Raw genomic sequence first — 137,284 nt, 5'->3', positions numbered from 1 at the left:
ACACCTAATTATAAACTGTTACGCGTCGCATAATATGTTTAGAGACATGCATAATAAATCTAAATTAAAAAAAGGAATTCTTAAAGCTTACTTTGACAAATTTTAAACTAACTTCATTTCAACAAGTTTAAATTACATGTTCTAAAATAGAGCTAAGAATTGTTTGTATTGTAGTAAATTTAACTCTTTGAAATTTTATTCAAATACCCTATTAAACATCACTAAGAGCCAATAAATACAATTTTGTGTTTTATAAATTAGTGCCTTCTATAAATAAAAGTCGTCATAGAACAGTCTCATTTTCATACCGGTATTCGAAATGACTCGTTTCATTGCTATTACAATAAATATGTCATAATACCATGACAGAGAGTTTTGTTTCGGAATATTCTAGGTAAATATACAAAAAGCAAATTTTAGACAATGTACCCTCCTAAGCCTGGAAATGGCTTGTCACATATAGTTAACGGCGTTTTCTCACAATGACGTTCTACCTCCATCAGCCTGGATATGTCGTGGCTGGTCACATATAGGCACATATAAACTTTTTTTGTAAATAAAAAAAAAAAAAAATGGTCAAATTTTTTCATACGCTCTAATCGACACAACTGTCTAATCTAGACACTCAATGAGTGATTGTCCCTATAATTGGTTTCATCCCAATCAATACTTTCAAAGAGGAAGATATGTTCACAACTCTGTTTCATATAACATGCTTTTTAAAAGACTGTCATTAATTGTAAGTATGTGAAAACCAGGTGCTCCGCAGGGCGCAGCTTTATACAATCACAGTCGTTGGACCCTGAACGGTTTGGGAAAATTAAATTTGGTCACAATGTTTAAGCTTGATGCTGTCTGAATTTACAAACTAAATGTGATCAAAGATCAAACAAATCTATTGAGCAATACTGTACAATTGAAGATTTCTTCTTGAAACTTTTTTGAAAAAAAGAAATCCCTTAAAAAAGGTAAACGAATTCCCTCCCCCCAACTTATTGAAACCCCCCTTTAAGCAATAACTCTTAAACTCAATCCCATCCTTTCCATTGTAGTATGGAACCTTGTAGTACAATTACAGCGAGATCCATACACTTAAACCCAAGTTATTGTTTAGAAACTAGAAACGTGCTTCTTTTTTGCCCTTTTTTGGCTCCTAATTCCTATATATTTTGAGCAATTAATCCAAAACTTAATCCCAGACTCCGCTTTGTTATATGAAACATTGTGGTACAATTATAGAGAGATCCATACAATTACACACAAGTTATTGTCTTGAAACTAGAAAAATGTTTGTTTTGGTCCCTTTTTGGCCCTTAATCCTTACTTTGAACCCATAACCCATTATTTAAAATGAATCCATACACTTAAACTGAAGTTATTGTCCGGAATATAAGTCTACTTTGATCAGTTAAAGTTAAAATATTACGGGGCAAAAACTGTTACATTTAGTGCATTTTATAGATATTTTGGGAGCATTTTTTACTACTTTCCCTTTATTTGCCAAGCTAAATTTTTTTACTTGTCTTAGAACTGATATGCACCTTTAAAAAAATCTTAAAAGTTAAAAAAAATAAATATGATCTTGAGAGAAAACACCTACTGAGTACATTTACTACATGCAAGTTATCTAATACATCTGTTGCACGAACCTCTCTGGCAACCTGCCAAAAGGTAAAAAAATCTCAAAATACATTTTGTTTACATGTTCTTTGCAAAATATAACAAGATAATGTTATATTTAAGAGATGTATTAATTATCCAGACCTTTAAAAAGTACCTAAATATGTTGATTATTTTTGCATTTTTTCTAATAATTCATAAATATGCAAACAAGGCTGTTAAATGGAAAATAGTGTGAATTCACAAAAAAAAAAAAAAAAATATTTTAACTCTTAAATACCCAAAGATTTTGGAAATATATATAATGTTGCCAAGTTGAAACTACCAATTTGGACGAAATATGAGATTTTGCATGGTTTTATGGCAGACTGGCTCTTAAACAAAATGATGAAATTTTCTAAAATTTAGATATAATTTGTCCCAAAAGTAGTACAGCACACTTTAAAAAATATTATTGAGAAAATGCAGGTTGGATTTTTCTTAATTTTCATTTATTGTCTGAAAAAAATGCATTACGAAACAACTGGTCTACTGTTTTATTGGGTTTATTTTATATTTGAATTTGTCAACTGATTTTGAAACTAAGAAAGGTAAAAAACAAGTTCAAGGTGTTGAAGAACTATTATGATCTGAACGTCACAGATGAATCTTTATATAGACAAAACGGGCGTCTGGCGAACTGAATCATAATCCTGCTACCTTTGATAACTATTTGCTTACTGTTTTTCTGTGGACTGGTCTTAACGAATGTATTTCATGATTACTGATAGATCAAAATCATCAATTGTATATAACAATATATGGTCAGTTGTAAATGCAGGTTTTAACATCCTTATTTATAAAGTAAAAAATCGTTTTACTGAAAAGTTGGAATTTAAAAACATTAATATACCCCTTATTTGATAAAACTATCCAAAAGCGTTATTTTAATGCTAAAAATAACAATAAATACATTATCAAATGAAGTAATAATATTTAATCTGTCAATTTTTAATACTTTTAGGCTTCTATTATTTGTCAATATCAGTCTGAGTACTGTTTCACTATCATTTGAGTTGAATAGATATAAAATCAGGGGAATTAAGCTTCTGAAAGTGTTTAATTTGTGTGTATTTTTCTATGTTTAAGACGGTTTGTAGGTCAGTAAAAGTTCAACGATTAGGTAAATATTAATCATAAAATGACCTCCTCACAAAAGGGATTGTTCAAATTCTCTCTCGGACAAGGGGATCTCTATATCCCTTTATGTTTGAAAGGTATTTTAATATCAATTGAGCTTTAACTATTACATAATGTACTTGGGTAGGTTATATACTATAAAAAAGAAGATGTGGTATGATTGCCAATCAGACAACTATCTACAAAAGACCAAAATGAAGCAGACATTATCAACTATAGGTCACCGTACGACCTTCAACAATGAGGAAAGCCCACAACGCATAGTCAGCTATAAAAGGCCCCGATAAGACAATGTAAAACAATTCAAACGAGAAAACTAACGGCATTATTTATGTAAAAAAATGAATGAAAAACAAATATGTAACATATAAACAAACGACAACCACTGAATTACAGGCTCCTGACTTGGGACAGGCACATATATACGCCTGCTTTACAAAGTACAACCTATTAATATCTGTAATACTGTTTATGCTCGTTATGGTATTACTGTATTACTGATTGCATGACAAATACAAGTGCTACAACTTTATAATACGACATAACTTTTTGTAACACGATCTTCGAATTCTTAAGAAAGAAGATTTTATTTGAAGGAAAATATATAGATAACTATGATACTATGTCGATAAAATGATAAAATATTTAATTGCTAAAAACAATTATATAGATATAGGAAGATGTGGTGTGAGTGCCAATGAGACAACTCTCCATCCAAAGAACAATTTATAAAAGTAAAAGTCAATGTACGACCTTCAACACGGAGCCTTGGCTCACACCAAACAACAAGCTATAAAGGGCCCCAAAATTACTAGTTTAAAACCATTCAAACGGGAAAACGGTCTAATCTATATTAAAAAATTACATTGCCGTATGTACTGTCGTCAGGATTAATAATGGTATATTGCTTCTATGACCTTTAGGAAAGATGGAAAAATCTGCAGCAGTTAAGATGTCAGAATCATTTAACAATGTGTTATTAAAAAAACGCGCGGAGTTCATGATATTTCCATAACTGTTGTGTCATATAGTACACAAGTTACTGCTATTTAATACTGAACAATCTGTCTTAACCACACGACACAGTACTTAAACACTGCAGTTGATAGATAGCTAAACCTATATTAAACAATTGAAAAAATAGTCTCTTTTATTTTGATCTCTTAATTTATTAAAGAGTTTTCCAGATGAGATTGGCTTCTTTTTCAGTTTTGACCTATATACTGATGTTGTAGTCTGTCCAGGCAATTATATCACTTTTATGTGTGCGCATTTATATCATAACAAAATCACAGCCATAAATATATCGAATGTCACTTAAATAACATTGATGCAGACTAAAGTAGTTTAAAAGCTACATGATTTCCTTTAGTTTAGATAGTTTTATAAAACAAATTGTTAACAACGCATTTACTTAATCATACAAAAGGGATACAGATTTGTAAAACCAAATAAATCCCGAAGATAAGTGGTTTATAGGTTCTGCACATTATGAATATACTGATAATTGATTGAATATAATTAATTAAAAAAATAATGTCCTTAGAAAATGTTATCCCTCTTAATGTAGTCAAACAGTCATCTCTTGTATATTGTTTACATATACCAATAAGCATATTATTTCCACGAAAAAATGCCGACCGCCCTATATGTACATCAGCATTCATGTTTGTAGGCCAATTCTGAAAAGTATTATACAACTATTTTGTAAAACACATGAGGTAATGCAGATCTGTATTTCTAATCATTGGAAATAGGTTTTCAAAGTGTGGTTTATTTGAAAATATTTTGAAATTAGAAGCTATGTTGATGCCAAAATAAACATTAACCCATCATTTTTCTTCAATATCACGTTTTAAAAAAGGGGTTGTACATTGGGTCATAAATATAATATCACGTTGAATTTATTACACAAGCGACATCGAAGTGTTATAGATATGTCTCGCATTACAATTATTTTCGTTTTTATCATTTGTGGGCTATATTTAGTACAAACCACAACTGTCTATTTGAAGGCGTATGTAGTTAATTCTGGACAAGTTCATTATACCGGAGCTCTTTTCGTTTTGGATGAAATTACTTTGACATTTTGTTTACAGCAATGTTATAACAATAAAAAAAATCATGACAATGTTCTACAACCGACATACTAAAGGATGTGTGTTACATTCTAAAACATTTAAATACAGCATTCCTGAGCAAGTACAAGATGGCTGGAAATTTTATCTTTTGATAGTTAGTAAGTACAAAGATTGTATTTTAGATAAAAATGCCTTGACAATTTTATTACAATGACGAAATGCTGATCGTGCTTGAACAATGCTATCAACATTGGAAGGAATAGACAAATGTAATCTCTATTCGAGCCATTGAGAATTAGCATACATTATTATAGAAAAATGCAATTATTAATAATGCAGGTTATTAACGAAAGTTTTACAAATTTCAACCTTTCTAAAAAAAATTGCTTATGTTCAAGTCATATGAATAATGATTAACTACGGCATTCTATTCCAAAACAAATTAAAATTTAATAATAAACTCATTATTGATACCCTGATTGAAATTTTGTATTTGCGTCAGACGCACGTTTCGTCTACAAAAGAACCATTAGTGACGCGTGAATTACAAAATTTAAGAAAAAAGCCGAAGTTGAATTACTGTTCATATTCAAATCGACAAGATTATAAAATTCTTTAAAACTAAGATAAGAATTTTCATATCTGTACAGATTATCAATCATCGACGGCTATTGAGCCTGTATCATTCTGTCTAGGTCTTTATATATAATACTGCTTAGCTATGGTTTAACTTCATATATACTTTGGTTGGCATTGGAAGTTTGGTCGGTCTTATCACACTGTTGTCCGGTTTCGATAAGTTTTCTAAAAAGGTCTGTGGTCTGATATATGTTTGTAGTAAAAGTTTTCTAAAAAGGTCTGTGGTCTGATATATGTTTGTAGTAAATCAAGCAAAATATATTTTTTATTATGAATAACATTCATACACAATCAAACTCGATGTTTCAATTTTTTCACATGCATTGTAACTTTTAAATTCGACCTTTAATGCACTTGAATAATGAAAAAGTGACATATTTACTGGATGATCGTCTAGCCAAGACAAGAAACAGTTTTTTCCTTTTTCAGAATTTCATGAAAATTTATTCGTAGAGATTTATATTTTACCAATTAAAATTACCAGCTATATAAACCTCTACTTTATATTAAACAACAATTTAACTGCTTGGAATTTATATTTAGTGGACAGCAGGTGTCTATCAGACATAGATGGTTTTATGCACTATCGCCATCTTGATTTGTGTTACAACTTTAACCCAGAACACTGTTCGTCATATGACGGAGAATTACTGCGGATCGATTCACAGGAACGCCAAACGTACATTGAGCATATTTTAGGTTGGTAAATCCGAATATGACATTAATTGATATTTAAATAATCTGTACATTGAGATGCACTTGAAGTTTTATAAAACTTGCCAAATCAAATGCTAAATCTTTTTTTTTATAAAACATTATTTATGTCCAATTTCCTTGAGTTACTGTTACAGAACGTCTCCTATAATCCCAAGTGCATCTGATCTAGTACCAATCATAAATCTGTACGTTGTTAAGTTGATTCAACAATACTGCAATGTTCACACATTCACATTGATTCATGCAACAAAGTCATTTGCGGAAGATATATAGATATAAAAAGATGAAGTATGAGTGCCAATGAGACAACTCTCCATCCAAATTATAATTTATAAAAGTATGATTTCCTAACTCTCTATCTTCTACTGCACGTGCTCTTCTGTGTTAATGTCCTTGGCCACATTTTTTTGTTCGTATATCATTTTTCTAAGATTTTGGTTGTGTATACCATACATTTTTCCTAAGAATTATGGCAGTGGAGAAGCATTGCTTTGTTGACACAGCTCAAATGCCCTCGATTTCTAGTGTGTTGAATTTTTGTTATAGTTAATATTTAGTTGTTTTTGCCTATCTTGAAAACATTATTTACCTTAAGTAAACCCAATGCTAAGAACACTTTATATTGAATTGAAGACATCCAAGTACATATCGTTTTATTCATGACACAAGGTATTATTCAAATTGATTTTCTTGCTTGTCACAACAGTGTGTTGTCCATCCATACCCTCTTGTCAGTGAACAGGAAACATAAAACAACATAGATATAGAGTATCAACAACAAGAAATCCTATCCTGTCTTACCAGTTGATAACATGTTAATCATTTTGATTTTTATGACGGATTATAACAATTATAGAACGTTCTTCTTAACTGTTCGACGTACTACAGCTCAGTCCTACAACTTGTTGTTATAAAAAAAGGAGGTGTGGTATAATTTCCAATGAGACACCTGTCTACTAAAGTTTAAATATAGCAGATGTAAGCTTTTTTATGAAACCGTTCTGCGTTTAACAATGTGAAAAACATTAACCGTATGGTCGGCTATCAATATGAAAAATATGAATCAATGAAATTGAGAAAAACTAACGGTCTAGTGTCTAACAAAACACCTTACGAATCAAAAATAATACACGTCAACTAACACAATTGAACTACAGGCTCTTGACATGGGAAAGACTTATACAGATATAGAGAGGTTAAACATGACTGAAGGTGCTAACCCTCTCTATTACCTGGGACATTGGTGTTATATTATATCTATATATCATAAATACAAACTATAAAAATCAGTTGAAAGGCCTTTACGTATCAGATCGATATAAAACAGAAAAAAAAACATTTAAAAAACGCACAAACCGGATGGATTTCGAATTAATAAAATACGTCACTAATAGTCAAAGAAAAACATGACCTTTTGCAATGCGAAAATATAGGTATCAAGGGACTGTAAAAACCCTGAAAGTATATATGTATATAACCATAATACTTATTATGGTTATATACATAGATATTGATAATAAAGTCAATTGTTATACAACTAAAACAATTTTGAAAGATCTATTAGCAACTTTGAATTGATAACCCTTTAGTAGAATAAGTTCTTTAAAAGGATTAATAAGTTTTTCATGATTTTTATATCTTAATTACCTTAAAAATAAGAATGTGCTTGTCTTTTAAAAAACAAAGTTTGAAGCGTACAACCAAACATCAAAACCAAATCTGTGTATCTTAAGAAAAAAATTAGAAAAGGGTTTTCAGTTATTTGTGGTGAGGAAATCCCTCATTTATCAGTAAAACGTAGATTACGTTATTGAAATCCTATACGTATACTTGCTCTCTGTCTTCTATGTAGTTTTTATTCTTCAATAAAACTGTTTGTCTTTTAGTTATATCATTGCTATATGTCCTTCATCGATTTATTGTACCCTTGATCATGTTGATATTGTATAATTGTTTTTACAGAAGGAAGACAAACTACACGTGTAGCTATACAAGGCCACTCCTACAACCCGAGTTATGCATGGACTTTAGATGATGGAACTCTACTCCCATACACAAACTGGCGTTTCCGAGAACCAGTGATTGGAGCATTTTATTTACAGATTTTTACAAATGATGAGTGGACGGCGCAATATGATTTGATCCGAGTCAAGGAAAACATATTCATCTGTGAAAGAAGACCATCAAACGACTGGCTTGAAACAGTTCCATAATGCAAATAACAAACACATGAACATTCTATTTACATTCCTAATTGAGGAGCTTGTTAGTATTAGAATTTCATGAACTTGAGGAAGATAAAACTGTAACAAAAACTGTCTCTATCCTCCAAAGATATTGTCTAGATATATAGTCATTTTAAATTTTGCCTATATTTGTTGGTCGTTACACTAAAGTATTGAACTGAAAACCCGGAATATAGTAGAAAACGTATAATCACAGACAAAAAAATAATTCTTAAAATCGTATTGAAGTATCAACTCCTTATCCGTATTAGTGTTAGAAAAAGTGTAATCATTGTATAAGCTGAATGTTGATAATATTTTGTATTATAATGTGTAAATGTTCATTTGTAGAGTCACCTTTTTAAAAAAAAATTATTATAGTCATGGTAATGGTGCCCCACTACAAAGTTAACTTATATGATATCATTGTTATTTCATGTGTTTTCATAACTCCTCTTTTGTCTTAAGACTTTTATTTGCAAGAACATTCTTTTTATCATCAAACAGATAACAAATGTAGAAATAACAATGAAAACAAAATGAAAACAGAAACGCGTTTTGCAATTCTTTGCCTCAACATCCACATCATGCTTTATTTAAGAATTATTGTTGTTTCACATTTCGTCGCTCTTATTGAAAACGGAATATTTGATAATTAAAAATCTTTTGGAATGTTACTTCTGAAAGGGAACATTTTGGTTTTTATACACTTTTATCGTGACTAAGTAACTATTCTAGCATGTTACTTCTGAAAGGGTACAAGAGTGAATTGAACAATAAAAAAAATGAATTTTGCTAGAATAGTCACGATAAAAGTGTATAAAAACCAAAATGTACCCCAAAATTCTAGATATATATTTGCTTTTCCCAATAAAAATAGTAAATGTCACAAAATGTTCTCTTATTTTCATACTGTATCCACATTAAAACCGTTCCACTCTAGTTTCAGATATGGAAATCAATACACAAAGGAAACTGACTAAACATCAAATACACTCTGAGGAAACGTTAGTTTGATCCATTAAATTACTATGTTTTTTTGATTTGTTTTTAAGCGAGATGACCAAGTTAAACATTTTTCAAACCTCTTTTAAAAAAAAATGTCGTTTACAATAGCGCAATATTTCGTAATGCATTTCCAAGGGGTACCAGTGTTGGCTCGTCTTTTATTTCTTAAAGACCACAAAAACTAGAAAAAGATTTGTAGCATTTCCTGTTACTAGTAATGTGGCAAAACTTAATTAAAATGCAAAAGAGAAAGTCTTCAACAACCTTGATATTGTAAGAAAAAATGAGTCACTAAATTCGAGCGCACCCTAGAAGGTTTTCCTGAATTGGTCCATATCTATATTTACAAACTTGCTTTAATGAAATCATTGCTAGTACTGCATGCAATAATCCTCTATCTATCAAACAATGAAGTGTCAAATATAACAGTAAAAGGGGAAAGGCTGTGAGTTTTCTATAAAATTGCCATTTAATTATCATTGAATCACCTCAATGATACATAGTTCTTCATGTTCATCACTAGATTTTGACACAGAGTTATTCATGTATAATATCCAATTGCATGGCACGCAAAAATAGATTTAGATTAAATCAAAATACAATTCGTTTATTGACTTCACAAACACTTGTTCTGACAGACATGGCAAATCGAGTCGTTCTTTACTGCTACTGTGAGCATATTCATTTATGCGTCTTATTTCGTTTATGTGTAATAACGTTTTATTGACTATAGTCTATAGTATAGTAGTAAACAGGTTAAGGTAGCAAATCAATTTCAGCAATTTTTTTATACTTGATAATGTCCAAATATGTAAATATAATATCGATCTGAGCAGGAAGTCTTGGGATGGTAAATTTCAATGAATTTACAGTTTTGAGTTTTCGCTAGATATTACTCAGTAAGAATTGAAAATAGCAATCAGTATTAATTAAAAATGCACAGAAAAGAACATTGAAAAGAAATAATAGGTTTGTAACTTTTAAAGGATTTAAGGTAGCACAACATTAAAAATTTTCTGACTCAAACCGACAGTCTTTAAAGATTTATTTCTCCAAAACCACTAAATAGATTATTACAATCTTTAACTCATTTTAAAGCTGAAATATTACTCTTTCTTAATCAATGGATAAATCTCTTTTTGGTATGACTAATCTCAAATTAAAGCTCATTAATTTCCAAAAGAAAGTGGTCTTCCAACTTGGATGAAAATGGAACATTCAGGTCAAATAGTAGTAGAATAAAACTAATAGATATATGAAGATGTGGTATGAGTACCAATGAAACAATTTTCCATCCAAGTTGCTATTTATAAATAGTAAACAATTATAGGTCAAGCTACGGCCTTCAACATGGAGCCTTGGCTTACAACGAACAGCAAGCTATAAAGGGCCCCCAAAAAAATACTAGTGTAAAACTATTCAAACGGGGAAATCAACGGTCTGATCTATATTAAAACGAGAAACGGGAAACACTTATAAACTACATAAACAGAGGACAACCACTGTACATCAGATTCCTGACTTAGGACAGGTACAACAAACATTTGCAGGGGGATAAAACGTTTTAATGGAACCAAACCTTCTCCCGTTTCTGAGACAATAGTATAACATCACAACATAGAAAGACACACCATAAAATATCAACTGGAAGCCTTAACTCAATCAAAAAACGCAAATTAACACACAATGAACGACTAAATTTGATCTGTGATACCTGAATGCAAATGCATAGTTAATAAAAATTATAAGGGATAAATAGTAAAGGTAAAAAGTAAATAAACAGGTTTAAACAATGTTAAATTATGAGACCACTAGGAATGATAAGAATGGAAATGGAGAATGTTTCAAAGAGACAACCATCCGACCATAAGCAGACAACAGACGAAGGCTACCAATGGGTTTTCAATGCAGCGAGAAACTCCCGCACCTAGAGGCGTCCTTAAGCTGGCCCCTAATCAAATATATATACTAGTTCAGTGATAATGAACGTCATACTAATCTCCGAATTATACACAACAAACTAAAATTAAGAATTATACATGACCAACAAAGGCAAGATGCTCCTGACTTAGGACAGGCGCAAACATGCTGCGGGGTTAAATATGTTTTTCGAGATCTCAACCCTTCTCCTATACCTCTAGCCAATGTAGAAAAAAAACAAGCGCACAACAATACGCATACAATGACATAGTACAACTCAGTGTAAGAGAAGTCCGAGTCCGATGTCAGAATAGGTAACAAAAAAACTAAACAAAATAACAATAATACATAAACTAATAAAGGACTACTAGCAGTTATTGACATGCCAGCTTCAGATCTCAATTAAAGATGAGAAGAACATAACCATGTCAATCATGCCACCAACTGGTTTTAAAATAAATATGTTTAATTCCGATGCAAAGACCCTATAAGTGAATCAGTATTCAAGCCACAATATGCAATCTTTAATGACCTGACAACAGTATCGTAACTATATCCCTTCTTAATAAGTCTGTTTAAAGGTTTTGTTAGCTTTTGAGGTAAACACTGAAATTTTCGTGCTTTGTAAAGAATATTATCATTAAAGTTTGGATGTGAAATACCTGAACGTATAAGATATCTACATGTTGAGTTATATTTACGAACGATGTCCTTGTACCGATGATAAAATTAAGTAAATGATTTGACTAGTTTGTGATAACGAAAACCCTGGTGCAATAATTTTTCCGTAATACATAAACTTCTTTCGCTAAAATCTAATACGTTGTTACATACACGAGCGAATCGTTGTTCAAGTTGAGATATACGTATGAATACCATAACATGGTGACAAGGGAACGTCACCAACTAAAAATGAATAATAAACGATAGGAAATGAAAAATCATCTCTTTTATCACAAATATTTGTATTAGGATTTCCGTTAAGGATATAGATATCAAGATCGATGGACAAATTTGTTGAGTACCACAGTTACTTGAAACCCTGTAGTTAAGTCGAAATGTAAAAATGAATACTATTTGTTCTTGAAGAAAATTTTAATTAGAAAAAGATTTCATTGCAGATATTTATCAATACGTTCTCAAACTGAGATCTTATTGCATATATAAATGGCAGTTTGTAGTTGCCTTGAGTTGCAACAATGCAGTATACACTTGTTTGTCTGCAATTAGTTATTTTCATTTTCGCTAATAATCAAAGATTGACTGAAACAAAAAAATTAATGCGACATTATTAATTTCGGACACTTTTGAAACAATTGTGATCGTAGAATTATCCATAGTTCAGGGTTTACCATCTTGTACCTTTCAACGAGTACAAAATCAGAAATACATAAGTTTATTTATGATGATGACACAAACCAGTGTATACTTCATTCCAAAACGTTTAAGTATAGCCAGCTAATGCAAACCGGATATGGTTGGAAATGTTTTTTTATTAACAGAACGTAAGTATCATGTTCTTATAAGACAGTGTATGGAACACTTTTTTTAACTTTCATTTAAAATGCCAATTATATTCAGATGAAAGACTCCTTATATCGGAACATTTTGTTAGTGTAAGAACTCAATTGACAATTGATAGTTATCATGGTTATAAACATAAAAAGAAAAGAAATTACTATGCAAGAATTTTGACGAAAATATTTTGGGAAATACCCTTCCCTTTTCACGATTTTGAACTACTGAATTAGATTTGTTACCGGATTTGTAATAACATAAGCAACACGACGGATGCCACATGCGGAGCAGGATCTGCTAACCTTTCTGGAGCACCTGCGATCCGCCCCCTTTTTTGGTGGGGTTCGTGTTGCTTAGTCTTTAGTTTTCTATGTTTTGTATTTTGTACAATTATTTGTCTGTTTGTCTTTTAATTTTTTAGCTATGGTGTTGTCAGTTTATTTTCAATCTAGGAATTTGACTGTCCTTCTTGTATCTTTTGTCCCTCTTTTGTAAATGTTTCAAAATATATTTTTGTTCAAAACTAGGTTATTTTAAAGATTTAGTTTTGCCATGCTGATAAGGGTTATTTGAAAAAAATATATAATGTCGGAATTACAAAAAGGTTTGCCGTAAAAACGACATCGCTTTATCATAAAATGATATATTATGTCGAATAACAACATCGATATGACATAATTACGATTACCTTAGCGTTGTTAATGTTTAAGCCGATCGAAAATTAAAAATGAATGACAGCGGAGGTCCAAGTTTACATTTAAACACTATGGTAAACAACATTTTCATCTTCATTTTGAGAACTACTAATAAAAAATGAATGAAATTGATATAGGCGTTTACTATAAGGTATTCGGAAATGTGGTCACTTTGTTGATATTTGGTAAAACACTTGGCCGCCAAGGGACTTCGATAAGAAGATTCGATTTTGAATTACCTTCAGAAGGGGCAAAGTTTGTATTGAAACCCTATCGTAAACATATTCATCTTCTTTTTCAGAATAAGGAACACTGAGTTCAATCAGACTTAATATTAAAGTTATTTACCTAGCCTTGCACATAACAGAACTTAATTTTATAATTAGATCTTATAAAACCAAGACGAACAGGTTAGCGATTTAGGTTTATTGGTGCCTCAATCTATATGTGGCAGGTATTATAATCCAAATAATATGCAAGGGGTAATGTCTTCGAAATGAAGATGAAATGTAACAACGTTAGGTTGTCGTTATAATGAAAAAGTGAAGTTGTAAAAGTGTAGTTATTAGGACATAATGATGTCGTCATTACGACATAGCGATTTCGTTATAATGACAAAGCAATGTCGTTACAAAAATTATGTTTTTCCTATGAACCTGATCGGCTTCCGTACTTTGTCGTCAATTTTCTGAGTATTGAATGTTTCATTAGTGTCATCCGCCTATGATTTAGAAAATTTAGAACGTCAAACGAGTAGGTTTATAAAAGTTTTCTTTTTATGAAGATTCAATTATTGTAGAATAAAAAACTAGTTTGATATTTTAAGATGGCTTTCCTGCAACATACATTTGGTACATTTGGTATTTACAATAACAACACGTGGGAGCAATTCCTTAGACTGTTTTATAAAAATCTTTTGAACTTGGTAGAATCGTTTGCTATCATATGTAATTAAATATATTCTGCCGTTATGATCCGACCAATTTAAGAGGAGTAATGGGTCCCGACTATTTTTCGGAAAGTGGGAACAAAAACACTTAAGGAAAACAGTTGTATAGAAATCTATTAAATTTTGTAGAAGACATGTAAGTTATCACCCTTTCTTTTTTGTCGGGTTCGTGTTTCGTTTTTGTCTTTATATGCTATTGTTTTTCCTTTGGCCTTTTGTTTTCTCTTTTTTTCTCTTTCGCGTCTCATTTGTTAACATTTGTTGTTAATTATATTGGACAATTTTGATCCAATCATTTGTATGGGAATCATATGAGAATGTACCATTATGACACACAATCAAAAAATTATTGATACAGCGCGGTAAATATTTGGCTGAAGCATAGAAATCCTCTTTATACTTTGATTATAAAAATGTTTTATATTTGTATGTTCAAAACAGATAATAAATACAATTTGTAAAGTATTGGAAACAGGCTTTAATACCTTATTAAATCTATCAATTCATATATTTCCATTTATGTTAAGGATGATTAATTGTTGGTTGCGTAGTGTCCATTTACACCTGTTTTCATTATGCATGCTAAAAAAACGTAATTAAACGATTTGATTGGTATCTAGGTCCGTGTGTATTTTTGTCCATTCCTTTTTCATAATTTGAGATATCAAAGAAAACGAAAACGCTTTTAATTGTCGTTTAGGTTTTTGAGAAATCAAAAAACGAAAACGAGAATGCTTTTGTTTCCTTTTTTGTTTTGTTCTTGATGTCTAAAAGCGAATGATATATGAAAACATTTATATATGGTCCATTTAATCTGCAAATTTCATATTCTAACAAAAACGATACTCTCAATATAAGGACATCCGGTCAGTAGATAAATTTATTTAGACTAGAGCAATATCATCCCTTATTATTTATGCTAATGGCAATATACTGTTATTAGACTAGTGCTAGTCGTCCCTACATTTTATACTAATGACAATACATTGTTCTTTCTGGTTAACTAATTCAATTAATGAATTACTGTATTCAGTGATATTTTGATGGACATATTTACGCATCTCATTGAACACATCATCATATCCATCTGATTAAAATTTAAACGAAAACAGTCATGACCATGATAAATCCTAGTAAAAATTAAAGGATTTCTTGGCAGAATATCAGAAACTGATTCACAGGAGCGTCAAACGTACATAGGGCATAATATCGATTGGTTAATTTAAGTTAATGGCATAAATTGATTTTTAAAAGTGATAGATTATTTTTGATTAGCCGTATATTTTGTTGTACTATGATTTGGTAGTTTAGCACCTATAAATGAAATTGAGAATTGAAATAGGGAATGTGTGAAAGAAACAACTACCCGACCAAAGAGCTGAAAACAGCCGAAGGTAACAATGGGTCTTTAAAACAGCCTTTAAATTCCACACCCGGAGTCAGGCTTTAGCTGGCCCGTAATCAAAAATGTGTATTTATAATGCCGGCGTCACACACGTGCACAAAACGTACAGAGAAAATTTACAAAGTTGGTATACGTTAGTTGCACGCTAAGCAATCGTTAAACGCGCGTTGCATAAGTTTGAAGTACATCGAAAAACAAAGGTATACGCTTGGTGAACGCTACAATTCGAGGTAATTTTTATACAACATAAAAAATTTTATCCAGCTTAAGCGTGTGTCTAGCGTATACCTGTACGCTACACGCACGTTATACATACGCCATAAGCGCGTTTAACGCGCTACAGATAAGTTTGAGACACGTTAAGGACACGTTGTATACGCTTCGAGATCGTTCAACTTTAACAAAAACGTATGCGGTGTTTGCGTACGTTGGAGCTATACGCTGATGTGTGATGCCGGTATTATTTAATGAAAATTGACGTTATTCTATACTAAAACTATATAAATAAACCTAACTTAACAATGAAGGCTTACAAAGGCCAGAGGCTCCTGACTTGGGCCAAGCACACACATGCTGCGGGGTACACATATTAAGTGAGACCATATTTAACCTACAACTGTCTACATAAGAAAATGACTGTTTGAAGTCAGAAATATAACAGGTGTTTGTACTATTCATTTGATGTGTTTGTAGTTTTGATTTTTTACCATTTGATAGTTTACTTGTAGAATTTTTAAATCCGTATGCTTAGAGTTTGTTTTTTATTTTTTTTTTTAGTTTTACATAAACCTGTTGCAGAGTGCTAAAGTCATGACATCAAATAAATTTGATATTTACACCTTTAGTTGTGTGATGGAATGACTTAAATAGTTAGATTACAAAAATACGGAACTGAATACCCTTAACTGCCAAAATCTAAAGCGCAACACACAACAATATCATTATTTCCTTCGTTTCAATTAACATTTAATGTTTTATAATAACATATCAATTTTGTAATGCTTGACAATTGAATAAAATGTAATGCTGAAATCAATTTATATAGGATTTAATCTGGTCAAAGTATTCGTCCGTTTGCAGAACATAAATAAAAAATAAACGAATTAACTGCATTTAGTCGAAAAATCAGAATTAACCAGTATTAAGCAATAAAAAAGTCCATGTGAGAAATATTTGACAATAATGAATATAATGAATATATTATAAAAAAAGAGTCGAAAGTACCCAAAGAAAATTCAAACTCATAAGTCAAAATGAATTGAAAATGGCATGTCAAAAAGTGTCGTAAAGACAAACAATTTATGCAAGAAAAAAGGAAAACTAACGAAAGAGCACAAAAATATCAAGAGTTATAGCATGCGCTCCGAAATGGTAAGCATGTTTTGCTTCATATGTGGCGCCCGTCGTGTTGCTCATGTAAGCATGAATATATGAACGAACAATATTTACCAAATATATGAATGTCCATGTTTAAATCTATTCGATTACTAGATTTTAAACATCCAAACAAAACCCGTGCCATATCATTTACTATTTGGCTTGCAATGCCTTTAAACGTCATGTTAGAAGTTTTCTAGGGAATTTTGTGTCTCATGATGACGTCTTGCTGAATATGTTTTGATATTAAAGGAAGAAGATGTGGTATAGTTACCAATGTAACAACTCAACACAAGAGTATTTTAAAAATTATCTGTAATCTTTTCACCAAAAAAGTGTCTTAAATTCTATCAAAATCTTTTAATATTTGCTTTGAGGGTTTCAACTGATTAATCCCTGGTTTAAAAACAAAAGAAAAATTAAGCAACTTCTTATCATCATAATTTTGTAGGGCGATGTATAAAAGTTCTTTGAATTCGTCAAAAAAAATATTTTTTTCGGAAAAAAATTAGAACGAACAAATTGAAAAAAACTGAACCGTGAAAATCTTTTATTCACGAGCTTTCTTTTCTAATGATGACTTTAAAAGTAGATATGTCAAAAAGATGTCGTTTTTTCAAATTTTAGATATCAATTTTGGGTACAATGATTTTCGGGCAAAAAAGTTTACCATTTTAAATATTTTTTAATGCATGCACATTGTAAATGGATGCAGACATTAAATATTTGAAGTAATCATAAATATTGATTCAGATATTTGCTTTACTTGTTCATGTTGTCGGTATTTAACCGTGATGCATGATTTTTAACCTAAAATGTTTAATCGGTTGATTTTAATATATATTTGTTAACATGTGTGCAATTGTTATTTAAAAAGTAAAATTGTACAATTTGTAGCTATTTGAAAGCACTTATACAAGTCTATTTTCATGTTAATAGGATACAAAGCTTTGATTTAGGAACTCTCAAAAAGGATATAATTGTCATAGTGGTGGCAACTTAAGATTAAATTCAAGACAGAGTATAAAATAAAATCCTGCTAAAAATGTTTATTTGACTTACAGTATTAGCAAGCAAAAAGGCGACACAGTTTAGGCTATCATATAAATGATTATCTTCGGTTACAAGGTTGAATTAAGCTAATGGCGTACAAATATATGACCTCACAATGTCTTAGTGTCAAAACTTTTAAATTTGATGGCTAAAAATAGTGAAATGTGAATTAAAAGAAAGAAAATTAATGTACAATTAATATAGCACACTACAGCTGGGAAAGAAAATAATTAAAATTTGACCACAAAATGTCTAATCTTCTTTTCAGTGCTTTCTTATCCTATAAGCTAAATGTTGTGTCATACATGAGCATATTTCAGTATCTTCCATGGATTTTTTTTCAAAAGTTAAATTGGTGAAACATGTACCTGTTATGTGTATCCTTTGCACCAGTGTGCATTTACTTTATACAAAGAAAAAATTCAAAAAGAGGCATGAAAATGTCAAATATTTTCAAACTAGAATTTCAATCCCTTTGAAGGATATTATTTTTTGTAAAAAATCGATATCAATTTTTCAAATGACCAAATCAGAATTTGATGTTAACCCTCATTTTGTTTTCGGAAAAAAGAATCCCAAAGATCGTGCGACAAATGTTGGAAAATACCCACAATAATTTCTTGACCACAATTGTTTGATGTAATTTTTAAATATCAATATCAAACATCCTTAACGAAGACGAACGTATTTTAAGACACATAAAACCAAGCATTTTCTATAATCATACAATAACTTCAAGGTAATATATATAGTATAGTTTCTGGAAAACCTGTAATTGAACTGAAATAAAAAAAAAACCGAATATATCATTCAGTGTTGATTTTGTGAAGCAAACGTTTAATTAAAAAAACAAAAAATAAATTTAAGATCGCTACCTATTTCACTTATTGGTATTTTTTTTTATTGCAGATATGGATCAATACGCTCACAAGCAGACATTTTTTCGCATATATAAAGGGAGGTGTTAAACTTTGATTTGAGTTGCGACAATGAAGTATATACATGTTTGTCTGCAATTAGTTATTTTGATTTCTGCTATTGCCGAGAGTTTTACTATAACTCAAACTTTCAAAGCGAAATTATTATCAACGGGAAATTTTCAAATAGCTAGGGCCGTGGGATCGTCCGTAGTTCGAAGTTTACCTACTTGTACTAATGAATGCTTTCAAAATAAGAAATGTATGACGTTTATCTACAATAAAGATACAAAACGATGTATTCTTCATTCCAAGACGTTCAAGTACAGTCAACCCAAGGAAACTGAAACTGGATGGAACATGTATCTATTAACTGAAAGTAAGTATGTTTTAATGTATCAGTGTATGTAACAGTTATTTATCTTTCATTTGAAAAAGGTTATCATATTAAATTGAAAGACTCATAATACCATTTTCTTAAATCTTTGTTTGGTAAATAACAGCTGTAGTCAATAAGAAAAAAACAAAAACAAAAAAAAAAAACAAACACATTTTTTTCTCCGATGTTTCAATCGAAAAAGAATAACAAACTTCTTCTTGAGTCGTCCTATATTCCGTAAAAGATGTTTATTTCAACGAATAAATTAAACCAAATAATTCTAAGTTCTATATTGTTAATTTGATAGATTATTTTTCAAATCTGCGAGTCATGGAGTCATCAGTTATTTTCTACCTTTGAATTTTGAATATCCTGTTGGTATTTTCTTAATGACTTCTCAATTTTAGATTGTATTCGTCTATTTTCTTTAAAAGGTAATGATTTATTAAAACATGCTACATGTGTACAGCTGGGTGCAGACCAAGCATTACATGTAAACGGGCATAAAAATTTAACACGGCGTTTACTGGCGTGCACTTTATGTAAACGCCGTGTTAACTCTGCGTTAACTCCGAAATTTTTGTAGACATAAATAGTAAACGGGCGTTTACTTCCGCGTTTACCTCCGCGTTAACGCAAAAACCGCGCGTCTTCTAATTTTGTAAAGAGTAAACGGACGTTTACTTTCGCGTTTACTTCGCGTTAACGCGAAAAAGGTGTGTCTTCTATTTTTGTAAAAAAAGTAAACGCCCGTTTACTTTTTGTAATAAACGCGCGTTAACGCAGATTGTCCTCGTATACTGGATACACTGACCTAATATATCACATGATAAGGTACATCAAAATATCCATCTGTCCATTTTCGATCAACATATTGACGATTGCATTTAATGAAATGACACCTCTTTAATTAATTTATTGAAAATTAATCATTGCATATAAGAACAAAATGGAAATTCGTCCTGGAACTGTAAAACTTATTATGAACTACATAGGCCTACGTGTTACTGTATCTGTATATAAATAATATAATAATTAAATTTTAGATTTAAAGATAATGTGCTACGTCATAGAACCAAAGTTTTGTACGATATGTCATTTATTTTATTTCTTGAAGCATAACCTAGTTGAATCTGCCGTAAAGAATGTTGACAAATTACTTTAACAACATAATTTTATATGTTTTACATGTACACATAGTTTTGAAATATTCAGTTTTGGCATATTTTTTTTCAAATATGCCAGTTTTTGTGAGTCGATATTTGTACAAAAAATAAAAAAATCACTGTTGAAAGTTTTTGGAACTGATTTTTTTTTGGGGCAATTAATAAATGTTTATATTTCTAATAAAAAATGTTTTTGAATGTTAAGGTTTAAAACACATATACGTAAACTATTAAGTCATTTTAACAACATAAATAAATGTACAAATGCACACGACGATTATTTTATAATATACACAATTAGTTAACGCGAAAAGTAAACGCGCGTTTCCTTTCAAGTGCACATAAAAATACAATTGAGAAATCTATAGTAAACGCCCGTTTACTTTTACGTGCACGCTAAATTAAACTTGAGAAATCTGAAGTAAACGGCCGTTTACTATTGACTAAACGGACACAGAGTAAACGCGCGTTTACTCGAGTAGACATTAGATATTTCCATTTTGACCGCGTTAACGTAAATGTGGTAAGCGGGCGTTTACTAGTAAACGCGAAATTTAAAGTTAACTAACGAAATATGTGCACGCCTTGTTAACTTGCGTTTACTTAGTGTAATGCTTGGTCTGCACCCAACTGTATATCAAAACTATACTTTCAAAACTATACTTTTTTTATAAATCTGATTATAAACAGATTTCTTTTTTGTGCCATGGCTTTACAAGCATTTCATTGAGTATTTATACGAGTATTGAATCGAATCTTAGTATTTTCCACCTTGGTGTTATGTTTTAGAACGTTGAAAGACAGCAAATGTGGAAGTTTGAAAGTGAAAATTATTTTAAAGTTGTTTAAAATATTTGAAAATTAAAACGGATCCTTCTGAACTATGAAATGATTTTCCTCAATATGCACTTGGTACTTTGAATTTGTTTTTGTACCTCACACAACTCATCAAACACAAGGGAAATAGTTGTTATCTTTCCATGCCAACTACTTTAATGGTCTGATACCGTTTGTCATAAAATTTCATACTTAAAAGGATCATTTTTACACAGAATGTAGTCATATTCGTTTGAACTTGCAATACGTCAGTTTGATGTGAAAATGTTATAAAAGTTATATAAAACCTTTGTTTAAGTTGTGATAAAATGATACCATGTTATCACGACCCCCGTGGTTCTATTATACTTAGGTTCTTAAACTTGATACGACTGATTTCCATCAAGTGTAGATTATCATAATTTAACACCATTTCAATTCGACCAGTTTGACAGGATGTATGAAAATATTTTATTATTGTGACAATAACCCATTTTGACAGCACTAATTACTATATCAAAAAGTAGGATGTGAGAAATGATTACCAATGAAATAATCATTAGAAAATCTCCCCATCTAACATCACACCAAAAGTCGCATGAATTATTTGTATCTTTTTGTCCTTGTTTTGGCTTTGCTGGATATTGTTTAATATATATTTAAACACTTAAAACAATGCTTCCACAACATTTTGCACAAGTATTTCAATGTTTCATATCTAACATATTCGAATTGTTTTAACATATGACAAAGTTCATAATGGAAAAAAAATTGAATGTAATTATTTTTGTCTGCAATGAAGTTGCAATCGATCTTTTTGCAGTTGTAATTATAACTTTATAGAATAATATGGGTGTTACTTGACACGAATTTTCTGCAGGTCTGTATTGCATATGGTTACTAGCAATATGTGTTTCAAAATTAATAGAATTTAATAAAACTGTTCATCACGAAAACTAAATAAATTGTTTCATACTTATCTGAGAAAAGTATTTTCGTACATGTCGAGCAGTTTATTCCTAGAACGTACCTTGCTTCTGTCACTTTGCATAAATATATCAAATATATAATCAAAACTTGAAACTTGTATTTAGGAGTGTACTGCTTTAAAATAGTGGTTGTTTTAAAGGGTTTTCTTGCCTTTTTATAGCACACAGTCGGAGAAACTCTTAATTTCAAAATTATAAGAACAATACGCTAGAATCTATAAACAAAAAAAATGTAATAGTTATTCCATGCTGTTCTAGCTAGATCAAAACAAAACTGAAAACAGACACCGGACTATAACGTTGTACATCAGATACAATGTACACAATAATCTATTCTTTACAGTGTGTTATGAACATTTCATTTGTAGATGCGTTTAAAGCAAATAAGTTGAACAATATTAAATTAAACAATAATTCGACCTCTTGTAATTTATACTTAGTAGGAAGCAGGTGTCCATCCGATATAGGTGGTTTTATGCACTATCGACACCTTGATTTATGTTACAACTTTAACCCTGAACACTACATCGACTATCTTGGACACATCAAACAAACTTGTTCGTCATATAGTGGCGAATTACTGAGGATTGATTCACAGGAACGCCAAACGTACATAGAGCATATTCTAGGTTGGTTGTTTCAAATATATGACATTCATTAAGTATAAAGAAATAGTAAATTAATTAATATTAATATTATCTGTACAGTAATATTTACTTGAAATTTTATCAAATTGGTAACTCAAATACTGAATCTTTTTTTCTCTTTAAAACATTATCATTGTCAACTAGCATCGAGTTGTTGTTATAGGACGACCTCTCATCATTTGTTCATTTTCTAGCAGTTACATAAACTTAAATTGCTCGTTTTGAAATTGTTGATACATCTCATCCATACTGCAATGTTCACACATACATATTGATGTAATGCAACTAATTATATAAAGAAGATGTAGTATGATTGCCAATGAGACAACTCTTCTGAAGGTCGCGTATACTATACGTTTTGTGTACGAATTTTGGAAGTGGAAAAGATTGTTGACACAGATCACATTCTCAAGTTTCCGCTCTGGTTTAAAGTGTTATTAAAGTTGATATTTGATTATCTTCGATTAACGTAAAACATTACTTAGTTAAATTTTAAAAGCTAATATAGTATATATCGTTTTATTCATTACAAAAGGTAGTATTTGCCCTGGTTTTTCATATTTGAAATAAGTTTTCAACGACGAGTGCTACCAAACTTCCAAACCAAATCGTAAGAAAGAATTTAGAAAAGGTTTTAAGTAATTTGTTCGTCTTTTATAGTTATATAATTATTTGTCCTTCATCGATGTATTGCACCTTGATCATGTAGACATTGTATAATTGGTTTTACAGAAGGAAGAACAACTACACGTGTAGCTATACAAGGACACTCTAACAACCCGGGTAATGTATGGACTTTTGACGACGGAACTCAACTACCATACACCAACTGGCGTTCTGGAGACCCCGCGTACGGGTCCCATTTACAGATATTTACAAATGATGCTTGGACTTCTCAAGACAAATTTGAACTAAATAAAAATAACATTTTCCTCTGTGAAAGAATACCATAGAATGTTTGGCTTGAATTAGTTTCATAATGTAAATAACATACACATGTAAATCCTGTTTTAAGAAAGTTATTCGTATCGTTCTGAATAATTCGTTCAAATATATACAATTTTTATAACCTATTAATTCATAACATATAAGCTTGTTAGTATTTGAATGTAATGGACTCGATAAAGATAAAAATGTTCAAAGCTGTCTTTATCCTCTTAAGATATTGTTGAGATGAATCTTCATTTTTATGTTTGCCTATGTTTGTTGAAGGCATAGCACTAAAGTATTGAAAACAAAATATGGATAATTGAAGACTATCCATAATCAATCCAATAAAATGTCTTCAATGCTTTTGTACAGCCAGATGATAATACATTATCCTCATATGTAGAATTAAAAAAAAAGTATAATATCAATAATTTGATGGGATTATAAGTGCAATTCCAAATAGATGGAAAAGTATTATAGAAGGAAGCTCTAAAATGAATAATATTGATAATAAATAAGTTGGTAGATAAAATTAGAAAAAGAATCAAAATCCGTTAAATTTTTCTATAACTTATTTTTTTTAGAGGACAAGGTAAATACAAGAAAAGAAAAGTTTTGAAATAACTGTTGTTTTTCTAAGTTTTGAGATTTCTGTGGAAAAACTTTAAATTATTTTAGGTACTTTTCAGGAATTCCAAAACAACAACAACTGTTCCTCAATAATTGTTCATAACTATTCAAAGTTTACAGTAACATTTGAAATAACAATAAAACAGATCAGCTATACCAGCAAAATTTAATAGAAAGAAAATATGATTATTTTGTGAAAACAATATAAAGTTAATGATTTCATTTGTGTTTTTGTTTTTGTTTTTTGTTTGTTTGTTTTTTGTTTGTTAGTTGGGTTTTTTTTTGGGAAGGGGGGGGGGGGGGTAGGGTGTTTAGACTAATTAAATTGATGGACTTCGCCCTCACTTCCTATATAAAGTTAAAGGATTACACAGTCTCACTACCAAGATCATTTTATCTATATCATATACAATTCATGTCTAATGAGTTTAAACAATGTCTAAACTAAATCTTTCCATTGTATTTTCTAAACTAAATCTACCACATCTTACTTTAAAAACTTTGTTTCATGTTTTGAGCGTATATGATGAAGGTTATTTGGAAATTAGTGCGCACAAACATTATATCATATATTATCATATACTTTAGGTGAACTAATTTAAATTCCTTGCAGAATGAAAATATTGAAGATTCTGCGTGCGATTTCCATGATGCTTATGGCAGTTTTAACAGGAACAGTCAGTGTACGGCCACGACCCGGTCCACCAAAGGAAGGACTTGAATTTAACAGATAACGGTCCTCATTTAAAGGGCATGTATTTAAAAGAGAAAAAAAACAAATCCGGGTTAAAAACTAAAACTGAAGGAAACGCATCAAATATAATATATACGACAAAACAGAAACACAACATTAAAATGTAACAATAGAAACGAACTATAAAAGAGATGATTATGGCCGTTATTTGGATAGAATCGTAGGATTATTGGAAATAACAAATTTAAAGAATTCATTATTCATAACATAAAGTTTTTTTTTATAATAATAAACAAATTGGAAGGGACATTACATCAACAGATTTAAACTATTCACCAAAGTTTCGTAGAAATTGGTGAAAGTATTTTTGAGCTATAGTCTGAAAACTGCAACGGTTTACCCAAAACATGTTCTTGGATTAATTTGCACTTCTCACAAGTGCAAATTGGAACCACACTTTTTTTTGTCGTAGAATCATCAAATTTGGCAATAATGTACCTCTGGGGATAAATAACACAATACAAAAATAAAATTGATATGGCTCGCCCGGTTCGGCAACTGGAGCGAAAACAGTGACAAAATCCTGTAGGATATTTTTTTCTCCCATAGGATTTTTAAAAATCCTACAGGATTTTGAGAAATCCTATAGGATAAAGTCATAATCCCGTAGGATATTTTAAATATCCTATGGGATATATAAATCCTATCGGATTTATTTATCCTATAGGAAAATTTATCTCCTATGGGATTAAATTAATATCCTATGGGATTTAAAATCCTGTAGGATTTTCCAAAAAAGTGTTAAATCCGATAGGATTTTTTTTATCCTATAGGATTATCATGAAAGACTTTTTGACAGAAACTAATGTCCCTTAGGATATTTTTTTCTCCTAAGGGATTTATTTTGTCCTGTGGGATGTTTTTTCTCCCATGGGATATTTTTTTCTCCTACCGGATTTTTTTCTCTCCCTTAGGATAAATTTTGTCCTGTAAAATATTTTGTTTTCCCTTAGGATTAACTTTGTCCTATAGGATTATTTTTTCTCCCATAGGATTAAATTTTGATACGTTTTGTCATCTAAGATGAATTCGTCAGTTTTGTTGGTATCTTACAAACGTTAACAATTGTTGCTACATAGATATTGATCACTACGTAGCTACTACGATATTGAACTCAACCTTTGTATTTAGCCTAGCTGCTACATAGATATTGATACCAGGGATCAGTTCAATATCGTAGCAGCTACGTAGCGACTATGTAGCTGCTATCAAAATCTAAGTAATAACTAGTCTATAGCTACACGTTCAATAGTCAATATCTACGTAGCACTACGTAGCTGCTACGATATTGAACGCGTCCCAGGGTTGGGTTCAATATCGTAGCAGCTACGTAGCTGCTATCAATATTTATGTAACAACTAGTCTATAGCTACACATTCAATAGTCAAAATCTACGTAGCACTTCGTAGCTGCTACGATATTGAACTCGACCCATCTACGTAACCGCTACGATATTGAACACGACCTTGGGTTGTGTTCAATATCTTATCGGCTATATAGGGCTATGTAGATTTATGACTTTTGAACGGGTGGCTAGCCTAGCTGCTACATAGATATTAATAGCAGCTAAGCTAGCTTCTCGTTCAATAGTCATAAATTTACGTCGCACTACGTAGCTGCTACGATATTGAACGCAACCCTGAAAAGGGTCGTTATAGTTTCAATAATTATCGAAACGGATACATGGAAATATTACTTTATAGGATTGTGCAAATCTTGCCTTTGTATATGGTTTTCATGATATTAATTATTAATGAGTCTGTTTAATAAATGTTGTTTGTTTTACGTCCTGTGGCAAATATTACATGTATGTTCATAACGAGAACACAAAAGGTAGGCTTTTCATAGCAAATATAAAAGGTCGACTGAGAGAATGGACATGGAACTTGGAATTATAATGCAAAATGAGGATATATTGAATAAAAAACAGAGCTGCCTCAATTAATTGTACAAGAGTACCAAATGTGCAGAAGTCTTCCGTGCATGAAATCTATGCTTAAATCGACCATCGTTTTTCAAGTACAGTTTTTAATAATATCAACTGGTTAAATGCATTTTGATGGCTTAAATAAAAGGGAGAGTTCTTTTAGATTGGATTATTTATAGCACTTTAGTTTTTTTGGTATGATACTATATTTCAGATTTCTCTTGGTTATGTTTTTGCACTTAGTGCGGGAAATCGTGGGTTCAAATCCCGGCCTGGTCAATCCAAATACGTCAACATTTAAAATTGCTGTTCCTCCGCTAAGCAAGTGGAATTAATAATTTAATTACACCTCTCCTCCATTACATGATATATCTGTAAAAAAAAAAGACTGGTATGCTCGAGTGGCTAAATGATGTCCAAATGCGGAGTGTTACCTTGTGAACTAGCACGTTAAAAATCTTTCTCGACACTATCAGTCTAGAACAGGGTTCATATTCAGTATAACATTTGGAACTTGAATTTGTCTCTGGACAGGTCTGGATATAAGGCATATTCAACGTTCATTATATATCTACTAAATCGTTAATAAATAGAGAAGTATTTTCCTTGTACTGATTTTTATTTCATGTACTTGGTTTGATTTCCACGAATTGATATTATAAAAATGGTATGGTTAAACTTTTCACAAAATATGTATGTGCCTTTTGTGATATTTTTAATGGCAGGTAATATGAAATTAGCTCCTTACTTTATTTATACATGGAACGTTTTTGTTTGGCTTGATAAGGTGTATAGGGATCTCTCTATAATAAAAAAAAAAACCAAAAGACTGTGGAAATATAAGATTTTAAGATTTGGAAATAAATGAAATTGGTGTCACAAATGGTATGTCTGCTTGTATTTGATTTTTTTTTATAAATATATATGATGCTCTTATACACAATTATTAATGGTTGTTTTACTTCGCTTAGTTATAGCATTTAACAAATAACTCTTCGTATTCTTATTTTCGGCATCAAATAAAATTTATAATGGAATATTTTTTAAAAGACAAGGAAAATGAAAAAAAATATATACAACAAAAATAAGCAAAAGGAGATGTGGTATGGCTGTCAATGAAACACCTATCCACAAACGTTGAAATTGAAGTAGCTGTAAGAAATAAATAAGTCATATTTACAGTCTAAAAATGTGTTTAGCCGGGGCCTGAACATCAAATTACACATATCTATACTTGTAATGCATTTGTAAACAAGTTCGTACCCTAAATATGTTCCTCTCCTAAACATGTCGAGGAAAGTGTTTAACCCTATATGTATTTAACCTGACCACATGTTAAAGATAAACATGTTTGGTACTGCCTCTTATAAATAAGTGAAACATTCTCAGTAAATCACATCAGAACTTAGATCAGACTAAAACCTCACTTAAACTGAATATATTTGTTTTTGTAGAACAGGAGTTTAGTATCCCATAAAACATAAATCATTATATAGAGACCTAGGCAGCAAAGATAGTCATTAGAATCTTTTTGCATTTGCCTGTGTTCTATCCTTTTAAAAACCTTGCGGTGAGGCATGGTTTCTGACATCAGAAAAAAAAAGTGAAGTATAGGCCACTGGACGTTAAGCAACCAAGTATTAAACCTCACCTTTCCGTGAAGTGTTTACAATTATTTGTATTTTTAAAATAAAAAAAAAGGATAAACATTTCCAAAAACTGAAAATATTTGAAAAGACGCTATTACCTTAGAAGTAAAAAATTTACCAGACAGAATAAACACGGCAGAAACAAACAAACGAAAAAAAACCAAGAGAACAATTTGAAATACCATATACATGTTAAAATCGGTATATATGTTAGCGGCAATAAGTAAAATTAGGCATTAAGCTTAAATCCTAGGCAATAAGCTAACGCCTAGGCATTAAGTTATTGCCTGAAATTTTCAGGCATTAAGCTTATTGCCTGAAATCTGATGATGATTATTCATCCTATTGCCGAAGATAATTTTAGGCAATAAGTAAACTCTGGAATTTATGCATATTGGGTGATTTATTCTTGATAAAGAGTCGTTTTTTTATTATATTTCTAATTCTACATTTATAAATATACATTCATTTGACAGATCTTCAAAATTAGTAAGTTTATTTAGTAATTTTGAAAAACAAAATAAACTCATACTTATTTCGTGTTTGTGTGGTATAAATAAGTATCAAAAAGACTTTAAAAAAAGTAATTTTATCCAATTGAAAAAGGGGGGAGATTCTATAGAATAATTATAATTATATTTATTTGAAAATTTGTACACTTCATTAGTCGAGCTGGTTTGAACTTGTCAAAAGTAGACCAAATTAAGATTGGATTTTTTTTTATCACACCATTTTCTATTTTTTTTTTTTTTTTATTGGATAAGTAAATTGTCTTTGTTAATAGTTCGACAATTTGTGATAACAAAATGATTTTTTAACACAAATTTCTATCAAGTTTTTATATTTCTAAATTATTATTTGATGCATTTTAATATAAATAACATATTTTATTTGTTAATTTATTTCTGGTCTCTTGTGGAGATTTGTCATATTGGTAATCATGCCACATCTTCTTTTTTATATTTAGGATGACACTGGGTCCTGTACTTTTGCATTGTTAAAATCGGTGAAATTTGATTTTTTTTCACGTATGTTATTTGCAGTAATAAAATAAAATAGTTGAAGTATTCAGTATTTATATGAAGATGCACGAGATTTTCCTATGAACTTTTAAGTATGAAACCGTGACGCTTCGAATTCAGGTCCCTCAAAGCATAACATGATTTTACCGATTATATATTTAATTTTTACTATTTACAATTATTTTGTTCAATTCTAATATAAAACGTAGTTATATTTTTTACTTATATTTTGTTTCAAAGAGTTTAGATCTACAATGATAATATAAAAAATATTTATAACCTTTCATTTAAAACTAGTAATTATTTTCTAATAATTAATCGGTGTGTGAATTAATGTTTTTGGTCGAATTTGATACAATATTTCATTTTTTTTCATTTGCTATTTTCTTTTACGCCAATACTTAGGACATCCCAGCTAATGAAATCCTCAGATAGCTTTCGATGTGCAGAATGCTAAGAAATGTCGTAAGTCGATCCTAACTATATCATATTTTCTGTCCTAAGAATATCTTATAGGACTAATCTTAGGACAGTGTCGATAAACAGGCCACAGTTATCATAATATTATTATGTAACAAAAATATTTTAATTTAAATGAATAAATGTCTTTTATTTACTCGCATTTACATTTTAGGTATTAAGCTTAATGCCTGCTCACATTTTTCAGGATTTAAGCTTAAATCCTAGGATTTAAGACTAATGCCTAACATCATTTAGGCAATAGACTTACTGCCTAGGCGTTAGCTTATTGCCTAGGATTTAAGCTTAATGCCTAATTTCACTTATTGCGCTAACATATACAAGCGGATTATAAACGGGACAGGGTTGAGCGAACATGAATTTCTACTGATTACACTAAAGGTGGCAATCAACCGATTGAAGCACGTGTCGAGAAAATATTAGATAACTTTCTAATTAAAAATGACATAATTATAAAATTTGATTTTATGATTTTTTACAAAGTCTTTTTCTAGATGCCATATCCGTTGTGATAGTATCTTTCCATCAGGTCATTAGTGTACAATTTTGTTCTTAGTGCACTAAGGAGGTTCTTTGTAGTATTTCTACGAATCCCATGATTTACATGTATGCTGAGGGAAAAGTCGCACATGTTTTTATAAGTAGGACGAAAGTCACAAAAATGTAATCAAAGTGTACACGTTGGGAAAAAGTCTGTGAGAAAGGTTTAAATAATTTTATTTAACATCTTCATATTTTTTTCTGCGAAATCATAACTTTGCTAGCCGTTAAGACGGAACGATATTCCATACCGCAGATACCATTTAATGATAGACTTTGTAAATTTTGTAGTTCGAACTGTGTGGAAAACGAAATACATGTTTTAATGGTCTGTCTTTTATATACAGACTTCCGATATGAACTTTTTAAAACATCACGTGAACATATTAACTTTGACAGAATGAACACAGAGAAAAGATGTATTGCTCATATGAACTGTAAATACAAACAAAAGTTTTTAGCTCGTACAATAAATAGTTTTTTTATTAGAAGAAAAAAGTTTTTATGAAATTATGATTTACAAACAATATATCTTCAGTATTATTTTTGTCTTTCTTTGTGCATATTTGTTTCTTACATAAAGGTTACTGTGATGTGTTTCAAATAAAATCCCAAGTTTATATACCTTTATTTTCTTTTGCAAAGATAATTTCAATTGACAATTTTATTATAATATCCATCATCAGAATATTAGCATTTTAATAAAGATTTTATTCGTTTATTTTGTTACTTATATCAGGGACATATAATACATATGTATTATATGTCTCTGCTTATATCAAATGTGGATATTATTTTAATTTCATCAAAGATTTACTAAACAAATCCTGGATTTCATTGATAAAGATGTGTGTGTAACTATACAAATCCTTGTTGTAACTAATTCATAATTGTATATATTTTAATTAATTTTATTGTAAATTTAGTGTCTCGTAATTTTATGAAGGCTGCCTATCGATCTTTGTTTTAACTGTAAGACCAATGTGCGACACTATAATGAAATAATCATTATATTCATCTTTTATATTTAATCTCAATTACCAGATTAAAATTTCACACCTAATTGAACATTGCAGATGTACGCTGACCACTATGTGTATATACCAAGAAACTGCTAGGTGTGAAAATAAGATGTGTCAATTGTATGAGGACCTGTACGGGGGTCCTTAATTCTATAATTGTTCAGTCTTTTTCTGTGTTCTTTATATATATAAGCACTTCGTCATTCTCTATTCCTTATCTTTTTCTCTATGTTTCTGTAGTCATTATTTATTTTCCTTTATTCGGCACTTTTAACCCATTATTCACTATTCATCGACCCCATCCTGACCCTCTTTTTTAATGAACCGTTAGCAAATACGTCTCGAAGGTGGCAGCATACATCACAGTCCACGACATTATAAACTAGTAAGGCACACATATATATACTGCTGGTGATCAACCTTTGATTTATAAACTAGAATAAATATACTAAAATTTTTTAAAGATAATATATATTTTTTACAATTTCGTTCGTCCGTTTTTTATCGACAAACGGTTCAGTTTTTTTTCTCGCAGTTTTAAGTAACGTTATAATATATATATTTTATAGAATAGCTTAAAAGCAGATACATATCTTTATTTCGTGTCAAACCATTTCTTGGAACTTGTGAAGCTTTATATGATAAATGGAATATTTTTTTTTCCCGATTGACCTATTGATATCCATAATTTGTTTTATAAACCAATTGAAATACCAAACACATGACGAAAAAACAGTCGCCGAAAAAACATATTCATAGTCAAACTGTTTGTACACACGTGCGTGATTAGCGGTCCATGGTTGAATGATCATGAATTTCAATCGATTACACAGATTGCAATCAATATTGAACGTGGCATGTGTCGATAAAACATTAAATTTTGTAATTCTTAAAGATGTTATTAATATAAAATATTGAATTATTTATTTTGAAATAGTTTACTTCTATAATTCATTCCCTAGTGCCAATTATATCATATCGTCTGGTCCCTTGTACTTGCATCACTTTTTATTAAAATTGTCATAAGAATCTTTCGACAATTTCAATCACACAGATCAGAGACATATAATACAAGAGATTGGCAACTCGGCGAAATCCCGTAATATCACACGGCCACATTTAAACCTCGCGAGATCTCTTTGGGTAATAGAGTCTTTATCAAAGTATTAAAAGTACTCGAAGTAAGGGTGAATGTTTAAGCATAAATTAACTGTTTCAGTGTTAAATTTAACAGAATTAATTAAATAATTTGAGTTCATGCATAAATATTTATTTCAATGTCATTTTAATTTTGATTTGTATTATTTGTATTATTGAAAAATAGACATAACTTGATATTGAATTAAAAAAAAACGATATTAAATAGTTGACACTTAATAAATTGTATCAGAGTTCATTTTATTTGATAGTTTCATAATGGGTTTCTATTTAATATACACCTGTGTCGGAGACATAATTTCACAGTGTGACATGTATATTAGGCTTGAATTATTCGATGGTCAGGTAAATCACAACCTGTTTAAAAGAGTTTTAATAGACAACTGGTATACAAGAAGTTGTTACACCACAGGTGTCCACAATCTTTCCAAAAATACAAAATATAAAATTAATTAATGAGTAGAAAAAAAACTTAATTTGTTTGTTTATTTGCCGTTAATCATGATCAACTTTGTCTTATATTCATAATTTTTATAGATCATTAAAAAATTATTACTTATTGTGTTCATTATTAATTGGGCTTGTATTAAGTTGTTTTTTTATGATTGTCGGTAAATTGGTTTCTAAGTGTGTTTTTTTTCAAAATTTACATTATGAGCTTGCATTTAGTTCTTTTTTATGATTGTCGGTAAATTTATGGTTTCTCCTTTTCACGGATTGTGTATTTCAGACTTACATTTAATGATAATTTAAGAGAAAAAGGCAATATAAGTCTTACTTTTGACCTCAAATATACAGAGATTAAACCATATTTTAAGTGTAAGGAAATGCTAAATATACGATAAGAACTCACAGCAGCAGGGATTGCTGCCTTTTCATGTAACAATTTTTGTAAGAAGAAACATTTTTAATACTATGTTATACAATGTACTTCTGTTAACTTGGCAATTGACTTCAAAGCATACACCAGTTTGATATCTAAATGTTCCGAAACGTACATGTTTCCATTCATCTTTTTTTTTTTACTTTTGGACTAGTTAAAATCTCCTTTTAGTTTTGAAACAGACATGCACATGTGTAAATAGTTTTACAACTATTTGACCTGATTTGTAAGTTTAAACCTTTTTCTTTTACTTTATGCAAACTGCACGAAAATGTGACTACCTTTGTTGTTGATCAGGCTGATATAATTGATGGTTGCCTAACGTCCAGTGGAAAATATTTCAATTTTTTATATATTGATGTGCGAGTGTATGACATTTCTTTTCTGTGCAGTATATGCAATATAATATTTAACTCTCCACAAGAAACCAAATGACACAGAAATTTAAAACAACTTTCGTTAACCATAAGGCTCTTAGCAATGAGTAAAATGTATACTGCACTGTCAACTATACAAGGTCTATTTATGAAAAAGGTTTAACAATTCAAACAAGAAAACTAACGGTCCGATTTATGTACCAAAAAATCCAAATATGATATACAGCAACAAACCACAAGTGAATTACAGGCTTCTTACTTTGGAAAGACACAAATATAATAAAGCCTTGATAATAGATTTCACCATTATCACAAGCCGTACAATTTTATGTTCTTGTTTGGTTTTTTTTTTTTTGTTATGTTTTTTTCCCACAGTAAGCATATCTATAAAACCTATAAACCAATTAATTTGGTGTGGTTTTTGGATAAACCAAATTACATCATTCTGTAAAAAAAACACTGTCATACATCCCATTATTCTGAAATGAAAAGGACCAGTCAGACTGAGTATTTATGTATACAATATATCTAGACTATCACTACACATCATTCCATCCTTTTTCAATAATTAAACCAAGATATAAGAGAAAAAAACTCATTCCAGGTATAAATAATATTTTTATTATCAAACATTCACTTATAATGTTACTGTCAATGATAACTGAGAGCTTCATGCTAATTTCCCTGCAACTGATCTGGTACAGTTCAACTGTATGCAAATTTCGGTATCTGTACAGCTAAGGATATATGTACATGTATCATTGATGCTAACTTGTAATAAATTGCATAAGGTCTGAAAGGGAGAATGGGAGAAAGGCAAGGTTCTTCATGTTCATTGTGTGTCTCATTCACTGCAAATATCTCGATTACAAATGTATTGTGTAATCAGTTGCTCTGTGCCTTCCAGTGGTGCAAGAAAAAAATCAGCATGGCAATCAAATTCAAGCGTACATATTTTTTCATTCTCAAATGGCTGTTCTTTTGCTGCATAAGTGTGGTCTGAGTGTTCATCTAACAAGAGTTCTCCTTTGACTTCTTCTGATGTAATAGAAATTTCCTCAGAACGTACAACTCGACCAGAGATGTGTCATAATTGGATGATCCTTTTCATCTTCAGTGTGGATTGAAACTGCAACTGCAACAGATATCTCCTCCATAATGGTATCAACAGCTGTCCATGGTCGAGGATTACCTTTCTTTTTAACTCCTTTTGTTAACTAACTACATCTTTTCCTCTTTTGGCATTCTAAATTAAAAAAAAATAATATTTTAGAGTTGAAAAGAAATTTGAATTTGTAGAGCCTAATATACAACATCTATTTGTCTTACTTTTAAACTTTACTTCCTACATGTATGTCATACAACATTCTGCAGGTTTTTATTATGTTAAATCTATTTTAAATTTCATTTTGTCATGTATGGACCTTTAATTCAAGCTTGCTATTAAGAACAAATATTTGATATATTTGTCAATTGTTAAACATCGTACAGTGAACATACAATGTAAGTTGCTGACATCAACTTACTTAGTCTCTGCTTCTATCTCATGAGGGTCTGGAAGCAGGGGCGGATCAACCCAGGATAATGGGGAGTTCCAACCACATGTCCCCATTCAAATTCATTGATCGTCCAAAAAAAATCCGCCAATGGGAAGGTGTTTACAAACGGTAAACGGACAGAAAGTCACAGGACATAAAGGCACAAATAATCTGTTGACAATTGTTTGTATATATAAGAGAAATATCTTTAAATATTTACTTTTTAATACATATATTCATATTAAAGTTTAATAAATGTGTCATTATATTTGAAAAATGAAGATTTATTTAATTTTAATCATGCAAAAGAAAGATTTCTTGGCACCATGAAGCCATTTAAGTGCCAAACCAGTTTGACATTTTGTTTTTTCAACAATTATTTGATCATTTTTTAATTGTTTTTGATAATTCTTGTTTACAAAGTTGGTTTATATACAATTGTTCAAGAATAAAAATAAGCGTTTTTTGGTTCAAAGAAATAATCAGAAAAAATGAATTGTGACTTTTGTCCTGTGACTTTCTGACACTGTCCTACATTCATACAATAGGAGTATTGGAATAACTGCATAAATTGAAATCAGAAAAGTAAAGACAAGAGGAAACATTTTATCAAATTATCAAGATTGGAGAATGATGGGGTGCTAAAATAAATAAAGAATAGAGAATAATTAATGGGCAAAATTTATAAAGAAAAGAGGAATATATTTGGAATGTGTACATGTCCATGGTATACACATATATGCCCCGCTGATCTTATTTTAACAAGATAACGTTTGGAATTTATACAGGCTCATTAAATTGCATATTTATTCGATAATTTCTAAGTTTTATGAAAAAAAGGTAATTCTCGCATTGATTTGGGTATCAATGTGAAAAAAATAAATCACCTTTGATGGTATTTTATGAAAACACTATTTGATCAAAATATACGAAAATAGTATCATTTTAACGGGAAAAAAATCGGGAGTAGAATAACACTTTAAAATTGTATATAAAATCGTAAATTTTAAAGTTTTATGGAAAAAAATGGTGGGCCACACCGGTTCTACAGCAATAAAGAGGGGAAGCTGAATGGACCGAATTTAAATTGGTCTGCATTTGATTATTATCATCATCTCAGCACATTATAGTATAAACAAATTGGTAGAACTAGTTAAATGTATCTTTTGAATATACTTACATGCTTTAGCTGTGAAAGCAATCGACATAAACGAGAAAACAAATCTGTAAGCGTATCGTCTCTTTTAACAACAATGGCGGAATTTTCTCATCTCGATCCTCCTTCATCCCAGGTCACATCATAATCCCAAGCACTTCCGGTGGCCAAGTGATTTCATTGGCCGTTATATAGACTCTACTAGAGTTGCCAATCTCTTGTATTATATGTCTCTGCACAGATGAAGCTTTAAAAAGTTGAAAAATATTTTCACGAGTCCAACAGTTGACGTGCTTTCTTTATCATGTTTAAGCATGCGAAAATGTATTCTTAAAAAATCTAAGAGACACAGAAAACGTAATACTACTAGTATACGAAATCATTCAATTTTGCATAAAGATGATAACTCTAACTTTAAAAAAAAAACGTTCAGAAATATGAAAAGGAAAAGATGGACTTCTTTCTTGACCAAAATACAAAACTAGTAAACGGTGAATGTATATGTACTACTGTAGACTTTGTTATGATGACCTTTAACTTAATAAATATTTATTTTTTATTATTTCAATCAACAGGTATACCTTAATTAAATTTTTTCCGGAATAGTAATTTCTTTTTCTGGAAAAGTAATACCAATTTGCGGAAACGTAAAAACGCCGCTACTTATTTCGGAAAAGTAATGCACGAAAATGCGGAAACGTGAAATTGGACTTTTGAAAAAAAAAAAACTACTAAAGGACATGTTAGCGCCGACATGAGTTGTAAGAAAAGATTTCCAAAACAACCATATCATTAAGAAGGAATGTTTACATGCTATACTCTCGTACTAGTATTACAGGGTTCTTGTGGCGTTCACCTTAGACACACATCTTTTTAACGATGTTTAACAAGAAAATCCCTATTTAGCGGACAAGCAATTTTTTTTTCTGTTATTGAATATCGAGAAAGAAAATAAATCCCGAAATTAATTTGGAACTTTGATACTCAATAGTTTCCCATCAAAATATTCACAATTAGTGTTCGTCCAGTGGCATACATAACAATCTTATTTCTATATGCAATCAACAATGAGCAAAACCCTAACCTTGTAGTCATTTATAAAAGACCCGAAATGATAAATGTAAAAACAATTCAAACGAGAAAACTAACGGCCTGATTTATGTACAAAATGTGAAAATTCCTTGATAACCTGAATTTTCTTAATTATTTGCCTACAATATATAAGTCACTGTTTAAGAAAAATAAAAAATAAAATTCTGGGACTATTATATTAACGTTAGTATAATACTCCAAGAATTAAAGTGTTGATAAAATAAGAGCCTCACATTTGAAAGTTTTAAAACATTTCGAAGATAAAAAAAAAAAGTAAAAAAATATACAAAACAGACTTTTTCGTTCATTTTGTAACATGAATGAGGCAGTTAGTTTTCTCGACTGAATTGTTTTACATTGTCATTTCAGGGCCTTGTAAAACAGACTATGCGGTATGGACTTTGCTCATTGTTGAAGGCCGTACAGTGACCTATAGTTGTTTATTTTTGTGACAATTTGGTCTCTTGTGAAATGTGGTCTCATTGGCAATCATACCACATCTTTTTTATATATTTAAATCATTTTTCAAGACATCAAATTGTTATTTTGTGTTACTGTTGCAGACAATTCTTTTCAAATATTAAAAATTATTTTAATTAAATGGAATTTTGCATTTGCACCCGCTTGAAAAAAATAAAACATATAAAGAAGCAACATCGATATTCTCTGTACTTTAAGCGGCATTTTCACATGAGTAAAATATAAGGTCAACGTTTGAAACTTTTTCAGTCTTGTTCCGTCTTGTTCCATAACTTTCAGTCTTGTTCCGTCTTGTTCCGTATTTTTCAGTCTTGTTCCGTAACTTTCTACCCAGTCGTATAAACGAATCGTCGACAAGTGCGTACATTTTTTGGAATAACCAAACTCCCCGGCAGTTCCAGTTCCGATCCGCATACGGGCCCGAATACTACTCTACACTTGATGGAGTAAAGGAAAACAGTTCCGGAACGGAAACGATCACTGTCCGGAGTTTGTGGAATAACGTCAAAATCGTTGTTTTATTAGGAACGTCGTGTAACGCTAAGTGGCACCAATACCGTGCGTAACGTCAATATAAATCTGTGATTTTACTATGTCCACAACTTCGATGAACCAAAGCAAGTTAAACATCGACCTGTATCTAAATCAAATTGGTTCTCTTCTTCTTCTTCGTCTTCTTCTTTTTGGTATACAATAGTCTATCGACATTCGATGATTACATACTGTTGGCATACGTGGACTAGTCTATTTACCAAACTTTTACCCCAATTTATTCAAAATATATGTTTTTTTCTTATGTTTAATGTATACATGTATATATTTTAAATTGCGCTATAGTTCCGTAACTTTCTACCCAGTCGTATAGACGAATCATCGACAAGTGCGTACATTTTTTTTTAAATCAATATTTCTGGTATGTTCCAATCTGTCCTTCACTATTGACATCGAGTATATATTACATTTTCCCAAAGTCAACCTTGGAAAAAATATTTAAATAGATTGTAATTTCATCAAATCTTATTTTTTGGGTATTATTTATATTTTTATTTTACACCAGAAATGTTATTTATAAACAAGCGTATGAGTTTAGTTATGACAAGTAAGACAGAGTTGTATATTATACATCTGATAGTTCAAAAGTTATCGGCCGTGTACACTGAAAATTACCTGCAGAAGTGAAACGATGCATGAACTTGCAAGTCCGACAGGAAATCGCTTGAATACCTGGAAGTGTCACCTCACACCCCTTACAATACCTTTGGAAGTAATACCTTAAGCCATGCTGGTGATCAGATGAGGGAAGATCAGAATTTATTTGAAAAAAGTTTATTACTTTAAAGAATTATGAACAAATTATATTTTCGAAAACAATTTTCACGGAACACTTATTCATGATTTCAACTTTGACTCTTTACTTAATTCCAATATTAACACTAACAGTTTAAAAAAAATGCAAAAATTTTCCGTATAAAGTTAGTTAGTCGAATAAAACAACAGTACGATTGACAAGATATCGACACGCAATTACGACTACATCCTTATTCTTTCAAAAAGAGATTCCCAGGCAACCTCAGAATATAAAGTTTCAGGTTTTGTAAATATTAGTAGACCTGTTACTATTCTTGCGGCCTCTAATTGCAAATTTTCTTATTTCCACCGATCCGTGTTGAAGGCTGTTCTTTGACCTATTCAATTTTTAAATAAAATATGTTTAAACTAAACGCAGCCTTGGCTATAAAAAGCCTCAAATGTTGAAGGCTATTCTTTGACCTATTAAATTTTTAATAGTCTTCAAATTTCAACAAAATTCCGCGTAAGGGACCACAACTTGGAAATGGAGATAGGTTTTTATAAAAAAAAAATCAAAGAGAACACAGAGTGTGTAAAGTTTTAAAATTTTTGATGGATACGAACATTTTTCTCCATTGCCAAATCAACTGTAATATTAGCACTCATACCACTAATTATATTTATATCTATTTTCAGCATAGAATATCTCAGTTTGTTATTGTCGACATTTCTATTACATTTTCTTGATAAAACTTTTTAATACATGTATAAACATTTTAACACGCTCACCATATTCTAATTTAAGAGTTGGCGCCCATCAAAGCCATGCACACGAAAATATTTATAGGAAGAGAAATAAAACAAAAGCAAAATGATTTGTCCTTTTAATCTCTGAAATTATCAGCAATAATGATTTTTTTTTTAAGTTTTAGTTACGAATGATATTCTGGGTGTGTCTAAACACTGCTAAGGAGTCCTTAGTGCACTAAGGACTGATAACATGCCACTAAGAACTAGATGGAGAGCTGTTACATGCAATTTCTTTTCATATTACGGTAGAAATTGATATTTAATGCATAAATTTCAAATTTTATAGAAAAATAATAATAAATTAAGGAGATATTCAACATTATTTAGACACGTGCCTGTTTTTCTTTGATATGCCGAAAATCCATGAACCGTTTGACACGTGTCAAATTACATATTAATTGATTACACGGGAATCCTTTTGATAAAGTTGGATACTAATAAATGAATTGTTAATTTTATTAACAAAAAAATCTGAATGAAGAAGTATTTTCTCAAGTGTATATTTCTTGTAAATAATAAATTTGTCACCAGAGAAATATATCTAATGTCGGATTTTTATTTGATGTTCATATTAATAAGTGACTGAAATACAAATTTTTATAGATATTTAATTCACATTTATATATATTTTTTTTAAAGTACGTGTTGAAGTTTGGATAACCGGCAGATGCTTGTTGCGTTTTCATTAAATTCATCTTGTTATTGGGCTGTGATAAGCCCGGTAGTACCGAAAAATTAATCTAATATTTCGTAGCGTTCTATGTCTCTTGAACCAATTTTATTTTTCAGGTGGTCGGACACATTATCTATAATGTGTTTTGTACCCGTATCTCTATTCTGTTTATTTTTTCTTGCAAGCGTGCTTTAATGTGGTGACAGGCGACGACGGACATGCGTTTGAACAATAGACTGGTTTGGAGCTGGAACACTTTAGTTTGTTTCTTATGGTGCACTGTTCAAAATTTATTTTCATATATGAAGACATTTTAAGAAATGTATAACTGGACAAAACGAAACCAATAAGATAATGCATTTTTACTACATGCAACACACTAAGTTCATATATGACCCGTTTGAGTAATATATTTCGGGCCTTCAACAGTGAGTAAAGCGCATAGCACATAGTCATTATTTCATAAATTATTTCGTACGATATGTTAAGCAGACAATTTGTTAAAAACAATACAAATCGGATTTCCTTCTGACATACTTGCCACAGGCATTTGTCTCAGAAAAAAAATTCCTATATACCTTTTCTGAGACAAGTGCCTGTGATACTTGTTCTTCTTTAAGAAAAGTAGATTTAAAGAAATTATAGTTGAAAATATTTCTATCGCGTGATATATTTAGGTTTAAATATTCTGATTATATTGCATTACAAAAAATAATTATTTACACATCATGTGGTAAAGGCATATTTTCAAGGCATTCATACGAAGCATTCTCTTTCTCTGTCAGAATTATATCTTTAGCTCTAAATTTACACATACTGAAAAAAAATTCGTGAATACTGTACTAAAAACTGTGGAACATTTTTAAAACATTTGTCTCTTTTATATATTTGAAAATGAAACTTAATCTGACTTAAAATCGGGAAATGATTTTTTTAACTTCTTTTACTTTTAGAAGAATAATAAAATGTCGAAATATACAAACAAATAAGTACCGTATGAAGCCTTTGTAAACAAATATCAAGCTGGTTGAAAACTAGTGGTTTGGATAAACCCCAAGAACGACACATAATTTTCTCTCTCTCAATTCCATCGTATTGTTTTAGTGAAACCATTTGTATATATACACGCATCTTTGTCGAAATTAAAATAAAAACAAAACACTTATCAATATATATATTTATTTTGTCTTCATATCTCTTACATAACAAGCTGACCACACTCTAACTTATTAGTCATTTAGTAGGCGCACATCAAAGTCGTGCACCTGTGGCAAATAACTTTGTCGGGAAAGAAGTAAAACAAAAACAAAATTATTTGTTCTGTAATCATTTTTCATAAGAACAACACATTTAATTATAAATATTAAGCATGCATTTTTTTAGATACAATTGTTTATTACCTTAAATAAAAAGATTATGATTGTTTAATGAATTGTTTTGTCATTTGGCACGTGTCAAACGGTTCATTGATTTTCGGCATATCAAAGAAAAACGGGCACGTGCCTAAATAATGTTGAATATCTTGTTTATTTATGATTATTTTTCTATAAAATTTGAAATTTATGCATGAAATATCAATCTCTAACATAATATGTAAAAATAATACACACAACAGCACTCCTTCTAGTCCTTAGTGGCATTGTATAGTCCTTAGTGCACTAAGGAGTCCTTAGCAGTGTTTAGACGTACCGTGATTTTAGCCTAACGTGTTGATGTGTCTGTTGTCAGAGATGCACATAGACCTAGGTGAACAATACTGTCTTTAGTTACATCTAGTGTTTAGTTCCATAAAATTTCAGTTATTATCAAATTTTGTTGAAGAATTTATTGGTGAAAGTTAATGTAAATGTTCAGTTGCAAATACTACATGCATATTGAGGACACAATAGAAGAAGTATGGTTACTGGCAAATCTATCCAGGCATCTCCACAATAAAAATATCTTCACGGAAAGCAAGCTATACTAAATAAAAAAATCAAAAACACTTATGTACGATTTTCAAAGTTGTTTAAGTAATTGTAGTGTATTGGATATACCCGTTGGACGCATGTTTCTGTCTTGTCATTACTTTCAATGAAAAGCTGGTGGTATTCTTAGCCCCAACACCATGTGTTGTTTTAAAATTGCTTCTGATTTTATTCACAGTTTTTGTTCAGATGGTGTCACAGTCATGTCTCAGTACCCAACAAGTCGGTTGAGTACAGGAACCCTGATGAGTTCAAAATGATGAGTCCTCTATGCAGAAAAAAAATTCCGCACATAGAGGCGGGCCTCTTTTGGTCACTAAACAATAATGAATAATAGTTCAGAGAAATGGTTGCTACACTAAACGCTAAAATGCACTTTTGAACTTAAATTGAAAAAAAAACACATGAGATTACCAAAGGATAAAGGTTTCTGCTTTGAGACAGGCGACGGATGTATACTCATGACTTTTGATATCTCAACTGGCCCCTATTCCTTTAGCAAATGAGGAATAAACAACCACAATGCATTAAACAAGAGAAAACTCGATTTAAAAGAAGCCAGAGTCAAATGTAGAAATAGGTAACAGAAGAAACTACACAAATGGCAATAATAAACATAAAATAACAAACGGACCAGTAGCAGTAACTCAATGCAAGCTCCATGTTTGAAGTACACTTATCGGTAATTTGTGTCATTGGTAGAAAAATTAACAATTCTTAAACAATAATATCTGGGAATATTTGGTCTGCTCCAATAAAATAATACTACAAAAACATATAAAACTATTCTCTGTTCTTTGGTTGAGTTCACAAATAGATTTTTCTCTAAGATATTTCATTCTCCCATAGGATATTTGTTTCTCCTATAGGATATTTATTTCTCCTATAGGATATTTCTTTCTCCCATAGGATTTTTTTCTCTCTTATGAGTTGCTTTGATCTCCCATAGGATTTTTAATCTCCCTTAGGATTTTTAATCTCCCTTAGGATTTATTTATTACCCTTAGGATTTATTTATTACCCTTAGGATTCTTTTTTATCCCACAGGATATTTTTTCTGTTATGAAATCCCTTAGGATATTTATTAATCCTAACGGATATTTTTAATCCCATGGGATTATTTTATTAGACTAATATCCTGTAGGATAAAAAATATCCTATAGGAAATGCTTTTATTTTTCCTAAGGGATTTTTTTAATCCTAAGGGCGAAACTATATCCTATAGGATATTTTTATTCTCCTAAGGGATTATAAATCCCTTAGGATTTAAATATCCTGTAGGATATAAAAAATATCCTATGGGATTATGACTTTATCCTATAGGATTTTTCAAAATCCTGTAGGATTTTTAAAAATCCTATGGGAGAAAAAAATATCCTACAGGATTTTGTCACTATTTTCACTCCAGTTGCCGAACCGGGCGAGCCACACCAATTTTTTTTTTTTGTATTGTGTTATTTATCCCCAGAGGTACATTATTGCCAAATTTGATGATTCTACGATAAAAAAAAGTGTGGTTCCAATTTGCACTTATGAGAAGTGCAAATTAATCCAAGAACATGTTCCAACCTCTTTGTTGTTTGGTTGAGAGTTAAAAGTAGTACTATCAATAAAACTGTTAAAATGGGATACAGAAATTGTGAGAAACCTATAAAAAAGAAGAATTCTAAAATTAATTTAGTGATTTAATTCTTCAATTCATTCAATGACTTACTTCTTCCATTCGTTTAGTAATTTAATACACTGACCTATGTAATTGATTGAGTGAACATGGGATGATTCAAACTTCTCTCTCCCTTACAATTTTGTCAGTGAGGCATAGATTAACCCTTGTTTTCTACCATCTTCATGTTTCCCGTCCCTGTTATTGAGGGATGAATATGGGATACTTCCCATTTCCACCCCTTTTACTTTTTTTGTAAAGCAAAGCAATTTTCTACTTTACTACCCTCGTCACCTGGTTTTCGCCCGACTCCCAATTCCCTCGAACCTTACTCCCACTAATTTCCAAGCATCGATTCAAGAATAATGCCCACCTCAGTGGAAGATTAGGTAGGAGAATGTCCGAGGGTCGGACCCCCTTTCTCCTTGGTTGGGAACCACTTTTTAGAAATGCCTGGATCCGACCGCTCGTATTTACACCCACCCGCAAAATTTAGTTGGCTATTTATTAAAGAAAATCTAGAGTTATTGAAAATTATTGCAATTTATATTAATAAATGTTTTAAACTGAGAAAGCTATCAATATAGTATAGGGTTGAGTTTAATATTGTAGCAGCTACGTAGCTGCTATCGATATATATGTAACAACTAGTTTACAGCTACACGTTCAATAGTCAAAATCTACGTAGCACTACGTAGCTGCTACGATAATGAACTCAACCCAGATATGTTTTTATTTAACCTATTGAGAATATTTTGCCTTTTAATATTATTAGATATTCTAGTAATTTTTATGCTTTTTTAGACTAATACGTGTTGCTCTGATCTCTAGAGCTTAGAATTTAGATGATTATATTCAAATTTATATATGTTTTATATCAACATTACTGTGTCAATTATCAAAATCATTGTAATAAATTACTTTGCTATTCATGGGCCTTTTAATTGGAATAAAAATCTTTTCTTGTCTTATCTTGTTTGTTATATATGGACACTACTCTGGGGATCAAATTTGAGAAAGTTTTTAATATTTGAATCAAATAGGAACAACAGCTAAAGGAAATATTCCGTATGAAAGACATTGTCATCCGCAGCCAAGCCGTATGATGTCCATAATTTAATAATTGCCACTATTACAGCTAACAGCAACAGTTATGTAGACTATTGAACATAAATTAAAAAAAATATATATAAAAAGAAAGGAATACGTATGTAAACACACCTTGTTCAGCAGTTATTTGAATCAAATAGGAACAGCAGCTAAAGGAAATCTTCCATATGAAAGACATTTTTATCCGCAGCCAAGCCGTATGATGACCAAAATTTAATAATTGCCACTATTACAGCTAACAGTAAAAGTAAGCATCAATTAAAAAAATATATATATAAAAAGAATGGAATATGTATGTAAATAGACCTTGTTAAGCAATTAACCTGTCACATTGGTGCATGCATTTCGTATAGCTTTACACACTGTGAGCTCTAACACTTTCGATCGGCCAGATTGTCACATTATATGCAGACGAGTCTAATCGATGGTGAAGGAGTCATGCAGAAAAATTACAAATATCATATAATAAATCTAATGATACGTTTCACGGAAGTGGAGAGAAACCCTATTTTTTAAAGCACGACTTTTTGTTTTTAATATCAATTCCCTGATTGACATATATTGATTAAGTACAAGTACCCCGATGGAGAGCTTAGTCGATTCTTAAATTGAGGGGTGTAACTGCAATGGAAAAAATTGAGTCGTCTACAACGGTCAAATGTTCTACCTGGATGGAAAATATCGAAAATTTGACCTATTTGATCAAATGAATATTTCTTTTGTTTAAATATTGTTGTTAATAATACAGTGTAAACTTTATCTTTCTGTAATAATGGGAAATGGATTTAAATAAGCAGGTTGAATATTGGAAATCTAATTACTCTATGCCTTTTAATACAACCAGATTCGTTTTTACAAAATTTTCAGTTTAAGATTGTTCAGAGGATTTTAACATGTATTTTATATTTATCTAAATATTAACTAAAAGAAACTGAACTGTGAACATTTTGTTCAGAAACCAGAGAAAAGTGTTTTTTTTCACATTTTATGGTAATGTAATGTTACACAAAATTTCTGGCTACCCATTATAGATTGGATTTAAAATTATGACATTTTCTTGTCTTTCAGTGCAAAAGAAGTCAATTTTAGGTTTGTCTGAAGATTTTGTGTGAACAGTTAAACCGTTAATAATATCTTGTTGTTATTCAAATACTATATATAGAAATGTAGATGTAAGAACATACTCCCAACAAAATATGTTGGGATAGGAAATTTAAAATATTGGATTAATATAGAAAAATACTCTGTATGTTTCGTTACTCCTTCAAAAAAATTATGTTATGGTAATTGTTAGAATCAGCATTTAATTAAGAAAAATTGTAATATGTATCTCTTATTAAACCATTAAAATTTGATCGAAATTACAAGTGTTACTTTGCTTTTTGTGTCTAATCCGGTAGTATTTAATTTTACATGTTTCATCTAGAAAATAAAAAAAAATACACCAAAAAGAAGTCGACTTCCGATACAACAATTTTGTCACACATAAAGACGGTTCCTTGAGGGAAAAATCATTTGCAAATTGATTTTAACACTACGAGTACTTAGATCACAGACAATTCTTGTAGTTTATTTTGTTTGCTTTAGCACCAATTCGGTTGAGAATACTTGTTTTATTTTGTTGCTTTTCTGCATTTCTATTTTCAAAAGATACATCATCGTCTGTCTTTGAATACCATAATCGACCTCTGGTGTTGCTATTATTCTTCCTAACATGATTTTCAGCTATAATCAAAATTACAAAAATCAATATATAAAGTAATGCATCTAACATATTGTTTGTTTATGCTGCAATCAAAGAACCATAGAATAACTGTTTGATAATAATCAAGAGAATATCATTTATCTGAAGATAGTGCTTGACAAAGTGTTGATGTGCAAGCCACATACTGTTCCTTGGCAAAAATAGTAACTCAAGAATCTGACTAACAACCCAAACGTCACCCTGTGAACAATGTGCAAATCGAGAAATTGATTCATGATCTAGGGGACTTTTTTTATAATTTGCAGGCGTCGGCGTTGATGTTCGTTATTTTAACGTCTGATAGTATTGCTTGAAAAGGAGTATAATGTAACACAACGCAAATTAACGACGATAAATGATAAGCAGAATAAAGAAACACGTAATGTTTTTTGGAAGACTATTTTCTGCATTATTATGTTTAATCACTTTGCATTTTAAAATTTGATCAATGTCAATAAAAGTTCCATATTTAATTTGAAAGAAATTTAGCATAAGTGTTGTGATTCGTCTTCGGGATAAAAAAGAGAATCTTGCATTACAGGTGATGCATGCAAATAAAATTGTGAATGGAAATGGGGGAATGTGTCAAAGAGACAACAACCCGACCATAGAAATGACAAAAGCAGAAGGTCACCAACAGGTCTTCAATGAAGCGAGAAATTCCCGCACCCGGAGACATCCTTCAGCTTTCCCCTTAACAAATACATACTAGTTCAGTGATAATGAACGCCAAATTGTACACAAGAAACTAAAATTAAAAAAATACAAGATTAAAGCATGATTCGTTTTTCTTGTCAACTCATCCAATTCTCACATCATTTAGAGTTCAAGCGATTCTTAATCTACTTGATCGATATATGAGATGTGAACATCGGTAAACTACTGTTGCTTTAATTTGTGAAAAATGGAAAAGGTCCTGGCAATTCACCGTTTCAGAATCTAATGCATTCTGAGTTATATTTTCAAATTGACACCATAACGTTGTGATTGGTTTTTAACGTTCTAAACAATGAAAAATCAACCAATGACGTGACGTTATTTTCATTTTGGGGTACGAACAATGAAATTACCCATGATTCTTTAGATTTTGAAACGCCCAATTGAGCTTACGACATTGATATTTTAAATCAGAAAAAAAAAGTTTCGTAATCCCCTTACACCAACGTAAAAGACTAAAAATACAACTGTGCAGTACAATGATGGCATTATTGTTCTTTGTATACCATTTCGGTGTTATTTGTGGTTCCTAATGAATTATGTAAAATAATACTGGACAGAATAATTGTTTCCATTTAGTTTTAATTTTGATGGATTTCTACCAATCAAGGAAGAAATTCGGGACATGTTCCATGCTCACAGTTCAAACATATAGATTACTATACTTTATGCAGTGCTTTGATGATAATGGTTTCAAATTTTCACACTAACAACGAATATTACCGCTACAGACTTTGTCAACAAATATTACTATTTACACGCAAGCAAATATTCTACGTTAAAAAATTGCACCCAACATTTTATGGACACCTTTACCATTTTTTTTTGTACGAAACATATGTTTGCCGCCGTTCACGACTTTACTTGGTTTTACTCGACACGACGAACGATAAGGCATTCATAGATAAATGAAACCGGCACATAACAAATTTCTAATGGTTTTGGTGCAGTTTATTTGGTACTGTTATCTCTTTCCATGTACCCTTTTCTACTGTTATAGGACAATATACGTCGAGTCATTATTTTGTTAATTCCCTCTAATTGAAAACTCATGATTTATACTTGTAATTTAATTGACAGAAGTTAAATAAAAACAAAGATAAACCGTAGAAATATATTTGAAAACTTAAAACCTTATTCGTTACATTGTGACAATTTATAGGCCTTCACGTACAAATATTTCTTTAGCAAATGCCAGTATGCCTTCTAACATCTCCTCTCCAGTAGGTACTATTTGATTGGCCGGAAGCTCAAATCCGTAATGTCCTTCGTCTCTCAATTCTACAGTGTATGAATATTGTATACCAGCCACGCCTTTTGTATAGTCATCTGCACCTCCAGCAGCTGGGTCTAACAATAAATTATTATAATATTAATATGGTAAATATAATAATTATAATGATTATTTATTTGAAAAAAAACGGGTGCGTATTTTAAAAAACAAACCTAAGGGAAACATTAAACAAGTGAGATGCTGCGCTACAAAAAACGTTTTATGATTCTCCTAAACTAGCAGTAAGCTAACATTAAGAGAAACACGATATTAAAAAAAGAACTTTATAAAAACAATTATTTGACAGAGTTTTTTTTGTTTGTTGTTGTTTACTGCAGTTGACTTGTTGAATTTGACTGTTTCTCATAGTTTAATTAAAGTTATGTTTAAAAAAAGAAGTACATAATAAAAACTGGAAGTATTGTCATAGAAAATGGAACGTTTCGAACATACGTTATCTTATCAATCAGAAAAAGGACAAAAGATACTAGAGGGACAGTCAAGCTCGTATATTGAAAATAAACATACAACGCCATGACAGACAAATAATAGTACACAAGACACAACATAGAAGACCAAAGACTAAGCAACACAAACCCCAACAAAAAACCGGGGTTCGTCTCAGGTGTTCCTGAAGGATAAGCAGATCCTGCTTCACATGTGGCACCCGTCGTGTTACTCATATTATTACAAATCCGGTAAATAGTATAATTCGGTAGGTCTCATTCGTAAAAAAGGAAGGGTATTGTAGTTGAATGACTTGTTTAATTAGTATGAAGGTTCTGTACATATTTTGTACTTTTGTTCATTAAAGACATATGAAATTTGTATCTAAATCGTCAGAAACGTATTACTATCGAATTATTGCCTTCCCATAATCTTATTCGTGACAACCTTTTCGAATGCACTGACCTTGACCATCAACCCACTCGATACAAAGTGACAACTGCACTACTAATACAAAAATACTACCCTAATTCGTCAATAATATAGGAACATAGTTATGTACTTACATAGGTCTGTAGCATCTTTACCAATCATAAATTGAGTATTATATTTGTTGCTGATTGCATTTGCTCCTACTTTTGAATAGTGTTTCTGTTTGAAAATACATAAAAAATATACAAAATCTATATGCAAGGATAATATATATCAAAGTAATGGCAGACGGTTTGTTGGTTTACCTCTTCTGTTAAGAATTTAATTCATTGAAGTTTGATAATTAAAGAAACTGTATCAAATATTACAAAACTAACAAATAAAGCCTATCCCTGTTTCCATAAATACTTTTGAGAAATCTAGTTCAGAGAAAATCTCATTAATTGTATTTATCGTTGTATTCCTGGTTATATAGTAAAGGGTTAAAATGGATTTGTTTTCTGCATGTAATATGCAATGTTGAGTTATTAGAGGTGTAAACTTTCTTACAAATACAAAATTTGTTAAGTGTTAACATAAAGAACAAAGCAACCGACATCAGACAAACTGGTGATACCATACTATCTATTACGTTGTTTTAATACTAACCAAGTATTCGAGATCAGATGGCAACTCATCAGCAGTATATCCCCATGGCCATAACCATATTTGTCCATAAGCATGAATGTCGAGGTATGCTATTGTGTGGCAATGAATATCACGCATCAGTTTTCCTACAGCTGCTGTTTCTGGTGCAGTTAATGATTTGGTACCTGCATAAACCTCCGAACATGTATCAGTGCTTCCACCAATCGCTACAAAAACATTTTGAAAAAGATTATGGATATAACAGTTGGTGATTATTTCTTAATGTGTGGAATTGATTTTTTTATAGTAAGCATTTCTATTATTGTTTTTTACAGCGGATTTCATTGAGTGTGTAGCCAAAGGTAATATCTTTGGTAAGCTTGCTTGTCAGCTGAACCGTGAAGTCATTGTTAGGTCAGGTAAACTACCCTCCTTTAAGAGTAGACTAGTATAGTAGATAACCAATATATCTGTCTGTTGGACTAGGCTACTTCGAAAGGAGGGTAGTATACCTGACCTTACAATGTCTTGACGGTTCAGCTAACAAGCAAACTAACCAAAGAGGTATAACCTTTGGCTACTCACTTAATGAAATCGACTGTAATAAATCTTTCAAAAACAGTTTTTGGAAGATGAGTAGGAAACTTTGTACTCTGTCCAGATTCATAAGTAGCAAAAGTAAATCATTAAAAGTTACTTATAGCACTTATTTTTATTTTATTACTAGTAACTGTTGCAGTAGCTGCTGAATAGTATTTGAATACAAGTACATGTCAATTGAGTTTTAATTATTGGTTAACCTGTTGGTAGCTGTAGCTGTAGTGTACTTATTATATGGTTTCTATCTTTGTGTTACTTTTTACATGATGTGGTCTAAATAGTCAAAACAGGAAAAAAGTCTGGTAAATCCTAACTAAATCCAAATAATGTGGTTGTATTAAGGGACGTAGACTTTTTGTCACGTGTTTGTAGGTTTATTTCTGTAAATGGTGTTTATTGGGAGTTTTATCGTGTGATTAGTATTATTGGTCCAAATTTTTATTACCTCCTGGTATTATTTTTAATTCTTTAAATCAATGAAGAGTGTTATTCGGATTTTAATTTGGCTGCATGTCAAAATTCGATCTAAAGTTGTGCAAGTGCCTCAGCTAGCTTACAATTACAATGACTAAACCTTCAAACTTGTGTGCCCTCTTCTATTACTTTATCCAAGAATATGCAGGTTTTTAGTGATGGGCAATGAAGATTTTCTATGTGCTATTAGAGCTGACGTAACTTAAATTAATTTTTAGAAGTCAAATCAGTCGATTGTTTGTTTAGAAAACATAATTTCTTTAAAATAAACCGGATGGACATTGTTTGGTCAATTGATTTCAAACCTGGGTTCCACTTAAATCCAAAGTTTCTGTTTAAATCTACGCCAATGCAGGAACCAGATGATGATGGTTGTCTGTTCTTTCTCCAATACCTTTCCTAATATATAACAAAAACGATCGTATTTACAGCCATAGGGTAGCATCTTAAAAATTATGAATAATGCAAAATTTGTAAATATCTAGAAGAAACCACGCACAACCTTTCAAAAACAAAAGAAGAGAGACGAACATCACGGGGTTAATACTTGTATGTATTGTCATGTTCTACAAATGAGATGTTATGGTTGATGTTTAATAAAACAGACATCACATTTGGAATACCAAATTTAACTTATATTCACCGAGTATGAACCTACACTAGTTACAAGACAGGTGACAAATGTGGAACATGATCTGCTTACCCTCTCTCGGAGCAACTAAAATCACCATGGGTTTTTGGAGGGGGTCTTTATCCTCAGTATTTATTTGTCGTGTTAACTTTTGTGAACTGTTGTTTGTCTTGATCATTTTTCATTTTGTCGGGTCAATGTCGATAGATGTCGACTTGAATTACCCTTTTGAATCTCTGCCGGTCTTTCAATTTTTTCATAGAGTCAAATGAATGATTAGAATTGTGAATTATATAGTCCAGAGTTTCATTTAAATATAACTTACAGTTGTCCTTGAATATTCATAACCGTCAGGGTTAACTACAGGTAGAAGGTACCAGTCAAATTTCTCTAAAATACTGTCTATAGCAGGATTGTTGCTCGGGTTCAAAGCTAACTGAAAAAAATAGATCAGCTGCTGTTATGAGAAAAAATTTCGTGTATCAAAACTAAAAGATTGACCTTATTATTGAACCCTTTTCCAGTTGTTGTTTATACCATGTTTATCATTGCTTAATGTTGTAACTGATGGTCTTCATATGTTTATTCATTTTTACAAATTTCTACCTGCGATCAAAAACAAGATTAATATATTTAATTATTTATTTGCTACGCTACATTATCAACATTACCACCAAGTAAGTATACCATTCGCAGGCTATTAGGATTAACATTTTCAAGTTAAAGAAGCATACGTCACACATTTAATAAAAATAAAAAGTAAATAACCATGCGCAACTTTGGCTTTACTTGGATTCTTTTAAAGAAAGAGGCTTTTTCATGACGCATTTTATAAATAACTCATAGCTGCGAAGGTGATAGAGTAGATTGTTACCCCGAAAAAAACATTGTCAACCGCAGGGAAGCCAAGGTTGACAATGCTTTTTCGAGGGGTACCAATCGCTCTATCACCCTCTCAGTTATGTGTTATTTATCGATATATTAGTGGTCTAGACGAGAGGGTGACATTAAAAAAAATGTCACTCGCTCAGCCATGTGATAAAGTAAATTAACACCCTCCTATTAGCCAATCAAAATATGACATTTTAATGTGAAGTATAATAATATAAAATGATTTTCAGTTCTATAAACGAATGAATTTCAATAAAAGGAATATATGATTTTATATCACAAACCTGATTAATTAAGTATAGAACAACTGCAGGAGATATCCACTCTCGTGCATGCAATCCACCATTAATAAAGATCGCTTTCTTTGAACCGCCTGTACTAATCTGTCAAGTATTTGAATACAGTTAAAATTTCAAAACAAAATCAAATTATTTTTCCAAAACCATAATTTAGCATTGTGGACATTAAACAGTGATTGATTGCATTTAAGTACAACTATTACATGTAAAAGATATTTTTCTATGCGATTTTTGTTCCAATGAATGGTAAAAGTTGGTTCAAACATATAGTCGTGAATCATTTACAACTACAGAAGTAGCACAAAAGTAGTCTAAGTATTTTATGATCTAAGTAATTCACACTAATAGTATGTATATAAGCGTTCTGATATTTTTTAGTAGCTTTACAAAAATACATCTCTGTCAAAGATTCTATCTTAACTCTACCATGTCAACGGATTGTACAAATCAAATCAAATATGTTTATTTCCTAATCAAAGGGCCCTTATAGGCATATCAATTACAAATAAATAAATCAAAATAGACAAAATATAAATACATGTTTAGAAACAATATGAAATTAAGCATTATAATATGATTTATATAAAAACAAAAGAACAGTATATATACGACATTGTCAATTCAGCAAAAGAAAGATAACTATTCACCACATCAGACTTGGGGTCAATTACATTGGAATGTAATTAATTAGATTACACATTACATTGCAAAAATGGTCAATTACACTATTACACATTACACAGTTTTTGAAATGTAATAAATTAAATTACAATTACCTAAAGTAATTAACTAAATTACACATTACATTTCATCATGATATTTTTTAACAATATTTTACATGTTTATATAGTGCATGTGTAAAATATTCATGTAAGCATAGTTTAAGCGTTGCATTTGATAATCATTTAATATTGTTATTTTAATGTTTTGTCAATTAGTCTGAATCTTCTGGTCTGAAAACAGCAATTGTAAATAGTCTTTCGACAGGAGCTAATGTTGTGCAAGCTATTGCTTGATCAGGACACGGATGTTTTATGATTAGAAGATCATTATATTGATAGGAGAGGGAATTTGTTCCTGTTAACTTGCCAATACATCAAGGGGTATTTTGACATCTCAGAAATGAACTCATTTGAATTAAACATAATATGAATAAAGAAATTATAAATGAATTTAAAATATTTGTTTATTTTACTTTAAAAATATTAAAAAGTGTGCTTGTCACAATATTGAAAATAATTTTTAGTACAAACGATGTATATAATGTCTACATATTAGAAATATTTTGCTAATAAGATAAAATATCTGTAATAGTGGCATTGCCCCTGGACATTTTAATCTGATTAATTGCTGTTTGTTTTTACAGCTGTTGATTTTTATTTCTATTTTCCTTTTGTGTATACTAATTTGACAAAATGATTGTATGCAGTGATTTTAAATTCTAAATGAACTGTCTCAGAAAGATGTTTCACAGTGACACATTTTATTGTTTTTGTTTAACAGGGTGTTTATTATTAATCAATCTATTTAGTTAAAGATCTTTCTTAAAAACTGAACAACCCTTATATATGATTATCACATTTTTTAAATTATAAGACTATTCAAAAAAATCTGTAGGTCAAATAAATGATATAAAAACTTCAGAATAAATTACAGACTTCATATATTAAAAAAGCATTGATATTAATATTTGAAAACTATATATAATTTTACAATTTATATTATTAAACACAAATCCTTAACTGTAATACCATAAAAGTACATGTAATTGAAATGTAATTCAAAAGTAATTGAGCATTACATGCTTTTTTCAATGTAATTAATTAAATTACCATTACATGTAATTAAAAAAATGCTCAATTACACATTACATTCAATTACATGTTAAATTGTAATGCATTACACTTAATTACCATTACATTTTTAATTACCCCATCCCTGCACCAAATATTATCATTAAAACCGGTATTAATTTTTACATGACAGTATTATTTCTCACTTCTAAGTTTAAAGTCAAATAATTTGCATAATTTTTTAATAGAATTATCATCATCATTTGTCATAATCCATATAAATAGGTTTTGTTACTTAAATATTCTTAGTTTTTGGATATTCCATAGATAAATTATCAAGTAAAATGGTTCTTGAAGTTACATATAGAGGACATTCTAAAAAAAAATTGAGTTCATTTTCAGTCACATTCAAATTACAATATTGACAAAGTCTTTCACATCGTGGAATGTTTTCTAATTTACCTGGCATGTTCACCCTGCGTTCATGGCGACCAGTTTTTAACTCTTAATTTGTGATTACTAAATCTAAATTTTGTAAGAATTTGACAATTGCCATTATTTATAGAGGATAGATAGCTTAAGGTTTCTTTACCAAATGAGAATTTAAATTTAAAATAAGTACTCAATCTACCTTTATCCGGTAAATAAGAATCTCTGGTTACTTTCCAAGTCTCAAGAAAACTGTTTCGGAGACATTGTTTAAGTGATTTTTTTAAAGGAGTAGGTTAAGTAAGACCCATTCTTGGCCCCAAAAATATAGCAGTTTTACAAAATTGTGAAAATGTAATCTTTTAGCTATATATTGGAATGAAGAATGCTTCTGCTACACAAATATGGGCTGTTTTTGACAATACAATGCACATATATCGGGTACTAACATCATTAAATCATGCTAAATTATAAAATCTTCACAATTGTAGCATTTTAGTTAAATTTTAGACGGTTTCCGTCTTAAATGAAAGTGGCCGCATTCGTGTTCATTCATAATATTGAAATGTAAGTTGTATTTAATGATAATACACAACATATATAAAGGTTGAGGATGAACACGGATGCGGCCACTTTCATTTTTGACAAAAACCATCTGAAAAGTTACGTTTTTTTGCATATTTGATAGATTTTTCTTATTTAAGCTTGAATCGGAGCGTTTTTAATGACTAAATCAGTTAAAATCTTTCACATAAACTAATTGAATCAATTGAAATAGACACTTTTTTAAGTGTTTAATAAGTGTCCAAAATCGTTCGTTAGATGAACCTGAAATTTGAGGCCAAAATCGGTCCTTACCGGACCTACTCCTTTATATTTATACAAGGTCAACTGCAATTTAAGTATTATCGGTTACATTAACTTAACTTAACAATATACTTTTATTTGAAAGTGCTTGAACTAAGTCTATATTATAATATATGTAGCTTGAGATAATCAATCGTTTTATTTTCATAAGATTTACCAGCTGTGTGTAGTTGTGCACGATTCGAAGCTGCAGCTACCTCTTTTAAATACTGTGAAATCTGTAAATAAAATGAATATTAAATTTTCTTAATTAACTACAATGTGTACGTATTGTAATGTAATTTTTAATTTAAAAAAAAAACCAGTAATACTTTTAGATTTTTTTTTAATTATAGCGATACTTTTTTCAGATGTTGTCTGCTCTTTGGTCGGGTTGTTGTCTCTTTGACATATATTTCCATTTCCATTCTCAATTTTACTATTGAAGAATCATAGAGCTGCTGAACCTCGTACGTTGGTTTAAAAAAATATAAATCTTTTGTTATATTTACAATGTTAATGATATAGTTTACTCAGTGTCAGAGGGGGTTCAATACAAAACTTCTGATGATGGAACAGTTACTAAGTCTTCCATGATACATGCACCTTCCATTTGGACAAATCTGACGTTATAACTTTGCTTGAGAAAATTTATAACAACGCATGCAATTAACGTGTCATATATTATGAAATATATTAATATAAAAGCCTTCATGCAAATATTTATGGATGCCATATTTTGCCTTCCAACTAGGTAAATATTTTGTAACGGTAAACCTCCCTCATAGATACCACAGTAATTTTCACGCACTGTCCGATAATACTTACGGTTATATAAGAAAGCAATTGCATATCTACTTCGAATTTTCACTTTGTTTCTCATTTCAGTGTACTAGTATTTTTTGCAAAAGATGAATCTTTTACTGGTACCAATTCAATATTGCTGAAGCTGTGGAAAATCCATTTAGAAAAGGGCTATAAATGTATATGAGTTATTAACCTCTTCTTACCTCAGAAACTGAATGATACTGAGCCAAGTCGAAACCTTCTAATTGTCTTTGTTTAGAAACGGGTTTATTCTCTCTATCAATTAGCCTAACATTACAACAAATACATGATTTAACGTTGTCATGTACGAGGGTTTTGATGGGTTAAACACAATAAATAATGAATGGGGGAATATACAGAGAATATCAAGCAAATATGGAACATTGCCTGCACATTTAAAGAACGGGATATTTAGACCCCATCCAGACCCTGTAAGAGAACTCACTTTTGAACATCATCGATCCATTTTGTATAATCAGTTCCTATTGATTCCAAATCGGATGAGTATTGATCTAAATATTTTGCATCCACGTGTACGTCCATGTTGCTATTAGCTGATCTCGGATGCTTCCAAATATCTGCCTAAAAATGTTGAAAAAACAGAAGTCAGTGATTTGTTTTTGCGTAAGACCGAATGTTTTCTTTGAAATTATTCATATTTTTTCATTTTTTTGCGTACTATACGGTATGGCTTTTGATCATGGGTGAAGACTGTACTTTGACCTATAGTTGCTCTCAACTACGTCATTTGATCCCAGGTGAATAATTGTCTCATTTTCAATCAATCCACAGACTCGTATTTTTTATAATGATTGCAAACAGGATGATAAAATCAAATTCTGATAAAATGCAGGTACCTAAAATATATATATCTGTATAGATATGAACACAATTTGTGTATAGGAATGCATCTATAATATGAATAATTGCAACAAAGGCTTCAAAATAAAATACTATACAATTACTGTCTTTTGATGAGGTAAATGTGTGGTTTGATTGACTTTTGAAAAACTGATATTCACTGGAGCCAACGGCCGCAGTAAATATCAGTTTTTCAAAAGTCAATTAAACAACATATGTACTGAAGCAAAAGACAGTAAATGTTTTATTCCATATTCCGAGAGAAATGAACGTAATGGAAAATATTTACCAAAATCAATTGTACATCAAACGTTTTTTACCAAAATTATACACGTAAAAGCACGCGACGTTTTGCGCGGTGAATATCCTTTTTCCGCAGGTGAATATGCTTATTTATTCAAAATCCAATTCCTATAGAAAAACCTACTAATATTTTATCAATATGGAATAATAATAGTTATCGAAGTGAAGGAGTTCAATAAGTAATCAGAATTGGTTGTCTTATGTCTCATTTTGTAGGAAAAGTGAATCCAAAGTTCGTGTGACAAATGTTTGGAAATAAACATAACAATAATTTAGGAACCAAAATTGATAAATATGAATATCAAACATCCTTCACAAAGACGTACGTATTTTGAGACACAAAAAAACCAAGCATTTTTGTTTATAATTATACAATATTTAATGCGTTTCCCTCGGTTTTAGTTTGTTATCCCGATTTTGTTTTTTGTCCATGGATTTATGAGTTTTGAACAGCGGTATACTACTGTTGCCTTTATTTACTACAATTCAAAAGATATAATTATAGTACCAATGAGTAGTATTACGTTTGTCCGATAACTGAAACATGTTTGCTAGAAAAAAATATGTTTAGGCTGTGCAAATAAATAATCATAATAATATAATGTTCAAAAATATTTAAATTGATATTTCTGTTCAATCTTATAACAGTTTATATAGGCATATTTGCTTAGGACTTTTACAACCTGTAATTAAACAGAAATGGTAAAAACTAATACATAATTAAGTAGCAAACGTTTAATTAGAAACAAAACATCTAAATATATAAAGTTTGATTCCTATTTCACTCATTGTTATATAAAAAAAACATTTGTTTGCAGATATTAACCAATATGTTCACACACAGACCTTTTCGCATATATAAAGAGACGTTTAGGGTTTACTCTAGGTGCGACAATGAAGTATACACATGTTTGTATACTGTTAGTTGTTTTGATCTCTTTTATTCCTGAGAGTTTGACTTTAACTCAAACTTTTAAAGCGCAATTGTTAACTTCGGGAAATTTTCAAATAGTTGGGGCCGTCGGATCGTCCATAGTTCGAGGTTTAGCTTCTTGTACTAATCAATGCTTTCAAAATAAGAAATGCATGACGTTTTTCTATAATAATGACACAAAACAGTGTATACTTCATTCCAAGACATTCAAGTACAGCCAACCAATGCAAACTGGAACTGGATGGAAAATGTATCTCTTAACAGAAAGTAAGTATCGTGTTCTTATGCGTCATTGTTCAATTTTTATTCGAAAGGACAATTATATTAAGATGAAAGATTCATTATATCTGAACATCATGTAGTACATGAGCGTGTTTGGTTGAAAACGGATGTAGTCTTTACAAAATTATTAACAAACGCAAATATTTTTCAAATATTATAACTTGGTCACTATCGCCGACATACCAGTAATTCATATGTATTATTATTCTAATATAAAATAACAGCTTGTAAGCCAAGCGAAAATGCTTTAAAACTCAAAACCCAGTGATTTCTTTTTTGTTTGAATACATATTAAAATGCAAATCGCGGATAAATAGAACCTTTAAGTGAAGCTCAAGTTTATTGCACAATATTTGTTGAGAAGCCATTTTTGCTCCCACTAAGGTCAATGGCTCATGACTATAAGCAATAATAATGTAATAACTACATAAGTTTACGGTCGTATTCTTGAATGAATTGATCATTGTCAAGTGGTGTCCTCACAAATGTTTAAAATCTTCAGTTTTCATATCTTGAAGATGAATAAAAACAGTCTAACTATCATAAAAAAACTATGTTGTATGAATGCCAAAAAGACAATTATCCATCAAAGACCAAACGATATAGAATGAAGTGAGAAACTGTAAGGAAACGAACGCATTGCACAAATGAATAAACACAGTGATTAGAGATCCGTAGTGTAGTGGTTAGAGCATCGGAATACCAACACAAAGGTTCCTGGTTCGATTCGCATTCCGGGAAGAAAATTTCAGCGACTAAATTTTCGGCTATCCCTTGACACTATTTGCGAGTACGTCTTCAGAAACGATGATAATCCATCGGAAAGGGTCTATAAAAAGCTGACCCATGTTAGGAGAGAGCAATATCTCTTGCACGTAAAAGACCCTTGTATATTTCGAAAAGAGCAGGCTAATGCTGCTACACGGCAGCACTCGGAGAGGGATTAATGTAAGTTGAAATAACTTGTTTCCCAATCCACTATGAACAGATATGTTTTAACCCTAAACCACACAGGAGGCTATAAAAGGCTTCATAATAACAGATGTAAAAACAACTTTAATAAGAAAACTTACGGTCAGAATCATTCACAACACAATAAAAGAAAAAAATATGATACTATACAACATCAAAAGACAATCACTACAGGGCTTTACTCATCAAATGAATATAGATAATCAACAAAACTATCAAAACATAAAAAACACTAGATATATATACCTGAGAGTTAACGCAGACACTGAAGGCTAGTTTGAGGCCAAAAACAACTAATAATGAATAATTATATAAAACTAAAATAGCAACGAGTACACAGAGGGGAGTTGACACAAAGCTTTGAATGTCAACAAAAATTCCTATCTTTAAAGACTTGGTCAGAATATCATTCCTTCGAAATTGCACTAATTTTGTTAAAATCCATTTTGTTTCATCATACTTTTCACTTCGTCACATGTAACAATGGCGGTCGTGTTTATTTAAATAGATTTTGACAAAAATGATCAACCAAAGTAATAGATTGTGTCATTACAGTTGGTAGATATACTTTGACAGCTACAAGAAAGAAAAGGTTTTTGAATTGATTCTGTTCTTTCATTATAGATTCAACCCAATTTTTAACTGTCTGTTCAGTGTTATCTAACTATACAAACCCCGCCGGTTGTCCTAGCTCCAACCCCGCACAACTGCTTAGTGAAGTGAAGGAAAAAAGTTCAGGAAATGAATCGACTACTATGCGGAGTTTAATGGATTCGTATAATATCTTTATCTTTATTCCTACGTTGCTCGAATATATTAAGTAATGACGGCCGACTTGTTAGATTATCGAGAACAGTTAAAACATAATACAAAAATTATAAATTACTTGACTAGTAGTGCCAACAACAAACTTTCTTATACCTCATGAATAGATTACCTAAGCTGTATAATCAGCAAAACCTTAATAATGGTTTGGTCTTTAATGCTCTTCAACTTCGTACTGTCGGGACTTTCAACAGTTTTTAATTTTAGCGTTACTGATGAATCTTTTGTAGACGAAACGCACGTCTTCCGAAAATATAAATTTTAATCCTGGTTTCTATATTTAGTTTATTCTAGATAAATATGTGGTTTTATAAACTTCTATATTAGAGATTTGAAAAATATATAACAGATTCCAAATAGTTGTCGCTAGCATTATTTGTGTGTCAAATATGGTGTCAAAACACGTAAAGACATGTTGTGTGCTTATTTTTCTACATTGACTAGAGATGTAGCGTGAGGGATAATATATCAAAAACAATAGTTTAACCCCGTCGCATTTTTGCGCCTGTCCAAAGTCAGGAGCCTCTGGCCTTTGCTAGTCTTGTATGATTTTTAATTTTAGTTTTTTGTGTATATTTTGGAGTTTATTAGGGCGTCCATTATCACTGAACTAGTATACATTTTTGTTTAGGGGCAAGCTGAAGCAAGCATCCAGGTGCGGGAGTTTCTCGCTGCATTGAAGACCCATTAATGGCCTTTGGCTGTTGTCTTGTCTTTGGTCGGGTAGTTGACATTCCCAATTTTCATTTTCGATTTTATTTTGAAAATTTCAGCTTGATCGTGTTGATTTATTATCATTTACATTTTGTGTTGATGCGTTGATTAAAAAAAATCCTCGATAACCTTAAATAAATTTATTTTATTGTTTTAGTACCCAGAAGATGTCCGTCCGATAATGGTTTTTTGCACTATCGAGAACTTGATATTTGTTATAATTTCAATGGAGTACACCATGTCGATTACCCAGGACATATCTATCCAACATGTGCATCCTATGGTGGAGAGTTATTAAGAATCGACTCACAGGATATTGAACATGTGACTGGTACGTGCAAAATGTGTATAATTATCACCAAACTTTGTTTTTTCTTTTTACTGAATTTGAATAACAGGAAGGACTAACGTATTAAAAATGTCAATCATTTTTTTTTTTTAATTTTTTTAAGTTATATTTAGAGGTAGCCGACATTTCAAATAGATTTGGCTCGATTCATTTTCATAACATTTAAAAAAAAAGACTTTAACTGTTGAATACAATTGCCAAAAATCTGAACCTCACAATTCACTGGAATATTTTTTGGAGTTCAATAAACACTAATTCATTTAATTTAGATCATTGACAGGCTCGGGTTTTCTTTACAAATAGTTAACGATTAAAGCGTTGAGCTAGTTTATGAAGAAACAAGAATGTGTCCCCAGTACACGAATGACCAACTCGCACTATCATTTTCTATGTTCATTGGACCGTGAAATTGGGGTAAAAACTCTAATTTGGTATAAAATTACAAAAATCATATCATAGGGTACATGTGTACTAAGTTTGAAGTCGATTGGATTTCAACTTCATCAAAAACTACCTTGACCAAGAACTTTAACCTGAAACGGAAGAGACGGACGGACGGACGGACGGACGAACGAACGGACGGACAGACGAACAAACGGACGGACGAACACACGCACATACCAGAGAACATAATGCTCCTCTATTATCGTAGGTGGAGAATAAAAACTCCATTAGGTGTTCCGTTTACCATAACTTAGAGCTTATTTTTAGATAAACGAATTCTGTCATGCATGATGAAAATTACTGAATGGAAAGCAAATATGAGCCGATATTCAAAAATCGATAGGCTAGAATCTAGCTTTTAATATCCAATTGCACCTTTGTCGTGAAGCTTATAACAGCAAATATATTTCAAGATATCAGTTTTTGTATAAAGAAAATTAATATATTAATGAAAACTGTTGGCTCAAGTATTATACTTATTCTTTTTTGAAGGTAAAGTGTGACCCTTGATATATCCAAGAGAGATCTTGAGTTACGTTGTTGTTTTGGCATGTAATGTTATATTGATTAATGATATATACTATAGTGACTTATACATGAATGAAACATCCAGGAGAGTTTCTAACACACCAAAACTTCTTCTTTTAAATTTCTATATAACGATCTTATTTTCAAAGAATTGTGGAATACTGAGGCAAAATAATATGGTATGTCTATTGTGTGTAGAAACCACCTGCATGGCCAATTTGGGACGATATACAACGAAATGTATTCTTTAACAGTATATTCTTCTATATCAAAATTACACTTACAATTACAAGAATCTGGTGAATTATAATTTTACGCTCAACAGGACTTCTCAAAACACACACAATTGAAATCCAATATGCATAAGTTATCGAAAACACATTTAAGTAGCTACATGTTTATGTCCGAAAGGATATAAAAAGTAGCTTAATTCAACTAAGTCCAACTCTGCAAGGGAGAAGGGTTCTTAGTTTCTAAACAATTTGATCTAAGACCTTTCTAAAACAAAACAAATAAATGTGATTCAAATGCCTATTTTATCGCTGTGGTGTATGGAAAATAGAAAAGTTATCTATCAAGAGAAAACAAATGAAAAACACACAACAAAAAATCTCCTAAAAAAAAAAGAATATATGAAAGGCAGTCCTGGGATTCCTGATCTTCATCTAAAAGGATCTATGGGGACGGGTTTTAAAGCACAGTCTTTTACTTTTTTCCAAACCGTGTCATTTTCATTAAAACTCGCAAACAAGATTCCAAAGCATAAGCTTTTAGTACGATATCACTAAAATAAAAATAAAACTTCTCTGGAAAATCTGTCTAATGTCATTTATCCGTGTTGGTCTATGTTAAGTTATGTGCGTATACATTTGATGTCAAAAGGTACATATAAATGACATTGATTTAGAATAAATTAATGTATATTTATTTTAACGCATTTTAAATTACAGAAGGAAAACCAACAGTGCGTTTAGCTATACAAGGACATTCATACAATCCGGGGTTTGTGTGGACATTTGATGATGGCACTCCACTACCATACTTACACTGGAATTCCTTCTCACCAAAAATTGGCGAATATTATTTGCAGCTTTTCCTGTCTGATCTTTGGACTGATCAGATAGCTTTAAACCTTGATAAGGATACTATTTTTCTCTGTGAAATACGATAACTGTTATGCGTGTTATTATCGACTAAGTGTATGAACTTTAATGGTAGAACTTATTGAACTTTGCTGTACACTTTGTCATAGATGTAAATATCTGATGCTTTTTTGGAGAAGTATTTTCTGTACACATTATGTTTAATCACTTGATATCATACAAATTCCAAACAATCTGCAATTTTAAATTTGATCAATGTCAATAAAAGTTCCCTATTTAATTTGATAGCAATTTAGCATAATAGTTTTGGTTCGTCTTCGGGATAAAGAAGAGAATCTTGCATTACAGGTGATCCATGCAAAGCATGATTCGTTTTTCTTGTCAACTTATCCAATTCTCACATCATTTAGAGTTCAAGCGATTTTTCATCTACTTGATCGATATATGAGAATTGAACATCGGTAAACTTCTGTTGCTTTAATTTGTAAAAATTGGTAAAGGTCCTGGCAATTGAGCTTATGACATGTTTATTTTAAATCAGAAAAAAGGTGACGTCATCCCTTAACACCAACGAAAAAGACTAAAACTGCAATTGTGAGTCGTACAATGATGGCATTATTGTTCTTTTTTTTCAACTTTAAATATCTTATTTCACTACTGGTTGTGAACAATGTCCCTTAGTGCTACAACAATGACGCTAAGGTTCCTCCCTGTGTTATTAATTGCTAATGAAACCAGGGGATTTGATTAGCAAAATATATCTTATATTTATATCTTGTGTTAGTTGCATTATTGTTCTTTGTATACCATTTCGGTGTTCTTTGTGAATCATGTAAAATAAAACTGGACAGAATAATTTTTTCCATTTAGTTTGAATGTTTATCTAAAACAAAGACAGTAAAAACCTGAGGTCAAATTAATTGCACGGTACACAAACTTCTCGTAAAATAATAATAAAATTATATGCATTATGTGTAACCTTTGATACCTTAAAAATACATGCATTTTTCAACCAATTAAATAAACCAAAACATTGAAATTACAATTACAAGGTTGTGATAGGAAGACGATATTTTCTTAATACTTCTGTTGATAATAAAGCCAATAGCATCCACAATATAATGATTAGCAGAAGATACAGTTTCCAGCCATTCAGAAAAACTAATGATCTGGAGTTTTACAATATACGAAAAAGTAAAATAACAAAAATACCGAACTCGGAGGAAAATTCAAAACAGAAAGTCCCTAATCTAATTGCAAAATCAAAAGCTCAAACACATCAAAGAAATTGATAACAACTGTCACATTTCTAACTTGGTATATACATTTTCTACGTAGAAAATGTTGGACTACCCCTAGTTTTATAGCTTGCTAAACCTCTCACTCGTATGATAATCACATACAAATTCATTTATATTGACAACATTGTGTAAATAAAACAAACAGACATAATAGGTCAAAATGACAAAATTAGGGGTATAACATACTATTTTTATCATAGTAAAAACCTTTTACAAGGACATTACCATATTAAACCATTGTTAAATATTTGATAGATTTCTACCAATCAAGAAAGAAATTCGGAACATTTTCCAAGCTCACAGTTCAAACAGACAGAATAAAAAATTTTGTGTAAATGTATACTATACTTTATACAGTGCTTTGATGATAATGGTTTAAAATTTTCACACAAACAACGATTATTACCGCTACAGACTTTGTCAATAAATATTACTATTTACACGCAAGCAAAGATTCTACGTTAAAACATTGTACCTAATATTTTTTGGACACCTTTATCATTTTTTTACGGAACATATGTTTGCGGCCGTTCACGACTTTACTTGGTTTTATTCGTCATGAGGAACGAGAAGGCATTCTTAGATAAATGAAACCGGAACGTAACAAATTTCCATGGTTTTGGTGCAGTTTATTTAGTACTGTTATCTCTTTCCATGTACTCTTTTCAAATGTTACACGACAATATACGTCGAGTTATTATTCTGTTAATCCACCCCAATTTCCTTAGTTGAAAGCTTCTGATTTCTATTTTTCATTTAGGTAAGTTCTAAAAAAACAAAGATAAATCGTAAAAATATATTTGAAAACTTAAAACCTTATTCTTTACATTGTGATAATTTATAGCCCTTCACGAACAAATATTTCTTCAGCAAAAGCCAGAATGCCTTCTAACATCTCCTCTCCAGTAGGCACTATTTGATTGGCCGGCAGCTCAAATCCGTAATTTCCTTCGTCTCTCAATTCAACAGTGTAGGAATATTGTATACCAGCGACGCCTTTTGCATAATCGTCAGCACCACCAGCAGCTGGGTCTAAAATTAAATTATTATGATATTAATATGATAGATATGAAACAAGTGAAATGCTGCGTTACCCAGAATTTTATTTCATTTATACTAGTAGTAAACTAACTTTTAGAGAAACACGATATTAAAAAACTTTTATGAAAACAATTATTTGACAGATTTGTTAAATGGTTGTTGCATTGGTTTGTTTCTTTTTGTTTAAATTAGTTATGTTTAAAATAAAGTACATGAGAGAAACTGAAAGTCTTGTCATGGAAAATTTAACGTTTAGAACTTGCTTTATCCTACAATCAGAAATATATGACTTTAATTAGTATGACAGTTCTGTTCATGTTTTGTACTTTTGTTTCGGAGGAGTGAAACGAGGGTGTAAATAAGGTTAACTAATGTGTTAAAGACACGTATATGATTGAGTTTTAAAAGATATTATTCCATTCTATCTAAATCTTCAGAAACGTGTTACTATTGAATTATTGTCTTCCCACAATCTGATTCGTGGCAGTTTCTTATGCAGTGACTTAAACCATAATCATAATCGTTAGAAAGTGACAAGTGCACTGCAAGTACAAAAAAAAGGCAACAGTAGTATACCGCTATTCGAAAGAAAACAAATCCGGGTTAAAAACTAAAACTGAGGTAAACACATCAACAATCAAGGAAAACAACAAAACAACAGAAACACTAAAGTTCAACAAAAAACAAAACGATAATGCAATACACACAGAAACAAACTATAAGATAACAACTGCAATATAAAAAAAAATGGTGGGTTGACCCTAGATTTGCGGCTAGTAGATATAATTTGACATAAGCATAGGTACATAAAACTATATACTTACATAAGTCTGTAGCATCTCCACCAATCATAAATTGAGTATTATGTTTGTTGCTGATTGCATTTGCTCCTACTGTAGCATAGTGTTTCTGTTTTCAAATACATTAAAATATACAAATTAATGGAAGGATAATATATATCAAAGTAACGTCAGACAGTTTGTTGGTTTACCTCTTCTGTTAAGAATTTAATTCATTTAAGTTTGAAAATTAAAGTAACTGTATTACACATTACAAAGTTAACAAAGAAAGCCTTTACCTGTTTCTATAAAGATTTGCAAGAAATGCAGTTGAGAGAAAAATCTCCGATAATTCATCAATTCATCTTTGTATTCCTGGTTATATAGTAAAGGGTTAAAATGAATTTTTCTGCATGTTATATTCAATGTTGAGTGTGTAAACTTTTTACAAATATAAAATTTGTTATAGTGTTAACCTAAAGAACAAAGCAACCGACATCAGGCAAACTGGTGTCACGATACTATCTATAACGTTGTTTTCATACTGACCAAGTCTTCGAGATCAGATGGCAAATCATCAGCGGTATATCCCCATGGCCATAACCACATTTGTCCATAAGCGTGAATGTCGAGGTATGCTATTGTGTGGCAATGAATTTCACGCATAAGTTTTCCTACAGCTGCTGTTTCTGGTGCAGTTAATGCTTTGGTACCGGCATAAACATCCGAACAAGTATCAGTACTTCCACCAATCGCTTCAAAAAGATTATGGATATAATAGTTGGTGATTACTTCTTAAAGTGTAGAATTGATTTTTTACAGTGAGCATTACTATTGTTTTTTTTAATAAATTTTTCAAAAACAGTTTTTGAAAGATGAGTAGGAAACTTTGTACTTTGTACAGGTTCAAAAGGATCAAGAGTTCTTCACTATAAGTTACTCACAGCACTCATTTCATTGCATTACTAGATGCAATAGCTGCTGAATAGTATTTAAACACAAGCACATGTCAATTGAGTATTAACCTGCTGGTAGCTGAAGCTGTAGTCAATATGGTTTCTATGTTTGTGTTACTTTTACATGAGGCGGTCTAAATAGTCAAAGAAGGAGTTTTGTGTACCCACAAGTCCAGTAAACTTTAACTAAATCCAAATAATGTGGTTGTATTAAAGTATGTGGTCTATATGTCACGTGTTTGTAGGTTTATTCTTGTAAAGGGAGTTAATTGGGTTTTTTTTCCGAGTGGTTCGTTGTTTTGGCCCAAAGTTTTATATATATCCTCCTGGGATCATTTGTATTCTTGAAATCAATGAAGAGTTTTATTCTGATTTTAATTTGGCTGCAAGGCAAAGTTCGATCTAAAGTTGTACAGGTGCCTCAGTTAGCTTACAGTAACAGCAAGCACACTTGACTCAGCTTTCATACTTATGTTGCCTCTTCTATTACTTTATCCAAGTATGTGCAGGTTTTTAGTAACGGGCAATTGAGAGGTTCTATGTGCTCTTAGATCTGACGTAACCTGAAATAATCTTTAGAAGTCAAATCAGGCGATTTTGGGTTTTTTTTTAAAGATAATTTCTTTAAAATAAATCGGATGGGTATTGTTTGGTCAATTGATTTCAAACCTGGGTTCCACTTAAATCCAAAGTTTCTGTTTAAATCTACGCCAATGCAGGAACCAGATGATGATGGTTGTCTGTTCTTTCTCCAATACCTTTCCTAAAATATAACAACATCGTTATGATTATTTTTCCGCCATAGGGTAGCATCTAAATTGTTTGAAATAATGCCAAATTTCAATATGTCTAGAAGAAACAATGTACAAACTTTCGAAATAAAAAAAGCAAACGAACACCATGGGGTTAAAATATGTATGCCTTGTAATTTTCTACAAATGAGGTATTAGTGTTGTTGTTTAATAAAATAGACATCACATTTGACCTTCCAAATTAAACTTATATTCATAAGTATGAACTTACAATAGTAACAAGACGGGTGCAAATGTAGAACATTATTTGCTTTAACTGAACTCACCCTGTTTTTTTGGAGAGGGTCGTTCTCCTCATTGTTTATTTAATTGTCATATTGTGTGTTGTGAACAGTTCTTTACCTTTGGTATTTATTTTTTTTTTCATTTTTCCAGGGCATCGTAAGTTGTTTTCGACTTGAATAATCCTTTTGAATCTTTGCCCGTCTTTCATTTTATTTTCATACAGTCAATTGTAAAACGTGTGAATTATGTAGTCCAGGGTTTCATTTCAATAAAACTTACGGTTGTCCTTGAATATTCGTAGCCGTCTGGGTTAACTACAGGTAGAAGGTACCAGTCAAACTTCTCTAAAATACTGTCTATAGCAGGATTGTTGTTTGGGTTCAAAGCTAACTGAAAAGGGATGGTGATAAACAAAATAGATCAGTAGCTGCTAGGAGAGAAAACAATTCTCGTGTATCAAAATTATAATATTGACCTTATTATTGAACTTCTTTCCACGAAATTTAAGGTGGTATGGGAGTCTAAAAAAAATGATAGAATTTGTTCATACTTTACCAAAATGTAGTGATATATGCTCAAAAAATATAATAAAAATGATAGGTCACCAGGCATTTTCTCAAGCTACAGGTTGTGACAAAATGACACATTTTGTATGATTTATACAGGAAAAAACACCATTTTGTGATTAGAAAGTAAACTACATGATAGAATTGTAAAATAATTTGCGAAACGATAGCTTTCAAGCAATGATTTGAGAATATAAAAAGAAAAGATAGGGTCGCCTTGGTTTTTCCCCGGCTATAATACAAAATAGGAAAACTCCATGTTGATTCCTTCAGAAAATGCAGTTTTAGAGTTACTTCCCTTTAAAATGCCAATTTAAAAACATTTAAAAACAACCAAAAATAATCATCACTTGTAAAAATATTAATATTTATCACTTGTATTCTTATAAATTGGTTCTTTAAATGAAAATTCACATTAAATATCTGCATTGCTGCATCAAATTTTGCTAACTTAATAGAAAATCTGGACCTTAGGTTATCTGTTTTGTACAATCCAAGATGGCGAAAGACCTCCATACCACCTTAATCCTGGTATCTATGATGAGTTTATTTCCATTTGTTGTTTATATCATGTTAATTATTACTATACATGTTGTATTTGATTTTTTTTTATGCGTTTGCTCCTTATAACAGATTTCTACATCATGTTATCAAAATCAACATGACAAATTCATTTTAAGATTAATATATTCTAATTTTTATTTGCAACGCTACATTATCAACATTATCACCAAGTAAGTATACCATTCGCATGCTATTAGGACGAACATTTTCAAGTTAAAGAAGCATACGCATCACATTTGATAAAAAAGTAAATAACCATGCGCAACTTTGGCCTTACTGGAATTCATTTAAAGGAAGAGGCTTTTTTCATGAGACATTATAAAATGCTTTTCCGATCTTTAAACGAATGAATTTCAATAAAAGAAATATATGATGTTATATTACATACCTGATTAATTAAGTATAGAACAACTGCAGGAGATATCCATTCTCGTGCATGCAATCCACCATTAATAAATATAGCTTTCTTTGATCCGCCTGTACTAATCTGTCAATAAATTTAGAAATGTATGAATTCCCTTTTTTAACACCATTAAACAGTATGGACATTGAATATCAGAAAATGCTTTTTTTCCTTTTATATTTTTTAACAGAAATTTGTGTGTGTATTTAATAGTTATCCCACGATGACGCGATGTGTCAGTGTAAGATCACCCCGATGGCCGGAGGCCAGAGGGTGATCTAACACTGACACACCAAGTCCGAGTGGGATAACTATTTTACATCCCAGCTGTTTTAGATTAGACGAAAAATCATTTACAATTCATAAAATTTAGTTTAGAACGCCACACAACCATTATAGTATACCTTATACATTACTATATGATTTATACCCTTTTTGACCCCCGAACACGATGAGTAGATATCAAACAATGTCAACTCGCCCCACTGGCCAATCGGTCCAACCTATATCGCCACTTTATGAAAAAAATCGCCCCACTTTTGAAAAAGTGTAAAATCAAACTGAACAATCACTGACAACTCACTTATTAACGAAAAGGGTTCAAACCCCACTGAATAAAGGTCTGCCAACTCGCCCCACTTATAAAAATATATTGCTTCCTTTAAGTATATTTTTATTGCTTCCTTTAAGTATGTTAAATTACTGATAGTTCGTATCCAGTCGTCTTGGTGTAGTGGTTGTGTCGTGGCTTGATATGTTAAAGGTTTTGAGTTCGAATCCCAGCATATACACTGGATTTTTTTCTACGTGAATTTTGATAGATAGTCTTTTCCGTATAATTGTATATTTATTTATAAGTTTTATAGTGGATTTGACATTCCCGCCAAAATGTTACAGAACAAAGGAAAGCATGCATAACAAAGAAACTCAAACTGGGGTGATCTGGTAGGGGTGATCCGGCTCAGATCACCCCTGTTAGAACAAAGGAGCTGGGATGTAATATATACCTATATGGTGTTATTTTCTTTTAGAACCACAGGTCGGTCCAAGAAGATCGTGTCGAGATTTTTTCGAATAAGCTTGATATATATAGAAGAAAAGAGAATACAACCGGGCAGTGTGTCAAAGAAAAAATCCGACCAAAGAGCAGAAAACAACCCGATGTGCATATTTTTGAACTGGGTGTCTGATAGTCTTCTAGGGGATTTCTGTTTGTCGATGGAGTTATTATCTTATTAAATTGACATTAAATCTGCATTTCCTTTTATTCATACATACTACATAATTCTGCATATTTGCAATTAGACTGTAGCAATTTTCGAAAAAGTATGTGTTTCGTGTAAAAATTGTTAAAAATAGGAAAATATACAGAACTCCGAAGAAAATTCAAAACGGAAAATTCCTAATCAAATGCCAAAATCATATTCTCAAAAACATCAAACGAATGAATACAAACTGTCATATTCCTTATTTGGTACAGGCATTTTCTTATGTTGAAAATGGTGGATAAAACTTTGTTTTATAGCTAGCTTAACCTCTGACATACACCTCAAATTCAATTATAATGACAATGTATTATGATGTGTGAACAAACCAAACAGATATCATATGCATAAATGTAAAAAATAGGGATATAGCAGTAACCATTGTTTTATAATCTTAATCACTATAAAAACAAATACAATAACGGAATGTATAAGTACAGAGTCATCACGACGTCATATGCATCAAAGAAAAGCATACAGACATACCACATTAGCAAAAAAGAAAGATAAGAATACAAATATTGTTATAGAACAATAACACAATGACGTAATGTGTAAGTACAGAGCCACATCATAGATATCAGAGAAACACAGAACTATGCTAAATTTCCATTCTCAATTTTAAATAACGTTTTGCTTTCAATCAATTTAATTAATTGAAATGTTACATGTATACATGTTTATATTACCTTGAGGTACTCTATCGTTTTATTTTCATACGATTTACCAGCTGTGTGTAGTTCTGCACGCGTCGAAGTTGTAGCTACCTCTTGCAAATATTGTGAAATCTGTAAACATATAATACACATGTGATGAAAGGTAATGTTAATATAGAATCTTAAACAACTACGTATTGTGATGTAATTTTCAATTAAAAAAAAGTAAAACATTTTTAAACGTTCTTTTTTCTATTTTATAGATTGATATTTGTTGCATAGGGAGGGGGTGAAATGCAAGATTTTCAATGATGGAACCGTTATTTGCATTATGCATGCCCCTTCCTCTGAATAAACTTTAATAACATTCTTACTTTGCTTGAGAAATTTCTTAACAACGCCTGCAATTGTTATGTCACAGAATATGAAATCTATTAATCAACAAACATTCATGAAAATATTTCTAAATGCCATGTTTTTGCATTCAAACTATAAAATATATTTGTAACGGGTAACCCTTCTCATAGATACATGTACTACGTGACAATAATTTTCACGGCCGGACTGTCCCGATAACACTTTTGTTATAAATAAGACAGCAATTGCATATCTTCTTCAGAGGCGGGGTTAGGGTAGGGGGGTTGGGGCATGCAGGGCCCCGAACCCCCCTTTTCTTGGGAAAATTTGGTTGCTTACATGTAATATTATACCATGATAATATATATAGTTATTACGTATATAGCGTAACCGGAGCGGGCACTTTCTACGGCAGTCAGTGGAACCCCAAATATGAATAATTCGTCACTGTTCTTCTAATACCCACTTTGCTCCTGCCTGCAGTGAATCAGGGTCATTTTCAAAGAAATTAATATTGGTACCAATAGTGTGTAAGCTGTTGAAAATCAATTAATGAAAAGGTCATATACGTGTAACGTGCAACCAGGCGTTTATATCTTAAACGAACGTTCCAGTAAATACTTGGATCCAAGTTGTCCACAAACAATATGTAAATACCAAAAACTATAACTATCTAAGCTATGCACAATGAACCAAAATATATACACTAGCTCCTAGTCGATGCAAAGTAACAATGAACAATAAAACAATTATATATATACAAATATATTGAACACAGCCTGTTCTCCTATTAGAACAATCTGTCCTATTCGACAGTGCGGGCTGGTACAGTATGTTACTACCAGACAGTGCGGGATGGAACAAAAGAGGGACGAAAGATACCAAAGGGACAGTCAAACTCATAAATCTAAAACAAACTGACAACGCCATGGCTAAAAAGACAAACAGACAAACAATAGTACACATGACACAACATAGAAAACTAAAGAATAAACAACACGAACCCCACCAAAAAACTAGGGGTGATCTCAGGTGCTCCAGAAGGGTTAGCAGATCCTGCTCAACATGTGGCACCCGTTGTGTTGCTTATGTGATTACAAATCCGGTAAAAAGTCTAATTCGGTAGGTCACATTCATGAAAGGGAAGGGGATTGTAGTTACGATCGACGTAATACAACTTGTCCTCCGAGTAGGACAGTCTGTCACTACCAGTCATTGTGGCTGATACAACTTGTCCTCCGAGCGGGTAAGTCTATAACTAACAAACAATGCGGACTGTTGCAGTCTGTCCTCCGAGTGGGACAAACTGCTCTATCGACTTTCAAAGTTAGACCAACTTGTCCCCAGTACAAGTTGCCATATCAATCTTACAGCTATGTAGCGTACTCTCTATTGTAAGCCAATCTTCTTTTGTAAGAACATCGACAGAACCCGAACTATATTCCTCACCCACTTATATACTCTAGGGCGAATTCACTATTTACTGGATAGGGGTGTTCTCTAAATGTTCCCGATACCGAACACAAGAGTGCCTCTCAAACACCCCAATACCCTTGGACCCAACCACTGACTTTCCCGCGAAACGTCTTAATCCACACAACGCTTCCTCGTGCATGAAATATACATATGTACAACAAGATTCTTCTTGTTTGTTACCTTAACAACCAATAAACATTACATACGTATTTGTTATTAAGACAATAACAATCAAAACCAAGGAGTAAACAAAGACTCACAAAACCAAAGGACATTTACATCAACAGTTATAAATAATAATTAAGAAACAACACGAACTCCACTAAAAACCGGGATTAACTACTACATTACTTACCTCAGAAACGGAATGATACTGAGCCAAGTTGAAACCTTCTAATTGTCTCCGTTGAGAAACGGGTTTATTCTCTCTGTCAATTAGCCTAGATTTACAAAATACGCATATTTTAATTTCTGTTCATGTCAAGCAATCTTAAAAATTTAAGCAGGTATATTTCGTAACCCAACTTCTCATATAGACCATTCTTATAGGCCCATATAAACATATTGTCTTACCAATAAATTTATTATGCATGCTGAGGGTTTTGGTGGCTTTAATAGAAGAGATAATGCATGGGGTGGGGTGGGGGAGGGGACTATAAAGAAAAGACATGGAATAACGATTCGGAACAAATAGAGAAAAATGGCCAACACATTTAACGAATATGATATGAAGACCCCATCCAGAACCTGTAAGAGCACTCACTTTTGAACATCATCGATCCATCTTGTGTAATCTGTTCCTATTGACTCCAAATCGGATGAGTGTTGATCTAAATGTTTTGCATCCACGTGTACGTCCATGTTGCTATTAGCTGACCTCGGAAGCTTCCAAATATCTGCCTAAAAATGTTGAAAACACAGAAGTAAATGATTTGTATTTCCGTAAGACGGAATGTTTTCTTTAAAATGATTCATATTTTGTCATGTTTTTGCGTACAATACGGTATGGCTTTTGCTCATTTACATTTACCTCTAGTTGCTCTCAGGTACAATGTACCTCCTTTTGTCCCAGGTGAATAATTGTCTTATTTCCAATCAATCCACATACTGTATTCGTATGTTCAGTTAATAACACAAACCATATAGTATACGTTTAGCAATTATTTTTTCGTATATTCACATACTTACTTTTGGTGTACACCTTTTAGATGTAAATGGTATTTTCTATATGTGAAATGTATTGTTGTCATCTGACGGTTTTGTTCTTGTCCATGTCGAACTGACGTCTTCATGCATGCCAATCTGTCGTCTTTGTACATATTGTTATACAATATTATGTACTATGCATTATAATTATACGTCTTGTGAACCTTTTGTTTAAAGAAGAAAATATTACTTACGTCATATTTTTTTGCGAGATGCAATATTTTCTTTACTTCTTCGTGACTTTTCGGAAACATACGGAAAACTTGATTGCTAAAACAAAAACAAATGGATTGTCAAAAATATGACCAATAGAAAGTTTGAATATTAATTCACATAGTTACAAGATTTTTCAAGCTGACAAAAATACATATCGTTCCAATCTCTTCATAACAAAACTAATTGCTTATCCAATATGCTTTTTACATGTCAATTCAAACTATTTTAGATGAATATAAACTCGCTGTTTTCAAGCTCAGACTTTTTCTCGACGTTTCAGTTGCATTCTTACTATTCGAGAGCAACATACAGTCTCCAACAGAAAGATAGTCGCATACAATTCGCCAACTTTAAATAGTTTTAAGTTTATAAAAGTTTTGAATAAATTTTACAGAAACAATTGGTCACCACAACCAAAATCTGAAAAAACAACCTTAATTGATTTAAATATGACAAAAATGCTGAAATTAGTACAGGGACACATACATTTTGCGGGTTTATAGTTATTTCTTTGTTTCTCAACATTCAAACTCTTAGAATACACTTCTTTTAAATAATATAATAACATATAATCTGTTTTTTAACGTTAAATGTGACGATCCCTTGCACTCAGTCCTTATAAATATACATTAATTTTGTTTAATTAATTAATATTTAAGCGATCACACACTGCATATGCTTTGATTGATTGGTCCAATTGACGATCCAATTTAAATCGAGATATCGATATGAATTATTCGAGATAACTATTTAATTAAATCAAGATATCGATGTGAATTAATCGAGATAACGATCCTATTAAATCGAAATATCGATATGATTTAATCGAGATAACGACATGTTCTTCGAAAATGTAGACGTTCAAACAAAGACCAACAAAAAACTCATTATTATGAATTTAAATAAACTAACCCATCGAACCTTCTCTTCTTCACTGGTACTCCATCTACAAAAGCCAATACTAACAACAACGTAGCTAGAATTAACCTCATTCTGAAATATCACAAAAACTTTTAAAGTATTATATCTCATATAAGGTCAATTATCTTTGTAAGTGTTACATGTAGTGAGTAAAAATGGATTTGAACATTCTCGTTCTATAATCGTCGAATTCGGAAAATCCGTTAAGTTTCTTGTAAATGAAAAGTTAGGCATGGGCTTATTCAAATAGTGCATTATACTTATCTCTTCGTCAGTTAATGTTCTAGGTTGATTCTTCCTTGCTGAAGTTTCAAATACTTATTATTTCAAAAAGGAAAATATTTGCATATTTGTCGAGGTAGTAGGATAACTCATACACTTTACATGTGGTCATAGTCCCTATAGTTGACAGTGGGTTACTTGCCATTAACTTTTATACCCCTTCCAAATTTATTTCTCCATGTTTAATGTCTTAAATTGCAAGAAGGGGGGGGGGGGGGGGGTGAAATTACACTGTAAAAAAAAATGGGTTCAGAATTTTAAAGGAAAGTAGTGATTTGGTCCATCTGGAAAAGGTTGAAAATTAGCACTTCGGAAGCTGTCAAAAGATTTCAAGACGCCCTAAACATAAAAATTGTCCATATTTTGAGTTAGAGCCGATGAAGTTTTCTATAATTTGATATAATTTGTCCCAAAAGTAGTACAACACACTGTAAAAATTTCATTGAGAAAGCGCAGGTGGGATTTTTTTAATTTTCATTTATCTTCTAAAAGAAATGCACTACGAAATAATTGTGGTCTCGGACCATGTACATGTATAAGCATTACTTATTTAACAATTCACAGTCACGTAAATACATTTGTGTATATGTTAACTTTTAAGTTTAAATTAAGTTATTAAAATTTCACACTAGTACGGAAAGAATGTGATAATATCTTGTTGAAAATGATAAAATCATCGCTTGAAGGCTGGTGAAATTATGTGATAATTGAATTAATCCAAACAATTAGAGTTTATAACAGTTTCAGACAGTAATTTCCCTTACGTTTGAAAATGTTGTTACATTTGTGGAGAAGGTTTATGACAATTTATTTTGTTTTTGCCAAAGAAGAGTTACGTTCAAACTGGAAATTAATGTACCGCCTGAAATGATATATTAATTTACAGAGCTCTTTAACTTTTAATTAAAATTCTATAATATTCGTTTTATATACATGTATGTAGTAAAACTCACTTAGTCTAAATCATGATCAAATGTACGATAACTAAGAAGTCATCTTGTAATAGTTATATTTATGTATGTTCTCTATAACTATGTAATTGTAGTTTTATGAGAAATAAAGTATTCGGCTGTAAACTACATTAAAACTGTAACAGTTATCATGCCTCGCAAGATATCGAAGATAGTGATATGCATAACTGATCATAAGTCAAAATAGAAATAAATATTAAACATTTTTTGTATAAATAAACGCGTTTCTAAATCAAAATGTCGCCATCAAATATACCTGAGTCTAAATATAACAAGTTTTAGCTTTCTAAAAAGCTATGGACTGCTTCGCTCTACCATAATTTAAGGTAATATGTGTGCATGCGGTTCTTGGATTAGTTTTGGAAATGTGGTGTTTTTAGATATTGATTGATATAAAATGGATGTACTTTAAGAGTGTGCGTATACAACCATGCTTTTAAACAAATTAAATTTATTGTTGAAAATTAAAACAATTAAAAATAGACACGACTATTGATGTGTGCCTTTCTGGAGGTGTACCTAGATTGTCAGAAGTTATAAAATACAGATTATACATTTTTGTAAACATTGTACTGATAGGAACATTGTTTAGCAAAGCAAATCGTGCAAATTGCAGAATAACAAAGCAAATAAACACGTATTAATAATTGATATTTCAATATTGAATTTATCTGTGAAATGTATGCATAATAAAACGAACATGAATTAATGACAGTTGATCGAAACTGAAATACACATAGTTAATTTTCCGGCATTTGATGTCTTATCCTGGACGAGAAAAGTCTGTAATTCTTTATCTCATTTAAGCCAATAGCTGTTGCTATATCTCAGCCTCGTCATAATGCAACCTATCAGAATCTGTACGTGATATTAAGTAATTTATTCAAGATGGCGTGTATTTCGACTGAAACTAATAGCTCCGCACCGTGATGCGAAGCAAAAAGGTCCACAACACTGCACTAAGTCTTGTATATTTGATTTTCAATGCACCTGTTTAAAGAAATTGACGTGCGTTTTTTCAGGTTCAATATATACTTGATAATTATAACATAAACGTTACCATTTTTGTCTGTACCAGCTGCGTATTTCGACAGTAAATGTCTCCTCGGCGATGCTCGTGGCCAAAATATTGACAATCAACATATTATCAAAAACATATAAAATCCATATAAACCTAAATGGACAGAAGGTATATCCAAAGCTAGGTAAGAATTCGGAGATTCGCATGAACCGGATAAGTATGCAATCAGCTAATTTTGGACTAGGCAACCAATAAGCCCGGAAATATTGTGCCTTTCTGTTCAGTATTTCCTGACAAAATTTTAACTAAATGTTTATTTTCATTTTTAAAATATGTTAAAATTATTCAAAGTATCGGCAGATCTTTTTTCATCTAACAATTCTTGAACAAGTTCTTATTTATATTCAAGATAATATATATAATAAAAAAGGTATGTTATTTTTGGCAGAGGAAGTACAGAGCCTGTCAGCATAAAACCACCTTTCAAAATATAGAAATCCAATCGTAGTACTCTAATTTTTCATTTGACATGTAGAAAAATCTGTCCGTTCGGAACAAATCTTAAAATTATAAGCTTTATGTACTAATATATGGGCCCAGAATATACAGTACAAGGGGTCATCTTCAATGTATACATATCAAGCATGTGTGTATAGAGCCAAATTGTTTTGATTTTTTTAAATTAAAGATTTCGAAAAAGGAATAATTCTAATTTCTTACCTTGTTTTGCGTCCGAGCGTCCAAAAATTAAACGTGGAATAAAGACATTATGTGGTTACCTTGAATTATCTGAGCCCGCGGATATGTCTGAAATCAGTTTCATTACATGTATCAGTGATTTCAAAACTTGATATGATTATTTAAAGTACGTCAAGGAGTAAGTACTGAATATTTTCATAATAATTGTGAATAAACAACTTTATTTTCTTTCTGTTTTTTCATTCAATTAACTTTAGTTTTGGGGTAATTTTGCTATAGGTCACTGATCGAATGATGTTATTTTTCAGAAAACGAAAGTAACAAAGGTCAGTTATAACTATTTATAAGGCTAGGTATATGTATTATAAGCATTGGCGTCGAAGTGAAACCGAATTGGTGTTCAATGTATTAAAAAGGGGCAAGGGTATTAAACTTTTACACCCAGGATTTAAACGGTAGAAGAAATGGCAAAGTTTTCGTCGATCTTTTATTAACCTTAAAATATTTTAATAACTATTATATGGCAAGATTATATAAAAATAAGATGTGGCATGATTGCCAATAAGACAACTCTCCACCAGACAACTAATGATGTAAATTTCCTGCAAACACAGACTGGACTACTGTAAACCAACTAATTTTTCGCGAATACTTTATTTTTGTGTTTTATACTTTCTAGTCTACATCGAAGCTGTTTATTTTTCGCAATTTTTAAGTTTACTTAATGTATTTTAATAAGGGAAGATACATATGAAAAACATTCGCGTCGAGTTATATGCGTGTTATATTTCTAAATGCGAAAATAAATTGCTTGTGAAAATAAATCGCTCGCGAAAATAAGTTGGTTTACAGTTAGCAAGAAATTTATACATTTCCCTAAATTGAAAAGACACAAAGTTTTAAGTACTCACATAAATCCATAAAAACTAATGCATGTAATAAAAAACAGGTTTATAAGCACTCAACCCTACCCTAATTTAAGACAGTGGTTTAACAGCTCAACATATATATGTATAAAGAACAAACTGCCTCAACTTGAACGATTGACAAATGCACAAAGTCAACTAATATAAGAACTATAGACAAAAGCATTCACAAGTAAGAAAGGAAGTATATTTAAAATGTTAATAAACATGACAAAATAATTCTATTGCTGTTTCTCTCTCCATTTATAACATTTTATTTGTTTATTTTGTGTATTTATAGGTGATCAGACATCTTTGTTTTCATGATCAATAGGTCATTACTGAAGAGGAAATTGAACTGGAATGTGTGCTTTCCTGCAAAAAAAGAAATAGGAAATTTCATCATAATCACATGATAATGGCCTTAAACAAAATGGAGTTCTATCATAGTACACAAAAACACTATTGTATAAAAGCAACTACATATTATATATATTAGTCGAAAGAAAGGAGAAATGCAGAAAAAGTACTATTTTGTTGTTGAAAAAAGGACCAGTTTTATCCACTCATTTACATTGCTCCCTCATATCAAATATACAGAAGAAGATCATTGAAGAACAATTTTCAAAAATGTTTCTCTTAGAATTGAAGGAAAATGTTTAGTGAATGGAATAATGTATTCACTGAATTCTTACTAGTGGATTGAATAACTGTACACAAGCTGAAACAGAAGAACATTTTAATTTAAAATAACAGGAAAAGTGTTTATTTTATTATTTAATCTGCAAATATAAACAAATTCTTTAGAACACTACAAATGGTATGACATTCAAATTGGTTGCTTATTAATGTAGTGCGTTGAAACAATTACAAAGAAAACAGAATCCTTTGCTACAATTTTTTTGTATAAATCAAAGTTAAAGTTATATAAAAAGTATGAACAATACCTAGACCTTAACAGTCAGACTGTATTAATTTTCAATGTCATTAAAATGTTGAGTCAAACATTTATTAAAGTTTGAAATATCATTTGTATCAATTATTCAGTCTTGTAAAAATTATATTCATACTGTTTATATACATGGTATAGTGAAGAAATGTTTAACAATTTAAAAATAAGGGAAAACATTTCCTTAAGGGAAATTTGATGTTCAGAAATTTCCTTCGAGGAAATTTGAAGAACAATGATTTCCTTAGGGGAAATTTGTTGTCTTGAATTTTCCCTTAACGAAAAGTCTTTGTCAACAATTTCCTCACAGGAAAAAGTATTTCCTCCAAGGAAAATTTGAAGCTACAAATTTCCTAACATGAAAAAGTATGTCCTCAACGGAAAATTCGAAGCCACAAATTTCCTCTAAGGAAATAGAATTTCCTGAAAGGAAAATTTGAAGCCGCAAATTTCCTCAAAGGAAAAAGAATTTCCTCAAAGGAAAAAGAATTTCCTCTAAGGAAATAGAATTTCCTCAAAGGAAAATTTCAAGCCGCAAATTTCCTCAAAGGAAAAAGAATTTCCTCTAAGAAAATAGAATTTCCTCAAAGGAAATATTTATGCAGCAAATTCCCTAAGGGAAATCTTTTTCCCTTGAGGAAAAATCTTTTTCCTTTAGGGAAATTTGATTTCCCTTGAGGAAAACTACTTTTCCTCTGAGGAAATTGTTGAAAAAAGGGACATAACTTTTTCAACAGTGGTGCTAGAGCCAAAAGAATTTAGGACAAATATGAGGGACCCAATACCAACCAAGTTATCAACTTCATATTGACTTAACTCCAAAAATTAAGGTGACAACTTTTGCACTCAGCGGAATTGCAAACTTGTCCCGGAGACTGTTTATATCTCTATATTCTCTGGTAATAAGGCTGACAATCAATGGATAGAAAACTAAGAATGAACTTTCTGTCGTTTGCATCAAAGTCTTCTCATAAAAAGTTATTCAAAATATCTCACATTTTGAATCCAAAACATTTTATGTTGGGTAGTAGGCATAAATGTTTTTCATTCAACATGTTTCCGACCATCGAGCTGAATTTTACAATGAAAAAAAAAACGGTACTGCAGTCCGATCAGTTCATTTCTAAAACGTCGACTCATTGGTACATTTTAAAAGTGACAGCGCAATAATGGGCTCTATTGTCCGGAACTGTTAACTATGTTTTAGCTCGCTCTCTCTTTTCCCTGGATCCATTGTAAACCAAACATCATTGTATAAATGTGTTAGTCTAAAGTAGTATTAAACAAGTTACTTTCAGTTGCAGTTAAGTAATGACTTAATAACCTGATGTAGTTTCAACCTAATTGGCGCTGAGAGAAAAAAAACCAATCGGACTCTACGTTGGAAAATGAGAGACAGCCTAGTGACTTTACTCTTTGTCATAGTAAATTGTGATGACCATGATTTTTTTTGTTTTGGCAATTGGGCTTTAAAGGTAAATCGGATGCTTCGCCCCTCAAACGAAAATCGAGGTTCCGCCCAAAATCCTATCCAGTACCTCTGTAGATAATAGAAAGTTGGTGGATTTGTTCTTTTTTGTAAGAGATGGAAGCTGAGCGACATAGTTTCGGTTTCATGACCATAGATAATTTATTATATTTTCAAGAGAGGAAAAAAATACCAAAGGAACATTCGAACCCTTAAGTCAAAAATAAATTCACAACGACATTGCAAAAAAAAAAAACCCAATAGACAAACAACATTCCCCTAACTAAAGACTGGGGGCGGATCGAATAAATATCGGACAATTTGAAAGATAAATTACATTTAATTAATACAGCATAACTCATGCTACCTGAATAGAAAACATAGATAGACGAACTGGCGGGACAGACATTAACAGAATGTCAAAATCTACCTATACTGTTCATATATACTATGCTGGCCAAAACTATCTGATTATCTATTATAAGAGTTATTACCCTATTACTATTTTATAATGTTTTGCTGTTATCTTGAAACTTAAATAAAAAATTAATAAAGATTATATGTAAATGACAAAAAAAAAACTACACAATCAGCCACCCAAGCCCTCATCGTCAGTCAACTCCTTATTGTACGAGTGTTTGTCCTTGAACATGTTGGATGAAGAATATCACTTATGTTTGTCATTTTTTTGTATGAACCTTTAGTAGATAGAGATGTTGTCAGTTCAAAAAATGATCAGCAGGACATGCAGAATCTACTAATACGACAGCATGACTGAAATCGTTTATGGACTTCATTGTCATGTTTTTCTCTGACTGTTTGTGACGTCTTTATACTGAATCCATTTGATACAGGCTATGTACAGTACTGATTGCTAATTTAGTCTTAGATGCATTGGTTTTTTTTAATTAATGTTAGTGGATTTGGACTTACTGTTAGTAACTGCGAGTACTCTCAGATCTGTCCTCAGTGGTTTGTGTGGTTGGGATATATACAAGTACCCGGCCACGTCCACCTGTGTAGTATTTCTATATGTATCCATCTGATGAGTTGAGCCTTTTTAACTGATTTTTGTAGTTTGTTCTTATGTTGTAATGTTACACCACTGTTCAAGGTTAGAGGAGGGTTGCTAACCTGGAGGATCCCGCTAACATGTTTAACCCAGGCTGTCACATCCTGTATGTACATGTGCCTGTCCGGAGTCAGGAGCCTGTAATTCAGTGGTTGTCGTTTGTTGATGTGTTACATATTTGTTTTTCGCTCATTTTTATGCCCCACCTACGATAGTAGAGGGGCATTATGTTTTCTGGTCTGTGCGTCCGTTCGTCCGTCCGTCTGTTCGTTCGTCCGTTCGTCCGTCTGTCCCGCTTCAGGTTAAAGTTTTTGGTCAAGGTAGTTTTTGATGAAGTTGAAGTCCAATCAACTTGAAACTTAGTATACATGTGCCCTATGATATGATCGTTCTAATTTAAATGCCAAATTATAGTTTTGACCCCAATTTTACGGTTCACTGAACATAGAAAATGATAGTGCAAATTTCAGGTTAAAGTTTTTGGTCAAGGTAGTTTTTGATAAAGTAGAAGTCCAATCAACTTGAAACTTAGTATACATGTTCCCTTTGATAAGATCATTCTAATTTTAATGCCAAATTAGAGAATTTATTCCAATTTCACGGTCCACTAAACATAGAAAATGATAGTGCGAGTGGGGCATCCGTGTACTGTGGACACATTCTTGTTATACATATAGTAGGACGTTAGTTTTCTCGTTTGATTTGTTTTACGTTTGTCATTTCGGGGCCTTTTATAGGTGACTATGCGGTATGGGCTTTGCTCATTGTTGAAGGCCGTACGGTGACCTATAGTTGTTAATTTCTATGTCATTTGGGCTCTTATGGAGAGTTGTCCTATTGGCAATTATAACACACCTTCTTTTTTATATTCATATACGAGTTTTTTATAAAAAAAAAGCTATTGGAATGTAACAGCAGTTGGGTGCCCTGTATGTTTTGTTTTGTTTCTTATATTTTTTTCAGGTAAGTAATGAGTCTGTTTTGTTTAAAGGTTTCTGGGGTTTGTATCAGATGTAAGTAATGTTTTTAGGAGGGTTCCTGGTTCATTTATACCACGTGTTCTTTGTTTACATCTCCGGAATCAGCTACTTTATTATAAATACAGCTCAAATTAAGGATATTCAACACCTTATACATTGAAGACACAGTAGCGGGTCGAGGATTTTGAGGGGAGGGGCTGTCAAGCCAATGTTTGGAGTGAAATTTATATAAAATATATATGCATATGTCCACCCTTAACCCGTACCTGCCATACTCCAAGTGATTTTATACATGAATCTAATTTCACACAAACGAGGTGAATGTTCCATGTAGCTCTTTTTTCTTTCATATAAATTCAGGAGAGCTGATATACTTTAATATACACAAATATTTCTCATGTAAAACAATGTTAAACAATTATACCAATGCAAGTTTACATATTTATAAGAATATCAAATTATGGCGTTGTCAATTTATTTTTACGACTTGACAGTTTGAATGTCCCTTTTTAATCTTTCGCCTCTCCTTACGGAAAGTGGCGAAAAATTGTTTCTGTTGTTTTTTAGGATGTTATCCTATGCTTAAGTTCGTGGTATAGTGGTTTAAACCGATGGCTACAGTGCTGAAGGTCCTTGGTTCGATTCTGATTTTCACCCTCCCACACACATTTTTCTGTTACCCAGACCGGAGTTTAAAATGGAATGCGTAATTTGGGGGCCTCGGTTGGTCAAAATTGTCCCTTGCTTTGACCTGGAGATCAATCTTCTGATATCTCACTGGTTTCTGTCGAGTGGCCCGGTGATTATCTCCGAGTACTTCGGCTTCCTCCACCATAATAACAGACTTTCACAGTATCTGTGGGTAATGGGTTGGCCTGGAACCACACACACACAATGAACAATATGATAAGTCTGACTTTTAGACTAGCTCTTGCAACAAAGGACGGCTCTGGTAAGCGCGATGTATAATTTAATAAGTTCAGCATGGCATACAATTGTACAGAGTTAGAACTGCTCAGTGTAATACTAAATCCAATCTGCCATATCGAAATTAAAACAGTTTATATAGCAAACCAAATATTACTTGAATAGACTTTAAAACCCGTATTTCAATGGGAAATGTGTACTATCAGACTCGGTGCTTATTTAATAATATGTGATTCAATTGCAATAATTTCAAAGATAGGGTTAATTCGAATATTTTTAACATTTGGCCAGCCATATATCATTTCTTTCCCCCACTCCTTCGGTTGTTGACATTTTGTTAAGTAATTAAAACTCATTAAAGCCAAGAGAACCAAAACCACATTAATTTTCAACCAATCAGAACAAACAGTTGTTTTGACATAATAATTTCAAGATGGCGTGAAACTAATAGCTTGGCATCTTGTTGCGGTGAACAATGTGAAAATATATTAAGACAAGTCATTAAATGGTGTACATATAAGGTAATAACATAATTAAAAGTATAAGGAAACAAAAATAATGATTGTAAATTCGTATGCAAAATTGCAAATGTCGACAATGAAAAATATTTAAATATCGCATATTTAGTCCAACTGCAACAAACAAAAAAGCATTCTTGCATAAAATCAATTGTGTTTGCAAAAACATTAGTTCAGAGGTAAAGGTTCATTGGAGCATCCGTATTAATATGTAATAGTGTATTTAAGTTCAAGGTCATGTTGAGGGAATCTGTTTCCTTTCTGTAAAATGTACAGTAACTTTTTCCAATGGTGATGTAAATATTCTGTTGACATGTTTCACTTCTCTAACTCCTGGAGGCATAGAAATTTTAAAATTATGTATTATCTGAAACAAAAAATGTAGAGATATGAAATTAGTATGCCTGATGAAACGCCCCCTGATTGCTGAGCACAGTTTGATACGACCGCAGAGAGACCACAAAAATTGAGCAAACGTATTTAAAGCCGAGTGTGTGACGATATTTCATTGGTTAGATATAATGACCGAAAATTACAATATGAATCATGATTATTTAATTTTTAATATCTATATTACGCAACCAGATAACAAACTCATTAAAACGAGTTGTATCACATCCTCTCTGGGTTGACTGATTGACGAAAAATCAATGTAATAAGATGATGAAATAAATATGCCCTTTTTTTTGCGTGATCGACATGTCTATCTGGATTTTCAAGAGCTAGCTTACCAGAAACAATTCGCAGGAAAAAGTTTCCTGATAAAAACTCATTATTCTGGCTCCTAAACATCACATGTTTGACAGCTAAGAACGACAAAACCAAGTTAAGAATCTGAAGATTATTACGACTAAACCTTAAATAAAGATCTATGAATGAACCAATATAAAAGTCTAGGGCTCTAGGCTATGACAAACTCGAGATAAAACCTGTCGTCGCGGGCTCTCAAGAGGACATCCGTCGTGGTCCGATCACTTAAATTGATGTTATATTTGACATTGGGGTAAATTGTTCTACTATACATTTGTATGTCGAAATTTACACTTTTACAAAGTGCGTGTTCTGTACTGATATTAATAAATACCTTAGCGACTCCTATGTAAATTTCATTTTCAGCAAACCTTTGACCAACACAGCCTCGTGGACCAAACCCAAATGGTTTAAATCCGAATGGGTAATCTTGTCCTTTTGCAATCGCTTCATCTTTATATTTACGCATCCATCTTTCAGGAATATATTCTTTTGGATTTGGATAAAATCGTTCGTCATTGCACATACAATTATTATTCAAAATGACTAGCATCTAAAATTAAAGAAAACAAATGCTCATATTTGTTTTACTATACATGGATATGCAAACAGTTCTTCGTCTCAAATTCTCAGGAAAGCCTTCAACACGGTACAAAACCGATATTTGTCAGTGGTTGACTTGCATCGCTTCTGTGCTTAATGCATTGTATATTGATTTTATTCAAAGAATTTGTTTTTGTGGCAGATTGATAATCAAGACACAAACGACGTAAAATTCATTTAAGCAACTATACATGTAGGTCCTTACACTCGTTCTGGAAATTATAAAAAAAACTACTGACAAAAATGGAAGTTCATAAAACTTGACAAAATCAAACGCTACTAATCAACGGAACAAGTGAAAACAACTGCCATATTCTTGACCTGGTACAGGCATTTTCCGAGAGAAAGAATTTAGAGCTTGCCAAATATTAGTATACCGTATATCGGTCTTTTTCGCGATTTCATGACAAAATGGACATGTTAAATTTTTACTGTGTATAATAATACTCTAATCTGTCGTTGGAGATCTCGTATGTTGGCATCTAATTTGTATACAATATATCTTTGGTGTCTCCAAATAACAACATTTACAATTTTTTTCGTACATCTAATTTTATTCATACATTGACCATCCAAAAATAAAAAAATGGTCAGTATGAGACATTTATGAATGAGTGAATTCTGGGAGAATCCATAGTGAAAAGTTAACAACCTACGTTTTTAGGAATTCGGTATCCACCAACAATCATATCATTTTCTGTAATTCTAGCAGCTCCAAATAAAACTGGAAATATTTTCCTGCAAATTAAAGTTGATAAAAATATAAGATTTGTTTTAATGCAGTCATGAATAAGAAATAACTATTTGAAACCTCACCATTACGTACATGGTCTGTCAAAAGTTTGCTATAACTTATAGTATAAGTAACCTACACTAGTTGCATTTCTACGTCATTTGGAAATCATAATTTTCCTTGAAACCAAAAGACGAAGAAGTTAAAACTATAGGTGACCCTACGACAATCAGCATTGAGCAAGACCCTTCGCAAGCTATACATGTCAGTTTAATAAAATTGAGAAAGGAAATGGTGAATATGTCAAAGCGACAACCACCCGACCATAGAGCAAACAACAGCAATATAATATAAATTTCCAAAATAAACATATTTATTTAGTGTGGATTGGGAAACAAGTTTTGCAACTTATATTAATTCCTTTCCACTTTGCGGGTACGAGTGCTGCCTTGAAGTGAGTGGCATTAGCCTGATCTTTTTCGAAATCTACACGGGTCAGCCTTTTATCGTCCCCTACCGACTGTTGTAAGAGGCATCGACATGACATATTGAAAAAATTCAAACGAGTAAACTAATTGCCTGATTCATGTGGAAAACAAATAAACGGAAAACAAATAGATAGATAGATAGATAATTTTATTAACCAATCATGGTGCCCAAAATTTGAGCTATACAATCAAATGAATTACAAAATAAAGCACAGAAAATGATTAGAATGATTAAAGTACATTTGAACAAAAAACCACATGAATACACATTTACACTAATTAACCTGATACATGTATAAACCAAGTTATTGACAAAACATAGTTGTTATGGGTGCCACTGTGACCTGGAGAAATTACATAAATCTTTATAGTTCTAGGTCTATGGGAGACAACTCCTGATCAATTTTATTTCCTATATATATATCTATATATATTTTTCTTCTATTTTTTTTTTTTCAAACAACAATATTTTCTATAATTTTCTTTCATTCTTCAAAAAGGGAGTGCAATAAATTAGATAAGTTTGAAGTAACAAACAAATCTTCAGATGAAAGAATCCAAACAAATTTCATTTCATCAGATAATCTTGAAAATATTTTGAATTTAGAATTTAAATTAGAAAGATGTTGAGATCGAATATCTTTTAGAACAGGACATTTTAAAAGAAAATATAGTTCGTCTTCAACTGCGTTCTTACATAGCTTACACTTTCTGTCTTCAGCTTTAATTCCAATATACCTCCCTCTTTCGATTTCAAGATCGTGACAGCTAGTTCTAAATCTTGTGATTATTTGCCTGTCTTTTTTTGAATTCATTTTTAAATATGGTTCAAACATAAAAATATTTTAAAATTTTCTGTAAGTTCTTAATTTATTGCCAGATTGTAAATTAGTACACTTCCCAGAATTGCTTTCTAAACTAGCTAACCAAATATGATAAACTGCAACAAACGACAACCACTAAATTATAGACTCCTGACTTTAGAAAGACACAAATAGAATGCAGCGATATAAAACCTGCAACCTTTCCCTTGCCAGATTATGTATTTTCATTGGTTTTGAGTATTTATATAAACATGCAGATTTCTAAACCAGACTCAAGCTAGCGACCAATCCTAGCGACCAATCAAGCTAGCGACCAATTCTAGCGACCACTAAAGAACACAATGAGAACCAACTTGTCAAAGAATCATAATGTGGTATATGAGAAAACCACAAAACGACATAATGAAACAACGTTCTGTTAAAAATAAAATATGGCTACCAATACGGTTTATTTTATTTTTCAACCTTTAAATAACTAGAGATATCCATCATATCAAGTCAGAAGGGACACTACAACATCAATGTCGTCTGTAGCCTATTGTAGTGACTAGTTTGCTTGCTAAATGTCTGCATCAATAACAATCAGGAAGGGGAGAACGTCTCAGAAAATCGTAAAAAGTCAAAATATCGTAATACAATAGAACAACAAAGGAGATAAGGTATCTTTAATCACCAAATGCACAGCGAAAAATACACAAAAAGCAAAGGAACAATCTTTTTTTAGCGAACGATTTTTACTCCCCTACATAAACACATACTTTATATTATTATATATGTATTTGTAGAATGGAAAGTGCGCTCCTCTTCGTATTTTACTCTATAGAGAAGGGCATATACTATATTTTGAGGTCTTCTTTACGTTTTCTCGGTTTTCCAAACTCTTAACTGAGATGGTAAACAAAAATCAAGGATTCCAAATAAACAATTAAAAACGGATCGTATATCCCCCATCACATAATAGGTATATATACGAGTAATTTACGGATATGAAATGAGAATAAAATGTAAACGAATTGAAGTAGAAAAAAACAACAACAGCGTTTGTCTATGATGATTTGCTCGCACAATTATTTTCCTTATTCAGAGAACCGTAAATAATTTTAAAATAACATATTCTAATAAACGTATGTACCTAGTTTCAACTTTACCTGACTACAATTTCGTCTTAGATTCAATCTAATACAGTATAAATGGATGGATACACGGAAAAACGAACGAACGAACAAACCTACAGATCAGATAACATTAGGCAGCAACCATTTAATTTTCTGGGGTGGGCTATGGTTTTTTCTGGAAAAAAAAGTTTGTTTCCAGTTTTTGGAGAAGAAAAGAATTTGTTTTTGATTCTGAGAAAAAAAATGTTTGTTTCCCCCTCAGCTGCCACAATATGTAATGCTAAAATTGAAAGAAAAAAATTGCTTTCGACTTGTCGCGAAAAAAAAAATTTGTCCAGAAAAAAAAAAACCATAGCCCCCCCCCCCCCCCCCGAAAATCAAATGGTTGCTGCCTTACGGTCTTTACTGTTGTAGGCGTAGCATAGAATACCTATCTAATGTGAGTTGACTTAACTCGTTCTTGTGTACAATGTATAAGCTTTCAAATAAACGAAATAAGAAATATCTTATCTTCGAAAGAATTACTATATATATATATATATATAACATCTACACACGCTTAAAAAAACACGTGTCTCATGTCTATCTCTAGATTCACCTTCCGTGACAAGGTAACACTACGACTATTGAAGTTATATTTTTAATATAGCGGATGTGGTCGAGTGGTCTAGAGCGCTGGACATGAGGCTAAGCGATTGGTGCTGTAGTGTATCAAAGGTGTGAGTTCGAATCCCGCTGAGGGACGGACAAAAATTTGTCAGTATAAAATCTAACTCTAACACTGTTTGGTGTAATTTTCAGACTTATATATATGTACATAGTTATCGTCCTTTGATTTTTCGTTGTCCACGAATATAGTCCTTAGTGTGGACAGTGTGTTACTTGCCATTTTTTTGTATACCTATTCCTAATGTATTTTTTCATGTTTCATGCCTCAAATAGCAAGTAAGGGGGATTAAAGCACAGTGTAAAAAAAAATGGGTCATGAATTTTAAAGTAAAGTAGTGCTTTGGTCCGGTTAATTAGGAAAGGTTAAAAAATAGCACAAGCTTTCAAAAGATTTCAGGACCCCCTTATCATAAAATTGTCCATATTTGGAGTTAGAGCCAAGGAATTTTTCTTTAATATTTAGATATTATCGAGAAAGTGTAGGTGGGATTAAATTCCCGGAAGGTTTTAACCCCCAAAAAATCATTTCAGTGAGCCCTGCTCTGACCAATTACCTTACATTTGAGACACGTCAAGTGCCGAACTTTTCCTTATAGAGCTTGCGAGGCTTCCCGAAAGAATGTAAGTTGGACACGAAAAAAACAACATCGCCACTAGGTGTGGGACAAAACTTTGCCGTAGGGAACTGTACAGAAAGACTGAAAAATGAGCCCATACCCATAACTGTATAGGTACCTCAGACTTTGGATGGCCAGTGAAGTCTTCAGGTGCACTTTCCCACCCAGGGATTGATACGAGTTGAAGATACGGATATAAGCTTTCAATCTAACCACCTGCAGTCAAGAACTTTACCGTAGGGGGATGGGAGTAAAGCGACTGCTGCCACCACCCATAATGGACCAAAATGAGAAATTGAGTGTGTTGTTGTCAGCTTCCGGTGCACTTTCCCACCTAGGCATTTACATGGATAAGAGGGTCTTGGACAACCTTTCAATCCCACTAGGAGGGAAAGTGCACCTGAAGACTTCACTGTCCATCCAAAGTCTGAGGTACCTATACAGTAATGGGTATGGGCTCATATTTTCACTCTTTCTGTACAGTTCCCTACGGCAAAGTTTTTACCCACACCTAGTGGGATTGAAAGCTTGTCCCAGACCCTTTTATTCATGAAAATGCCCAGGTGGGAAAGTGCACCAGAAGCTGACAACCCCATACCCAATTTCTCATTTTTGTCCATTACGGGTGGTGGCAGCAGTGGCTTTACTGCCACCCCCCTACGGCAAAGTTCTTGACCGCAGGTGGTTTGATTGATAGCTTTTATCCATATTTTCAACTCGTATCAATTCCAGGGTGGGAAAGTGCACCTGAAGACTTCACTGTCCATCCAAAGTCTGAGGTACCTATACAGTAATGGGTATGGGCTCATATTTTCACTCTTTCTGTACAGTTCCCTACGGCAAAGTTTTTACCCACACCTAGTGGGATTGAAAGCTTGTCCCAGACCCTTTTATTCATGAAAATGCCCAGGTGTGCAATAGAAATATTACATTAATTTCTGGACCTATGGCTGGTATAGCTATGAAAATACGGAAAGTCAAACAGAAAATAGCCCATTAAACATGTAAAAATAACATTGATGTTTTTATAAACCATCTTTGAAGGCTAAATTAGTAGTCAACTGTCTGAAAATGAATTTTATTGCACAACAACTTTCATATATAAAAAAATCCACAGGGGCCAAAATGCGAAACCAAACTCCTAACTGTGTATTGCTGTCTTCTGGTTCTCCAGAAATTCCAAAATAAAAAACAGGTAAAAAGCCAATTATACAACGGGGGAAATATGCCCTGTTTTTTTATTATTTTTTTTCTGATTATTATTCAACACGGGTCTTTAGTGATCCTAAGTGAATACGCTTTCATTTGATACCAAAATGAACTAGATATTATACTTATTGACAAAGATTTATAAATATGCATAGTAACTATTTTGTTTGATATATGTACTACTTTGTATATTCTCTTGATCGGGCCGATATAGTAATTTATTATAAATGTAATAGGACTGGATTGTTTCCCTTTTCAGTTATCAATTATTTTCGACTGTTTATTTTATTTGCTTATCATATTATATTTTCATTTTATTCATTCTAATTGATGTTTAATAATTGAAAAAGACTGACATTCCAACTCCTCTTTTTTTTTGACGTTTGTTATAATTTTGCAATATTATTTACTTTTGGTTACCATTTGTTTAATACTTATTTAGATGAAATAATACTAATATTTCAATTAATTTAAATTCTGAATGGTAAACAAATAGATTGCCGACGTATCTATTATTAGATAAATTAAAATTGCAGATGCATGTTTATGTGTAATATACGATAATATAATTACAAGTGTATATATGTTGAATGATTGAATAAAGGTAAAATAAAAACAAATTGATACACAAAATCAACGAGATATATTTGAAACTTACTCTGATTACATTTGAGAAGATAAGAAAGAATATTCACACAACATTAGTTTTTGTCACTAAATCAGAATTTTTTCTTGACATTGCATTGTGTAATTGATAAAAAAAAATACGAATAATTTATTTAAAAAGAATGTATTGTATAAGGAATAATATATAAAATGTTATCTGTTAGACAACTTATTACTCTTTTGTCTTTATCGGTCACTTTATTAATAACATGCTACAGTATGTCTGAATAAAGGTTGAAACGAGAGAAAAAAATAAAAGTTGTATCTTCACAGAAGGAATCTACTTAAGAGGTTAAACAGTAAAGTTGACCTTATACAGTATAAAACATTATATAACTATTCTGTATGAATACTTGTGTGATGCAAGATGTATGAGAAATATTTTTGAGAAACACTTTTTAAAGAACAACATTGTTGTACTAGAAACCGAAGGATTCATAACATTTATTTTCTAATTTTCGTGTTGATTATCTATGTCATTATACTTAAAACATTCTTGTGATATTTTTGAGTAATATGTAATATATCTGTTGTATATAAATGTTGAATTATAGATTTTAAAAAATGCATCTGACTGAACGTAGTTTAAATGTTTGACTTGATAAATGTTGCATTGAATAAATTTTGTTTTTTCTTTCATATTATATTTTAATTTGTTTTACTGCTTTCCGTATTATCTGAAGTGCCTTGGACTATACCCATTATACTGTTTCGAGAACCACTCCCCTCAAACCTAAATGGTTTTGAGGAAATACTCGATATTTTTCTAGTTCCTTGTTCACTTAAACATTTTATTTATCTCACAGTAAGTTGACATTTGAACGGCTGTTCTTAGATTTTTTTTCATTCTGTTTTACAATACTTACGAATATGTTCCGAACCATATCAATATTTGGACCTTATGCGTGCGGTCATGACCATATTAGTATTATACTCTTTTTATTATCAACGGGCCGGACCATATGAGGTATTTAGACCATAAAGGTCTTTTTTTAAAAATATCTAATCTGGAAACAGTATATATAGTTAAAACAAAAATCTCGATTTGAAATAGATGTATAATACCATGTAATATAAAGTCTTCAAAAACTGAATAACTGATTTAGAATATTAGCCTCCAGCAAGCACGCTACTCATGTTTATTTGTTGGAATCCAAAATAAAATTAAAACAAAATTAATAGGTGTTCCCTTTGTAATGTTTCCTTTTCAAATTATATTAAGTATGTATTTTTCTATCAATAGCGATACCTCACGTATTAAATATTAGTAGAACGTTGTAGTATAATGTCATTTTGTGATTTTCAGACATATCTCGAAATGGTTCTGTTATGTGTTTATGCTCAGTGTTAGCTTAAGTGGTCGATAGAATTGGTCGCTAGCTTGATTGGTCGCTAGAATTGGTCGCTAGCTTGAGTCTGGTGATTTCTAAAACTAGTTTTTATTATAAGACCATAATAGCAAGACAGTCCAACGAAAAGACAGCTGCGGCAATAATATCATTATACATTGGAAAAAAAGTCTACTTTGTGTCATGGGATTTTATTTCGAAAATTAATTCGAATAGTTTGTTTGAGTTCACGTTTGTATTCGAGTCTAGCTTTTCCAGTAAGTGTTTTAATTTTCGCAATGTACGATGCAGTTCATTGGTATCGTCAATGTTATTGTATAAACAATTAAACAAAAGTGATGGAGTTAATAGTACGGTAAATGAGGAATTCATTATAATTTGTAATGTACCTAAAAGAGAGAAGGTTTGGTACCATTAAAACGTTTAATCCCGCTGCAATTGTTTGCACCTGTCCAAAGTCGTGAATCTGATGTTCAGTGCTTGTCGTCTGTTTTTGTAGTTCATAATTGTTTCTAGTTTCTCGTTTTTATATAGATTAGACCGTTGGTTTTCCCGTTTGAATGGTTTTATACTAGTAATTTTTGGGGTCCTTTATAGCTTGTTGACCGATAAAAGCCAAGGCTCCGTGTTGAAGGCCGTACCTTGACCTATATTGGTTTACTTTTATAAATGGTTACTTGGATGGAGAGTTGTCTTATTGGCACTCATACCACATCTTCCTATATGTAGTTAATTCTTAGGATAGTTCCATAAATGTCGATGGCGGATTTCAATTTGACCTTTTAATGAAGGATATTGCTCAATCAGAATACAGTAGCTATTTCATTACAGTATAAATGTTTTATTTCATATGGAGCTATAAGCTGCTATATGTGATTTGTATTTTGAACAGTCTAAAAGTCTAGGTAGAGTTGTATTTTGAACAGTCTATTTATGTTACCTTTGCGATTCTTTAACACATGCTTTTAAGTAAGACATTTTTGATAAATGTTCTTTCGTCACAGTCTGCTGGTCACTTAAAACTTCTTGGATTTCTTGGTTGAGTATTTCTTGTTTGTCTTGGTTCAATGCTAAATCAGTTAGAACGAATGCCATACCATTCGCAGTCTGTTTGTAAATAAAAATAATTTAAAGCATGTATTTAAAATGTTAAAAAAGGCGAGAATGTAATTGCAAAGCGAATATCAGGACATAGAAAATGGAAAATATGGATATTTAGTTTCCTCTGTTCTTAAAAGGCACACCCAAATACACACATAGTATAATAAACGATGTAACTAAACATGGGATATTTATAATTAATAATATGGTTTTAATTCTTTCGAGCTGCATTATTTAATTTAGAAGATTACAAAAATCAGGGAACAGAAAAGGTTGGATCAGGAAAAAAATTCCCGTTTGGCATTACAATTAAAAGATCATAATCCTAGGGAACATGTGTACTAAGTTTCAAGTTGATTGGACATCAACATCATCAAACGCTACCTTGACCAAAAACTTTAACCTGGAGCGGGACAGACGGATAAACGGATGGACAGAGGGATGAATGGACGAACAGGCCGAAAAATATAATGACACTCTACTATAGAAAGCGTCCAGAACATAACAAATAAGGAGGGTAAACTAGCCTATGGTTTTTGATGCAAACAAAGATTAATGTAGCTTGATGGAAACTTTCAGTAGCTGCATGTTCAGATAAAAACGATAAAAGAAGTCTCACTTTAATATATTTGTGATTTCCCAGAATATTTTTTTCCGTTTTACTCGCTTATACATCTGACAATATCATTTATGGCATGTGTTCCTAATAGCACAGATCTTTCAATTATATTTTCCATATAGAAAATTTGTAAAAACAATTTTAACTTATGTACATGTATATAGATATAAGATGTCGTATGAGTTCCAATGAGACAACTCTCCATCCAAGTCGCAACGTGTAAAAAGTTATAAATTATAGGTCAAAGTACGACCTTCAACACGCAGCTTTGGCTCACACCAAACAGCGAGCTCGTAAAGGCCCCAAAATGATTTCTGTGGATTCATTATTATTCGTTGGATACAAATTTTCGTTAGTTTGGTGGGTACAGGTAGGCATTGTTTTCGAGATTGGCAAACCACGAAATCAAATATCCACGAAAATGCAAGTTTTCCTAAATACACGAAAATTGTTACCTACGAAAATAAATGAATACGCAGTAGTAATTATTATTACCGAATCAATTCCTCCTCCAAACAATGACGTAACTAGGCCAACCACGTCCTCCTTTGCCATTCTTGGATCAGACAGTAATGAATGCATGAAATTCGGGTCCTTTGAAAGATATTCATCTAGTTTACCATCTTCTTCCAGTTTCTTTAGAACCATAACTTGATCATTAATTTCTTTATGTGTTACCCTGTAAATAATTGAATGTTACGGAAATTAGTTATAATTATAATTAAAAAATACAATATAAGGGAAGTTATTCTGCTTGCTTCTGTTTGACTATACTAAAAGATGCCCGCGAAATTGCGGTAAAATTGGACAAAGGTTGAAACAGAGTTTTTAAATTTCGTGAGCAGTACGACGACTGAGCATGCGCAAAAACCACAGCTTAAGACACCGATCGTCAACGGTCCCCGAATTTGGATATTTTATCAAAAGTTGACGTTTTCTAGGGAAAAACATTGTTTCAAAGACAAATTTAGGAAATTCAAAACTCCACATATGAAACCATTACTTTTCTTTTCGTGAAGTACATGTAATTCCCGAAATTTAGCACAAAAAATATAAGTCATTTGAAGACCTAGTTATACCTCCTCAAATAATATCAAACTTACTCATCTAAAACCTGTTGACTCCTTTCAAATGTTTTGTACAGTTTAGTCCTGAAGAAATTATACGTTGGAAATGGAAGTAGAAATGCTTGCTGCATTGTTGTAAACATGTCTTCTAAAGCTTTGATCAACCTAGTATTCGAAGAGCTTTCAAAACAGCCCAATCTTTTATTAAAGCACAACATCCCTACGCCTGAAAATAGCAATAACTGTTTTGTCACTTTTTTTAATTTGTATTTATTTGTATACTATAAACGTTCTTAATATTAGGATAGAATTATTCGTTGAATAAATAACTGTACTTTATAACAAGGTTATAGACCAAAGTTGATGCGGATTTGCGTTTTTTTTTTCTCGATAGGTTACAAAACCATACTTCCGTGACATCGTGCACATGGGAGCAATGTCTAAAATTTGTTCATTGCCCTGAACCATACCCTGAACCATGATATAAAATTTAGTTTTAGTTGGTAGATTAATAATCTATTTCCTCGTCGGCTTTGTCTAGCTATAGGGTTGTAACAAGTATACGTACATGATGGTGTATTGTGATATGTTTATAATGAAATTAAAACCTTGCAGATCAAAAATTTTATCTTTTTGTAACTTCATTGGGTTGTAAAAGCGTTGACCGAAATACAATTTATGAGACGAGGAAGCGCTTCATTCTAAAAATGTGCGCACGGTCAACGCTTTTACAACCCTATATAGTTACAAAAAGAAGCATTCAATACCTATTATAATAATAATTTTCATTTCTTAGCTAGTATCATGAAAACACGATTTTTATCAAGTTTTCATTTAATTTACCTGTGCACTTTATTGTGGGACCTCGTGTCATCATGAATGATACATTTTATTGTGTAATGAAGTTGGTTAAGCCTTAGGAATAACGCGAGATGTGCAGTTAGCCAATCAGAACAACGTATTATAATGAAACATAAATCTAATGTAATTATGTTTTTTATAGAGAAGAAAACTTTCACGTGATAAAAAACAGTCATTATTTTGTTCGTTGATGTCAAGTTTATTAGACACAGTGCAGCTCGTCACAAGTTTACATTTGCTTTTCAATTTGGTATTAATTGACTCTTTTGTAGATGAAAAGCGAGTCTAACGTACCAAATTGATCTTAATTATAGAAGACAATTAGTCATAAAAGATGTTATTAATAACATGACCATAAATGGATTAATTTTCAATGTGGAAAGTATTTATGGGCTCGAAGTTAAATACCAAAGATTAAAACATCTTTAGGTATTTGCATGTATCGGTCTGATAATTAATTTTTAACTGATATCTTTTTTATTATGACTCATACTTTCAGTGGTGTATTTCATGAGTTCCTCTAATAAGTCTGTCACAGTCTTTTGTTGTTTTAGACGTTTTACAAAGTCATTTGTAACGTTACCAATCATAGGAACATAATCAGCAACCACTGAAGGTTTGAGCATCTTTTCTTGTGCTGGTCGTCGTAACGCTAACCATTCTTCTCCTTGCCTTAAATTATAATAATATTATCATTGGTACTAGTAAGCACTGCAAAGCGTATATCGATGCCATCGGTATAAATTGTATGCAGCTGTATTTGTCTAATAATTATCATGAATTTTACCCAAAAAACTTAACTGAAGGGGTTTTGGAAATAGAAAATATTGTTACATATCCGTTCAACAGTAAGCTAAATTTGTTTTATATACTCATAGCTATATGTAAGTGAAATGTACATATAAGTGCGATTACTATAGTCTTATTTTGCTCAACTTTTTGGAATTTGGGTCCTCAATGCTCTCCAACTTCGTACTTGTTTTGGCTTTTTACCTATTTCGATCTGAGCGTCACTGATGCGTCATATAGAGACGAAACACGCGGCTGGTGTGTGAAGCAAACAGCAATTAATGATGATTCAAACAAAAATATAGTCCTTGAACTGTTTTTTAAAAACAATTGTAGATGCGTTTACTTGGTTTTTGCATCTTTTTTATATTCATATATTCACTTTACTTAAAGCTCTCTGTTTTAAATTACACATTACAATGATGTTTTAAACTTCATGCTATAAATGACAGTTAACAACGGAAATTGTATGTTATAACAAATCAATGAGAAAAAAGGCTTGAATCCATTTTGTTACTTTAACCATTAAATACCTAACAAAAGCCATCTAGCATGGACTAATAAATTGTCATACTGAAATACGAGGCATTTAACATTATTATCGGATACTATATATGCATGCTTTTGTTTGTTTTGTTTTGTTTTTTTATTATTTTGCAGCTCGCTTAACATTTAAAAAATTATAAATTACGAATGGTTAACACGGTAAAAAAAATGTTAATATTTACAATAAACTTAGTCCTTTTTTAACTCCAGTTCTCTTATGGTAAATCTCCAATATACCGAGACCAACTCTGACATGCTCTTGGTATGGATACTGGAACACTACTTTAGCCAAGTCAGGATGTGATATAAACACCACAAAATCTTTCCCCAGGCGCAGTCGCATAATGTCGCCATATTTGTTCTTATTATTTTCAATTACAGTAATGATGTCATCTATGGTGTACGGGCCTGACAAAAGAGAAAACAAGAACATCTTTAAAATACCACTGGGGCCAGTAAAAAGACTCTGACTCTTAGAAAAAAGTATTTAAATGTACCACACCCAAATATAACTTAACGGACAACTTTGGTATAGACAAAGAGCATTTAGGCCATCTACCGACCAAGTAAAACCCTTACCAAAGTTGGCGTTTTCTTTTAAACTGTGCGAGAGTTATAATACTATAAGTTATATGGTTCGCTTCTGACGCCCTGCGGATCCATAGTAAAATTCATAGGGGGTGAGGCCGGAGGCGAATCCCCTATGGATTGTATTCACCCTCTATGGATCCGTAGGGGGTCAGTAGTTAACCGTATAACGAATTTATCGCACGCTGGACTTTTTCTGCTGCGTTATGTTGAAAAATAAACAATGAAACACAACAACATTAATAGATGACGTCACCATTAACGCGTCATGAACCCCCTATGAAATTTACTGACCCCCTACGGTCTTATAGGGGGTCACCACGTGACGGCGTTAAATCAATCACAACGTGATAATTTACCCGTGGTGCGATAAATAGTCTTATCATATACTTAGAATAAATAACATATGATTTTTACTGTATGATAATAGCATTAAATTAAAGTAAATTCCATATTTTTCGAATTGGTGCTTAGCGGGCTGATATGAAAAGTTTATCACATGCTTCGAACGTTATCACATGCCTTTCCGTAACGTTATCACATGGCATTCCGGTGATACTCGGCAAATTCCGGAAAATACACCTCAATGCTACGTTTTTAGTGAAACATTACAATGTACCATGAAGTGTACAAAACAATTATTTGGATACTGGAAAGTATATTGTGTAAAATAATTAAAAAAAAAGATTATTAAGTAAATGCATTTTTTAACAGTTTCAAACATAATTTAGAAAGTCACTTTAAAAAAAGTTGACTTTCCAAACAGTGTTCATTATGTATGAGTCATGTATATTGTTGAATTTTTTTGTTATTGTTCTATTCGTCTATATTAAAATATTTTTCTTCTCTGTTGAGGCATATGATAGAAAGATTTCATATCGAATGTACTAAATTTGGGGTCCAACGTCCGTGATTACTGAACTTTCAGTCTTTGAACTTCTTTTTGGGAACCACGTAAAAGGATCAATTTATATAAATCTGTTATTTTTCTCCATTGTTGAAGCATATGATAAAAAGATCATAACATGTCATTTTTCATATCGCATGTATTATCAGCCCTCGGTCAACATCAGCCCTCGAGCCATGCGGCTCTTGGGCTGATATTGAACCTAGGGCTGATAATACATGCGATATGAAAAATGCCATGTAATAATCTGATAATATCATGTCACAATAGGGGTGTTAGAACTATACCTCGTGTTGATAGTGTAACACTCTCTGCACGTTAAGAACCATTCCCAGAACTCTTTGAGGGGTCCGTAGGTGGCCTGTTGGAAAACATAATTTCTGGCTCTATCCAATATATCCTCAATTTCTAGTGGCATACATAATTTTCCGCCCATCTTTTGCAAGACCTACCTTTTTTATGTGTTCTCGTTCTGAACAAGCATGAAATATTTTCCACGGGACGTAGAGTAAAAAACAGTTAATCAATGAGGAGGTAGTATATCGTTTTAAACAATTAAAGGATTTTTGAGAATCTTGTCTTGGAAAAACTATTTGTCTTTTATTGTACTTTTCAGGATAGTAGGCAAACCCACTAAACTGACTGCCAAAGAATGGACCACACACGTCATACGTTAATGATTCCCTAAATAATCGACCAGATTTTCCCACAATTGAGGGGGGGGGGGGAAACCCCCCTGCCTAAATCCGCCTCTGACATCATTTATTATTCATTCGTTTTGATATGTTCGATCTTAACAGTCACTGTGGCTTTCTATATGTTTAAAAAAAAAAAGAAGATGTGGTATGATTGCCAATTAGACAACTCTCCACAAGAGACCAAATGACATATAAATTAACAACCATAGGTCACCGTACGACCTTCAACAATGAGCAAAGCCCATACCGCCTAATCAGCTATAAAAGGCCCCGAAATGACAATTCAAACGAAAAATCTAACGGTCTGCCTTATGTACAAACAAAGAACAAACAAAAAATATGGAATTAACACATACAGTTTTAATGACGATGTTTTTTTGCTCCGTGTTTAAGGCCTAATTGTGAATTTAAGACGAAGAGCCGCAAAAAAAGCGGTGTTCCTTGGCTTTTTGTGTGTTTTTTTTTTTTGCTGTGCATATACTGATTATCTGCCATGGATAGCCATCCAATATCCTTTGTTTTTTTTCCTATTATGTTGTACTTACTAAACGGTTTAAACTGTAAGGCTGATCCTAGATAAGGGACAGTATACAGCCCTTTCGGTCCAGGAATTTGATGAAATGGTTTGATATCTTCATCCTGTATTGTTGAATGTGAGGTTGCTGTTGCTGTAGAGTATCTAGTCACAAACCTGAATTTATCACAGCTACAATGTCTTTGAACAAGTAGACTGGTACGTTTTATGAGATGCATATTTGCTTGTAGCCTGAATGGTTTAAAAAAATATATTTCAAAATCCCATACGCGAACTTGTTCATAAAAAAGAAAACAAAAATATTAAAAATGTCAACCAAATTTTCATGAGAACGCATAGTAATTCATTATTTTTTTTATTAAGTAACATGATTATTGTTTTAGGTTATAAACAGCATAACAACCATAAGAAAAAAGTAAACCAAAAATTCAGTTAGGACAGATTTTAAACCGATGAAAAATGAAGAAAAAAAAGAATTTAAATTATTTGTCGCCTCAATAGAATTTGTTGAATTCAACTTTACAAAATAAAAAATAAAAACGACATTGAAAGTACATCACATAAAATTTAAAATGAACAGTTTGTTTGAGGTCTGAAGCTGGCATGTCAGTTAACTGCTATTAGTCTGTTGTTATTTATGTATTATTGTCATTTTATTTATTTTCTTTTGTTACATCTTTTGACATCGGACTCGAACTTCTCTAGAACTAAATTTTAATGTGCGTATTGTTATGCGTTTACTTTTCTACATTGGCTAGAGGTATAGGGGGAGGGTTGAGATCTCATAAACATGTTTAACCCCGCCGCAATTTTGCGCCTGTCCCAAGTCAGGAGCCTCTGACCTTTGTTAGTCTTGTATGATTTTTAATTTTAGTTTCTTGTGTATAATTTGGAGTTTAGTATGACGTCCATTATCACTACATACTAGTATACATATTTTGAAGGACGACTACGGGTGCGGGAGTTTCTCACTACATTGAAGACCCATTGGTGGCCTTCGGCTGTTGTCTGCTCTATGGTCGGGTTGTTGTCACTTTGACACATTCCCCATTTCCTTTCTCAATTTTAATGCTATTTTTTTTTTTACGAATTGTTATACTTCTTTAAAAGAACTCTCCAATAATTTACATCAACACACTGGCATCGATAAAAAAAGACTTTTGTTTAAATCTCCGCAGTAACTAGACCTCCTTCGTTTAAACAAGAATTGAATTAATCTAACAGAAACTAAATCCGAATATATGAGAGGTTCTTGACTTGGTTTACAGAAGAGAAAATAATCCGTTATATGTACAGAATAAAGAGCCACAAGTATAAAAAATAGAGGAAAAAATAGGCCAAAGAAATAAAATACAGAATAGAGAATAATACGGTGCTAAAATATAAAGAATATAGAATAAAATACCAAATTTATAAAACATAGACACAATGGCATAAAAAAATAAAGAATACAGAATTGAAGGAATATCCAATCCAGACCCTCATAACATTATTATAAATATGTTTAAATCGCGTAATATATCTAAGGAATAAATTATTGATGTTCTGAATGCGTTAGATATGATTTCAAGGGCTTTTGTCGTTGAATGTCCATAAAAGAAGCGTGTGCAGCTACATTGTATATATTTTAAAGACACGTTTTATTGTTATTACAATACATACATGTAGGTCATAATAAGCCAAGGTGTTTTGTTTCAGTAAAATTAAATTTAGTTTGTAGTAAGTTTGTTGTAGCAAGAAAACGGGGAAAGATTTTAAAAGCAGACATATCTAAGCAACTTACAATCAGCAAGACTTTACCAGATGACAATACCAATACATTATATCCAAGCTAAAAATAAGGCATAGATACTTTAATTCAGTCAAAGTCACGCGAGGTCGCTGGTGTGTTCTAGTTTGTATTATATTAAGATAACTTTAAAGATAAGCATTTTATTCGCCAAATTAGGAGCATAAGGGGCATATTTACCTAATGTAAAACAAAATGATTTGAAGTATTTTCATAATTATCATGATTATTATAATAAATATATATATATATATATATATTGAATGTAAAAATTAAAAATATTTCAGGGACTATTTATGATATATTGTATTTGCATATATATATTATATTTGTACTTATGAGCATCATTTGCTCAAAGTAATAAAGAATTGAAATTGAAAAATTTAGTTTCATTTTTTATAATACTAAATAAAATATAATAATTGATGTTCGAAATTAATTTTACACAATAAAAGTGTAATCTGCAGAAAATCATAGAAATCGAAAAGCCTACTTGTATTTATTGTAGTCAAAAACAAGAACAAACTTTTGATTAAATCTTGAGTTTTGTTACAATAAATCTTTTTAAACTTTTTTAATACTCGGTCCAAATAGTTGATTTTGTTGTTACGGTAGCCTCTTCCAACAGTTTTTTTAGTTTGTTAAATGCTATATGTACTGTACCACTTTTCTCCGGTGTCGTGAGGGAGGGAAGAGCACTCATTTCAAAGTAATGTAACGAAAATCAGTCATAGTTTATCTATTTTGATGTGAAACACCAGTTGTCTTTCCCTATTAATTGTGTTTTTATGTATATAAGTTTCTCCATAGTTGGAGCACCATCTATTACTTAAAACACCCCTAAAATTGGTATAGTCTTTATTTTTACCCCTTCAAGTATAATGGACCGTTCCATATGGTAGTATATAAACCAGCTCAAGACAGAGAAACTTTGTCAGTTTTATGTGGACCATTGAAGTGTTAACTTCTAGGATTAAATATTCCAACTGGTAAGTAGAGTGGCTTTAGTGATTCAAAGGATATAAATTATAGTGTTTGGATTTATATGTGAATATTTCGAATAGTGATTGTGTTATAAAGTGAACTTATATAATAAGTTATTGTACAGTGAAAGTACAAGGTGTATACTTGCTTGTGTTGCAAGTTGTTATATTATGGACGTGTATTAGTGAGAATACATGGTGAAATCTTGCTGGTGTTGCAAGTTGTTATATTGTGGAAGTGTATAAGTGAAAGTGCACTGTGTTTAATCTTATCAGTTTAGAATATATTCATTTCGATCGGATTCATAGTGATAATTAGTGTGTGAGTTGAGCTGTGTTCATATACATTCCTTGTGCATTGAAGCATTGTGCAAGTGTAATTGTGTCACTGTGTTATTGTGGTTTATTGAACATTCAAAAGGTGATATTACAAATTGGTGGATATTGTTAATAGATGTTGTATATATGTGGTAATGTGTTCATACGTTTTGTGTGATATGTATTGATGCATGTTGCCTAGTAATCCGTTAGTGACATTGTGTAATAAAGTGTCTGATGCATGTTGCATAGTGATATATTAGTGACATTGTGAATAATCAGGCTTAATACATGTTGCAAAGTGATTGCATAGTGACATTGTGTGTATATATTCTGTGATAAGGCATTGTGTTTATACATAGTGAATGAGGAACTTCACCCTGTAATTTAATTTATGTGCATTGTGTAGCTTGTATATATTTGACATTGTGAATTCATATAAGGGTGTGTTAATTGTTTTAAATAGGACAACTTGTTGTGGTGCAAATTTAAGTTGAACACTGTATTCCTGATTTATTCAGATACGGATCCATTGATCGCACGGTTACACGTTACAGTAATACCCAGCATTATTTTCTTTGTTGCTATCCAAATTGTAGAGCAAGTTATTCAGTGGTCGTTGCTGATTACTCTCTGTTTTTTTACTTAAATTGGGTCGTCGCGTAAATCTTTTGATTTGGTTCACATGTCTCGTTATACCGGGTTCTCTAATATAGTTTGATATATAGTTTGTATTTTGATCGATATCAAAAGACTTACTGCTTAACTTTAATTTGTTAATATCCTCGACCTTTAGTCTCCGTTTTCCTGTACGGTTGTCTCATTGGCAATCATGCAGAGAATGGTTTTCTTCATCAAAATTTACATGTTGAATTTTTCACCTGTATAAAATAGAGTTTATTTGTATAATAGTTTAGGTGGAAATCGATACCATGTTCAATTCTAGATGTATGTCGGTGGCGTTATTTTATAAAAGAATGATATGTTTGACTTAACCAAATCGCATTAATAAAAGCTTCAGTTCAGCATGTTCAGAGCACAAAGCTAATAGAAAAACCGATATTACTCTCAATAGCAAAACATAATTATTAGATTAAACATGATACTCACATTTCATTCAACAAATGCCTCCATGTTTAAATGTCACATATAATATACATGCCATAGGAATACTTAATATGTTTACACACAGCTTGTCACGTTTTATATATTCATTGTTCGCAAGTGTGTATACATACATTTACTGTATTTTCCCAAAGGTAGATAATTCATCCGAACTAGCATATCGCATTACAAATATCATTCATCTCGATACAGTGCTAATCTGTTTTAACGTTTCAGCGAAAAGCTTACACGCCCAAACAGTTTGTATCTTTACATTTATTTCGGACGAGTCAATCGTTGGTGGGTAACGTTGTCTGCTGTACTGTGTGATGGTTTTGTTGATGCATTTCATCCTTTTCAGTTAAAAAAGTTGAAATATCTTTTTTCATCTGAGTCGTTAAAAATGTATATTGTAAACGGAGATTTGACCTATGCTCCGTGGTCTACGGGCGTCTTCGTGACACTTACTTGGTGTTAATCTTAGATTTTTCGGTTATTGTCTCTATTACGACTTAGATTTAAAATACATAGATGTATTTATTTTAGTTGTTACATATGTACGATAATTATTTTCACATTCAATTGTGTAATAGTAGCTGCAAGGCAATTTGCTTAAATCATTTTGTTTACAACGATTAAAATATTGCAACCCCTTTGTCTTTTAACTATTGATAATTCTACTTTGGAAATTCCTTGACTGTGTTGTTCCGCTATTGACTATTTTATGGAGTGTACCGTGTACACTGATCTAAGATTTTTAGCAAGATACGCATGTGTTTGCAGTTACATCTCATATTTCAATGACCATATTTTCCATTTGTGTAAGATAAGTCGGAAATTAGAAAAAAAAGTATAATTTGATTTTATTATGAACATTATTAGTTACAGCGACGCTCGAACCCCATATGGAATATACTGACCCCGTATATATCGTATTAGGTCACTAGCACACTATGTAACGAATGTATCTTACCGACTGTCTTTATTTGTTGAATTTAGACTATAGTAACTATTAACCTAATATGGAATATACAAGGTCTCCACGCGGACACTTTTAACCAATCATATTCCTTGAAATGTATAGGAGGTAAGATAAATAGGTTTCTACTTGTTGAAATATAGCAAATGCATGAACATCAAAGTTCTAATAAGAAATCAAGGGTAATCTGCAATGTATATGCCCTTCTGTTAAAAAACATAAGTCCTCAATGTATACGTTCTTCTTATAAATTTCAGATCTTCTTCCTGACGATGTTTATAAGTCTAAATCAATCTTCTTATCAAGGCATTCTTATGTAATTTAAAACTTTCATGCATCACAGTTTCGTAATTTCGCTAGAGTTTTTTTTTTTTATTATGACTACCCTTTGTCTCTTTGATCATCGTAACACTGCTTTGCAATATAATCATACACTTTTTATTGATTAATTGATTGATTGATTGATTGAATGGCTAATTATTCATTTATTTATTGTCTATGTATCTATCATTGAATGATTGATTGATCGATTGGTTAATGTACTGATTGATTGATTGATTGATATTTACTTTTTGATTTATTTATTAGTGTTTTCGTCTACTGATTGATCTGTTGGTACTTATATATCTATTTGGTTTTATTATAATCTCTAAATATAGAATAAATAACAAATGGTAAATGGACTTTTACATTAGCTCAAGGTTGTTATGCATGTCTATATGTTTATATTTGACATTTAGAAGTAAAGTTGAATAATGCGTTTTTAAAAGTATTTCAAATTTAACACAAACTCATATATAAAATTTGATGGCAAGCCAAAAACAGATGAAACATATCAAGTATGTATACCATCATCAGATATATTTTCATAATGTTGTTTAGAGAATTTTTAATATTTTCACAAACATTCCACAATCCTCAGGGAAAACACTATGGTAATGAATGATAAAAATAAAACACCTCTAAGGTTGTTAAAAACATCAAGCTGCATAGACTGTACACCGAGGTGCAGGTAAGACAATTTTATCTAAGACTTTTTACTTATAAATAACATTATAACATATTAAAATAATAAAATATACCTGCGTTGAAAATAATTACTTTTTAGTATAATGGTTAAAAAACGACAACAGGCTGCAAAACGCTATAGAAAACTAAAAAAACTGAGCAACACCCAACCAATACCAGATATATCTCAGGTGTAGGCAAATGGGAATGATGTCGTCTTCGACTAATGACACTCATAACATACGGCCGAAGAACCTGGGGGACGACCATTTGATATTCTAGGGGGAGGAGGATTTTGAAAATAAATAACTCAGCCTTGATAATCCCAAAAATAAATGGTTTGTTCTGTGGTAGTTTGAAAATAAATTACCTGACTTGCAATGTATTGAAAATAAATAACTCAGCCGGTCTAATCGAAAGTATGAGATGGCATCAGATTCTTCATAAATTTATCTTTTTTCCCCAAAAAAACACTTCCCATTTTTTTTAATAATAAACGTATAAATATTATTCAAATATACTTGAAATGTCTGAAAATTGGTTTCATTTAACTTGAGGTACAATGTATATTGTCTCAGGAAACATAACCTCACTTTTATTTTAAGAGGGCCGTCACTACATTGAGGCAAACACCTCATGTAGGTAATTTCAAAACCAAACGCTTGTCTCCATCAAATTGTGTTCACGGTCAGTGCCTTGCAAGAAGCAAGTTCTGTTTTCCTTCAGATGTAGCTTATAGCCCTGATTTTTCGGGATCAATGTTTCTTTTGTTTTTGTCTATTGTTCATTGTTTGCCCTTCTGTGTTTTGTTAGTGTTGCATTCCTTTTGTAATCTAGTAATTTTGCTATGAACTTGATCATGAGTTAAAAAAAATACAGCAGCCGCAGACTTTAAGAAAAAACTAGGTGAATTTCATTTTTTCTTTATCATGCACATTGCTCTTTTGATGTTGACATGTCCTTAGAAACTTAAGTCTTAAACTGAATTTATACATTTTGCTTCGAGACCAAAATATTGTCAAAAAATTATTAAAACAAAACATGCATTTTAGATTAAGAAAGGGTCTTCGGAACACCCAGAAAGCATGATTTGTTCTATAATAGCTTCTTGGCCTTCAGTGGCTCCAAAACCCTTAAAAAAATTGCCTCGCTCTGCTCGGCGAAATAGGTTTGCACTTCTTTTATAAGAGGCTAGTTACAAACAAATTTTGATACTATGTATGTATGCAATACATGCATATGCAGTTGGGAATATAAAAGATTCATTTCTTCAGAGCATGATGATTAATTCTGATTAAATGGTACTTAATGACTTGACTATACATGTATTATTTATAATAAACAAATCATTTAAAAATTGTATGTTTTCGAATATCATAAATATAGTTGTGAAAATGAATAATCAATCCCTTGCTTTGATGAAAATGAAAAATCTTGCTTCAATAATGCAGAAAATGAATAATCTGTCCTCTTAGTTTACAAAATTAAATAACCGATCAAAAACAAATCCTCCTTCCCGCCCCCCCCCCAGAATATCAAATGGTCGTCCCCTAACCACAAGTAATGATGATATATATGGATCACAAATCATTAGCTTTCATTGCTGTTCCTAATACAATGTACAAAATAACCATGTATCTCTGTACAGTTTTTTCGCTAAGAGATCTGTGTCATACTGGCATTTATCTTTACTCCGTCTTTCAAATACCAGTCGAGTAATTTAATGGATATGTCTTGTATAACGACGTTAGCTTATGTGCATGTAACTTAAACAGTTTGTCTTCAATCGATAATGACTTGAATTTGAATTATTCATACACTTATTACATCTGTTTAATAACACTGCAACTTTTAAACGGGGTTTCTTTGTCAGGGACATACCCTTACCTCAGGACATCCACATAGCCTTAACATACTTGATCCAATGGTTATTTAATATGCATAGAGCACGGAATATTCAGACCGAAATTTGCTCTGTATTGAGTATGTTTTTTTTTTTATACTTATTGGTTCAGTGAGTAATTAAAGAAACATGACGTGATGTTCCTACTTTTATCTCAAAAGTTAGAACAGAGAAATATAATACATCTCTATTTTACGAAATTTTCCTTAGATCTTACTGACTGATAATGTTCTCAGCGGAGTCGAGTGATATGAAAACGGACACGAGTGATCTGAAAATTATCGCTAGAAACAAATGGGGCACGTGGCGTTGCTAATAAAATTGACTTGATATTTTTAGAAAAGAATTACTGTATTGTATATATTTTTTAGGTTATTCATTTACATTTTCAAAGAGTATACCTTTCTGATTTCATTTATGCGATACAATATTGTTCCCTTCTAGATGAAATATCATCGACCATGCCAAGAGCATCTGTCACAGATTTCCTTGAAGATACATTAAAGAAATGTGGAGGACTTGGTCGTTTTCAATGGATGATCATCGGTAGTGTTTTAGGCGGGAAAGTTAGCGTCACTTGGAGCATGTTGATGATGTCATTTGGTGGCGCTATTCCAAACTGGTCATGTCGATGGGGAAATCAGTCGTCATTCACGGTTGACATACATGGCACTGACAACACGTGCAGCACTCCCAGTAATTATAGCGATTTGATATGTGTCAGGAAAACATTTGATCCATCGCTCCATACGGTAGTTAGTGAGGTATGTATTTTAGTAAGACATCAATCAGGTAAAATATCCAAACTAGTCATAACATTAAAATAAATTGAGTAAGTCAGAAACGATTCAAGACTTCCGGTAAAGCAGCAACGATTAAACCAATACAAGTAAAGCTAAACCAACGGCCCATGGTCTTCATAAAAGATGTTAAAGCTAAATGCGCAATTTAAAAAGAAAACACAATTCTAAAAGCATGCACTATTTAAAAAAAATATTTGTATTCAGGGCATCGATCATGGTTGATTAATAGAATATATTTAATGTAACGATCACCAGTCTGTCAACTCTGATGTCTCTCGCAACGTGGTATGTTTGACTTCAATATCAATTGACAAAGCTTGCTTCACACTTTCCGCCGACAAGTAAACTCTGACTGCATGCCAAGGTGTAGCCGAGAACCAAGAAAATATCCTTAATGCAAAAAATGTGAAAATGTCTGTATTTAAGCTGTTGTAAATGACGTAGTAAACATCACAATTAGGTAACATTGGTTTTAATTATTCGTTTTTCCTTTACTATCGCGTCGGCTGTATACCTTGATAGCAAACTAAATGGTGCATGATATTCAAAACGAATAAAAAGTATGGGAGACACAGAAGAAAAAAAACGTTTATTACGTGACGGTTTTTGAAAACCAAAAGAGGTGTTCACATTATCGTTTAATTATATATATTGTTTTGTGTGTGTATATTATATTCTAGTGGGATCTTGTGTGTGACCGAGACTGGATAACACAAACAATAACAACTATTCAGATGGGTGGACTACTTTTTGGTGGATTGGTAGCAGGGCAAATTGCTGATATGTTTGGACGTAAACCGACCTATTTTTTGTCTATGCTTATGTTGTTCGTCTTTAATCTTGTATCAGCTTTCTCGACCAGCTGGAAGATGTTTGCAGTTTTAAGGTTTTTAATTGGAATTGGTTGTGGATTTTATTTGACTGTTTTTTTTACGTTCACAATTGAGTTTATTTCTGGTAAATATCGCCCAATGTTAATTGCGATTCCGTCATGGCCGATATATGCCGCTGCATTTGGTGGAATGGTCTGCTTGATTCATGATTGGATGTATCTTCATATTGCAACAGCTGTGGCCACACTACCTTGGCTGTTTACATGGTGGTAAGCTAAATTCAAAATTAATAAAGGAAAAATAATGAAACAATTGGTATAGATAATATAAAAACAATTAGTCTTCGTATTTATAAATAATATCAAAAGGCAAACTGTATGAGTCACACATCGTAAGAAAAATGTTACAAATGATGCAAAAACAAACTGCAATTCACTTGACAAAGTTGAATCAGTAAATATTTTGTAAAAGAAACGATAAAAGACATAAATATACAACATGAACACAAGAAATCGTTGATATGCGCAAACGAGAAATAAACCATTCGACACACACACAAACCAAAAAGGTTCCTCGATGGCGAGTTTGTTCTTTAAACTGGTTTCGGTGTTTTCGAACTGATGTCATCAAAACATTTTTGTTTCTTGAAAACAAATCGGGTTCCTAAACTTATCAATTAACCAGTTTATGTGTGTTTTGAACAGGCAAACAATTCAGACCAACTTTGGAATTGCTTTTAAGGAGGCTCGAGGGTATAAAAATTTCAGAAAATAATTAAACATTTGTTTTTCATTACAAATTTTATTTATTACCTTTTGTAGTTGTTACTTTATCATATGGTACAAAAAAACATTCAAAGCAATTAATTCGTGTTGGCCCCAGATGACTTTTTAAATGTAAACATCATTGAAAAACTTCCAACTTATCTCCCTTTGGTGGAAAAATGCCATTTTTTGGCTTTAAAATTGAAATATCTCTTTTAACTCATCGGTGACTTATGTTTTTTTATATAATTTCGATATATGCTGTACTTAAACTAAATTATTGTAAAATGTGAGCCAATTCTGTAATAAATTTTTTTATTTCGATATTAACTTTATTTCTCCTATTAGGTCAACAGAAAAAAAAACACTTTTATAAAGATGTATGCTTCTTTCGAAGGCAGATTGTGAGCGCAAATGAACGGTGACCCCATTTTTTTATTTTATTTTTCTATTAACTATAAGATAAAGTTCATTTATAGAAAAATATAGAGAAATCCTATATAAATGATTTAGATCCGCGAACCCCCTTAAACAAAAATACAAAAAAAATAATCAGAAACTTCAACACTAAACTGAACTATTTTGAAAAAAAAATACTCTTAATGTCAAAGAACAGTGAGCGTTTACAGCACATGTCAAAGAACAGTGAGCGTTTACAGCACATGTCAAGCTTGTTTATTCTACTACATAACTATTGCAAGTTTTGATAATTCATTATCATTTTTTTAGGATTATTCCTGAAAGTTTTAGATGGCTTGTTACCAACTACAAAGTCGACAGAGCGAAAAAAATCATTGAGAGGATGGCCAGGATAAATAAAAAGCCAGTACCAGACTTGTCAAAAATTGATTTTCTGTCAAAATCAATTTCTAATGATGGTAAAAAATATACGATTGGCGATGTGCTCAAAAATAGAGATCTGTTGAAGAAGACAGTCCTTCTTGGGGTCGGATGGTAATCATTGTATTTCTCGATGTAAAGGGAATATTTCATTTACCATAACATAATGTTTTTTACAGAAAAGAGAAAGACGTTGATGCCAAATTTATAACGTTTGTTCTATGTCCATTACAATTTTCAAAAATGTTTTATTTATATAATACAATACGAACACATAGTAAGCAATAACAAATATTACCGCCTCAGTGTAATGATATTTTTGTTCTCACTAAAAAGACAATGAAATATGTCTAATATACACTTACATGTACCTTTCCAGGACATCATGTGGATATGCGTATTACGCCATCAGTTTTGGTGTGCAGCAACTGTCAGGAAGTTTATGTTTGAATCTTTTTCTACTAAGTTTGGTAGAGATTCCTGCACAATCAGTGACTTGGTTTTTTAATCATTAGTAAGTAGTTAGTTGATAATTATTGATTCAGATTTTGTCCCTAATATAATGTGCTGTATATGCATTAGTATATTAATGTTAGTCTTTGAAACTAAGGCATTTTAAACAATATAGATTAAGCAGATGTGGTATAGTTGTCAATGAGACAATTAGCTTTCCATCAAAGACCAAATAAGAAGTGTTAGTAACAAACTTAAACGTATGCAGTATATTAGGCATATTATACCCAATATACCTACATTTGAGTAGTTGTTGACATTATTTTGAGTTATGACAATCATATTATACCTCTATTTCTATCGTCAGAATCATTGTTTTAGCGGGAAAAATATAGATAGATAATTGATTCAAATTGAATTTTCAAATCGATCGATTGATTGATTGATTGATTTACTTACTAGATGCGAGTTAAATCTTTTAGAAATAATCTATATTTGGTGAACTAAAGTGATTATAAATAGTAGCTGTACGAGTAAAAAATGAATTGCCGTTTTTTTTAAGTCGCAATATCTTTGTGTAATAATACTGTAATCTTAATATAGGTTATATATATATATATATATATAGGTAATATAGGTTTTACATGTTAATGGGAGCACCACATTTATACATTTCTATTTTCATAATATATTTTTTTTTCAAATAGTTTCGTCAATATAGTGCCGTTAATACATTGTAAATATATGCGGCATCCATAATTTTATTTATGAGTAAGTAGGACAATTGAACATAAACTAATACTTAATCTTTTGTCAAACTTGCTTTTTTTTCTGTCGCTTTTTTATAATTCAGCAATTCATTTTAAAAAGCATTGGTAGAAAGAAGACAACGGTGATGTTTTTTTCAATAGCTTCGATAGCAGGATTCATCGTTGGAGTGATACAACTTCTAGGTTTGTAAATAAGATGAGAGGGGGGAATTAGTCTATACTCCACTTAATCTTTTAGTTCTTATAGTTTCACTATATTGTATTACATCCGAACTTTGGTCGGCTTGTATTGCAATGCTGTCAAATATACAAAGATACTAACAGTAAATATACACTGCATTTTAAAAAAGCGAACATCCATTTCATATTTTTTAATTGTACACAACTTTGGCTGAAGCTTTCACATGTTGGAATCGGTGGAAAAATTATTAACAGTTGTGCTTTCAATGTTCGAAGAGACAATGTTTTGTGTTCGAACTTCCTATGTTTTGTACTTTGAATATTTTTAAGGTCAACCCGTTTTATCATAAGGTGAGGGGTTATCGCCTACATTTTTCTCTTTTTATGTCAATGACTGTTTAAAAATAATGGCATCTATATCGACGAAAGCATCTCACTTGCGTTGGAGGTTTAATTCTTTTTCTTCTAATGTACGACAATGTGGATGATTTGTTGCTTTTTTCGAAACGATACTTGTAAGTCAACGTTTAATCCATTAAAACTAAACTGTAAACACGATTTAACGGTTACCATTCAATTTGTCATACCTATAGTATTTGTGATTCGAAACGGAAATGTAGTCAAGGATAGTTCAATGAGAGTTGATTACTCTTGTTACTTGGGATTGAATTAAAAAAAAACACACAATTGGAAATATATATTTTCACAGAAGAGGCTGGTGAACAAGGTCGAAAATCAATGTTTAAAATGTTTAATTAGCCAATGAATTACTATATAAAAGGATCGATAGGGTTGTCACGTCATATATATATATAATTTGCTGTCAGTATACTGAAGTGAATTCAATTCAATTCTCGTGTGTCCGAAATATAGGGAACTTACAGTATAATTTATCAGGAAGTGTTACTGGTATATTAGGCTAAGTGCTCTCACATTTTTGAACTTTGAGTATAAAGAACACCAAACAGTTAACTCACTTAGGCAAATACATTTTTTGCTGCATTTAAAACCATTTACATTACCTGTCTGTTTTCTTGTCAACTTTAAAGTTTTATTTTGACGTAAATTTAAATGAATTTAAAAAAATGAACTAAGTATAGTTTTATCTTTCAGCAGATTTTAATTGCTCTAGATAATAATAAACGGGTTAAAGTCCGAAAAGGAGACCAAATATGGATACATACAGATCAAAAGCGTTTAAATATGACTGCCTCTGTATAACATGCATATATATAACATACCATTGATTAATTGTTGATAATAAATACGTCCAGTGACAAATATTTCATACATTTTCAAGGTATGGCGTATATTTTGTGGGTGTTGATGGTAAGCTAGGCTTATGTGTGTGTGTGTTTATCAAATTTGATAAAACATTTTTCATTTATAGAATTTACCTTATAAATATATATATATATATATATATATATATATATATTTGTTATTTCAAAATCTATCTATCAGAGGTACCAAACAAAGGTCAGCTGATCAACTGCTTTGCTTTGACGTCAAAACTTGGTGTTGCAGCTGGATGGGCTTCTCTTATGCTTCTTACTTCAGAATCTTTCCCAACAGTTGTGAGGTATTATATTACCAATTTAACATTTAAAATAACTTAAAAATATTCATTTTGCAATTGTCAAAGTTGTTGATGAAAAACATGTCCTATGATCAACAAAAACACAAGGAATAAAATTGCATCCTGAACGGAAATTAACGCAGCATTTTGGACGAACGAGAGCATTTACGTAGTATATATACAGGCATTTGATACTAGTATACCAATTATATTCAGGTTTATCGCTATTTTGTGCATTTTTCCTATGATCTTTTTTTGTGATAATTTTTCATATCATGCTACTCGCTTGATATGAAAAATTATCGCTAGAAACAAAGGAGCCACGTGGCGTTTCTAATAAAATTGACATGAAATTGACAACGTCGTAATAGGTAAAATAGCGATAAACAGATTATCATTGGTCATTCCAACTCGATTGTTTTTTTTCGCTTTCGCCTTGACCGGCTCAAGCGAGAAAATCAATCTCGTTGAGATAACCAACGATAATCTATAAATATAGGATTTTTTTTCTGTGAAAAGTACATGTGAGTATATACAAATGTACCTAAAATATATACAACCGTCCATATCTTGATTTTGTTAAAAAAAAATTAAATCTTTGTAATTTTACCATTTACAAATTGGACAGGACCGATGTACGTATAAGTCTATGAGAACTTGTTCCAAAAATTACACTTTTTTACCAAACATTTTACTTGATTAATGTAAATATATATTGATACTCCAATTATCATATTTATTTTCGTATGATTTTGACGTATATTGTTTAAATCAATGAAACAGACTTTACTTATATATGTTATATGTTATAATAATTTAAATGAAGGCTGGTATAGCAAGTGATAAAAAAAAAACAGCAACAATATCTTGATTTCAGAAATATAGGATACGGAATCCAAAATTCAGTTTCACGCATTGGTGCCATGATAGCTCCTCAAATAGTGTATGTGGTATGTAGTTTTATCTCATTTTAACAGGATTGACTATGTGTCTGTAAATATTATTATTGAACCGAAACAGACAAAAGGGAAATACATTTCTTTAAAAATACTTATACGCATAGATTAATTCAGAAAAATATATGATTTCTAGATCCTGAACAGTTTGATTATTTGTATAATTTGTAATCACAAACACACAAGCAGTCTTATTTCGATACTCAGAAGTCGTAGAAATCAGATATAACTATTCCACTCATCCAAGTTCGAGTCATTTGACGACTCGAACTGCATCATTCTGGATTGATAAGTTGAAAGATTTATTGTGATGCTTTAAAAGTTATAAAATACGGAAGAACATGTGGAACTAAACAAATTTTTGCAGATGCACATGTTTCAACTTTCTCCATTATCGCTTTCAAAATTGAGGTCGAATTTAATCCTTTTACCAAAGTTTTATAATTTTTGGATATTATTCTTGAATTTGATATGGATATTCTCTTCTTTATCCATCTATTTGTAATTATGTCCCTAGTTTTCAAGTACATTGTGATTGTCAGCATGCTGCAGCATCAAAGGTGTCAACAACAAAAAATTAACATGCCACTCGGATTGGTATGCTTACACATTAATTGACCTAAAACATGTTCATTGCGCAAATAATTTTGATTCATAAGTGAACGAATTCAATATTTGAATCTGACTCTGAATTATGTTCTTTTTCTTCAAAATTTTACTTCGAACTGCGACATATTGGTGTTAATTATTAATCAGTTTACTCGACTAGATTTATATACTCGAGTTAACCTATATTGCATAGCAACAGAGTTGGCCTCATTACAAGTAAAGGTGCTTCAGACAAACGTAAGTCTGGGTCTGACAAACTAGATCTACTTATCCTAGTTTTTGACAAAACCCAGCAAGAAACAAAAGCTGCGATTCGACTGATTGTATATAGAAAGCCTGTGACGAGTGCCAATAGAAAGAAATATCACAGAATCTTACATATACAGCATGTTTGTGGCTATATTGGTCCAATCGCTGAGCTGAAGTTCATACTGCATATATGGAAACTAACAAGAGGTGTATGTAAATAAGTTGTAAAATATCACAACTATAACATTTAACAACCGTTAAACCGGCAATTAAATCCTTTGATAGTCAAACAACAAAACAAAACAAAAAACAACACCATTAAACAACGTTGCTTTTGGTGATTACCTTAAGTTTTTATGATTGTGAGCAAGATTTTATAAGATTTGCGCGTATTCAATTGTAATTTTTATAACATGTATAATGAAAAGAAGAGTTTGAAAAATATCAATACCAAAACAACAGAATGTTATGTTTAATTTTTCTCAGAGCCAACATACTTCTGGAGTTATGTATTTCCTCTGCAGTGGTGTCATGTTCATTTCAATGCTTTGTCTGATCGGAGTACAAGAAACTGGTAAAAAGTCTCTAACTGACACCATTGAAAAGAAAGAGAAAATATATAAACAGTCACATGACAGAGTAAAAACCAACGAAACAAAAGATAATAAAGGATTTGAATGTGAATTTTCATCACATCTATAAAGATTTGAGTCTTTGTAGTCATGTAGATTAAATAAACATAAAACAATTTAGTACAGCATTGAACTTTTGAAATAACACTAACAGTCCAAATTTTACAGAACCAAAATTAAATGCACATTTTAACAATAATTGTGACTACTTCCTTTGGTTTACCTTGAAAACGCAACAGAACATAAAGAAAATATTTGTTGTTTCATGTATATTGAAATCGTGCCGATGCAGGATTGTTCTCCAGAACAGAAATATTTGCGCAGCGTATAACGTTATACAAAAGAAATTTTTTATATATTACAGCTTGACAATATTATCTATGTAGGATGAACTATATATTGTGAAATATATTGTATGCATTTATTTCAAATTGTATTATATGAGTTGCCAAGAGATTTCAGTTGTAATAAAATATAGTTATTTTGGAATTCGTTTTTACCAGGCCAGCTAAAGTCCAGACGACATAGGCTGAAAGTCAAGTACGACACTTGTGTCTATTTTGAAAATCTATAGACGTTTACAAACTTCAACGAGCGGATGTAACCTAGAATGATCATACAGTAAAGTAAGCTTGTCATTGCCACTAAAGAAGCATTTAATTTATACAACGGACCAAGTTTTGTCTTTCGGGCATATTGAATACATTAGTTCTCTTCTATTTGTATCTTAACATATAGAGATTGTTCATACATTAATTTTGGCATTAGTGTCCAACTGTTTTTAGTACTAGACAACCATTTGGAATCATAAACGTTGTGTTGCAGAATGATAATTTTCAACTTTTCGCATGCAAGAATATTCATATCAGGTCTTTAATACATGTATTATTTCATGTTTTTCATTCTCACAATCCACCCGTTTCCTCCCGTTCAACGAAAATGGCCACCCCTTAGTATATTCGTTTTTCTTAAAGTGTTTTAAACAACATCAGGCCATTGTTTTGTTTTCAATGTAATATTTGCCAAATATCACATTACAAGAAAAGTCCATCAAATTATTTAAGGTACAAATATGATGTATCCAAGTTTTCATACATAATTCCAATCAGTTTCCAGCTGTGTCATTTCGTTGATACGTCAATGTCGATAGGAAAGAGGGGATGAAATAGTGAGGGATATCTATATGCACTTTCTTATATGCTGATGCTAACACATTTAAATAAATATCAATATACAATAATAAGAATTCTGCAATTTGCTTATTCGACAAAACATTATACCTACTTGTTCTTTTTTCCTGGCCTATCAATAACATTTATACAGGTAAGCGGCTTGCAAAGAATTTAGTGAGACAATACGTATTGATGCTTATGATTAAGAAACAATAATTTATTTAATCACAGGCGTATGATGTTAAATTCAAGTAATCTTTTGATAATATTGATATTATAACTTTGTTGACCAATTAGACATTTTTTGTCGATTTGTCATTGCTACAGCGTTCGCTTTATGACCTTTTTCGTAGAAGATTCTTTACTGTTCTGTATACATGACTTTTGTACCTCATATGGAGCAGATTTTGTATTCTGTTGATATTTGTGTTTTTTGCTTAACAAATGTCTGGAGCATGACTATAATACTATGTTTTATTATAATAAGCTTATTGTGGTACATGTTACTTTACGCTGTACTTTATGTGTACTGATATAGTGTGTTATTAATTTTGATGGAATGACCGTAAAATGGATATTTGGTATATTTCATTATGTTAAGTATCAGGATTTGTAATTTATGATGAGAACAGCATTTGTCATTATTTATATTCTGTGTAATTAGTTGAGTACATCAAACACATGTAAAAACCATAGCTGTCCAGTAGGAATTTGTTTAGTAAAGTAATTCTGATATTGTCATCTTAAATGAATATAGTTATCTTTCTTTGCACTGATGATTTGTCTTTATATTGCATGGTCTATATATATTATATACATTACTTCACTATATCAGAATCCATTGATCCTGAAGTGTTTATTTTAATTTACGATCAAACCGACCTACTGGTTACCTGCGTACTAATTGGCATATCTGTGTGTGTGCGCGTCGTTTAATGTGTCATTGACGATATATGTTATATATAATCATGATAATTATGTTACCCATTTTTATTTAACCAATATTTGCCACCAAAAGAGATTAAGAATAAGGTAGTGTTATTCTTAGATTTATTTCAAACCAGCATTCTTTTCTGTCAACCATTACTTAAGAGCAAATGTTGACAGCATCGTGTATGTACCCTAATGAAGTTTACTTAGTATCAGTAAAAAAGGAATAATCTCAAAAGACATAAAAGGGTAAGCAGAGCATGCTCCACATGTGCTGACCGTCATGTTGCCCATGAAGTATGAATCCCTGTGTTAAGGCTAATTCTGTAGAAAGTAAAATAACAAAGATTCGAACTCCCAGAAAAATTCAAAACGGTTTTGTTTGTTATTTTTTGTTCAGTTGTTCATTTGAACATTTGATAAAAAGTCACCTTGTGTAGTGTTTTTAATATACTTGAAAGGTTGAATCGGTTGAAAACAAAATTGTACGAGAAGAGAGATTATTTTATCCTCCCAATTGTGAAATTTCAATTTCTATGTAGCAATATTCCAGCAGCGTCTCCATACGGAGTATATATCTCCTAATTGATGAGATATTCCCGGGTTTGTATTTCCTATCATGATTTAATTGATAGAGGGTTGCTGTTCACAAGGAAGCTTTTTAACCTAGAGTTCTAAATGGTAAAGTTAAAATTGTCCCTTCGTTAATTTTACGGACGCCATAACGAGTTAAATGAGCGTTATGGAAAAACCGCTTCACAGATGATATCGGATTTGTTCTTATGTCGTAACTACAATCCCGTTCCTGTTTTACGAATGTGACCTACTGAAGAAGATGTTTTACTGGTTTGTAACAACATGAGAAACACATGTGGTCCAGGATCAGGTTACCCTTCCGGAGCACATGAGAACAGCCCATGATTTTGGTGGGTTCGTGATGATTAGTCTAAAGTGTTCAATGTTGTATCTGATGTACTATTGTTTGTCTGTTTATCCTTTTCGTTTTATCCATGGCGTTGTCAGTTTTTTTCAATCCTCGAGTTTGAATGTCCCTCTGGTACAATGCATCTTTCATCCCTCCTTTAAAGAAGAAACACGTGTGAATATGTTATATTTGAGTTACCGCATTTGAAGAATTATATACATAACTACATATAACTGATTTTCTCAAAATGTGGAACCACACGTTTGTAAACATACTGATAGCTTAAGTAATCCTATAATAATCTGTTGAGTGAATTGTCCTCGCATAGATATACAATCTTATAAAATTATCCTTACTGTGGCAATGAGTGGTGTGTCAAAGAGACACCGAAGAGCAACATATATGCCACCAATGGGTTTTTACCGCATATGTATTGCATGAGGATACACCAAAATTAAATTATAGTAGCCATTGATAGGTGCCTGTTATAATGATTTTAAAGGTAACACTACCCTAGTGAAACTTCCCCTTTTGTCTTTAGATCTGGTGTAGTGGTTAGCACTTCAGTCTTTACATGCAAGGCGTATGGTTGTTGAAAGTTGTAAAGATGGTTGTTATTTCGTTGCTCGATAATTTGCTTAAAAATCAAAACTGATTGTACTGACCATTTCAAGGGGAGAAACTTCCATGATATTGCTTGGTTAACATATTACCCGATGTATATTGATATATATGTTCCAGACCATATGAGTACTATTTTTTTCTGTCTATGGAGAAATAAAATAAATTTAAAGTGTGCACCACATTTTCTATGTTATTTCGAATAGACAGAAAATTCCATTTTAAAGCGGAGTAAAGCATGAAAAAATGTTGATGACGTCAGGTCACATGATAAAAGTATGTCTTTGAGCTGATAAACATAATAACTTCAACCAATCAGATGAAGCGTTACATCCAAAATTGTATTATAAATTATTATTATTACAATAAGATGGATAAAACGAACAGTTTAAAAATTGAAATTATGTATTTTTTTAATTGTATATCTGAGTCCTATTTTGGTACTCTTGCCCAAGGTGACACTTTATACCACAAGAAATGTAATACTTTTTTACATTTACATGTTTGCTGTTCATGCATGTTCCTTTGCATTTGCATTTTTTTGTAAAGTTGCTAGATATTCTAAAACAATTGTCCTTCCACATTATCTTTACTTCCGATATCGTCAATTTCAGTGAGTATAATTGTCATAATTCAATTAATGTATTACTGATCGACATGCTAAATACCAGAGATTAACAGAGATAATTAGCGTGATTTTTTTAAAATATATAGTTAAAACATAAAGTTTTCATTTCAATTACAATTGAACTTTTTTATATTAATTTGAGAGATAAGTTATGTTGATCTGTTATATGCATTTGTATCTAGTAAACTTGACCAACTTATTAATATTAGTCAGACCGTACGCGTACGGTCCAAATACTCATACGGTCTGGAACATAATAATATACATATTATTTTTTTTAAATCATAATTATTGCGTCACTGTTCACAATTTAAAAGTTTTGTTATGTATATATCTATCCTCGAAATCTACTTATTCTAATACTTGTATGAGAATAAATCAATAATTCAAAATTGAATTAACGTAATAACCTATATCCGCCTTCTTTGTATTATATTCAATACATTTGTCCTTATGTTCGATGTATAACTTATTTAAAGTACTCATTCAATAATTTTAAAAATAATTTTGGATTTCAATGTGCTAAAGTTATACACATTGCCCGTAAGTAAAAATACTTTTAAAAATTCCTGTCCATTACGAGAAACGGAAATTTTTAAACGGTATTTTCCAAAATTTTGGATATTTGGAAGTCACCTAAATTATAAATATTCCTTTGGGACTTTTGTGACTGTAAAACATACAAGAATGCAAATCGAGGTCAATGTAATGAGGTATTTAAATTAAAGAACTACATTGAAACACTCTTGTCGTAATTCTATATAAGAAATGCCTGCATTTGTGTATATTCAGTCTAACATTTATAAAAGGAAAAATGCGACAAATTGCTTTATTTCTTAATTTAATACTATTTTTATACTTTTGAAATGCCTTTTATTCCCCTAAGGGTTTCCATTAGTTGATACATAATCAGGATCAACATTTGCCAAATAGTATTTAACTGTGGACATGTGCGTAACTTTATGTTCTTTCATCTGGCATACGTTCACATACTGGTAAATACATTGTAGTTTTCAACGGTCATTTTGATCTTGACATTGCCTAAAGAGTCTGAATAATAAATAAGTTTGTCTTGTTTAGTCTTTCACTCAATATTCAGATACATCTGCTTCAGTAAGCTCAGTACTGTTTAGACAAATCGCTTGCAGTCGATTCAGTACTGTTTATTTACTTTTTCAAACACTTCAGTATGGTTTCATTATGTACCGGTAAATAATAACTACTGAACAGTCAGTCTGAACACGTTCTAAACATATCTTAAGTGACTATAATCGAATTGTCTTACCAGGAGTAAGATGTTCGCAATTAATTAGTCTGGAAATTGTCCAAATGACCAAACAAAACCTGGAGAAACACAACAAACACTCGTCAAAGGGATTAATTAGTGGATTCAAGTTATACGAATTGTCTAAGGCCAAGATTAAAGGCTATATATTCCCAATTCGTTACTCATTTCACTCATTTTCATTAGAGTTTCATTAGAAATTTGTACATATTCGACAACCAGACAACTTCATCATATGTAATGCTACATCGACTTTTACATTTAAATGATTCCAAACTTTAGCAAATTAATCAAAGACAAATCTCGTGTGAGATAATTTCGTCTCTTTATATTGTTAAATAATCTAAGATTTGTCACTTTTTTTATAGGTTAATGGTAAAAGATAGATTACTTGAGAGACTAAAGATCCATTCTAGAGAATTGGTTTTCAGGGGAAATCGCTGAATGATTGTTACAATTGTTGGAAAAAGCAAAAAAAAAACTTTCGAACTCAAAGCAAAAATAAACAGATTTGATAGCTAAAAATGTCAAATTGAAGTGATGTAAAAATTCGTTTACGTTTTACCAAACTTTATTAAAATCAAATATATATAAGATGTAAAATGGATATCATAAACATAGCAAATGATATATAGATTGATGGAAAAAACAAATGTGAAAGAAAATCAATCAAATGAATATAAAAGCAATACACAATATTATATTGTTAAATCAATAACACTTACATTTTAAAATTAATTAAGTTTGACTAAAATCACATAATGTGGTAAAGTAGTAATAAATGTCTTGTGACAAAAACAGGGTTTTTATATATTTGTATCTTACATTTGGATAGCATACCTATTTATTTTATTTTCTATGATTTCTTAAGAAAAACTTTTCTGTCTTGCGTCAATAAGTGTTATATCTTAATAGTTCAAATTATAATACAATCCATCTTTCTTCCATTGGAATTTCCGTTTGTCAAGCTACCTGTCTGCACTGATAATTCTTGTTGCATCATGTAAGTGAAGCTTAGAGAAGGTTTTTTTAATTAAACAAAACATATGATATTCTTAGCAAAGCTTGTTTTGTCCTCCTTATAAATTATTAACTTGAAACAATTTCAATTAAACTTATGCATTTGTTTTGTTACACAATCGACTTTAACATGCGTTATTGATAGAATTTCATTTTAAGCTGACCATGCGATTACAGATGCAGACTTCGGTAACCTTCGAAAGATCATATAAGTATAAATGTTTGAAATGCATCAGGGTCATTGTAATTTAATTCAAACATTGAACTAGACAATAAAGAAATCAATTACCTAGTTTTGGACACTAATCTATTTCAGCTAAAAACGAATGGGTTACTGTTTTACAAATTATTATGCTATACAAAAACATGTTATTCTTTTACAAAACTGGAAAAGAGCTTTCTTGAAAGCGAGAGGTATAAAAAGCAACATTATTGCTATTTTACGAAATTCTGAGCGGAGAAGAGTGATATGAGAACTTATCGCTAGAAACTAAGGAAGCACGTGACATTGACAACGTCGTAAATAGTAAAATCGCGATAAACAGATTATCATCGGTCATCTCACGCATAGCTTTTCTTTCTTTCGCCGTACCGGCTCAAGCCAGAAAATCAATCCCGTTGAGATGATCAACCATTATCTATAATTATCTGTATCCCGAAATTGAAAACATAGTAAAGCCTTTCAAAATAAGGTTAATTTTTATGAAAAAAGAACAAGGTAATATAATCTGGCAACTTAAATTAAGAAAGGTCCCATGTGATTGTATTATTGTGTCATAAACATGTCGAAATATGACAAAGTGGCCTGTTTTACTTTTTTTGTAGACAAATTGGAAATGAACGAAGGTTTATCCTTAAAAACACGCTTATTGGCATCTATGTCAAATGAATAGTTTAGCGAAATATATTTTTATCGTGGCTTATATACAACGGTATTTTTTGTGAGTTCAATATAAAGAAAACACTACTAAATAAAATACTTAATATATAACTGTTAACTTGAATTGTTCGATTTTCATATTTAACGTTCCACAATGTGTCACATGTGGTTAAAAGGACACACAGTATGGTTCATTAAAGTCCAAACTCTTTTGTGAAGACCATTACAAGGCATACAGATGTGAAGTTTACAAGTTATACAGTAGGCAATCGCTTGGTCGTGGTTGATACACAATTCACAATGACGAACGGCTTCCTCTTCGGCCTTTGTAGGTAAATTCTGCCTAGCTTCCTTTGTTGTGGTTTTTACAATAAGTGAATGGGACACCGTATCTGAAATGAATAAATTAAGTATAGCTTTTGAACAACCTTTGATATTCGATTCATTAAAACTTATACTTGTTTCAAGTCAGTTTACATATGAATCAAAAGGAATAATACTTTTCATATGACGGTTGCACTTGTGGAGCACAATCTGTTTAACCTTCCGGAACACCTGAGATCATATTTTTCGTTGGGTTTGTGTAGCTCAGTTTTTAGTATTTTTTTTTGTGTACTGTTTGGTTTTTTTTTTGGTCTTTTTTCGTTGTTTGCCATGGCAGGGTCATTGAATAAACTGAATGTCAACAGATTTTACCACGGGTAAGACTTGTATGCTTAATGTTTAACCACGAGCAATAACGAACGGGTAAATTATCTGCATGAAGGGAAAACCCGTAGCAAAATCAGTATAAATGCAAGTTCGCATGAATTTCTACTATTCAGATTGCACAACTACGGCAATTGTTTTGGATCGAAGCACTCAAGGTGAAGGCTAATTTTACCGTTTCTGTATATAAACAGACTGATAAATTGAAGTAAAAAACGAAACTATTGACATGCTTTAACTTTTTACAATAATATATTTGGCCCAAGACCACAATTAATGACCCCGCTTTTCGTTGTCTACGAATATAGTTCCTTATTATCATAGGAAATCAGGGGATTCATTTCTCAGTTTTTATAGGATGGAATTGAAGAATTTTAAGATGCATAATTTTAACTATTCAGTAGTGGGAATGAGGTATTAGGCCAATTGCAAAAAAAGTAAAATTTATGGTTTTCAGAACATCTCTTGACTTGTTCATACCAGTATAAATGTGTTTTGGCTAATAATATTACCTGTACATAAGGTGTTTTCCTTAAATATGGAGATAATGTGAGACTTATACTGTACATTACACATACTAAACATTTTGCAAATTCGCAGTGTAATTTAATGGGGAAAACGTGATAAAGAAATGATAGAGAAATTAATTGTGGTATGTTGCCATTTAGATATGTTTGAATGAATTTAAATGATAATTTTAGTCATATATTATAAATTTCTTTTAGTAAAATTTATGATCGTTTGTTTATGTTTCCTTGTTTTGATAACTTTCTGTTTTACAATCGTGTTCCTGTTATATGCTTCTATTCTTACGTCATCGTTTAAAACCGTCGGGTAACTCTTTCATAAAATGCATATGAAGGGGGAGTATCATCGGAACAACCCAAACAATACAGTCATATTTTACCATGGGTGTGTAGTCAAAGCGTTTAAAGAACGTCATATCATTTTTTTCAAATCATAAGTTTTAGAATCCCATTGGTATCTTTCGCCTCTCTTATTCTGTGATATTACTTCGACAATAGGTGTTTAAGTCTAGGAAGAATTGAGCACTTCATTTACACTTGTTTCAAAATAATTTTAATGTTGCTAATTTAATTGAAGTTCATTATTTGTTGGCTTGAATGTAAGATTTATACAAAAAAAAATTAACCTGCGTAATTTGTTTTTAAATATTCATAAAAGCGAAAAATAAGAAAAGTATTTTACTATAATTGGTCCATTTCTTTCAATTCAATCAAAGTAGTGCAAAGTGTGACTATGTATTCACTATATCGTTTATTCATTCATAAAGAAAAAAATTCGACATTGTAAAGTGAAACTAGGGAATAGATATTGTTTTTGTTTAAATACTTATGTTTTATCACACAGAGACATTACAAAGTGGGGAATGTTACCAGTATAAATACACATGGATATCGACGAAATGGAGTTTAGAGGAAGACCCAACGGGAAGGCACGAGTAATACATATACATGTTTAAAAGATGCCACAAAACACTATGTTTTGAATTAAAGTGTAGTGCATATCAACTGTCTATTCTAGGATATGATTTTAAGACAAAACTTATTAGTACAAGTGGCACAATTTTATCCAAAAATAGAGTTCCTATTGGAAATTAAATAGTCAATTTTACAGAAGCGCAACATAATACAATCATTGATAAAACCAAAGTTATCAAAAGTGTACCCAAAGTCTTACGACAAGAGATATATACCCTATAAAAAAATGTTGAATTAAAAAGGATTTCTGCCACAAAATATATCCGGAAACAAGATACGTATTGTTTTCGTATCATTCGGGGTGTCAACTGTACTGGTACACGATCTGGATAATCCTATCCAGAGATATCGACCCAGTTTAGAGATAATATAAGTAGGAGCAATAGTACAGCACAATATGCACAAAAAAGGATTAGTTTCCATCTTAATAAAATGGTGACCTTCAAAGATAAATATATTATTCTTCACTTCATTAAAAAAAATTATGGTAGGGTAATTAGTTTTACAAAATAAGGTGCTTTAAAACTTTAAAATTCATTACAAGACTTATAAAGACTTAAACCAATGATTACAATAAACTAACCTTTGATAAGTTGCTCTTCACTAACTATTCTGTAAGTAAAAAAGAAATTGAACCAATTTCTGTTTATTTACAGAATTCATTAATAAACGAATAAAATGATAAAATTTTGTTAACCTGTGTGTAGAATTGTCCTTTTTTCTTACATCGCTATCATGGCATAAAACAATATCTTTCATACATTCTTATGTAAAAGCATATTTAAGTGGTATACTAAAATATATATTGCCATGAAATTTTTTGACTTATCGTAACATCCTTGGGTTGGACACATATTTTGATGAAATATTTTAGGTTTGTTGTTGTTCATACACATTTTCTTTGGAGGAATAATTTCTAGAAAATTTGGTAGTCTTACAAAAAGACGTTTTCTTCTGAAAAAAATATTATTATTTATACCTCATTGAAAGTACAGTCAAAATAAATGTTGCCAGTAAGGCAGTCGATTCGATTCCATGCAGTGATTCCATTGAGGTCTGGTAATTCAGTTCTGAAATAAGAAAGAAATGATGCAACATAAGCAGTTATGATAGAAATATTTCCTTGAACTTATTGATGATTCTAGTATGGATTATTTGCCCTTATTTAACTATGTTTTATTCATCTTATAAAGTCAAAAACCTTATATAAGAAATATTGTATATAGCACGTGAGTTCCGATACTTTTTATATTCTCCGTCCTAAAAATGCATGAAATGTTTCCAATTGAATGCTTCACAAGCAACAATCCATCTATTTATTTAATGATTATTATTTCAGTTTTTATTGACATATTAACTCACCCTGCTTTAGCATGATCATAATCATAATCATAAATTTCAATAAACATTAATATATTATAGCTATTCGTTAAAAGGAAGACAGAATCTAAACTACTTGTAATACAAGAAAATACAATTTGGTTAGAAAGTTCTATTTTATTAAAAGAAAAAGATGAGATATGATTGCTAATGATTCAACTCTCAACAACCGACAACATTAACATAACATTAACAATTATAGGTCAGCATATGGCCTTCAACAATGAGTAACACCATACTTAACAGTCAGCTATAAAAGACCCAGAAATGAAAAAAAACCAATTCAAACGAGAAAACTGACGGCTTGTTTTTTCCTGGAGCTCGGTATTTTGTTATTTACTTTTAATGTACAAAATAAGGAACAAGAAACAAATATAACATACAGTATCAAACGATAACCATTGAATTATGACAGCCACATACAGAATGTTGTGGGATTCAAATAGTTGGCATCAACCTTACTGATAAGTAAAAAAGGAATCGTTTAGGTATAGTGCAATCAACTGCATTTGATTTGTATCAGCCAGCTGGGTATATCAGTCACGTTAAGAAAAGATGTATTAAACCCTTACTGTGAACACGCAGGTTTAAAGTATATGACATGTTTTACTTATTTATCTCACTTTGTAGCAACACTCAAAATAGTTAATCCCTAAAACAAAACTTCAGGTTTATATCGTTGTAAAGGGTTGATGCGAATGTGATATTGAATTACAAATTATATTTCTGTTTGTGCTCATTATTCGGTTTGCTGTATCTTTGACACATTTACTATTTCCATTCTCAATTTTCATTCATTTTCTTTCATTATATTTTCCTCGTGTGTACAACTGCTTTCGGTCTCTGTTTGTCCCTTCTTTGATCTCTCTCTGCTGTATACAGCTGCGAGACAAGACGGATGATACTTCATCTCTTGTGCTATAACATTACCACAACTTAGTTTTGCCAACAGGTGTTTGTCCAGACGAACTGTTGCACAATCCACTAGTCGATGGTACAGTGTCATTGCTTTGCCTCTCTTTAGACAGATAAAAGCGACTCTTTGTCACAAATGAAACATTTATGAACATTTTCAACTGGATCTGGTTGTTGGTATTTAGAACTCCTAAAAATGTTAGGAAATCTACACTCACTCGAACTTCCAGATGACATTAGTGACATATGACGTTTATGGGCTCTCTCAAGTTTTGTATTGTTGAACTTATTTTGCACAAATTATGGTACTTGCCATTTCTCTTTTTCATTGTGCTTTCAATACCCTCTTCGAGGTTTAATCGCCAAATATCGAGAGGAATAGGGAGGGCACTTAATTCATAAAAAAGAGGGACATGTTTGCCCAACGTCGTATAACCTTCATCAGACGATTTCAGAAGATCTGTTGTGACATCCTGACACAGATACCATTTTGTCCAATCAGTTTCCCAACTATCTGCTGGCAAACAGATTAGCGAATTATTTTCACCATTCAGTCAAAAACTAAATAACCATTATATGAATAAACAAAAGCAATCAACAATACAAAAATAGAACACTAACGCAAATAGTATCTGAATAATAAATAATGCAACAGTAGTAATCCGCTGGTTACAAATTATCAGCGAGTGAAATGCACCAACTATAAGAAAAGTGCACGAAGTGTGTGTCTGTAACATTAATGGATCAACACAACAAAGAAACTCGAATAATTCTGCGCCCTCTAACGGCCTATAGCCTATCGAGCATAATGTAGCATTCGGAGATTAGTCGGAGATTGGCAAAATATGACAACTGGCATTATTCGGGTTATAAAACAGTCATATTCAGGATATTTATTAAATCGGAAGTGATATGTTATCTTCATTAACTCCATCTTGTATCATTTTCGTTACAATATAAGCAAAAGGGGTCATACATTTAATGTCTTTTCCCTGACAAGACGTCATTTTGAAAATCCAAGATGGCCGCCATGATCGGATGATTTTTTTCGTGGCTATCAACATTGGAATGAATTTTGTGGTGAGCTGCTCAACTAATAATTAATTATAGACATTGACATATCTTATTTGGTCATATTTTTGTAGGACAATCTGAATGACAGCGTCAAAATGTTAATTGACAAAAGGATGCTTTGATGAATACATTTTTTTTCAAATACCAAGTCACTTACTATCAAACCAGGTCTTTCTAGATACGTCTTCAAATCCGGACACTTTTCGTAAAGAGAGATACTCTTCTAGCAAATAAATGTCTCTCCAGTGAACGCTGTGGTTACAATCTTTAAAAAATTTAAAAAAAAAAAAACAGTAGAAATTATAAGGTAATAACTAGACAGTTACTTTGTCGTAGATTGTACCTTTGCTAAATGTTGGTGTTGATGCTATTCATCTTTTGCAAATGCTTACGATAAAATCTGTGCCTATATATGTGTAGTTGTATCTATGCCTTTTTTATTTCACAGATTGCAGGTAAAGCGTCTGGTGTAAGTAATCACGGTTACATTGTTGGTACCTATTTTTGTCTATTTTTCATATGCAGACAATAAATGTTTCTTAAGGGAAGCCAAAATACTTGAATTCCGAAATATGTTTAAACTGGTAAACGCAAAAACAGACAAAAACAAAACATTATCGTGTCAACGAATCAGAAGCTTGGTTGAGAAAAATAGTTTTTTTATCTTCAAAGATTTCCAAAATTACTGAGTAATTTCTTGCAATCATTTGAAAGATGTTGTTTTGGTAAATGTATTTTACCTTTAAAAAGTCAATCAAATAGCACAATTTTTGTTTATCCTACCTTATATATTGACGATTAAAATTGAATAAGATATTTATGTAGCAATGTCGTCTTACCAAAAAAATCTACATCAAGCATGGTTGTGCTGATATACATGAAACTCTAAATCCATAGTTAGAAATTTGATGCAATAATAAATTTCTTAACATTTATTGTGTCGTTTATTGTACTTTTCCTACATTTTGGACTTTCAAGTAATTCAACAGCGGCCGTTGTAACGATCTTCTCCAGGTGATACAAAGCTTTTGATGTATAGCTAATGTTTTGAAGCTTCCAATATTGCGCACTTGAGAATTTTGTGGGTGTATTTCCAGTTTTCTTTTTCTAATTTTGATTGCGTGCTCATAATCTATTTCCTTTGATACGGATTTTCAACGTAAAGGAAAATGTATCCTAACTCATAGTATAAAATAACTGTAAATTAGGTAAACAAACAGTTAAAGTGTTGTTATTGATACAGTGCATGTCTTGCTAGTCCCTCCGATACTTCCGATTCCACTAATATATGTGTAAACTTTAAATAACCCCACAATTTATTTCTCCTGCATGCTGATTTATTGAAGAAATAATTCGTAATTACAGAGTTGAAGTGTGTAGATTTACCAAAATTACATGCTATGTTAAATTCATGATGTAAAAAAAAGGAACAGGCAATAAAATCTTTTATATGAGGGATATATATTAAATAATTTAGAGCTCTCGGCTTGTTCCCGGTTAATACCATCTTCGCTAGCCTAGGCTAACGAGCCAATTCCCTCCTCTCCACCCTTGGCAGATTTAGCCAACATATATGAAAAGAATGTTGCGCAATCTATCGTTATTTTTAAGTAACGCCCAAACCGAATAAATTATTCTTGACCAATGGTAGTACTTGAACTCCTTAATTTGGAGGTAAAAACACGGTAGCGTCTAGATTCTAGACACTTGGTAAAGCAGGACACGAAATTATACGTTGACATTCATGCATTTGTGCAAGAAACACACAAAGGAACTTTTATTAGTCTATTATAAACATTCAAATTGTCGCTAAATATAGTCATATGTTTAGGGATTTAAAGACTTGTTGCGAAATAAGCACGTGGCAATTGTTTACATGTACATACACTTTCTACATTTACACGTCATCATGTTATAAGCGGTTTTTGATTGGATGCAGCGACTTTCGACTGCAACCAATGACAATCATTACCTTGTGTCACCGAAATTCTATCTCAATCCGCAAAGAGTGGAGAGGAGGGATGTAGATCGTAACTCTAACTAGAGAAGATGGTGTAATACGGTTTTCAACATAAAATGATCAAAATGTACAGGGTAATATGAGTTTTATTTAAAAAAAAACACAGCGGTAAAAACGTTGATGTATTGAATGTTTTGAAGGGTCCTCCGATTTTGGTGTTTCCACTGATATCTATTAAATCTCGTTATACAACCGATTTCTATCCTGCGTGCTGAATAATGCAGGAATATTTCGTAATTATAACAAAAGTACAGAGTTTCAGTATCTTAATGACTAAAACTACAGGCTTTGATAAATGCATTATCTTACATTAACAACTCACTTACTATTTAGTCTATACATGTACTTGGTTTTTTTTAAATAAAATGAAAGACAAATGAAAAAAATAAAACAGACAGTTACATA

General features: G+C 31.5%; 4 protein-coding genes and 1 long non-coding RNA gene across 6 annotated transcripts; 1 reads left to right on the top strand and 4 right to left on the bottom strand.

The window, feature by feature from the left end:
* Nucleotides 1–35,270: 35,270 nt before the first annotated feature.
* LOC143080235 (uncharacterized) lies at nucleotides 35,271–37,597 on the bottom strand. Its single transcript, XR_012979666.1, has 2 exons — nucleotides 37,391–37,597; nucleotides 35,271–35,918 (listed from the first exon to the last, which is right to left on the bottom strand). It is a non-coding gene; the product is annotated as an uncharacterized LOC143080235 (long non-coding RNA).
* A 12,415-nt stretch (nucleotides 37,598–50,012) lies between these two features.
* Nucleotides 50,013–58,267, bottom strand: LOC143081018 (carboxypeptidase B-like). The gene is made up of 7 exons (XM_076257251.1): nucleotides 58,238–58,267; nucleotides 54,572–54,670; nucleotides 53,722–53,832; nucleotides 53,071–53,164; nucleotides 51,713–51,918; nucleotides 51,199–51,283; nucleotides 50,013–50,262 (listed from the first exon to the last, which is right to left on the bottom strand). Exons 1-7 carry the CDS (start codon nucleotides 58,265–58,267, stop codon nucleotides 50,069–50,071), a joined length of 819 nt encoding a protein of 272 aa, XP_076113366.1. The 3' UTR covers nucleotides 50,013–50,068.
* A 9,613-nt stretch (nucleotides 58,268–67,880) lies between these two features.
* Nucleotides 67,881–81,642, bottom strand: LOC143080234 (carboxypeptidase B-like). Its single transcript, XM_076255962.1, has 12 exons — nucleotides 81,536–81,642; nucleotides 78,533–78,613; nucleotides 77,599–77,674; nucleotides 76,962–77,098; nucleotides 76,554–76,638; nucleotides 74,399–74,497; nucleotides 72,430–72,528; nucleotides 71,191–71,301; nucleotides 70,544–70,637; nucleotides 69,468–69,673; nucleotides 68,964–69,048; nucleotides 67,881–68,130 (listed from the first exon to the last, which is right to left on the bottom strand). The coding sequence occupies exons 2-12, from the start codon at nucleotides 78,610–78,612 to the stop codon at nucleotides 67,937–67,939; spliced, it is 1,266 nt and encodes a 421-aa protein (XP_076112077.1). The 5' UTR covers nucleotide 78,613; nucleotides 81,536–81,642; the 3' UTR covers nucleotides 67,881–67,936.
* Nucleotides 81,643–88,321: 6,679 nt separating this feature from the next.
* On the bottom strand, nucleotides 88,322–109,396 carry LOC143080233 (sterol 26-hydroxylase, mitochondrial-like). Of its 2 annotated transcripts, XM_076255961.1 has the most exons (11): nucleotides 109,268–109,384; nucleotides 106,851–106,898; nucleotides 105,078–105,298; nucleotides 102,522–102,747; nucleotides 101,498–101,676; nucleotides 100,180–100,369; nucleotides 99,572–99,755; nucleotides 98,297–98,463; nucleotides 90,343–90,424; nucleotides 89,418–89,636; nucleotides 88,322–88,700 (listed from the first exon to the last, which is right to left on the bottom strand). In XM_076255961.1, exons 3-11 carry the CDS (start codon nucleotides 105,283–105,285, stop codon nucleotides 88,569–88,571), a joined length of 1,587 nt encoding a protein of 528 aa, XP_076112076.1. In that variant the 5' UTR covers nucleotides 105,286–105,298; nucleotides 106,851–106,898; nucleotides 109,268–109,384; the 3' UTR covers nucleotides 88,322–88,568. The 2 variants fall into 2 exon arrangements, with proteins under 2 accessions (XP_076112076.1, XP_076112075.1); XM_076255960.1 differs by lacking the exon at nucleotides 106,851–106,898 and having other exon boundaries at nucleotides 109,268–109,396.
* A 9,873-nt stretch (nucleotides 109,397–119,269) lies between these two features.
* On the top strand, nucleotides 119,270–122,098 carry LOC143078297 (solute carrier family 22 member 21-like). Its single transcript, XM_076253197.1, has 3 exons — nucleotides 119,270–119,376; nucleotides 120,251–120,323; nucleotides 121,674–122,098. Exons 1-3 carry the CDS (start codon nucleotides 119,339–119,341, stop codon nucleotides 121,887–121,889), a joined length of 327 nt encoding a protein of 108 aa, XP_076109312.1. The 5' UTR covers nucleotides 119,270–119,338; the 3' UTR covers nucleotides 121,890–122,098.
* The last annotated feature ends 15,186 nt before the right edge of the window (nucleotides 122,099–137,284 follow it).

Source organism: Mytilus galloprovincialis, chromosome 6, assembly GCF_965363235.1.
Source record: "Mytilus galloprovincialis chromosome 6, xbMytGall1.hap1.1, whole genome shotgun sequence".
Classification (NCBI taxonomy): domain Eukaryota; kingdom Metazoa; phylum Mollusca; class Bivalvia; order Mytilida; family Mytilidae; genus Mytilus; species Mytilus galloprovincialis.
The sequence above is the reverse complement of the archived record's forward strand: the minus strand, read 5'-3'. Positions and strand labels throughout refer to the sequence as shown.

Bases quoted from the DNA above. Each gene is read 5' to 3' on its own strand.
- LOC143080233 (XM_076255960.1), bottom strand. The intron at 98,464-99,571 runs GTAATAATAATT...ATTTACAAACAG, and splicing joins TTGGAGGAGGAATTGATTCG to ACTGCGAATGGTATGGCATT. The intron at 90,425-98,296 runs GTAACATAAATA...TTTAATTTGCAG, and splicing joins TGTGTTAAAGAATCGCAAAG to GAAAATATTTCCAGTTTTAT.
- LOC143081018 (XM_076257251.1), bottom strand. From the start codon at position 58,267: ATGGAAGGTGCATGTATCATGGAAGACTTA. The intron at 53,833-54,571 runs GTTTGTGATATA...TATTTTTTTCAG, and splicing joins TTCTATACTTAATTAATCAG to TTAGCTTTGAACCCGAGCAA. The intron at 50,263-51,198 runs GTAAGTACATAA...ATTTATTGTTAG, and splicing joins TAAAGATGCTACAGACCTAT to ACCCAGCTGCTGGAGGTGCA.
- LOC143078297 (XM_076253197.1), top strand. From the start codon at position 119,339: ATGCTTCTTACTTCAGAATCTTTCCCAACAGTTGTGAG. The intron at 119,377-120,250 runs GTATTATATTAC...TCTTGATTTCAG, and splicing joins TCTTTCCCAACAGTTGTGAG to AAATATAGGATACGGAATCC. The intron at 120,324-121,673 runs GTATGTAGTTTT...AATTTTTCTCAG, and splicing joins CTCCTCAAATAGTGTATGTG to AGCCAACATACTTCTGGAGT.
- LOC143080234 (XM_076255962.1), bottom strand. From the start codon at position 78,612: ATGAGGTTAATTCTAGCTACGTTGTTGTTAGTATTGGCTTTTGTAGAT. The intron at 77,675-78,532 runs GTTAGTTTATTT...TTTTTGTTTTAG, and splicing joins AAGAAGAGAAGGTTCGATGG to CAATCAAGTTTTCCGTATGT. The intron at 69,049-69,467 runs GTCAGTATGAAA...ATTTGAAAACAG, and splicing joins CATCTGATCTCGAAGACTTG to AAACACTATGCTACAGTAGG.